The sequence below is a fragment of the Porites lutea genome, chromosome 11 (genome assembly GCF_958299795.1).
Source record: "Porites lutea chromosome 11, jaPorLute2.1, whole genome shotgun sequence".
Taxonomy (NCBI): domain Eukaryota; kingdom Metazoa; phylum Cnidaria; class Anthozoa; order Scleractinia; family Poritidae; genus Porites; species Porites lutea.
Genome location: NC_133211.1, coordinates 15,605,664 through 15,746,304, shown reverse-complemented (window position 1 = coordinate 15,746,304; position 140,641 = coordinate 15,605,664). Strand labels below are relative to the sequence as shown.

Here is a 140,641-nt window from a genome sequence, read left to right as displayed (position 1 = left end):
CGTTTTATCGAGGTGTCCGCAAGGCGAGAGTTGACTGTAAATTGTGTTTGTTCTGTAACAAAAAGGCAAATTAACAATCACAAAAAATATTGTACTATGTCTTTTCAGATTTTCTGCGTTCATGGGGGTATTCCGTTACCCAGTCAAGACGGCGGGCTTGTCTCCTCGATCGACAGTATTCCTAGCGACCTATTCGAACCAGAAGAACAAAGCGAGTTAGCCTGGGAACTAATGTGGGGAGATCCTTTGAGGTACATACTTCTTTTAGTGTTCTTTCGTACTAAAAACAATACCAAGATCTTTTATAGAGAAATACTTTATTTTCTCAATTCCAACATACAAATATATACTTTATGTCACAGTTGCACAGTTGGTTAGCCCCTTGCGTTTTAAATAATTCTACTGCACTCTTATCAAAATAATTTAGTTTCTAAATTATCTCACATTAAGATATAAATTTAGGCGTACTTTTTATACAAGACTTAGATAATACGGAGAATCATTCAATTTCGACGAAGCATGATCTATTTTTTTTTTTTCGTATTTTCATTGCGTTCGTAATTCGCGATAAATGAAATTTGACCACACACTGTCTGTCACCTCTTCAAATGTGCTTGAAATAAAATAAGCCTTCTTGAGGTGTCTTAATAGAAAAGCGACAGAATGAGAGATAAATCGCGCGCTTTGTTTTTCTAGTAATATAATTCAAAAACACGGTGTTCGATATTTAGAATCCGTGATTGGATTTTGGACGAAACTCTCTTTGGGTATTTGGTAAACTGGATTCTCGATAGAAAATTCCTAGCAAAGGTTTGCAAAATGTTGTGGTTGGATTTATCCGGTATCCAAACTATATCGACGGTACAGTTTTTTTTTTTGTTTCATTGTTTGTTTTTTTAATTCATCATGATTGACCCAGAGAAATAAATAGGGACTCTTTCTAGAAAATGGAATACCCGCAACGAAATGAAACTGTTCAGAAATTAAACCAACAGATGCTCATTTTTGTTCCTGTCGTGTGTCCTCTTCTTTTTTACTCTCCTTGTTAATGAGCGTTTGTTTAGGGGACTCGTCGTCGCTGGTCATAAGGTTAGAAAGAAATCTTTCATCATTCTCGCTGTCGCTACTAGGAGACAGTGGTCCATCCTCACTGCTTAGTGACCCGGCACGCTTACGGACATAACGTGATGGTGCCGTAAATCGATAGAGGAAGTCACGTGATTGGCTATCTCCGATCACTCGTTCTTTGCTGTTGTGAAAGCCATACATGAAGTAGATCGTCATACCTGTTTTAAAAAAGGAAGAACTAGAAATTTTAGTCGATAGTTGATTGTCTGAAGAATCGTGTAGGTTGTAGCTTTTGAGTATATTCACGTACAAGTAATTACAGTTAGTAAAATCTTAATGAAAGCCGACATTTACTATTGAAAATTGAAAGAAAAATCATCATGAGACTCTTTAAATGTACAGTCCTTAAGGGACACCACAAAATTCGACAAAACATGATCTAATTTTTTTTAAATTTTCATTGCGTTTATAATTCGCGATAAATGAAATTTTGCCCCACACAGTCTCTCTCCTCTAAAATAAGCCTTTTCGAGGTGGCTTATCAGATTAGCTACGGTATTTGAAATTAATCGCTGTGTTTTTTAGAATCTGTTTGTGTCTGGATTTTGGACCGAACACTCCTTGGTTGTGAGGTACAAGTTCTCAGTGTAGAGGGAACCGCAGTGAACTCACGCCGGTGCGCAAATGATACCCCCTAAATAACGGAGTTTCTTTCTTTGTCTATGAAAACCGGTAACCTTACGGGACACCACAAAGCCTTGAGTTAGTCCGGCAACCATCAGTCAGTGAGATAGTTGATCCCACAGTCAGCTTGTTAGTTACTTAGTTAGTTTTCCTGTTGTTTGGTAGAAGGTCACCTGTAAACTCGGAATCTGTTGGAGGAGAACGATAATGGAAAGTTAAGAAACGGAGGAGGGGTAACGGGTGGGGGAAACTTACCGAAAAACATCCAGGCCGCAAATCGAGCCCAGGTCCAGCCATTCAAGTTTGTCAGCAAGTAAATATTAAGCAGGATACTGGCAAGAGGAACAAACGGAATACAAGGTACTGCATGGTCAATCTTGAGTTTTTTAGTGGGCAGAAGAAGCAGCAAAACTAATGCCAGAATAAAGATCAGCGCCATAAGACAGGACACAAACAATACCACGGGGTTTTGGTGTAAAATGTAGTGTAGGCCACTTCCTGTTGACACTGTTAAAGAAAAACCAAAAAAGGCAAACACTAAGCACGCTGAAGCCACCCCTGCCATACGGTGGGTATCTTCGCTAGGTGTCTCGCCCAGCATGTGACGGAAGTCGTATTTACTGCGGTATTCTATGTACGGCGAAGAGAATGTGTTCTGTATTGTTTCGTGCAGCTTTCCATAACAAGAGACAGCGCTTTCGTCTTCAGACGTTTCTTCATTTTCTACGTTGGTTTGAAACTCCATGTCCAAAGGCTTGTGACGCTCAAGTATAACCGCCAAGGATACAGCTGTGTAGGCTAAAAGTGTACCGATTGACAGCATCTCCACTAGGTCTCTCAAGTCCACGAATAGTGCAATTGCTGCCGCGATCATGCCACATAGAAGCGTCGCTCTCACAGGAACATGAGTTCTAGTGTTAATTCTTGCCAGACTTTGAAATAACAGTCCATCGTTGGCCATGGCGTAAATCAAGCGTGCACCTGCATAATTAAAGGTTAACAAGGCGGCAGACATTCCAAAGAATCCTCCGATGGCAACGAAATATGTGCCAACTTCAAATCCTTTGTAGGCAAAAGCGTCAGGCAACGGGCTGAAATCACTGAGTTTTCTATACGGAATTATGAGTGTTAATATGGCGGCAGTTATGAGGTATATAAACACGCCGACATAAGTGCTAATGGTATTTGCGAATGGTACAACCCGCTTAGGGTTTAGCGTCTCTTCGCTTGACGAGTTAATGATATCAAATCCAAGAAAGGCAAAATAACTAAAGGAAGCCCCCGACATGATTCCGTCGAAACCATACGGTGCGAATTTTTCAAGTGTATCCCAATTATGCGTGTCCATGAAATAAAACCCAGAGAGTATAACAAACACTATCACTAGAAGGTTGATTAGGGTGGCAAGGCGCATAAATATGGCTGGCTTCCGCGGCCCTGTGGCGGTTAAAATGGTGAAAATAACAACAATAACACAAGCTATTAAATCTGGAAAGGAGCGAAATCCCTCCACTTTCCCCCAGGTGAAGTTTTCTTGCATCAAACGGTAAATTCGAGAACCGCTGAGGGAATTTGTAAACTTGCTAAAAACGTTTCCTAGAAGTGCGATAGCGAGGATATTTTCCAAAATGAGATTCCATCCTATCATAAAGGCCCATATCTCGCCGAGAGCGATGTAAGTGTAAACATACGAAGAGCCGGTCCTCGAAACAAGAGCGGAGAATTCAGCGTAGCACATAGAAGCCAAAATGGCCGGAATTGCTGCTATAGCAAGCGAGATAACGATAGCGGGGCCCGCCGTATCTCGAGCGATCTGCCCTGTAGCCACATACAAACCGGGACCAAGCATTGAACACATTCCAAGTAACATGACATCCAGGACGGTTAGACATCGGTCGAACAATGTATCTTCTCCAGCAAGATCGTGTCTCCTTGTGCGGACTAAAAGTTTACAAAAATTTACGCAGCTCATGTTTGGCTGCCTGTCCTGTGATATGGGCCTATAGAACTATCCTTGATGCCTTGGAAAAACTTGATATTGCTGTGTATAAGAAGAGAACCCGACTTGCGATCTTCGGTGCTGGGTTTTTCGTTTAGTAACTTTTCCTTCTTCGTTTTAGCTTGACAGTCAGTTAACAACAGTTTCCCACTCGCTCTCTGTACCTTTCCACTTTACACGCCAATATCGCTTAACATTGTTCTTCAGCTTTAGATGCCCGTCTCTTGGGCAACACAGAAAGTGCTAAAACGTTGTATAATTTTCCAGCAACCTCTTGAAAACAGAATGTGCTGTTGTTTTTCTTTTCTTTTTTTCAACCGGCCTAGTCAAGACAGTAACGCGGTCCCTCTCTGCTTCACTAAACTCGTTGTTAGTTCCCTAAACTATGCAAAACAACTTTCAAAGGAGCTTTGTTACGTGTTAGCTTCCTTTTGTTGTTAATGTCAGTTTGTTGGCACAGTTCAAATGTTATGTCATTTGTGTAAATTATTCTTTGAAACTTTTGTTACCGCCGTATTTCTTCCTTGTCACCCGCTTCAGCCCGAGCGTCAAAATTCTCCTACACGAAAAAAAAAATGTTAATTGACTTTTCAAATATAGATCAGACGAAAAATTACTTAGCTTTAAAAGCATCTTTTGTTTAAAATTCAAAGGTACCCACATGGGAATTACCATCTCATTAGCAAATTTTAGACCTACGCGGATGCAATGTAAAAAAATATCCCACCAAATGCATAATGTAACATACTAAGTTCACCAGTAAACTACTGAGTCCACACTGTCAACTACTGGGTCCATCAGCAATTGTGCGAGCCAGTGAAGTCTATTTTTTGATATTTCGCCGTTTCATTCCTAAAATGTAAGACTAGTGCTGCCTTTGAAGACTAATGGAATATAAAAACTGCTGTATCTTGTGCTATTTTAGACTTTTGATATTGTAATTTATGAAAATTAAGTTATCTGCGCTCTTCTTGTGTCAAGGGGCGTGTTTGTGTTGTAAAAAAATGCATCTTGTAATATTGATCTTTTCACCGGTTAATGATTGTCTGACGTCTCTCAACAGAGCGGAATGAATTTTACCAGTTTTTCTTTTTTTTTAGATATTTGCCGACAGCTTGGCCTTATCAAAAACTCCCAAAGACAAAAAAAAAATATAACTTGAAACTCATATTTTCAAGTATTCCCTCCCTTTATATTTCAATTGTAGAGGACTGCAAGGCAAACCCTTCCTTGATTGCTGAAAAGAAAAACGCGACAAAAAGAAATCAGGAACAAACAATTCAACTCTGCATCCTCTGTGTGAACTCTTCCTTGTGAACCAAGTGGCCGGTCAAATATTTCAGACGGTCGAAAATTCGTCCGAAGCCTTTTGAACGTAGCCTTAGTGAATAGCTGGTCTAATCTTTTTTGTGTCGTTCTTGGTGACGTCAAGGCTACCAATAATAATCTCATAAAACATATTTAAGCGTATTAAGTGATGAGTACGGAATCCGATGTGTACAGTACAGCAAATCATCCTCGACCGAAAGTGATCCAAACAACAGAGCGAAATGATATCCGACCGCAAATGATTCCGCGGAAATAAGAAATGGAACGCCGCTTAGATTCGCCTTCATAAGAGCCTTACGTAGGGCCTGTAGGTGTTGGATCATTTTTTTTTTTACTAACGTGCATTTATGTCTTGCAATTTACGGCACAAAAGAAACAGAGGAGTTATCTATTGTCTTATTTATTCTATCAATATATGCTTTTCTTTCGGCTGACTTTATACATCATCCATGCCCGAACTCCAATCCATTCCTTAACTTTCCACAGGACTATGCGGTCATCAACACGGATTATTGCGGTCTATTTTGGGGACCATTTACGATACTGCACAAAGATTACGTTAATTTTGTCCAAAGCTTTAATTTCAGGCCAGTAAAAAGAAGTGACGAAAAACTTCTCAAAAACATTGATGCAGAAAAAAAAAACACGTGTCTTCACTTCTCGAAGAATGAAGTTTAAATTACGTTTAAGTAATCTGCGATGTTGGCGGGTTCGTTGGAGAGTGGTGATAGGAATGAGTTCGCCCAGTTCACTGCGCTCTTGTGAAGCACAAGCTACCTTCCACGTTAATATTGCGTTAAATAAATAGCTTCGTGTTGTTTGTCCCAATAGCAGTGATGATGCAGACATTTCGCTGTTTTTGACGCAAACCGCAGCTTTAGGCCAATATAACGAAATCACGTGAACTGTTACTAGAAATAGCACGCAGCCACCAGTTAGAAAGATTGGACTCAGGAATGCGTTCACGTCAATATTGTACTTTAAAATAGTTTCGTTTTGATGCAGAAGTTCAAGTTGCTGAACCACGTACTTGTGGTTTTTCTGGGATCCTAAAAATAGAGAAAAATAACAAAGTTTTGATACTGATGCCAGGTTGTTTTGGTTTATATTGTGGTTCAATTTACTCTTTGGTGCAGATATTAAGGTATAAATATTTTTTGAAGCCCAGTTTCAGTCAAATATCCACAAATGACGTAAAATCTGTATTATGGTCGACGTAAAAACTCTGTAAACACAAAAAATGACACGCGGCCCTCAACAGCGCAAGATCAAGATCGTTTTCACATGGCGTCATGGCGGCCACATTGGTGTACCAAGTCAATTCTGTGGGGATGAACTCTTTTCTCTATTCGCCACTTGCACACCTCCCAAAATGCACCTTGTTTGCCCCCCAAAATTCAGCATAAGCATTGTTTTCAGTTTCTCTTGGAACGGCTGTAATACCCAGGAGAAATGAAAAACAAAGGTTATGCAAAATTTGTGGGGATGGGGGGGGGGGGGAACAAGGTGTATTATGGGAGATGTGCAAATGGCGAATTATAAACTTTCTTTTGTTTCAAGAAATTTCCATAGCTGCTGGTCATCGTGACTGAAACCGATCTCTAGAGCGTTTCCACATAACGTCGCATTCGCCATAAACATTAAAACGGCAGCCAAGTTGGTGTCCCAAACCAATGCTGCGAGAGTTGAACCTTTTTTTGTGTAAAACATTTTCCTTTGTTCTAATGAATTTGCATAGCTTTTGGCCTTCTAAGTGAAACCCTCTATATTTTGGTTCAATTTTATCTCTGGTGCAATTTTTTTCTCTCTTTGTATTGGGGCATGGTAATCAGATGGTATTATATGATTAAGAGTAGAACAAAAAACAAAAATGCTCTAAGTATAAAATTGAACCACAGCTTTTACACATTAACAAACGCTAACCAAAACTTTGCTTCTTAGGCCCGAAGATATTAACCCTAAAGTTGTGGAAGAACTTAAACAAAACCAAGGATTTGTTCATAACAGGAGACGAGGCACTGCTCATCTGTTCAGGTGCGTGAGGTGTCTTTAGCGTGAACACGCGGGAAAATTGACCTTATTTTGAGCGCGCCTTTTTCTTTTTAATTTGTTGGGGATCTCCTCGGTTGTTAGAGGCTAAAGACTGGCTTGATCACCCGCGTTATTATCCTTGAGGGAACTTGGGTGCCGTGACATCTGTCTTTTAGCCATTCCCATGGACAACTCTATTTTCGCAAGGATACCTGTATAAAACGGTTGCCGATGAAATGTAAGCGTCTATCTCTGACCCATCGGTGTCAGTATTCAAGGAGATTTCGTTGAGCTACTAAGTTCTTACTATGATTTTACCCATAAATTTAACAGTTTTTCTATAGCGGTTTTCCACCAAAGTAACTGATTGGAATCTTAAAATTTCTGCGGTGAGAATTAATCTTGTCTTATGGGTGTCAAGGTTCGTAGTTCGAAGTACGGTTGTGTGGATTTGATTTGGGTCTCTATAGACAGTTTGGTTGTACTGTTACTTTGTCGCTGTTGGGTGGCCTAGGTGACATTTGCTTCTACGATCTCTCTTTGCCTGCAGCGCGGACGCCTTGGGCGCGTTTTTGAAAAGGAACAGTCTTACTCACGTGATCAGGGCACACGAAGTACAGGAGGCTGGCTTTCAGGTAGGTGTTCGTTACGTCACTAGAAAAAAGGAGTAATAAGGAATAAGAAATCCCATCTAGCCGCGACCAAAACTGGAACAAATATTTGCAGTTGAGACATCGTGTGGGTACAGTAAAAACCCGGGTGTAAGAACCTGTGGATTAAGAACCTCCTGGCTACAATTTGCCACTTTAATACCCAAAAATACAAGAAACTGTTTAGCCAAGTAAGATCAAGCAGGTTCTTATATGTGGGGTATTATGATAAACAATTTAACTAAGGAGTGTGACTTTGAGATTGTAAATTTAAGTGTAACAAAAACACACTGTACCAAACTGCATACAGGACTGATTGGAGTCCAATTCTGTCTTAAATCATACGAGTGATTAACAAAATCGAACGACCGCATACCGGGAGTTCGTTTTGTTTAATCACGAAATCCTGTTACCAATTAATCATAACCTTTACAATTTCCGAGAAAACAAATGCATTTTTTTTAGTGAAAGAGCTTTTCATACCAACTATCCAAAATTAGGGGAAAATGCATGCAACAGTGGCAGAGACACTGTCTAATGTTACAAATGTGTCCATTTTGGAAAATCCCCAGTTTTGTTGGGTAAGTGGTTGTTGCCATGGTTGTGATAAATTCTGTGATTGGTGGTTTTAGCTGAGGGCACGGCTTAACGTGATTGGCTGATGTAACTGATCACAGGAGTCCGATTACAGCCAACTGCCCGATTACAACCCTACACAGTAATTAGTGGAAAATAAAGCAGATAAAGCACCAATCAAATTTGTGGAAATTCTAATAGTTATGATTATCTGTAAACTGTTTTGTTAGGGTATAATAATAAAGTTGTGAATAAATACTGTACAATGTTATCGTATGAAAAGTTCCCCAGCCTGTGTGCCGGTTGTTTAACGACTATTCTCTCTTGATTAACGAGTTTACCAAATTAGTAAAATCCAGGGGTGGATCTAGGGGGAGGGTGCAGGGGTGCAGGGGGTGCGCACCCCCCCCCCCCCGAAATGACCTGCGGTTTTCTTATACAACTGGTATTCTGAAAAAAAAACTATGTGGTTTGTTGGTGTTAAAGTAGAGCAAGAGACGAGTGTACCCCCTCCTAAAAAAAATCCTGGATCCGCCCCTGAAATCCAACTAGTGGTCTCTTATAAATGCTGCGTTCTGATCGGTTGAGCTACTACTAGGCTATATGTTATAGCCCACTAGTAGCGAAAAGCGCCCGCTTTGAAAACCAAAATAATGGCGGCTGAATCGCGTTTTGCTAGCTTAAGTTGTTTTGTCTCGACATTTTTGACCATCTAGTTGGATTTTACTAAAACAATTATTCCTCTCGCCCTCATGGCCTCTGAGTCAATAGTTCATTCAGCCTTCGGCCTCATGGGCTATTGACACAGAGCCCATTTGGGGTCGAGGAATAGTTGTTAAATAGCCTACTATCCCGTAAAGTTTGTCAGGGTAAACTCCTCCACTACAAGGCCTATCGTAGATTTGGGGCCATGTGTCAAAGGGCTTTTTAATTTAGTTCCATATTTTTTTTTAATTTGGTTCCTTAACTGCAGGTTCAACAGAATGGGAAACTGCTCAGCGTCTTCTCGTCGTCTCGGTATTGTGGTGGCTCTAACGAGGCTGCGTGCATCCTGGCGCATCAGAACAAATTGCGCACAATCAGACTGGATACCACGTGACCAATGAGAGACATTCAATCACGCATGTTCAGCGAGTTATGAACAATGTAACTCAGGTTGTTGTTGTTGTTGGTTTTTGATTGGATATCAAATCATCTACGTTGAAATCGTAAGTTTTGATGGGAGATTTTCGTTGTGGTTAGGTGATGTTTCTTGTGACTGAGTCTATATTGAACCGCACTGTCCCGGATTTCCCCCGAAAGAAAATTGGAAGAGATCAAATCGAAAATCACTCATAGCATGAAGTAATGATCATATCAAAGGAAGACCCATTCAAAACATTTTGCAAACACGGTTATCATTGCTTGCAAACGGACATCTCCCTCGATAATTTAAATTGTCAATTCTTCCGCGGAGCGGACAACTGCACACAGGCTTCGTTCTTGTTGTGTTTGGTAAGAAGATATAATTTATATAATTCGAAATGAGGTACGTTATTTATGAAAGAAGATTATTGTTAAATGTTATTACAGTTGATTTTTCCAACCCAGTGGTCATATCTGACCTCTGATATTTTGTATCAACTGGGCTATCAGTCGCTTTTCTTTTAGTGATCCTATTTTCCCAGTTTTTAGGCAGTTGTTGTAATTATTTTAGGTGGCCGTAGGTTCTAACCCGTTGTTCGTTTTTACCTTGATCGGTGCAAGAAACTGCGACTTTTCTCTCTTTTTTTATCCACTGGGCTGTGGTTTTTCATCGTTTCCTCCTATCTCTTTTTAGTCGTGAGTTTAGGACCGAATCCAGAGACTTTTTATCGGAGAGGTTCAAACCTTTTTGTGCTCGCTGTTGGAACTGTTTCACAACCTGTCGTTTTCTTCAACGTTACAAGTTATCGTCTAGTAAACGAAACTACGTAAATTCTTGAATGTGACGCTGGAGTGGTAGCGATGTGACCTGCAAAAAAAGTCATTCAATAGCCAAAAATATCTTTGGTCTGAAGGGAGCGCAGAAAAAAATAATAACTCGTCTCTCTGGAAAAAAGATCCACTTAAGTGCTCGAATAATGCTAGCATAATGTACAAAACCTAAATGTGACATTTAGGAACTAGATTGTAGGTTCTTGCACCGTGGATAACCTTTATAAGTTCAGTTTACGTTTACGAAATTCTTAAATTTTGCATCATTACATTTTATTTCATTGTAAGAAATGTACAGTTTTTGGGTGAATATGTTTTTTAGACTTTTCTATTGTTTTATAAACATAGGTATAGCGTATATGTTTTGTAACTTAGGGAAAGAATTCTGAGGATAGTCTCGAAGAAGGGGGAAGTTTCAAGGACTGTGTTTGTGCTATCGTTGCCTTTGTCGTTTCTGTTGCTATCTATTCTAAAGTAAAAAAATAAAAAATCCTTTTTTTTTTTCTTTATGCTGTTTCAAAGTTCTAAAATATCGCCAAACATTATTTCTTGGCCCATGTACTAGAGATTAATAAAGATATTTCCACGCAACGTTATAGGGTAACCCCTTAGAAAAATCCGAGACCATGGGTTAACCCCTTTGGAAAAATATCAATTTTTTGACTTTTTGAACTTCTTGTTTTTATAGCCTAGAACTGCGTTTTTTTGATCTAGAATATCGTAAAAGACATTTTCCTGGCCTATATTGCCTAAAAAAAAAAAAGTTGGAAAAATGGCAATTTTTGGACCAAAACCATCGGTTAACCCCTTTGGAAAAATGTCAATTTTTCGACTTTATGAACTTCTTGTTTTTATAGCCTAGAAAGGCGTTTTTTTGATCTAGAATATCGTAAAAGACATTTTGCTGGCCTATATTGCCTAAAAAAAAAAAAAGTTGGAAAAATGGCCGTTTTTGGACCAAAACCATGGGTTAACCCCTTTGGAAAAATGTCAATTTTTCGGCTTTTTGAACTTATTGTTTTTATTGCCCATAAAGGCGTTCTTTCGTTCTATAATATCTTAAAAAACATATTCCTGGCCTATATTGCCTGAAAAAAAAACCTTGGAAAAATGGCCATTTTTGGACCAAAACAATGGGTTAACCCCTTTGGAAAAATGTCAATTTTTCCACTTTTTGAACTTATTGTTTTTATTGCCCATAAAGGCGTTCTTTCGTTCTATAATATCCTAAAAAACATATTCCTGGCCTATATTGCCTAAAAAAAACGTTGGAAAAATGGCCATTTTTGGACCAAAACCATGGGTTAACCCCTTTGGAAAAATGTCAATTTTTCGACTTTTTGAACTTCTTGTTTTTATAGCCTAGAACTGCGTTTTTTCGATCTAGAATATCGTAAAAGACATTTTCCTGGCCTATATTGCCTATAAAAAAAAAGTTGGAAAAATGGCCATTTTTGGACCAAAACCATGGGTTAACCCCTTTGGAAAACTGTCAATGTTTGAACTTTTTAAACTTCTCTTTTTTATAGCCTATAAACGCGTTTTTTCGTTCAAGAATATCGTAAAAGACATTTTCCTGCCCTTTATTGCCTAAAAAAAAAAGTTGGAAAAATGGCCAATTTTGGACCAAAACCATGGGTTAAACCCTTTAGGAAAAGGTCAATTTTTCGACTTTAATTTCTTTTTTTTATATTCTAGAAAGGCGTTTTTTCGTTCTAGAATATCGTAAAAGACATTTTCCTGGCCTATATTGCCCCCCGCTAAAAAAGTTGGAAAAATGGCCATTTTTGGTCCAAAACCATGGGTAAACGCCTTTTGAAAAATCTCAATTTTTCGACTTTTTGATCTTTTTGTTTTTATATCCTAGAAAGGCGTTTTTTCGTTTTAGAATATCGTAAAACACGTTTTCCTGGCTTTTATTTAAAAAAAAACCATGGAAAAATGGCCATTTTTGGACCAAAACCACTGGTTAACCGCTTTGGAAAAATCTCAGTTTTTTCGACTTTTTTTTATTGTGTAGAAAAGGGTTTTTTTTTGTTCTAGAATATCGTAACACACATTTTTCTGGCCTATATTGCTTAAAAAGAAAAGATCGAAAAAAGTCCAGTTTTTGGACCAAAACCATGGGTTAACTCCTTTGGAAAAATCTTCATTTTGCGTCGTTTTGAAAATCTTGTTTTAATAGTTGAGAAAGGCTTTTTTCGTTCTAGAATATTGTAAAACACATTTTTCTCGCCAATATTACATAAAAAAAAGAGGGATGCCTATATTAAAAAGATGGAAAAATTGCCAATTTTTAACCAAAATCATGGAAAAATCCCAAATTTTCGACTTTTTTTACTTGCTGTTTGTATAGTGTGGAAAGGGTTTTTTTCTTTCTAGAATATTCTCAAACACATTTTCTTGGCCTATTTCGCCTATGATAAAATCTCAACGTTGAAAAATTGCCAATTTTTAACCAAAACCGTGGATTAACCCCTCTGGAAAAATCCCAAATTTTCCACTTTTTCAACTTGCTATTTTTATAGTGTGGAAAGGCTTTTTTTCTTTGTAGAATATCCCTAAACACATTTTTCCAGGCCTATTTTGCCTATAATATAAAGATAAAAACATTGCCAGTTTTTTAACCAAAACCATGGACTATTTTGGAAAAATCCCAAATTTTCGACTTTTTTAACTTGTTGTTTTGATAGTCTCGAAAGGCTTTTTTTCTTTCTAGAATACATTCAAACACATTTTGATTAGCTATTTTTCCTATATAAAAAATATGGAAAAATTGCCAATTTTTTACCAAAGCCATTGAACAACCCCTTTGGAAAAATCCGATTTTTTCGACTTGTTGTTTTTATAGTCTGTAAAGGGCTGTAAGGGTGTAAGGGCTGGAAGGGTTGTAACGGCTGTAAGGGTGTAATCATGGGTTAAACCCTTTGAAAAATAATAAAAAATGCGACTATCTGAAGTCTAAGGCTAGAAGGTCATTTTTGCCCAGAAACAGATACTTGAAAAAATTCCGTTTTTTGACGATAATCATGGGTTAACCCCTTTGGAAAATACGCAAAAGTGCGACTATCTGAAGTGCAAATTTTTAAAGGCCAGAAACGATTCTTTTCTGTCGAAATGATCCCCAAACAATATTTTTAAGATGATTTTTGCCCAAACGCCGAAAATGCAAAAAGTGCTGTTGTTTGACCAAAATCATGGGTTAACCCCTTTGGAAATATGCCAAAATGCGACTATCTAAAGTGCATATTTTCATAGGCTAGAAACGATTCTTTTCTATCTTAAAGATCCCAAACATTATTTCAAGATCATGTTTACCTAAAAACAGGAAATGAAAAAAGTTTTACTTTTTGACCTTGGAAAATATACAGAAATGCGACTTTCGGAAGTGCATATTTTTTTAGGCCAGAAACGACTCTTACCTTCCGAAAAGATTTCTAAATATTATTTAAAGATTTTTTTTGCCCAATAAGAGAACATGAAAAACATTCCATTTCTTGACCAAATCACGGGTTAACTTCTTTGGAAAATATGCAAAAATGCGACTTTCTGAAATGCATATTTCTATAGGCTAGAAAAGATTCTTTTCTACCGAAAAGATCCCCAAACATTATTTCAAGATCATTTTTGCCCGAAAACAAGAAATGAAAAGTTTTATTTTTTGACCAAAATTATGGGTTAACCCCTTTGGAAAATATTGAAAAATGCGACTATCTGAAGTACATATTTTATGGGCTAGAAACGATTCTTTTCTATCTAAAAGATCTTCAACCATTATTTTCAAGATCATTTTTGCCCAAAAACAGAAGATGAAAAAAATGCTGGTTTAATCGCTTTGGAAAATATGTAAATTTGCGACTATCTGAAGTGTATATTTTTTAAAGGGTAGAAACGGTTTTTTTTCTATCGAAACCTTTAGAGTATTATTTCTAGGCAGTTTTTCTCAAACACATAAAATGAAAAAGATTCAATTTTTTCTACCAAAATTTTGCGACTATCTGAAATGCATATTTTTATAGGCGAGAAAACGATTCTTTTCGGTCTAAAACGTCTTCAAATATTATTTCTTAGAATTTAAAATTCTTGCTTACTTAGCGAATACTGTTTTCCCCTATGGCTTTATAGCCCGTCTTTAGAAACCTTTCGCTGGTCGCCACTATGATGCGTTTATATTTTGTGCAAGCAATTTTCTTCAAATGCTCCGACGGACGTTTGCACTATCAGAAATATTTTCCGTCTAATATGTCCGAAACTCTTTAATCTCCTGTTCGTCAACATATCTTGGGTGCCTACAGAGGTTGCACAAATCCATCCAGACCAAGAACTTTTAAAGAGAAACTTGAGCAAAAGTTCAAGAATCTGTTCAATTTGAGGTGGTAGAATATTTGTATGTTGTGTAGGTGTTATCATGACCACACAAGATGTGCCATATTTTACTTAAAAAGGACTGCGCTGTTTGTCGAATGCTTGTTTAAGGAGCATGAGACGTCCTTATGTTAACTTACGGTTGTGTTCAGTTCAGTTTCAGCCGTTGAACGTCGGTTGATAGACGTAGGCCTTCCCCACTGACCTCTACTGAACTACTTTTTGCGCGACACGGTTACAGGTTTTGGAAACCATGCATAGTTCCCTTTATCTCGTCCTTGGTCTTCCTCGGTTCCTTGTATGTCCCCGGCGCGTCCTGAACGTAATGCTGATTGTCCAACGGTTGTCCGTTCTTCTCGCCAAATAACCAGCCCAGTTCCATTTGAGTTTGCTTATTATTTCCATGATATCTGTTACTTTGGTTTCTTCTCGGATCCAATGAGCTGTTTTACGATCTCGCCATGATTCTCACATGCGCTCTCTGCATAGTTCTGAGTTTCAAGATTTGTTGTTTCGTAAGATTCCAGGTCACATATCCGTAGGTGACTGTTAGTAAGATGCACTGATCGTAAACCTAGCGTTTGAGAACGATTGCAATGTCTTTGAAGATAGCACTCGCTCGAGTATGCGTATGTGTGAAGTAAACAACAAATATACACCAATGAAAATAGCCCGGGAAAACATCCGACATTTGGCGACGCTATCACTGGTTTCCCCGCCAAATGACGTCTGAGAAACGAGCACAGAAAGTCCATACTGATGACGCGTAACTACCCAGATCTGGGTAGTGCTTCTCATTGGCTGAATCAAATTTCCCACGTGGCACGACCAATCAGAAGCACTACCCAGATCTGGGTAGTGACGCGTCATCAGTATGAAATTTCTGCGCCCATTTTTCAGAGGTCATTTGACAGGGAAACCAGTGGTAGCGTCGCCAAATGTCGGTTGTTTTCTCTGACTATAATGAAGGAAAACATTTTTAATTTCAATTTTCGAACTAATGTACAAAGTTCCAACTGTTAAATAATGGTTAGTGTCTAAGCATATACGTTTATTTTTGGTCGGCTTGGCAAGGAGCATCCCTGTTATACGATGTAGCCAACTAGTGTACGTGTAATCTGCGAATAATTCAAGTTTTCTCAGTCTTTCCCAAAGCACTGCTATTACTCATGTAACCAACCAAGCTCACAGGCTAATAGCCAACGGTATATTATACAGTTCACATCCCTGGCTGGAGGTGTACATTCTAAAGTCAATCTTAATTTATGTCGCCAAAACTTATAACCTATTCTGGGTCAACTGACCTTAGAGTACATTGAAAGATATTGCTAAAAAACGAAGCAAGACTGAAATCTGGCAGAGTTGAGCTACCGCTTACAACTGAAATAAAAGCGGTCAGACGGAGGCCAGAAAAAACCTGCCCCATTGCAAAAAACCCCGAGGGAAAAAAATGCGGGCAGGAAATCTGGGTAGGAACCAAGGCTCAAGCTCCATAGTCCTTCCTACGGGACTTTTACTTAGTAAAAGAAACGGCCGCCTAAAACGAAGGTTAGTTTTAAAGCATCCTATTTTCATCGAAATGTTTCCTGTAAAAGTGACTTAATCTTGATCTCATCTGCTGATATGGTTTTGAAGAGGACATAAATTCCTGCAGCATTTAACCAATCCTTCTGTTCCACATTCAGTGCCTTGTTCTTACAATCCAATTTTATTTCACAGAACAACAATTCTGATAAGTTCCGCTTCTCTGTTAGATGCGACACTATATTGGGGCTCAAGGTTCTCTTTCCTTGTTTAGCTGTTAATTATGAGAAATAAAATTAAAATTGTCCATTAATTATCGGATGTTAAGAATGTAAATGCCGTATATGAGTATTCAGTATTAACCACATCTGTTGGTAGTTGGATAGGTTATGTGGTAAACGTTATGTTAAAATGAATTATCAACAACAATACAATACGATTATCTCGGGCTAATTTGGACCCAAGGATTGAAATACGTCCCTGCGTGGGCTGGAATAGGCTTTTTAAAGGGCTCTTTTTTGGCTGAAATTGAGTTCAAATGGCTCCATGAAAGGCTGAATCAGACTTTAGTCTGCAGGGCCGCTAAATTGAAACTTTGGTGTAATCTTTTCACCCCCTTCAACAGAATGTATCAAGCAACCCTCTCCAATTCTTGGTTTGCAACCACGTGACAAGGCGGCCAAGTTGAGGGTCCATAAAATAGAATTTTTCTTGAAGAATTTACATGAAAACAGAGTTAAGTTACCAGAGGAGAGAAATGCTTTTGTTCTTGACCTCCAATATGGCCGCCGTGACCTCACGTGCAAACCAGCAATGGCCTTTCTTCTCCTTGGTATTTCTCCTTCAACAGTGACTGGAAAAAAGCCTCTCCCGGGCCTTTTGATAGACATTTTACTGAGTAAGGTTTTTCCGTTATTTTTCTTGGCGAAAGACTTGTAAACTTACTTCGATTCAGTGTGGCCAATGTTTTATCCTTGATGTCCTTGTCCAGTTTACTAATCTTCCTCTTCCACTTTCTTACTCTTGTCGTTTTGCTTTGGCAGATCCTCATAAAACAAGGAAGCATTATAAATTAGCTTTTAAAACTCTGTAAACTGCCCCCTTAGTCTCAGATCTAAAATAGAAATTGGACACTAACCACTACAATTGATTTGATTAGCTGTATTGGCAATAAAAAGAAGAATTCTAAGGTAAGAATAACAGTTTTATGGGTTCTGGCTGATATCGCATAATTCTTCCACAAGTTCAGTGCAAGGGAAAATTGTTTAGGCTGTTTACGGACGCTCCTCTTCCGCATTTTTTCCTAAGAGGGGGCTGTAAAGTGATGGCAATCTTATTGCTGAGATCACCCAATTGCCTACGCACTGCGTTAGCGGCTATCTGATCTTTGAATGGAAGAACTATGCTGATCGTGGGCACCCTGATCGTGTTGCCATCGTCGGTTTTCTTTTCTGGCTTAGTTGCAATATTCTGAATAAACATATTAACGGTAGAATTTATGAGCTTATTTTTGTGAGCAAAAAATTGGAGCAAGTTCTTAAGCCTAAAGAAATTAAGCCGAGTTTTGTAAGTCAGCAATGCGTTGTTTGTAAATTTGCACGTGATCTGTGTGATGCAGATTATGTTGGCTACACAGCCCGACACCTTCATCAAAGCATTGCCGAACACAAGTATTCAGCTATCGGTAAACATTTATTAGAAGCGCACAGTGACTGCAAAAATCTTCTCAATGAGGGCCAATTTTGCGTTCTCAAGAAATGCCACGAGAAATTTGACTGCCTCGTTTACGAAATGCTATTCATCAAAGAACTGAGGCCTAGCCTCAACACTCAGAGTGACTCCATCAGTTCTAACCTCTTTGTTTGACTTGTAACATATTTTTATATGCTACTTTCCTTTTTATGAACTACTGTTTTTCTTGTATTTATAGAACATTGATATTGCGTCTCTTTTTACTTGATAATGACATCCGGTAACGTCGAAAAGTCGTATATTTTTTACCTTTTTTAGAATTTATTAAATGTTTTTAAGAAAAGTTTTTTCGCAATTTTTTTAAGCTAAATGTTTTAAAAAGTCGCTTCTTCAAAATGACTAGATATTAAAAAGGAAAACTAAAAGAAATTCATAACGTGATATACTCACCAGCCAAACTTGAAGCAAAAGCAGCAGTGTGTGGTCAGTCAGGGTCCAGGATTCTAACCTTTACCCAATAATTTTAAGCCAGAATTATGCACATCTTTGCTTTGACCCTGAAAGACTGAATAAAAGTCAAAGCCTACAAAGTCCAGTGTTGTGGACGATCTAAAACAAAAATACTAGAGATAAAAAGGAAAACGTTAGAAATCTAGGAAAGCGGAAAAAAAAGAATCAAGATTAATAAAGTATACTTGGCGATCCCAAAGCGTGCTACCCTCACCTGTAGAGATGGAAGAAAGTAAGAAGTTAGCATAAGTTTCCAATATTGGTATCCCTACGTTTCTCTGTTCCCTGATTTATTGTGTTATCGGTTTGAGTGTCAGCGGTTTACCCAAAATACGTTTCAACGCCTATACATTCCGTCGAATTTCCACAAAAATCAGTTCTCAAACAAACCAGGATTCCCGTTGTCCGCGTTGATAATTTGAGATTGTAATAGTGTGGACCGCCCTATCTTTAAAAAAGAAAGCGGAAGAAATAATCATGATCAATAGAGTTTGCTTGGCAATACCAAAGCGTGCTACCATCGCCTGTAGAGAAACTAAGAAGTTAGCATAAGTTTCCAATTTGAAAAGTACCCGAGTTAGATTGGTATCCCTACGTTTCTCCGTTCCCTGTTTTTTTGTGTAATATCGGTTGTGAGTGTCAGCGGTTTACGCAAGATACGTCTCAACGCCTATACACCCCGTCGATTTTACACAAAAAATCAGTTCCCAAACAAACCAGGATTCCCGTTGCCCGCGTTAATAATTTTAGATTGGTATCCCTACGTTTCTCTGTTCCCTGATTTTTTGTGTAATATCGGTTGTGAGTGTCAGCGGTTTACGCAAGATACGTCTCAACGCCTATACACCCCGCCGATTTTACACAAAAAATCAGTTCCCAAACAAACCAGGATTCCCGTTGCCCGCGTTAATAATTGTAGATTGGTATCCCTACGTTTCTCTGTTCCCTGATTTTTTGTGTAATATCGGTTGTGAGTGTCAGCGGTTTACGCAAGATACGTCTCAACGCCTATACACCCCGCCGATTTTACACAAAAAATCAGTTCCCAAACAAACCAGGATTCCCGTTGCCCGCGTTAAAAATTGTAGATTGGTATCCCTACGTTTCTCTGTTCCCTGATTTTTTGTGTAATATCGCTTGTGAGTGTCAGCGGTTTACGCAAGATACGTCTCAACGCCTATACACCCCGCCGATTTTACACAAAAAATCAGTTCCCAAACAAACCAGGATTCCCGTTGCCCGCGTTAATAATTGTAGATTGGTATCCCTACGTTTCTCTGTTCCCTGATTTTTTGTGTAATATCGGTTGTGAGTGTCAGCGGTTTACGCAAGATACGTCTCAACGCCTATACACCCCGCCGATTTTACACAAAAAATCAGTTCCCAAACAAACCAGGATTCCCGTTGCCCGCGTTAATAATTGTAGATTGGTATCCCTACGTTTCTCTGTTCCCTGATTTTTTGTGTAATATCGGTTGTGAGTGTCAGCGGTTTACGCAAGATACGTCTCAACGCCTATACACCCCGTCGATTTTACACAAAAAATCAGTTCCCAAACAAACCAGGATTCCCGTTGCCCGCGTTAATAATTGTAGATTGGTATCCCTACGTTTCTCTGTTCCCTGATTTTTTGTGTAACATCGGTTTTGAGTGTCAGCGGTTTACGCAAGATACGTCTCAACGCCTATACACCCCGTCGATTTTACACAAAAAATCAGTTCCCAGACAAACCAGGATTCCCCTTTGCCCACGTTAATAATTTTAGATTGGGGTAAAAAATTTTGATGTGCTCTGTAATGGAACAGAAAAGGAGAAGACATTAAAGGTGAAAATGGCGGAAATCTAGGAAGGGGAAGACTTGCAAACTCAAAGCACTCACTTGTCGATGCCGAGAACGAAATTCACTCCCGCTAAGAATGTACCTCCGAACATGCAACAGCTTATACATCAATTCCGCCGCAGTTAGGCAGCGACAGGAACTCTAAAAGAAAGGATAACAGAACGTTAAAATATAGATTGTAGTATTCTTTTTTATTATGGTTGGGTACATACATAAAGTAGCGATAACGCTGCTTGGGGTTTATAGGATTTTTCGTACCTCCAGAGATAATTGTATGTTTCATCATTTGCTACAGTGCTGTGGCAGATAATAGATTATGAGATATGACCCTTTAAGCCCTAAGAGTGGTCAGTATGAAATTTCTGTTTGTAACTGATATCAATGCTTTGTAAAACAGAGTGGTCATGAGAATTACGCACATGATCACCTATAAGATAAATTTGCTTGACATTTTATCAACTTCTGCTCACTACATCTACAGGAAATGAATAGGGGCAACAAATGAGAATTCAGATTTTGATCTTACGGTTTGAAGTGTTAAACGTTCTTCCCTCTACGCGGTCCGCCACACAATATTGCCCACGACTTGCTCTATGCAGGGTTGCCTCGTTTGGTCTCCAAATTTCCTTTATTTAGACTAACGCTCATTAGGGTTTTATGGGCTAAACCTACCAGAAGGTGGAAAGTTATTAGTTCCTTCTGTCCCCGTCAAACTTTCTCATATGGACATGTTGAAATCTGATGCATCGTTCAACTGGACATGTAGCATCATTCCCACCATTTTATTCCTACAAAAAAGACAAAGATGTAAAACATGAACATTCTTCTGGAGAAATAATGTTTACAAAAGATGAATTTATCTGAATCAGTAGCCAATGAGTACTCTGAAGGGAGACATTTGTAGTAGTTGTATATTTGTAGTTTGCATTTGCAGTAGCTGTATTTGTATTTCTGTCCTGTAAGAAGGTTGATTTGCTGGAGAAATTTTAAAACTCTTTTTTTCATCTATGGCCTCCCTTTGCTAAATGTAGTGAGTAGTTCCAGAAAATATCCATAATCCCCACAAAGGGCAACGGAAATTCCGGGGGGAGGGAGTCCAAAACGAGGCAATTTCCGAGGGAGTTAAGGGTTGCTTACAGAGTTTTTTTCCAGGGGAAAATATAAATATTAAAATATAAATATCAAATGTCAGCTTCTCTGTTGAGCAAGCTATCAACTGTTTCACTGTTACCGGTCTTCAAAACAAGTATTATTGTTTGTGTTGACCATCTGTTATCTACAGTGGGCTAAATGCTTTTCTTCATGGCTTACGTCATAGTTTTCCTTACAGTGTAATACAATTGTCATCAGCTTGTGAGTAAACTTCCGGCTATCTAGCTGTTGCTTTATTACACATTTAATCCATCATATTAAATTTGATCGTGTTCTAAGCTTTGTTGTAACATGTTCTAACTAAATTGAAGTAATCAAAGTTCACGTGGTGTTTAGTTTGAATGTAGCTGGTTCTTTTGCAGATGACATTACTCCTGTAGTCGGTAGTGTGAGGCATCACCTCCATGGTTAATTAATTAGCTAACAGTGTCCTGGTGGTTATCAGATGCCATACAGCAAGAAATTGCCAAAAATATTATCAACAACATTCGGTCCCTTCAAGGTAAGGTATGGATATTTTCTGGAAGTACACAATATAAGATGTCTTCAGTATTTTACAGACAGCTTCAGTGTGGTGCCTTAAGCGATGGCTTTTTACAAGGTTTCCACGGATATCTCTTGCTTTTCCTTTTATCTCAGCACAGAGATACAAAATTTTCTCTTCAACTATCACTGCCTCATGAAACATTAATTTTTCAACACCAGAAGAGAAATTTCGTATCTCCAAGTGGTCATGTAATGTTCAATTTATTATGTAAACACCATTGAAATGCCAAACCACTAACATTTTTTTTGGTGTGAAAGGCATGTTTTATATTGTAACCATAGCAACCATGATATTTTCACATATGAAGATAACAGTCACGTTATTTGGTTGACAAGACATCCAAAAAATTCAAATTCTATGACTGGTGCTTCTCATAATTTTTCTCAAGCTTGTTCATCCTCATTTGGTGATTGTCACCTAAAAATACCTATAATTGGCCTATTTCATTGGATTCTGTACAGTAAATAGTTTTACTGGAGTTTTTTGTAGTAGCAGTCGTAGCAGTTGCAAGCCAAGTCGCAAGCAGTCACCGCATTTAAACAACACGCAAAGTCTTGCAGATACTGATGATAATAGATATAGTAGGTGGTCAGCCTAAGGACAACCTTGGAAAATTAATGTGTATCTGGCAAGCTCTTTCTGCAGTCACCTTTCGAGCCTCGTAGTAAAAAAAGCAAGAGACAATCAGGGTTGTCATTAAGAGCCGGGGGCCGGGGATTTTCCCCAGCTACTAAGAGAGTGGCCCCCGGCTACTTTTATTGGAAAATAGAAGAAAAATAGAACCAAAAGAACTCCCTAGCCGTTTGATTCCCTGCCTACTTGTTGTATTTACCTGGCAACTTGAAATCTTAGTGACAACCCTGACAATGAAGGTATTGGACTTAATTATTTGCTTGCTTGCTTTTTGAAATTAGTTGATTTTTGTTATTTCTTTATATTATATAGGTGCAATTTCGTATAATCCATTCCTTATATGAAAATGACGCTCACAATATTGTTTAATGACCAGCTTTTGTACTCACTGGCAATTCACGTTGGAATGTGATGCACTTTTCCAAAACAAAATTAATGATAGTTATCTGAATCAAGAATATTCTGTACTAGGCAACAGCAGTACTTTTAAATATACTTGTCTTTTTGCTGATTTTTGTGGTCTTTTCAGTTACCACAGCCAGACCAAAAAACTGCAGCATCACTTGTTTAACAACCTTCAGTCTTTATAGTGAGGAAAATTCTAGCAGTTGAGATGTGCTTTTCCCAGTATTTCAGGTATTTGAACATTTGTTTGGGAGAAACACGGATGAAACTTCGGCATCCCGCACGTAAAATCAACAGAAGACATGATTCGAACTCTCTTTCAATTAAGAATTTGTAGCAGTGTCCAGTTTGGTGCCTGCCTTCTCCATTGTTCTTCGTATTAGCATTTAGCGGTTTTCATTAGCATATAAGAAACGAGCTATATGAATTCTCTCTATTTAAAGAAAATAAGTGGCCCAAAAAGGGATCCAAAAGAGGATCCAGTTATGTTTACACCAATGTAGGATGTGTTACCTACCTCTTCATGATTAATCCACACTTTTAGTTCAGGTTTGCATGCCGCTGGCCTCTGAGGATTCCATGCTGCATGTTCAATTTGCCATGCACAGACATTTTTCTGGAAAATTAGGTGTTTTTTTACTATAAGCTCATCACTTCTATTTGGTGTTAGGTTACAATTACTGACTAAAATAAAATATTTAATACTAACTTCGAAAAGAAACTAAAACTTCACTTTTTAAGCCTAAATTGAACTAGCGCAGGATTCTCATAGCTTATTGTTAGTTTATTTGTCACTACTTATGGACTGTTATAGGACTGTTATAGGACTGCATGCATGTAAACTTATTTGATTTCAGTTTTGTATCTTGTTTTAGTTTTGTAGTTTAGCCTACAGTCTTCATTTCTATATAAAATAATCTCTGTCATTCTGACCACAGGCCGTATAAGCCCCCGGCTTTGGCTTTACTGCGTTTGTACATATGAGCGATGGAATAATAAAGTTAAAGTTACAGTTATAAGTTAAGGCAACCCAAGTTTCTGCATCAGATTTATTCTGTTTAACTAGAGAATTACTGTAGATGACTGACTGAAGACTCGTGCCTTCGGCTCTCATATTAGCTCCTTTGGGGTTGAAAAAAACCTCCCAATTTTCCCTCAGAAGGGGTTGGAATGTCTCTTACTTTAACCTCACCTGCTCAAACGGCCCAGGTAGTTGTCACTCTGCAGCCACACTGGACACTGAACTCAGGTGAAGTACCTGAAAAACAAGTAAAAAATACAGACATTGAAAAACTGCCTTGTTTCTCAATCCCACAAGAAACATCAAAGTTTTTAAACCCTTTTACGGTTCACTAAGCACCTTTTCAATAGTGCGTTTCCCTTTAAAGGGATGGACTTGAATCCGTACAAAATCCGAAACCTTTCAGCGAACATCGACTTCGATCGACTCCGCCATGTTTGCTTTTGGTTCCCAGTTCGGCTAGTAAGCCGCCAAAAAACGTCGGTTACTCGAGCAAGATTTTCCCTACAAAAAGTCATCTTGTCTTTTGCAAAAGGACTTTATGAAGTCCTCCATGGACAACCGGACTGAAAACTGGACACGCAACGAAGGCTACTTGTGCTTGTTGCTTCTGCATTAAACGGTTTACTGTCGGTATTGACCGGGAGTGAAGAATCAGGGGTGAATGCATTGAAACAACACCGACAATATAAATATTAAAGGTTACCTGACATATTCTCTTCGTTCCGTGGAAACGTTTCGTCGGACATGACAAGTTACAGTTGCAAATGGAGCCATGCCACGTGCGTTTTCAGCTCGAAACGGAAGCGACAAGGAATCGTACGTTGTGTAAACTTCATGAGGTGTCCTTGGGGGTTGTGGCCCACAGGATTATAGGGAGCTTAAGCAACGACGACGCGGACGGCAACGAGAACGGCAAAAAAGCAATGGGTTTGATTAGCAAAATAACAACTTTGCACGTGCATCACGATTTTTTTGTACATTTCTTTGCCGTCGTTGCCCGACTACAACGTGAAAATGCCTGAACTCACGTTTTGTCGAGGACGGGAACACAAGACAACAACTTTCTTTTCTTTTCGCGAACTTTGATACAGTCCTTTAGAATTCAACTCCAAAAAAATTTGCCAACATTTGACGAAGTAAACGAGATGGAATAAGCGCGATAAAGTTTGAAGCGGTGCGAATTCACTTTTTAAGTGACGTTTTTGTAGGCGTCGCCGTCGTTGTTGCTTAAGCTCCCTAATACAAGACGACGGCGCCCGCCAGTTGATCGCGGTAATCAGTAACATGCATGATAATCCCTGTTACTATATCTCTTTCGATTCAAAAGTACTTAAAGAAGCTTAATTACTTTCTTTTAGGTGCCGGAGACGAATTCGAGTGTCAAAAGAGGCAATTTCATGGAACTTTTAATCTGTACAATCATGACAACTGACACGGCTAGTAATTATGCAAATAAGCAAAATGGCAGATTATAATCCACTGTTGGTTGCAATCCCAGAAGATACCCACAAGTCTGAGCCTATAAACCAAAAAAATAAGCTTAAAACTTTACTTTGATATGATTCTTGAACTACAATCGGCGACAAAATTGTTGAGACATTGTACTTAAATAGGGTGACTTCGGAGAACAAAAGAATCCGCACCCCTCTCCTGTCCCCTCCATTCAAAGTTGGGGTGTTTGTTGTTTTCTATAGCTAGCTAGAACAAGGGCACAACATTGCACGGAGGGGATGGGGGAGGAAAGCTATATTTCCTCCTTTTGAAGTTCATAAAACGTAAAAAAGCCCACTTTTGGGCGAAGTGTCTCAACTCATTTTGTCGCCGATTGTAGATTTAGGCCGCAACTTTTGAGATATTTTCCCTCAAACCTTCCCTACTTTCAGGGTTTAGATTAAGCCTGCAAAATAGTTATTCTTTGAACCACTGTAACTTGAACACGTTTTGATCAAAGATAGCCTGTGAACTATCGAAGGCTAATTAAAAAAACCGAATCGAACAGATCTTTTGTGCGGGCATTCGTTTGTTTGCAACGCGCTTTTCAAAATCCATCAATTTTAGTCTTTGAAACACTCCGAGGAGCTGAGACGGACTCAATTCGTTTTTGGCTTGTAGCAGAGCTAAGAATAAGAATTTGAAAACAAAAATAGCGATTTTAGTATATACCTACTAAAGCCTCTTCACCGACAAAAAATAAAGGGAAAGTATTTTTTGTCGCGAAATCGAGTGGACCGCTTTTAGAGAGACCGCCTCTTAACCCCTTTCGAAAAAAACCAGCATGGCCGCTAGCCCAAATCGAAATTTTCATTAATGGTCTTAGTGGTCTTTTCTTTTTTCTTTTGTTCTAAAACATCCCCAAAGATCATTTCTTGGTCAAATTAGACACTAAACAAACATTTCAGGGAAAATTTTAATTTTGACCCAGAAACTAGGATTTAAAAACGGTTGAACCGATTACACGTGCAGCCTGTTCACAGACCCTCTATGGTCTCTTTACACTGAAAAATAAGAAAAAACGTCTGTGGACGGGCTAGAAAGGGCTGAACACGAGAAACAGTAAACAACAGTAACAGAAAAAATGAGATTTAAACAAGACATTATTCCAACTCTACTCTTATTAACTTTATTTTCCATTTTAATCTACAAGTCTGTTTTTTCTTTTCTCTTTCTTTCACTACAAATGGTCTTTTTTTACTTGAACTGGCCTGCAAAACTATTTTCCCACGAAGTTGCTGAAGTACAAACTCATTTGAAACCAGTATATGAGACCACCTGTACTTGATTTCGTTGCGGGTTAGTAGTGTTAGTGGACGTCTTTGCCGTGGTTGTAGCCCACCGATATCGCCCGTTTTAATTTTGACGGCGATCCCTACGTTCGAATCTCTTGTACGAGGGCAGAATCCGACGGAACACGTTGGACTGGACTCTAAATTAGAATCTCTCGCCTGGACTTGACGCTTAAGCTGCCACGAAACAGTCAGAACTTGACTCTAACAGGCGTAAAGACCAGACTTATCCCCAAGGTCTGGTCACAGCAAAGGTAACAAGAGCCAAGAAAATAAGAAAAAGAGAAAGAGCCAATGATTTCTCACGAGGTTCACCCTGATATGCCTCAGTTAGTGGCAAGAACAGTTCTTCTTTGCACACATCTCTGTAACAAATGCCAGTCTGATCCACCGACCTGTCGTGGGGTCAACAAAGTAGTGTTAGTATTAGTATACTGTCAGTAGAGACTGTCTTAGGAAGTTATGTTGGATTTGCAGTGACGAAAGTCTGATACTCAAAATTTCATTTGGTGGCAAAAAACGTTTTGAGAATTTGGCTACGTTGCGTAGGTGTTGAGCAAAGTATTATCACAATACTTTGCTTAACACCTAAGAAACGCGACTAAAGTTGTCACTTTACTTGATAAGATCAGATGGGCTTCTAAGAAGATGAATTTGCCACCGTTAAGTTATTTGAGAGCTAAAGTTTCGAATGCTATAAACCCTTTTCGTCCGAGCGAATCCCCAGTGAAAGACGCTACATCAGAATGAAGCAAATTGACCAGGTGAAAATGATGCTTCGCTTTGACAAATGGGTGGTAGTCTTGGGTTTTAAATTCCTTTACTTTGAACAATTTACCTCATCGTCCCAGCTGATGACGTTCCATGCAACCGTTTTTGTCTCATCACGCAACGCTCCTGCTCCTCCTGGGGAGGAGCGTTGCGTGATGGGACAAAAACGGTTGCGTGGTAGACTACAACCAACGTAGCACTTGACCCGTCATCTGATACCCCGTTCGCCGTTCAAGTGAAACAAAATCCCCTTATTACGGACTTACGGACACAGTCTAGTCTTGAAAGGACATTTACTCTCGTTATAACGGGCAATGAGGGGCATTTAGACAGCAGTAGGTTTTTTCTTCAGTTTTATCATCGTACTATTACACGCACGCGGGCGGTCCCGAGGGTGTCCACAGGAAGTTGATTGAATATAAGAGGACCCCTGTCGACTTGTTGCGCATAAGAACCGCTCAACAGGCGCCGAATAGGGTTATTGCAGACACACACAGAACCAAAGGAACGTTGACGGGGACTCAATCCATGAAAAATGGAACAGAAACACGGAACATGACTGTCGTTTCAACGCATGCGCATAGACTGACCTTTTAACTCTCTGTGGTTTGACGGCGGGCACTTTAATGAAAACAACGGAGCTTGTCACCATAAAGTACTGGAAGTGAGGCGGGTAGTTCCTAGTGTTCTCCGTACCACTTGCGGGAGGACTGACGGATGAACTTACAGTGAGATGGCTAGATAATGAAGACGCCGTTGGTGACAGGAGAGATGAGTGAGCGGCGGTAGGGCTCGATCCAGAACTCACTTTCATGTTTGTTGCGTTATCATTGGATGATGTAGCTGGCAGGAGGGAAGGGGGTACAAAGTTAGGGTTGATGTCTGTGATGTTTGTTGCGCCACTGTTTGATGAAGATGCTGGTAAGAGGGATGGAGGTAAGAAGTTGGGGTTAATGTCTGTGATGTTTGTTGCGCCACTGGTTGACGAAGATGCTGGTAAGAGGGATGGAGGTACGAAGTTGGGGTTAATGTCTGTGATGTTTGTTGCGCCACTGGTTGACGAAGATGCTGGTAAGAGGGATGGAGGTACGAAGTTGGGGTTAATGTCTGTGATGTTTGTTGCGCCACTGGTTGACGAAGATGCTGGTAAGAGGGATGGAGGTACGAAGTTAGGGTTAATGTCTGTGATGTTTGTTGCGCCACTGGTTGATGAAGATGCTGGTAAGAGGGATGAAGGTACGAAGTTAGGGTTGATCTCTGTGATGTTTGTTGAGCCACTGGTTGATGAAGATGCTGGTAAGAGGGATGGAGGTACGAAGTTGGGGTTAATGTCTGTGATGTTTGTTGCGCCACTGGTTGACGAAGATGCTGGTAAGAGGGATGGAGGTACGAAGTTAGGGTTAATGTCTGTGATGTTTGTTGCGCCACTGGTTGATGAAGATGCTGGTAAGAGGGATGAAGGTACGAAGTTAGGGTTGATCTCTGTGATGTTTGTTGAGCCACTGGTTGATGAAGATGCTGATAAGAGGGATGGATGTACCAAGTTAGAGTTAAGTACTGAACTCAAAGCCAGAGGTGACATAGTTGCTTGTGACGTGTCAAGGACGGTGGATGAAGCTGCGGTTGCTGGAGTAGCTGAGGGACTGGGTACCAACTGAATTAAGTTTGTATCAGTATCACTGGGGGCTGAACAACTTACACCACTGACACACTTGAACTGCCACGTGCTAAACTGGAATCTAACAAGAAAAAATTAGGTGCAATAAGTGAAAGTAAGACGACAACGCGGGAAATTTAGCTGCCGATGAACATGCTCGACTGAGACAAAATATCAAAAGTATTTTCGAAAGTTCACGTCATTTGCACACTTCGCTGTTAAATTATAAATATAATCCGAGAAATGCAAATGAGCGAGTGCGGCGTGTCAATTACAAACCACTTCACGCAAATTTGTGGAACTAAAAGAGACTGCATGGTTCGGGATAAAAGTACTATTCCTACATTACAGTTTCGTTTAGCTACGAGCAACCTCTGTTTTTCGGAAACAATTCAGTGAGATCGAAAGGTAACGCGGGATGTGTACAAAAAAGTAACTCAGTTGAAAATTCTTTCCATCGAAGAGGAGCGATGGCGAGGCATCTCGAAGAGCTCTTGTGATCGCTTGAAAGGAATAGAAATCTCGAGTTCGCCTTTGAACTGTCAAGAAGAATGACACTACGCGTGGTGTGTTGAAAGGTGAAATACGTGTCTTCGTAAGAGAATTTCTTTATTTTCCCTTCTCTTTGTTAGTATTACAGACACTAAACGGGCGACGTATAATCACACTTATTCTTACTTGATTCTCGTTCCCACTATTTCCAACTGAGGTACGCCGCCGTATTTTCCAGCATCCGTCACCAGCATCTCAATTATTACTCCGCTAGGAATGCCGGGACAAGTTCCCTCTTCCGAGGAGGATTCGGAATTATTGCTTATTGGCTCTCTAAATAAAACAAAGCAAAACAAAACAAAATAAAAAGATTTCAATAAGTTTCATCATTATTTATAAACGTATCAAACCGCATTAACAAAATTTCCTTCAATAAAAGAGCCTTAATTGTAGTTTTACCAATTCAAGTCCAGTGAACTACATTTAAAAGCTTTCGGAAACTGACTTCAACAATACAGCATTTCGACAATACTGTTTGGCGCTTAGTTGCCTCACAGAGAATTTGCTTAGGACACAATCACAAAATGAAACAAAACTTGGCTCAAAGATACTTTCTGAAGCGCAAAATAAATTTGTGTAGATTCTCTGGAGTAACGACTGGACGACGGGGACATAATTTTGACTTCTTTTCAGCAAGTTTAGACAATTCGCCATTTCCGGGCTCCAAAAACTCTCACTTTCAAAAAGAGGCTAAGTGCAAAATCTATCTTGAGAAAATGAGTTCATTTCCATATCAACAGCTTCGCACTTAGTCTCGCCTTGAAACAGAGGCTTGGGGCAACTCGGAAATGGTCTGTTAACCCTTTAAGCCCCAATATCCACATACAAATTCTCCAAACTGATCTCAATACTTTTCCATAAAAAAATGTGTTGAGAGAATTTCATAAATGATCAAAGCATTCTCTCTTTGGTGATCATTTTAATGATTCTCATAACTGTATCTCTTGACAATGTGTGGATATTGTTAGGAGAAAATTGATGTTGGTCACTATCGAGACTTAAAGGGTTAACTGCGGTTGGTTCAAAGACTTAAAAAAGTTACGGATTCTTAAATACCTTACCTTATTACTGGCAGCCAATCAGCGAGGACGCTAAGGTTTGCATTACCACTGCGACCAACATGTGTGGCTTGGATCAGGCGATTCTGGTTAATTCGAACCATTTCTCTTAAATAGGAGCAGTTGCGCATGTCCTCAAACGATAGCCGCAATAGACAGCCAGAAAGCGCATCTTCGCCATAGAGGATAGGGGTAAGCTTGGATCCCGCGCATAGACCATCATGGCCTGGGGACCAAACTTGGAGTTTGCCAGCGATAACCTAGAAAGGCGAACAAAACGTTAGGGTGCTGCAACAAGTTAAACAAGACAAAAACAATTCATCAGTATCAGTAACTGATTATTTGATATGCAACATTGATCTTAGCCTGAGAAAGAACCCGATATTTCGCGACGCCACCACTGGTTTCCAAGACGTCAAAGAAACGACCGAAAAAATTCCATATTGATGACGCCTCACTATCCAGATCCCGGTAGTTCTTCTGATTGGATGAAGCAAATTTTCAACCAATCAGAAACATTACCTACATCTGGGTAGTGACGCGTCATCAGTATGTAATTTCTGAAGACTTTTCCAGACGTTTGGAAAACCAGTGGTGGCGTCGCGAAATGTCGGCTGTTTTTCAGGCTACATGGAGCTCTGATTTTACTTTTTTCGTTCCTATCCAATCAGAGGAGGGCCATTCTGTCCAACCGTTGTGACATTAACCTAGCAAAGTAGTTTTGCCCTATTCTTCCAAGAAACTCTCTCAAAAATGAGCAACAAAATTCAATTCTTTCATCCCAAAAGTTGAAAAAAAAGTCCAAATTCGAGGGAAAATAAAACAGACAGGGTATCGTGCTCAGTAAAGTACGGCAGAGGAAGCTTTATTTCAATGGTCAAACAAAATTAAAGGGTAGAACTATATTCCATCCTCCTCTTTTATTACTTATATGATCATTACTATCAGTGATTTCCATCATCATCATCACCATCTTCGACAGCAATATTGTCTTTATTATTCCTTGAACGTATAACACAGCGATAGCAACAAAACGTTCTACAACTCACTTGTCCCGAACTGTTTTCCAGGCGACTCAACACCGGTCGACCGAGCAGGTAGCCTGGATTCCCTGACCGCTGAAAAGGAGCCTCGCGGAAGTTGGAAGAATTAAGTAGCGGTGAATGGGTGAAATTTACAGAAAAGCTCTGGCTTAGGGTGTTGATAGCATCGGTAGAAGTGACAAGACCGGTATTTGTTTTAACTGCAGGAATTTGAACGTTTCCAAGCGTGACTCTTGCTTTCACCGCGTCAATCCTCCTGTCACGCCATTCAAACTCGTATTCAACTTTGACCACTACGTTTGTGCATAACCTCGTTGTTTTGTTAAAGACCGGTGCTGGTGGTAGAGTTTCTCCATCATCAAACGCACACCTCGTGGGATCTGCTCTTTCCTGCGCGCTGCTCTCAAATAACGACGAAGAATTATTAGTAAGCGAGTTTTCCGATTCCTTAGCTGCCGCGGAAACAAAAGCCGCGATATCCGTACAATAATATCGTACGTCTGTTGTGGCAAGCTCAGGAGGCCCTCCTGTTTCGTTGAGCCGTCCTTGTGCCAGAACAGAGGGTGGTTGTACGCACGTGGGGCGATTGAGTTGAATGGGCATCAAATAATTCAAAGCACTCCACGGCGACTGCGAGTTACAAAGAGACTCTTCCAACTCAAGAACACAGCGAGAGGAAACTTGTTCCAGAAATCTAACGGGTACGTCCTGGGAGCACAAACCATTGAATACAGTCTGCGGTAGACTCAACACGCCCACTGTGGCTCTAACATAGTTTACATCTTCAGCGTTAGCAGCTGTTTTCACACTTGTTCCCACTGTGTACAACCCACTCGAGATTGTGGTTCGGCGTTCTTCGCTCTCCACAAACGTAAAACTTTCCCTTTTCTTATTCCTCGCAAGCGAGTTAAACGATGCCGAGTCCTGAGCAAGAGAAGGACTGGTGAGATTGTAAAAATAGCCAGTAAATGGACTGTTGTTAATGGCAACACAGAGGAATGGTTGCCAGTCCCTTGCGTCAGGCCAGGAGGCTTGGCAACTAAATTCGAAAGGTCTCTCTGAAGTAGCACCACCAAAGAATCCTGGGATGCAATTGGCGTTCTCGTTTTCAAAGTCACTACAATCCTTAAGAGAGAATACACATTCAAGCAATCACTTAAATAACTAGCAAATGCTATTTGAAGTTATATATACAAAGCCTTTTGGCCATGATGTAAAAAGCAATAAATATGGAACATTTCGAAATAATAAACAATTACTTAATTGGACAATGGTCAGATACGGTGCCATAGCAACCAATAAAAGGACAGGTGAAATGAAGAAAGTACGGTGGCAGGTTTTTGCAGCACAAAATTGTCAGTTATTGATCGTGCAACCGTTTTTTTGGCCTGAGATCACAGTCTCAGGCAAATTAAGTAAGAAAATCGATTTTTTGTCTGCTAATTATCACATTCATGGACCTGCATCCTACAAGAAGTGTCCTAGGACACTTTCCACAGGACTTATACACATAACTGGCTCGGTTACCCCAGATAGCGTTCGCGCGCTGGTTTTATAGTTGTCAGACAATGAATTATGCATTCTTAAAGTTTCTAGATGTAAACAGGGTAAATGTGTTTGTCATTTCCTTGTTTGTAAAATGGTTATTAAGGTGCTTTAACCAAATTTAAAGTAAAAAGTAGAAGGATAATTTCTGCATTTTTAGCAAAAATGAGCAAAATTCGCAAAAACTAGCACAATACCTGCCTTAATTTCAAAAATATACGAGCACTGCTAGTGGCATATTATGTTACGTTTGCGAGTAGAATCTATCAAAGCCTAGCCAACAGCCCATTTTATAGAAACAGGTGGAAACGAGGCTGAAGTTGACGTTGTTTTGGTACAGCCTGTCCTGCTTTAATATGTATATCATGTTGTTTTTAGACTAACTCCCTTAGAAAAAGAAAGGGGGTTTGTATTAAAACAAGCTCAACCTCAGCCTCGCGTTCACTCAAAGGCTAGAACGCTAACCCCACAACTGTAAAATGGCCTATTACGGCTTTGTATTCAATGGGTAATTTTTCTCGTCCCGATTTTCCGTCCACACACACACTGAATCTTTAACAATTATTCATCGAGCCCGAATGGGCTCTGAATCAATAGCCCATGAGGCCGATGGGCTATTGACTCAGAGGCCATCAGGGCGAGAGGAATAATTGTTTTAGTAAAATCCAACTAGTTGGTCAAAAATATTGAGAGAAAACAACTTTAGCTAGCACAACACAATTCAGCCGCCACTGTTTTGGTTTTAAAAGCTGGCGCTTTTTACTACTAGTGGGCTATAACATATAGCCTAATAGTAGCCCAACCAATCAGAATGCAACATTGATAATAGACCACCAGTTGGATTTTACTAAACGGTATTAGAACTGCCACCTCCATTAAGCGGCCGCGGTCACCCTTTAGCAGTAGTCCTGTTTGTCTTTCCCTGTTATTTCTTAATGTAGGTATTTGTTATTCTAGAGGACAGTGTGAAGCACTTATACCTGATCACAACAACAGCCTGTATCACAGGAGTTCTCCTTTAAGTCGCAGGGACACGACAAATCTATATCAGACACAAGTGTAGCCTTCCTTTGACCACCTAGGCACAAAAACACGATTATTTTCAAAATTATTCAGAGTACACCAAGGCAATAATGAGTTTACTCTGGTGCTTATTCTAAATTATTGTTCTGTCTAAATGATGTAATGTTTCCTTTTATGCTACGTTTGGCTATTTAGTTCTCTTTCTCCGTTTAGAGAATTAACAAAAAATAATGCACAACGCACTTTAGGGAAAACATTTTCAGATGTAAGCTGTCTAAAACACAAAACTGCAAACCGTCTGTTCATCTATTAACAAGTTCCAGATTCACGTTAAAATAGTTGAGCCGAGTTTGCCAATAAAGCTAAAAACAGTTTTCTTTCTTTGTTCGCGACGCTCCTATTCTTACTTGTGATACTGTTCCAGTCCACTGGTTGTAACTTTCGAACTTCAACCCAGATGAAAGCTACCGCTGTCTCGTTGACGTACCGAAGACTCAAACTTGTATCCCGACCACAACAAGTGACTCGCACCACGTCCTCTGTGCGCCAAGCAGGGCTTCCACTCAACGTCAGATTTATGTTCTTAAACAACTCATTAGTCTAAAGGAAGTTCGTCACGATAAGCATAAGTTAGAAAACAACAATTGCAACATCCTAAATTTATCACGAGAGAGATTCTCCAAGCCACAGTTGCTAACAAAAATGGTTATACAGTAGAATCCCGGTAACTCCAACTCTGAAGGGCAACGAAAAGCAGTTCGAGTTAGCGGGGTAAATTTCAGTGAAATTTTGATCAAGGGAAAGGAAATTTAGTTCGAGTTAGCGGGGAATTCGAGTTATCCGAGTACGAGTTATCGAGGTTCTACTGTAAATGAATAAAACCACAGGCATCCTAAGCTCGCATTACGAGGGTGGAGTGAAATTTCTGTTGACGCGAGCGTGTTGGTTTCGCGTTACAAGCGATCGTTGAGACATTGTATGAGAACAAGAGCCATAATGGCTCTTGATGAGAAATAAAATACTGAGGTCTGCGAACAATAAATATCGTTGTATTTTACCTTTTAATCAATAAACTACACAATGTGTCAACGATCGCTTGCGACGCGAAACCAGTTCGCTCGCGTCAACAGAAATTACATTCCACCCTCGTAACGTGAGCTTGGGATGCCTGTGATAAAACACCATCCACGTGGCAAGGTCAAAGTGTTATCCAGTGGATTTGAAATATATTCATTCACTGTATAACACTCTCTACTCGGAACCACTGGGTCCTGTTATTGTTTTGGAAGATCTTTAAACTACAGATATTTACTAGCGTTCTCTTCCGTTGATTAGAAAAAAAATTTGGCCAATTTTTTTTCTAGGCGGTGAGCAGGGTGCTGAAGGAAATATCACCCATACTGTAGTCATTAAAAGTGGCGATGCCCACGTGTTCTGTCACTTCTACGAAATAAAGCCTACAAGTAACCGCACTCAGCCTCCGTGCCCCCTCCCCTCCCGCTAAGGTGCATCCGAATAAGCAAAACGACAATGGGAAACTCTCACCATTTTTCTTTTTTCAGGGGGAGGGTGGAGCTGCATGTAGGCTATGCTGACAGGTCCACCACCACCTTACAAAATTAGTTGGTTCTAGCAAACACGAGCAAAGCCGCAATACCGTAAATGTAATGGACAAATAACAATTTGGCTCATGCATCACATAATTTTGCTCACTGCACAACGAAGACGTAAAAATACCGCCTTATGAGATGTCTTGTGGAGGACGTATGTAAACACACAAAAAAGAATTTTCTTTCTCTTTCGTAACTACTTTGTTAGTATAGTTTAAAAGACGAAAACTAATTGCGCTTCGTCCTGTTAAAATTCGAAGTTAACAAAGTATAATAGTAAACAAAGATTTAATTTTTCAAATCTCTACAGTAAATCTGACCTGGAACTCAGTTGTAACAGGGTCGAGTTTTATCTCCACAGTGCTGTTTGCAAATGTCAATTTATCTGTTGGCGTATTGGAACACAGCCCTGAAGTATTGCTTAAGTCGGCCCCAGGCGACACCTTGTCTAGAGAACACGTGATGTCCACGGTGTTGTCAGCTGGTTGGTCTAGTGCCAGGACTGCGCTGAAACTGCCGTTAGGTGCCCGGATAAAGCCAGCTCGTGGCATAATCCGTAGAGGAGACACGTCCAGAGCGAACGTTACAGGAGGCCCTGTGGCAAAAAAGAAAAAATACATCTTTGACTAAGGCTGGCGTCGCACATTTTGAAAACAAAGCTGAGATAAACAATCTGTAAAAATCTGACTTAGATGTGGTCTACAATTTTATTGGCTGCAACTTCGTTCCCAGGGTTCTCTCCTTGTCTTCCTCTCTCTCGCTCCAAGGGGTCCGTGGGACCAGGGGAACGAGGTAGTAAAGGCTATAACCTGCGAGCAAACTCTCCACTGACTATAATGGAGTTGGAACATTATAAGGCCACAAAGTAGTAGCATTACCCAGCAAAAGTTGCCTTAAGTACCCTTCTGGGTGTCACCTCGGTGACTAATGATATGATTTACGGTCATCTCGCCCCCATCTCGCCACCGACGAAATCGCCACAAGAAGTGGACTCGCTTTCAACCAACTCGCCACCACGACTAATACCCCTATAACTGACCCACTTACCCAGGACTTAAGCTGCTATAACGGGAAATCCATATAATCGGTTTCCATTTAATATTTTTATATCTCCGTTAAGCACATCCGCCCCGATGTTTTATACTTTCACGTCATATCTTAACCGTTGAATCTACCATGTCAGTATTAAATTATGTCAGTAAGAACATGGGAAGTTCGGCGCATGTTTCAATTAGGACCAACTTAACTTAAGAAAGAACTAAACATGTTATTAAATGGAAACCGGTCCGTACTGTCTTACAGTAAATCCTCTATTAAGCCCCCCCTCCCCCCCCCCCAATTTATTCTTCACTAATAATTGATAGCCTGTATTAATCAACCACGACTATAAAACTTCGTGCGGACTGATCCAGGATGGTTTATTCACCAACTGGAAGATCGCATTTGATTCTGATCCTCGGCTGTATGACCTAAAACTTCTTGTACTTGAGCTTTTCCACTTCGTATTCTAGTTCTTTATGGAGAACTGATACCATAATTGTCATTTCTAAACTAAAAAAGCCCCCCCTCTCAAAAAGGCCCCCGTCTCTATTAAGCCCCCCCTCAAATGGGCTTGAAATAAATAAGCTCCCCGGGGGGCTTAATAGAGGATTTACGGTATAATCCTGGGTATTTAGAGTTATTAGTCTTGGTGGCAAGTTGGTTGGCAGCGAATCGACCTCTTGCTAGCGACTTGGTTGGTGGCGAGATGGTCTGGTGGCAACGTGACAGGATTCAGTTTGAGTTACTTGCATTACCTGCTGAAGTGCTAAACTGATACTGATGTACTGTCCTGTTACTAGAAAGGATGCTTCTTCTCCGCCTCCTCTTCGAACTACCTCCAATAACTGATGCAGATGCATTTACACTTGAGACAGGCAAACTGGCTGATACAGATGTCTGATTCACACTGCTTAATAGTACTGTCTGATTCACACTGCTTGATAGCTGATGAGTTGAGGGTGTTGGATCTGGAGGCTTCTGAGTAAGGTTAGTCGACTGTGCGCTACAGACCACTTGCACAGGAGCACCAAGTGCAACAATCTCATACGAAACCTACAACAGTTGAAGGAAAAAGCCAGTTGTTTGGTTACTTGAATCAGACAGGAAAGAAAGGAAAATTTAATTTTTGAGATACAAAACCAAAGATCTTATTTCCTCAAGTATTAACATCTCCCTTTTGAGCATCTTTTAGTGCTCTCACTTTCATGGTAAATTAATGATATGTTTCAAAATTACACCGTTAAGGTAGAACCTTGATAAAATGAAACCCTAGAAAATAAAACGAATTCCCGGTACACAATGATTTTCTTTGCTCCAGCTACGGTAAAATGTAAGGAAGAGCACCTTGAAATAACATACCAAGGAACACATTTCCCCGGTCTCCAGGTGCCTCATTGCATCAGGATTCCATGCCTTTATTAGTAAACAAATATCATGTAAAATTTGTTAACATTTTTTAGGTTGCCAGAACAGGAACAGTCTGTCATAGACATCCTTAGCAAACCCATTTTCGATTTTGAGTTAGCAGCATTTTTAAGTTTACCACTGCCATGGGAATTTTGTGCACCAAGAATGTGACGGTGTCATGTCTACTAGTGACTGGGCATTTGTTTGATGCAGTTGTTGTCACGTCATTTGGAAAAAAAGATGCACCTTCATAATTGAGTGTCAATGTATTCAGCACAAAAGTACTAATTGGGCGCACTATTTTTTTTGTCTCCTTCCGGAGACAGGACCACCATTTTACGTGGCTATCAGAGCCAAACGAAGGTCTAGCCATTTGCTGCACAAAAGCAGCAACATAATGTCTCAATTATTTTAAGACCCTGGGTAGTGGTGCAGCCCTGGGAATCGAACCCATGACCTCCTGCTTTGCAGTCCAGCACTTTACCGACTGAGCACTGAATCCTGCTGCGGTTAAAAGAGGGGAAGTATTTATCCACATATCAGGGAATTGCTACAAAATGCAGCAATCATTGCGAGCCACCATAAAACATGTGGTACCTGGGCTCTAATGACGTCAGGATTCACAATAGTTTCTGTAAATCTTAACTGCAACACTGCTGGACCACCTAGATATACAGAATCATAAAAAAAGTATCAAAATCACATGTGTACAAGATAACTTTTTTAAGTGTGACATTAAGTCTTAGTGAGTAAAGCAAAACAGAAACTGTACCTTTTTCTTTAAGAGAGAAGCTTAGGTCTGTGAAGTCGATCTGCCCTATTAATATTGGTGTACTAGGACTATGACTACTGGTAGTTATAAAATGTTAATTTGGCTAGTTCTCCTCTTTGTTCGTTTTTTTTTCTGACATTCAGCACTCAACTGGGAATGTGGGAAACTAAGAACGATCCATCTTAGGCCAAGCATGTGAATTACACAGTAACCTAGTGTTTACAAAGGACTGAGAGACAAGTAATGGCAGAGTCACAGCTTAAATGGCCCAATCAGGAGCCCATGGGTTACTGTACAAAAGCATACAGTATTGGACTGACGATGATCTATTCCCTTGAGTGAGACATTGACCTTCTTTCCTTGCTTAAAATCTGTCCAGATACATGTATCATCCAGGGTGTTAGCCCAGTATCTGTCAGTTATTGGTCAATGGTCTGCAGCAACCACAACTCCATGACCATCAACATATCAGATAACATGCTGCATATATTATACACACCATCCTGAACTAAATGAGAACTAATCTGCAATTATGATACTTTTACATTGTTCACATAATTATGCAGAGGGTCTAAGTAAAGATTTTGTCATTATAAAATTTTATTAAATGATACGATGGACTAACCAGGCTCTGGTTCAACTACAGAACATTTCACTTTGACCACAAACTGTTGTATCATTTCACTGTGCAACAAATAAAAATAATTTAAGTTAATGTTAATTGAATGACACATGTGGCAGGTAAATTCCAATAGAAGATTATAGCGGAATTTCCCTTGCCTTCACCATATAATTAGGGCTAGAAAACACAACAAAGAAAATATCGGAACAAACTAGGTTGAGTACTGGTTTACAGTACAGTCAAGCCAGGTCATGCAATTCCCCCCCCCCCCCCCCTTCCTCAATATTCCATTAATGAATTATTTGAAAAATGAATCCATTAGTTGTTGTCGAAACCAGTTTCAAATTCAAATTTGCACTTCTGCATGCATTATGAGCAGTGAATGTTTTTACCATAACTTCTCTGTGGTCAGTGAGATTGAATAGTCTTTGAATGGACAAAATTACTTTGAAGACATTTACATCAATTAGTCATGAAAACTGAGTTGGTAGAAATTTCATGACTACCTCGCATGTGAATTCATGACTTATTATGCATGTAGGAATGCAGAGATGAATCTAAGATCTTCAACTACCAATGGATTCAACTTTTGAATAATAAATTCATTCATGGAATCTTGGGGGTACACTGTATACTAATGACCTGGCTTGACTAAAACCTGAGAAGTTATTTTCCTTAAATCAAAATATTATTAAACATTTCTTTAGAAAAGAAAATAATAACAAATTGTGATAAACCTTCATAAAATACCATGTTAAGTTTTTGGTTTAAAATGGAGCCTGTGTGGCTGAGTGATCAGCAAAGCGGACTCGCAATCCAGTGGTCCCAGATTCGAGTCCAACTCTGGTCACTTGTGGGGTTTGTTCTCTGCCGTCTTGAGTTCAAATCCTCAGCCATGCTTGTATATAGCAAACTGGTTTCCTCCTGCCAGTTGGGGTTTTTAATCCTGTTGTGTTTATATATTTGAATTACTTGTTTCTAAGTATTTGAGTGGAGCGCCTGTAAGCTATAGCTTGATATTAAAGCTAAGTGCCATTTCACAATAAGAAAACCTTTAACCTTAACTTTTATCAAAAATAAATCAAGTAGCTTATATTTATAAACAACAGTACCTGAACTGCACTTCAACAGTTGACTTGAGTAAATACTTGTGAACTAAGATGACATCAGGACAAATGTGAACTGTTGGTGCTTTAATGACACGCAAGGACCTGAGAAAGAATTAGTACTAAACACTTAGAGAAAAGTCATACTTTAAAAATAATAAACATTGTAAGCAGAGTTCATAAACCTATAAAAGCTCATCATGTACAGATAGTAAAAGTAATTTAAATGTCATAAAAGCCCTCTTAAAAGTACATGTACTTCACATCTTGAGATACATGTACATATAACAGGGTGAAGTGAGCTGCTAAATAAAATGCATTATTACCAATAATCAAATCCATTGATAGCAAATAAGTAAGATGCAACAGAAATGAGAGGTGGATAGTCAAGTCTTGACTCTAACATGTACTTCCACTTAAAATAATCCTGACTGACATTGCAGGATAAGGTTACTGCGTAAGACAGGCATTTATTTTGGGGGAACTCATGGACTGCTAAAAAACACGTGTAATTTCACCTGTCATTAAGACTGTGAACTTTAATGCTTTAAAGTAAAACAGTCTTAGTGTATCCATGAGCAAAAGTTATTACGGTTCTTGACACGACCACTCTTCAAATATCATGTTACAGTGAACATGCTAAGTGTGTTTCAAAAATTCCATTTTACCTCATGATTTTGTCTCCAGTCACAACAAAAAAACGTGATGAAAAGTTTTGATGAGCATTATTTTGATCGATCTACTACAGAGTTTTATAACCAGACCCTCTCCCTTGCGGCTGATTAATCATGACTAACTACAGTGTATAGGTCTATGTTGTGAGTGAGTGACACAATTGCATATCGAAGTGCTTATGTTACACATCAAATTTGATTTCAGGTTATATCTTGATTTTAACCTAGTTTGATTCTCAAGTTTCATTTTCTTCTAGCCAGAGTGAACAAAGGAAATTGAGAGTCAAAAAAATTTTGACCTGAAATCAAATTTGACCTGTAACACCTACAAAAATTCAACTAATGCAGCCATGGTGAGGCTCATTACATCATGTACATGAATATCAAAGTCACATCATAATTACGCTCTCTGATAGATTTTAACATGGCTGCAGGTAAAGGTGATCTCAACCCTGCATGTATTAACCCTTCAAGCTCTAAGAGTGATCAGCATCAAATTTCTCTGTTGTAAAATCAACCCTTTTTAAATGGAATGGTGAAAGGAGTTAAGGACATGATCACAACAAACATAATGAGTTAATACTTCAACAACTTCTCTCCACTTCTTCAGTAGAAACATACAGGGGCACCAAATGAGAATTCTGACTTTGATATTGACAGGGGTTAAAGGGTTAAGGACATATTTTAGGAAACTATATTTAGTGAGTTAATCACCCATTGTTTCCTTTAGATCCTGGTAATGTAAACTGGGGATTGCTTCCTTCACTCTGGGCTGAACACTGGATTGTAACAGGTCTACCTGGGGATATGATCCTGTATGTATAAAAAGTACAAAATAAATTATGTCAAGTTACTTTTTCAAAAAAGCAAAGAGCATCCCAGGGAAGGAAGTCACTTTAGCCATGAAGCTAAAGTCGCGCTAGAATCCAAACTCAATCTTCGTTTCAAGGTGGAAATCGAGCGAGCTCATCGTACTGGTAAAGTTAATCGGCGCTCTGACGACAACGCTTCATCTACGCGTCCTCGTACAGTTATTTGTCGCCTGGTAAGCTGGAAGCAAAAGGATCCAATATTAAAGGCCGCGAGGATTGTAAGGCCAGACGGAATGTTTGTTAATGAAGATCTTGCGGCTGAAACTCTTCAAAGGCGTAAAGATCAACTGCCGAAACTAAAACAAGCAAAGCAAGCCGGAAAAATTGCCTACTTTGTGTTGGATAAATTGATAATCAAAGACAGACCCTCGATCTAGTTTAACTCAGATAAGTTGACTCCTTATTTAATTCTTTGCTAATATGAGCGAATTTCCTTTTAATGATCTCGACGATGTGTCTTTTAATCTTGCCCTTTATGAGTTAGCTCACGGCCCAGTGCGTTTTAATAATGATCGATTAGAATGCCTATACTTTAACCCGATAAGTAATTGCAATACTGTAATATCCAGTGACATTGATCCAGATAGTAATTTTCTGAATCTTACCTCTAAATGTAGTTACTATAACGAACAAGAACTAAATGACCTAATTGGTAATAAGAAGGATGCTATCAACTTTTCGCTTTTGCATTTAAACGCTCGTAGCTTACTTAAAAATTTTGACAAATTTACCCAACTCTTAGATTCTTCGCAACATGAGTTTTCAGCTATAGGTATCTCAGAAACTTGGCTAAATGATATTAACGAAGATTATGTAAACATTACTGGCTATTGTTTCATCTCATCGAATAGAGTGGGCAGGATTGGTGGAGGCGCAGGCATTTATTTACGCGACACTTTCAACTTTAACATTATGTCTGATTTGTGCTCGTCAAACTCCGCCTTATTTGACTCTGTTTTTGTTGAAATTGAAAATCCGCATGGAAAAAACTTTATTATCGGTACAGTTTATCGTCCTCCTTCTGCTAATTTGCATGAATTCCTGGAATCTTTTCACCAATTGCTTCATCGGGTAACCAGGGACAATAAAATGTGTTACGTAATGGGTGATTTCAATTTAGACCTTCTTAACACTGATTTGCATTCAGCTACGAATGAGTTTGTTAATGCGTTATTTTCTCATTTTCTTTACCTGCTAATTTCGAGACCAACTCGACTTACTTCGTACAGCGCCACCCTGATTGATAATATTTTTACTAACAATATTTCTGCCTTGTGTGACAATGGACTCATTATTAATGATCTGTCCGACCATTTACCAATCTTCACACTCTGTTACACTGATGCTCATTCTTCAACAATTAAGCCTAAGGAAAGTGTTGCCATTCGCAACTTCTCTAGTCAGAATATTAATGCATTTAACAACCTTTTGTGTGAATTCGATTGGAATTCTCTAATTAATGCTGATGCTAACGCCGCTTACAATGGGTTCCTACAAAAATATACTGAATTTTATAACAAGAGTTTTCCGATAAAGTTTTGTCAAGGGAAAAACCTAAAAACTCTGCATAATCCGTGGCTTACAACTGGAATCTTGAAATCAATTAAAACAAAGTCTAGGCTGTATAAATTGTTGTTAAGGAAACCAAGTCATGAGCGTGAATCCAGCTATAAGTCATTTAGAAATAAGCTAACTTGTCTTGTTCGTATCGCCAGGAAAAATTATTATGACAACAAATTGGATAAGGCTAGATCAAACTTAAAGCAAACATGGAAAATTCTTAATGAAGTGATCAACAGGCGTGTCGCTAAATCGCTGTATCCTGCAAGCTTCACCAAAAATGAAATGGAAATTAGCAATCCTACTGACATTGCCAATGAATTCTGTGATTACTTCACCAATATAGGGCCAAATTTGGCGAGCAAAATTCCTTCCACAAATTCGTCACCCAAGAATTTCTTAAGCAGCGCTCTTTCCGAATCCATTTCATTGCAACCACTAACAGTCGGTGAATTAAACAATATTGTTAAATCGTTCAACGCCAACAAAGCTCCTGGACATGATAATATATCCATGAAGATAGTTCATCAGTCTTTCCAAAATATTGCGCAGCCTCTTGTAACCATTATAAACACTTTGTTGTCTACTGGTGTGTTTCCTGAATCTCTCAAAATAGCCAAAGTGATTCCAGTTTTTAAGGCAGATGACCCAACACTTTTTAGTAATTACAGGCCAATATCAATTCTTCCAACCTTTTCTAAACTCTTTGAAAAAGTCATGTACAACCGACTGATTAATTTCTTAAATTTGCATAATATTTTATACTCGAAACAATTTGGATTCCGTAATAATCATTCGACTGCATTAGCGTTAATTGACTTGATCAACAACATATCTTCAGCTATCGACAGAAATGAAACAACTTTAGGCATCTTCTTAGATCTTTCTAAGGCGTTTGATACAATTAATCATGAAATATTGTGTCATAAACTGCAACACTATGGTATTCGGGATACTGCTTTGGCGTGGATCAAAAGCTATCTTGACTATCGGACTCAATTTGTCCAGTTTGGGTCCCATCGATCTTCTCCGCGGAAAATTTTATGTGGCGTCCCGCAGGGCTCAATTCTTGGACCTCTTTTGTTTATTATTTACATTAATGATCTTCCTAATGTCTCTAGTCTCACTCAATCTTTACTGTTTGCTGATGACACAAGTATCTTTTGTTCCCATAAAGATGCCAATCACCTCGTTTCTATTGTTAACAATGAACTTGCAAAAATAATTATTTGGCTTAAAGTGAATAAGTTATCCCTAAATCTGACTAAAACAAATTTTATGATTTTTCATTCAAGGCAAAAGAAAGTCAATGTTAATGTCCCTCTTACTCTGGAAAATACCGTGATCAAGCAAATCACGGAGACAAAATTTTTAGGTGTTCTCATTGACCAGCATCTCTCTTGGAAACCACATATTGATTTTGTCTCAAAAAAAATTTCGAAAAGTGTGGGAATTATTGCGAAAGCCCGCTTTTACCTATCATCCCAAACTTTGATGACCTTGTATTACTCCCTTGTATATCCTTTCTTAATATACTGTAATGTCGCCTGGTCCTCCACCTACTGTTCCAACCTAAACTGTATTTACCTTTTGCAAAAGCGTCTAGTGCGACTCATAACAAAAGCTCACTCTCTAGCAAATACCGCCCCTTTATTTAGCCAGCTTAAAGTCCTTGACATATTTAGTATTAATTCATTTTCTGTCGCTACCTTTATGTATTCTTATCACCATAATCTTTTGCCTAATAGCTTTCATGACTTGTTCTTAAGTAGTAATCAAGTCCATCAATACGAAACTCGACTAGCCTCTCAATATAGACCTCATTTTTGTAGAACAAATATAAAGCAATTCAGTATCCTTTACCGAGGACCTAAAATCTGGAATTCGTTGCCTGTTTCACTAATTAGCTCTCCTTCTATATCTGTTTTTAAAAGAAATTTAAAGAATTATCTCACTGATAGCCGATCTGTCGTTTAATTTTCTGATCTTGCTCACTCTGCACTCAGCCATGAACTTAGTTCACTAGGTAGTTGAAGGAAACCTATTAATATAAGCTTCAAGCTTCGTTAGGCTTCCTTGTCACATTAGTTTTATAATTTAATTAACACCTTTTGTTCATGTTGTGTAAGGTTTTGTGAGTGACTATAAATAAATAAATAAAATAAAAAAATAAAGAAGAGGAGGATGAAGGGGGTTAATTAATGCAAAGCAGCCTGTACATACAGTAATGTACCAAGCAATAAGTGAGCTACCATCTTAACTTTAGAAATTTGTCCTGAACATGATTAGTAGCTATTACAGCCAACTCTTTCTAAAGGCACACCTCTGTAAGATGGACAAATTGCTTAACCAAACACCTAGAGTGGGTCCCTACCTCTTTTTACTCCTTTTCGTTGATACTTTTTAAATACACCCCTTCCTAAAACAGACACCTGGAGATGGTCCCAGCCTAAATCTTTACTTTGTTTAGACCTTTTAGTTGAATCTTTATAAGGTAGACACCTTGCTAAAATGGACATCTAGAGTTGGTCCATGTCTTTCTATACTCTTTTTATTGACAATTTGTGAGAAGGACATCTCGCTCAGATGGACACAAATTGCCAGTTTCATAGGTGTCTGTCTTAGATAGTGTGCGGTATTTTTAAATCAGTTTTTTGACATTGGAAGATAAATGGTACAATCCTGAATTACATTTTATTTCAAACAAAATTATTTATGGCCAACTGTCAACCAAAGCTTGGCAAGTAAGACTAATGAACTTACAAATTACACAGGGAAAACTACTTTTTTATATCAATATTACCACATCATGGTGGCAAGAACCAAACTTTTAAAAAACAGCTCGTACATGTAAGAGCATCTGTCTCATACAAGGTATGAGTGTATGTGTCCATGTCACTGTATTTAGCACAAACTTCCCAATATACCAGTATTGTTGAAATAAAATCATATATGTATATGGTTTTCTGTCCACATTAAGGAGTGGACAAAAATTTCATACCTAAATGAAACATCCACTTGTGTTGTACCAACTGGAGCTGAGACATTCGTAAACTCTACAGCTGTTATGCCAGGACCTGTTTCCAAAGAGCTGCAAACAACTGTGGCCTGGTTGTTAAGTAGGAAATACATGGGGCAATGAATTAACCTTGTTTACACTTGATAAATTTTTATCACTACATAGGCAAAGTCCTGGAGGGTGCTATCTGCCTTTGGCCTAGGCGGATAACACTCTCCTCAATCTACTAAATTCTTGGTTTCATACTCAGCCTCATCCAATAATAACATTGTTAAGTATCCAGGCAAAAAGGTACCTTCCTCTTCCCCAACGAGTGAAAGAATTTTACTCAACATTATAAGCTAACCTGTACTGATGTCACTGCCTCTGTTAAGTCTACTTGTATTTCTCCAAACTCATTGTTTTGGGGCACATTAAGTACACCATCCTGGAATCCAGCTAAGTTGATATTCACCACCGCTGAATTAAAACAAAATTTTATCAAGAATCAAGGTAGTCACGTCAGGACTATTATTAACAGAGATACCAACCTGTGGAGATCTAAAATCTGTAGACTCTTTATTTTGCACTAACACCCCCCTCCCCTCTCCCACCCAAATGTCAACAGCTTCACCACCCCCCACCACACAACCTGCCCACAAATTGACCCAGCCACCATGGCTTAGGACATTATAATATGAAGTCTTACATGAAGTAGGTGCTCTCAAAATTTGCTTTCATAATTATAATGATGAAATAATCTTTGTCAGTGTCTTAATATGTGCAAATGTCCCAGAAACCGTACAAAGAATTAAAAAAAATTGGAATTTTGAGAAAAAAATAGGCTAAATTTCAAATTAAAGCACAGAAAAGCTCGAAAGACCATTTTATGCAGGAGATTTGGGGACCCATATGGGAGAGCAGGAGATCAGTGCTGTATCCGGGAGACTCCAGGATAACCTGGGAGAGTTGGCGTATATGCATTAAGAGGTGGGGGCAGAGGATTTCCACTGGCTACTATGCTCCTTGGCTACTTTCATCGGAAAATAGAAGAAAAATAGAACCAAAAGAAATCCCTAGCTGTTTTATCCCCTGCCTATTTGTTGTAGTTACCTAGCAACTTGAAATCTTAGTAACATCCCTGGTCAGTATAATCAATTAAAAAATAGGTAGAAACAGCTACAATAAAAACATCATTTCAAAGTTACAGTCAAGTTGCACTAATTTATGTAATTTTCTCGCGATAATGTTTTTCCATCGTCGCAAGACAAGTTAAAGTGTACAAGATAACCAAGTTGTCGGCTTAGCTTTCAGCTACATTGTAGACCGCCCTTGACAACAACATCTCACAAGGTCCTACGTACAATGTACCTTTAGTAAAGCTTCACTCCAGTGGTATCAAGCAAAGAGAGGAAGTGAAAAAAAAGTAGCCAGTACACGTTTATCGTTTTCTTACTACTATTGTAATTGATCATAGGGATGAAGAATGAAAAACTACGTGAAATAAACTTTAGTGTAAAAAGCTACAAGTAGTACCATTAGCTACTCTTACCTCCATTGGTTCTGCAAACCAAATACCTCCACATCAAAACAAATGCAAGTATAAACCCACTTTTTTTCATTGTTATCACTATTAAAGAAAGAACCTTTCTTTTCACAAGGCAAAACAAATAAAACTCTTTAAACTTTTTTTCCGTTTCACTCCTAAAACCGCCATCTTGAAAACTCCTGGTATGTCTCCATACATGAAGTACCTACCAAACTCCTATAGTTAACCGCTGACTGCTGACTGCTTGGTGTGCTCCGCCCTGGTGTGCTGGTCAACAACACGCGCGGGACGCGTGTCGTCGCGTGAGCGAGTGTAACGGAATCTTAACGATTTTTTATAGCAAAATGGTAAAGGAGTAATTTCTGCTCACATCCATGGCTTCCCCAGAGGAAAGAGCCCCTCGATTCCCTGATAATAATTCGACGGAAACAGGTATCAATAATTTAACTTACTGTATTAACACAAACCGCACCTTCTTTCAGTCAAAACATACAAGTACTCGATATATTTAAAAGATCAAGAAGTGAATATACAGTAAACTAACAAAGTAACAACAACAATACGCTTTGAAAGTGCAGCCTTAGAAAAGCAAACAAGCCTGTAAATCCAAAAATAAACCACTGGAATATCAAAAATGTTAAGAAAAAATCAGCGGTCCTGAAAAGGAACGCGACTAAAGCTTCTAATGATTGGTATCCTCTCTTTATAATTAGGTGTCCCCAGTTAGGTATGGATTTCCGTACGCTAGATCTTTGGACACATGAATAAAGTTTTTCATTTCATTCATTTATTTCATTTTATTTCTTGTTGGTGCCAGAGTCTTCGGCTATTAAATCCGGCCGATGTAACAAAACCTTAGTGCATTCAAGAGAGAATGAGCTATCTCATGGTGCATTCCTTTTCAATTCCTGTAAACTATTAAAAAGCAAGATATGTTTCCTGATGTTTCACTTAAGAGAGTTTGCTGCTACAGATATATGTTTCATTTATTTTTATTTGCCTATGTATTGGCTTCTTCTTCTGTTGAATTGTTTTCTCACTTAAGTTTTTTTCTTTTTTGTGCCATAGAGGACATGAATCAAATTGAGTTAGACCCAAGGACGATGACTAAGGAGAGCTTAACACAGTTTAAACAAGTTAGTAAAAATTACATGTGAAAATTGGACTTAAATGGTCTAGTCAATCTTTGTAACGGTAATTACCGCTAATTTTAACAAAAGACGATTCAATTTACAGGATAGGAGAAAACTTTTTACACACAAGCTTTCGATTACCTCGCGGAGTTGCGAATTTTTGCCAGCGTTCCAAAAAATCAGCTTGGATATTCTGTGATAAAAATTTCATGCCCTGGGAAAATGACAGTAGCGACACTGGCCTAGAAACCCCCGCCCCCTATTTACCCCATTGAAAAATCTTACTTACGCCCTTGAAAGACGTTACCTTAGCTTTATTTTAATATCTCCAGCTTGAACTCTTATTTGAAAATTGTCAAAGCCTTTTAAGTGAGATGAGGGACGTGACCGTTCAAGTGGCTGGTAATTTAGGCGCTGAGGCAGCAGCAGTGGCAAAAGCTGCTGAACCTAAGCAGCAATTAGAGCAACAACTGGAATCACTGGGTGAGTTTACTTCACCAGGAGTGATCCTGACTTTACTTGATTACAAGATTATTCAGATAGTAGTAATGATAATTATAATAACACTTTGAAAACGACAAAAAATTTAATAATCTGCTGAATCGAACAAATACATTCCAGCCTTGATATACAAACAACGTGATACTGATTTAAATGTATATTCTTTGAATATGAACTATGAATATTCCAGGGAATACATATTGCCAAAAAATCAACTCTATTCTTGCAGTTTGTGAGTTTCGTTTTGTTAAACGGGATTTATATTAATTTGTAGAGACTCAGTTGAAACAGGAGAAGGAAAGAGGAGCAAGGAAAATACAGGCTGTGCGCTTGACTTGCCAGAATCTTGTACTTCACATGGCGAAAACGGTGAAGGAATACTTCAAAAAAACAATGGAGGACACGCGTCGGGAGCATAAAAAGGAATTGGAGCTAGCGCGTAGAGAGGGAATCCAGGAAGGAATGCGACGCCAAAGACATCTTTTACAAAGGAATATGGTAAAATAATCTTGTTACTCGAAAACTGAACATTGTAAATATCTCAGAGAAGAGGGATGAGACCAGAAGTCAATGGTTGAATAGCATTGCAGTATCCTTCATCCTTTCAACTGATTTAGGTTGTGTGCGCGCGCGCAATTTCAATATGCACGCTTGCTTTATTTACTTATTTAATAGACGTGTAACTGACGTGTGTGTTAGCTCGTTATGTAATGTATTACTTTTACTTTGCGTTGTTTTCCAAACTAATATGCCTTAAGTCAGTAACTGTGTTCAGATTAAGGATGGCTCCCGCTAAAATTTTCTGCATTTGGGTACAGTTTATGGAGCCGAAACCAATTGTGGAATTGCATATATCCCAGGCATCCTGCCGATGAACAGTTACGACAAGCAGATATTTCCCGTAACAACAATTTGCCGTCTGTCCTCTTCGAATTATAATCCACTCCCCTCGAGGCTTACATACCAGGTAGCAGAGGTTTCTTTCCAACACGGTTTTGTAAACAAACTATTTGTAATAAAATACTACACGAATGTCAGCGACGCGAATGACTTCATACTTCCTAAAAACCACGATGAAAAGAAACCTCTGTTTACAAGATAAGTCTTTAAGATCTGAAATTTAAAATCTGTGCGTTTAATTATGCGTTCCAAAGTTTAATACCTCGAGTGAATCAAGAGATGATGAGATGAACGATGAACTGGGGACTAGTTTGGTGTTGCGTGTAACCTCGCGCAATTTTGCGTGTAATGTAACGTCATTCCTTTGATCTGGGTCTCGTATCTATCAAGCTGAAACTAGGACTTGTTTCTTTCTCTTATAGGTGTGCACCAGTTGTAACGTGAATACGTCACGTCTGTTTATGTGCAGTGGATGTTGGTCAGCCTGCTACTGTGGAGAAGAATGCCAGAGAAATCACTGGCCTACACACATGGAAACTTGCCGCGGGTTCATTCCTAGAACTACCGAAGCCCAGAGAGTGTAAAACGTGTACTGTGTGAAAGTGACTCTATAAACGTATGGAAAATGAAATTCAAATAAAAGGATATTGTGGAAATTGTGCCTTTAATTGTTATTTCCGACGGAGTAAAAGTACCAGAGTGTTGCCGGGAAGATCATCGCCGCTGGGAGTTCCTTCTTTAACTGTCTATCACCTCAGCTGCTTCTGTACGCTCTTTATTTTGCAGCAATTCAGTTGTTAAATGCTTAAAAAGCATGACTTTTAGCCCTAGACAACAATTAATACATTTGTCCAGTGAATTAAGCGCTATGAAAGAGGTCAGCATGATCAGAAACTCATGGGTTCTGTTGAAACCGAATGCAGGAAGAAAATAGGTCCCAGAGTGCTTGTTTACGCCCGCCATACCCGTTGTTCTAAAAAGTTTTTTGTTGATTTGTGCGTGAAATCTTTGAGAATTGAACCGTCAAACATTGTTATTATAAAGCAAAAACTATGAACATTACTGAAACCTATGGGCTCAGTTTCCGACCGTGGTACCCTGGGTACTAGAGGTTTTTTCTCGAGTCCGACGAGGAGCTTGGTCGGCCGCAGCGGCCAACAAGCCGAAGACACGAGCGGCGAAGCCGCGAGAAAAACTTTCGGAAACCGGGCATGAAAAGCCTCTGGCACCCAGGGTACGGCCATGGGTGACTCGATGGAGACTGATGAGTGAGTCTATGAAACCTAGAACCCGTTTGAATTTGGTAGGACGATTTCAATTACCCTGATAATCTTGTAAAAACTCTAAGAAAATAGAACCGCCACGTCATCATTTTATACTGGCCTCCGTGGCTCTCCACGACATTTGTAAATAAATAATAAAACTCCTACTACCCCAGTTCAGTTTCATGTTAAACTATATTTCTCATGTATACATTAAGAACAAATAAGATATCAAACTATATGGGATGTGGGATCTTCATGTCCCTTTCTTTGCAGCAACATGACGAAGGGACAATTTAGGCTTTTTAAAATGATCACGCATGTTTAGACGTGCTTGATTGGACTGGGGCGAATTTCAAGATCAACAGTGTGTAACATTATCGCGCTGCTCTTGAAAACTTTAAAATATAAAAGCGACCTTTATTACATTCTTTCCGATGCAGCAAAGGTGACAGATAGCTAAAAACTTGTAATTGAAAAATAAACATTAACTAGGAGAAGAAACGCAGCGCTAGCAAAAGTGCCATTCGTCCACTGTATGTTTCGCAGAACTCGTTCTCTCTAAAGTGCGCGCGAGCTACGCTTTAAATGGAAGTTGGGCCATTGTTGACGTCATAATTGCGAGAAATACCCATTATTTTTCTTTCGAAGATAACTATTTTAAGGTAAGTGCGTCTGACAATTAACTTTCTTTCAGTTTCAACTCGTCATCGTTGATAGATGAAACCGGAGACACCCAGTATTGCGGTTTGGTTTCTGATGCAGTGCTGAAAGCCATTAATCTCTCTTATTAGCCAAGTAAATATATAATTATCTATTTGTTTTTTTGTTTCCATTTTTCATTTTTACATGACAAAAGTTTATCCATGTTACTGAGGTGTATGCATGACTCTTATGATAAACTAAAGGAAACCCTCTTATCGTTAATGTTTATCGAAATCGATTCTAATTACAAATTGGTACAATTGCTATTAAAAAGAGAAGAGTATAAAAGCCATTAAAAAATAAAAATAGTTCATCAAACACAAGGAACTAAAATTATTTCTAAATTATCTTAAGAAATTCATAATTATCAACAAAAAATTTCGTTTTTGCAAGATAATGGAGATGGCACCTACAAGTGTTAATAGTTCAAGAAGTAAAGGGCCCAGTAATCTGCAGTTCAAACAGGATAATAGGCCTGCTATTGAAGAGGTGAGGAGTACTGTACTTCCCGGTGTACTTTGATAGAATACTTTCCCGGGAAGGTGGGTGGGGGTTACTCAACAAAATTTCATACGGGAGGCTACGCCTCTTATCCTATAATTCCGTATACCATTTGTAATAGAAAAGATACCCCTTTCTTGCACCTTTTATTCACAAATGGTACCCCTTTCACATACCCAGTTTAGAACAATGCATCCCTTTTAACTGCTCTGCCCACTCACTACGCCCCGTCTTTTTTAAAAAAATGATTAAATCACTCATCCAGAAAGTTTTCTTTTCTTTTTCTCAGCCAATCAGTCATTATGCTCTTGTTAGCCCCTTTAGGTCCTTTGACAGATCGCAATGACAGATTTCTAAGCCCTTTGATATACTTCAACCAGTGAAATCCCTACTCTTTAAAAACCTGAAGCCTGGAAAAGGCACCCCTTTTGGGTGGAGCCTCCCCTGTATTGGCCATGAGGAGTATACTCCGGGGTTACTTTTTACACAGAAGTAGTGTAGGACATGATCTGAAGGAGTTACTCTCTTTGATAACCTGTATATAGGTGTGAGTGGATATTGTTAACAGTCTGTCAGTCATTTGGAAACAATATTAATTTATACTTAATTGAGGACTTTTATCCCTTTTTGTTTATTTGTTTTGTCTAAGTTTGATTTCCCATAAAAAACTCTCATGTTACGTTTGGGCCAGCGGTGCTTTATTGTACCCGTAATCACTCAATATAAGATTGTTTCGCACTTCAAACAGAAATATTCCCCAGACGAAATCGATGCGGCTTATGCACTTCTTGCGCTAAGCAGTTCAGCTCCAGCGTCTCCACCATGTTATAAGACAGTGACTGTTAAGCCTGGAGCAGATGCGTCAAGTACTGCAACGGATGATAAGCAGCTACCTTGTGTATCACAAACTCCTTACCAGTCCACTCCGCAGATACATTCTTGTCAAGTATCACCGCTTGCTGAACTGAACAGCTTTGTTGCCGTGGCTCTTCCATATGAAGATGAAAAATGCCCTCTCAAAAATGAAATGCACTCGACTTCTCTGCCAGTAAGTTTGCTTTTCGTCTTTACAAAACCAGCGTATACTGTGTTAGAGCTTCAAGAAGTGTCTCAAAGCTAAAGGGAAAAATACGGACTTTCAAGCCGTTTTTCTTATATTCTGACTCCTAACCTTAACGTAAAGGCACAACTTGAGAAATATGTTTTCGTATATTTTGATCAGGAAGGGCTTTAAATAGCTTCTTTTTTATGAAAACAAGAAATAAAGCACTCATGTAGAATACAAACAGCCCAGTGATAACACGAACGATAATGGATAATTTTCAAAAATGCCTCATTCTTTATCTCGAGAACTCCATCTCTGTTTAGCTAGTTGTTGAGTCACATCATAGTGATCGTCATCTCGTACCAGAATGACGCAGGCAATCACATGTAAGCTTCTTTCGATTGTCAAATGATTTTAGTCTTTCGACTTTCTGTGGATTCTTAGGTTAGGCAAAACTAACCTGCATCAGGGGCTAGAAAAGCTAAATGAGAAAAGAATAAACGGTTACAATATTTAAAATAATACAAAAATAAAATGTGATTTGTGGAGAGAAAATAGAAGTCAAACTCTTTTCTCACTCAGGGCAAAATGTTGGGTTGCGGGGGGGGGGGGGGGAGGGAGGTGAAGGGGGGAGGGGGTGAGTGAGCAACTCGCCACCAGCTCCTCCCCTAACCCAACGCTACCCCACGTTGACACCTGCTGCTCTTTGAGGGCAAAATGTTGCCTCAGGGTAGGGTTGGGTGGACAATCCCCATATCCTTGCAGGTTTTACAGCCTATTTTCTCTACTGTTCTATTTCAGGGCGATTTTACTGTCTGGAGGTGTGGAAACCACGGCGTTTGGGCCTGTCAGCAGTGCTTCCATGCAGTCAATCCATAAAGCTTTAAAAATATTTAATAAAAAGTATTTTATGTTCCAAGAATTCACATCAACTGTCCACAAAAGAATTATCTAGGATTCAATTCAGCCCGAAAGAGAGAGGCGTATTTTTAAACAATTAAAATTGTTCAGTTATAAACACGAGAATAAAATTGTCTGTTTCTTAGAGCGGTCATTGTTCAGTTTTTTCTACTGAGGTTGCAAACCAGTACAATTGTTCCCGGTCAACTTAAAGTTTTATTGCTTGGGAGCAACCCGCGCGGGGCTCAGTTGCCGATGGGTCAGATCAGAATTTCAAACTTGATAAAACACTACTTGCAAAGCGGGAAGTTTAATGTCGGCAGTATATCATCCCTTTATCCGTGTGATTATAAGAACTCGTAAACATGAAGAAAAATCAGACTCCACTTTAATGGCAAAAACTGTTGTAAGTTGCCCTCAGGATTACAGCATAAATGGTGTTTACCATCTTTTTGCTGAGCAGCTAACATAACAAGACTTACTAATATTACTTTGCATATGAAATAAAGAATATATATGAATGGCATATATTGGAACCGCGGAATGAAAAAATAAATGTAAAGACGATGATCGCAGTTAAGAGGCATCTTATGTAGCTGCGAAACAAGAAAGCCTGAATAATCCAATAATGCTCAATTGGTTAGATCGCTGTATCAGCATTAGGAGGAGGTCAGGGTTCGAATCCCGGCACCCCGATTTTTTTTCAGCTTTTCTAGTTTCGCAACTGCATTTTAACTTCTTTGCATTTACGGCTTAGAATGCTAATTATAATGGACGATCTTGATATAATTCCTAAAGTAATAAGATAATAATCGTCTTTGAAAGCTCCTTGCTCTAGGTTCTAAGGAAAAAAAAAAGAATGGAAAAAGTTATTTTGTCATCGTTAGTTGTAACGCATCACTCAAAGAGTCGCCAACTTTATAACCTACATGAATCCTCAGATCAGTTGCTTCTATGTTCATTGGTTTTAAAGCATGAAGGGAAATTATCTGATTTACGAAGAGAACCAAATCGAATAGCAATCTGAAGATGACATATTTAAGAAAGGACATTAAAAAAGGTTCAAGCTATTTAGGCAAAATCAGCACTTCCCAAACTATAACTGACTGTAGATGGGGAATAAAACGAATCGCGCATTCGGATAAACTTGAAAAACCGTATACGACCCGCTTTTTTCAAGTTTATCTCATAATGTACGAAGGAGGAACTAAGATTTTTTTCAACAAAAGGCATTTCTTCCTCTTATTTGATTTGCAGTTTAACGCTTATAGTTTCTCTAAACAAAGACTTAGACTTAGTTATAGTACATCCACATAGAGGTTCTTCGTTTACCATTCCTGGTCGAGTTGGAATTTGATAATGTTGATTTTTGAGGAGAGGGGAAAACCGGAGTACCCGGAGAAAACACCTCTCGGAGCAAAGGAGAGAACCAATAACAAACTCGACCCACGTATGCCTTCGACGCTGGGATTTGAACCCGGGCCACATTGGTGGGAGGCAAGCGCTCTCACGACTGCAATACCCTTGTTCTCCAAGACCGAGTAACACTCCCACAATTTATGTAGTTTAGACTATGGCACTATTAATACTCACTAGGAAAACATTATCAGTTTCAGGCTACTCAACGTTGCTTCCAAAATCCCCCAGCATGTTTCCAGGCGGATAATATCGTGCCACGATGTATGTGTTGAAGAAAACGCCATCTTTCTTTGTCGCAATGGCTACACCCACTTTTTTAGTTGCCTTCCAAACTTCCTGCGGATGGAGGAAAAATAAGAGAACAAGCTAGGCGTGATATAATACTTCTGATTTCTTCTGTTTATCGCTGCTCAACCTATCATCACTGACAGTGAACACTTTGGGAAACTTCAATGCAATCGTTTTACTCAAAGCTTGATATGATTTAAGCTGCAAGGTGTTCTTTTTCTTTTCGGGGGAGAGCGTAAACCCGGAGCGTAAGTCAGTGGACAGGCAAAGGAAAGAGAAAAAAGAAACCAAAATAGGCTTGGCTACATAATTCCGATCCCGAAATGTGGCCTAAAATTCTTTCGGAATTTCCCCTAAAAAAGATCTAAAATTCTCCAAAAACTCCCCTAAAAATTCCCAAAAATTCTAAAAAAAAGTTTTTTTTTAATAGCGAGGGCCCTTTTTGGTGAATAACCGCTGATAAGTTGTATAGTGTAGTTGACTATGACGCAAAACCGCTGATTTGTTGTGCTCAGTAGATAATGCTCTAGACACCGCTGAAGCATGTGAGCGTACTGAGCCCTCTCTTGGTTGGTAGGAATACCAAAAAAAACACCTTTTGTCAACGTTTTTGCCTGTGAAATGCTGCCAAAATGTCGGTTGAATGTTCAATTTGCTCTAAAATTTGTCAATTTTTTTTCTAAAATTCCCGAGACTTTCTAAAATTCTTTTTGATGTCTAAAATTCCCCCCAAATTCGGGCGTTATGTAGCTAACTCCCCCTAAACTAAAACGAATTATTTTGAGCAATCTGCTGTTTATGTTCGTACTATTGTAACCGCCATCTTGGATGTTATGACGGAGGAAGATTAGAGAGACTAAAAATAGTAACCCTTAGTTCTCCTCACGGCTCTTTTGGAGTTTCAACATGGCGCTTTCGCGAGAAAAAACATGAGCGCCCGAAGAAAACGCATGCACTGCAGGCTATCAAGGGAATATATGGAAGACATGTCTAACCTGTGTATAGTGACCAATGGCTTTACCATTATTTGCGAATTCTTCAAATGTTTGCGGTGGATGGTCAACTGGGTAGTCTTTCTCTTCTGAAGCCCTATAATTAAGAAGAGAAACGGTAAGCAGCGATCCACGGACAAACTAGGTTTGTTCAAACATCTGGATTTAAGCATAAGTTATCATTTACCATGCTTCTACTGCATCTACGCAAGTGGCGACTTTCGAAGTACTCGCAGACCAGTAGAGATTTTCGCCTTCACCAGTACCTGTCGCGTGCATCATTTTTCCTAGTTTGACGAGATCATTGGCCCATTTCTGCGCATCATTAGCGAGTTTCGTGTCCCAAGATAAGGGTAGGGCATTGTGTTTGGCTCGCAGCTGATTATGCGCTTTTAAACAAGCTTCCATGTCCACGTTGCCGGCGGCTTAAAGTAAAGATTCAAACAGATTGTCAAATTATCAAACGTTCAAAAAATTTTTAAAAATACATTAGCCTTTTGGAAGAACCTGGCTTTCTACTGTCACATTCCTGTTATTTCTATCTTTGTGATAAATAAGGTAGACAACTACCTCGACCCTATGGTTTTTCCCTGTAACCCCCCGAGATCCACTTACAAATTCTCCAAATCGATCTCCAGACATTTCCTTAAAGAATTAGTTGAGAGAATTTTATAGTAGATCAAAGCATTTTCTCTTCAGTGATCATTTTATTAACTCTCATAACCATTTTTCTTGGCAACATGTGGATATTGCTGGGAGAAAATTGATGTTGGTTAAAAAATGGGAGGGAAAAGCCCTGGGCCCTAGGGGCGAGGTTGGGTAGACAAAATGCACAGAAAATGAGCAAAGTGTCATTACAGGTAATGAATTCATAATAACCGTCATGAATATAGAGACGTGTTTAGTGATGACTTAGTGTACTATGATAAAGTTGATGTTTGCTGTAGTTGGTGTAGTTGATGTAGTATGTGTTCATTAGTCCTTTCATTTTAGGGAAAACGGCCGAGGGTTACCTTTTGTTAGATAACTGTGGTACGAACTTTGAGCTGCATACCTTTGTTAGATATGCTGAGATATTTTACGATCACCGTAAATCAGGTTAGTCAGTGGAACCAACCAAACGAGTAAGAAAGAACTAAGGAATAGATTAAACCATAGTTAGTCAATAGAGGAGACTGGTTAGGAAAACCGGCAAACATCAAAGTTGAAAACAATGGTTTTGTAGATTATGTTGGAAGCTACCTGATCGTGCACAATCCTTTAATTTGTTTTTTGTTCACAAATTATGACTGAATAAATTAATGCAAGGTTTCTATTGGTCAATAACTTCAAAATGTTAGGAATGCGATTGAACGTTGTGCACGGTCAGGTTAACAAAAACCTATAACAAAGGGTTTCCCAACCATTTCGCTTTAATTAACTATAATTGAACACTCACTTCTTTTTTCGTCTCTCAGGAAAAAGCGCGGACGTCCAACACGGTTAAAAGAAGGGGCACCGGAACAGATGGTCAAAAAGGCAACAAGAAACAAACCAACTGGAAGGCTTCGCATTGTGTTTTCTCAATACCTGTGAGACGTTGAAACAGAAAAATGATTTTAATGGAAAATACTGTAAAATGAAGTGAAACATACTAATTCTTTGTGGTTTGCTCCACGGCTGGTTAGTTTATCAGTTGACTAAAAGAAGTCAATTTAGTCTTCATCAAGCGATGAACAATGGACAACAGAGAACCACATCGAAGCGTTGCACTAAAATCACTGCCAACGTAGCTGTCTATTAAGAGAAACTATAAATTAACCTATAATTTAACCAAACGTTTTTCCGCTTTTGTTTTTGTTATTCAGTAATTAAAATTCTCTATTCTAAAGATGAAGCCTAATGTACAACCGAAATGCCCCTAGCTTTCTGCTCTTGCTTTCTGTAGGTGTTATCTCGGGACGTTGAAGCAGGAGAGGGAGAAAGCAGAGAAATTGTCATGTTAAATTCTTAAAGAGTCACGGCGGATAAGAAAGGGACTAGGGAGAGAGGAACTTATCCTGCCTGCTCGACGCATGCACCACACCTTTTTCTTGGTACGTAGTTGTACCCCACTGGGCTGCGTTTGGGGTGCGGCTTGGCACTTTTCTTTTCTTCTGATTAATCGAAGGTTTGAAACAAGCCAAGCTATTCTCCTCAAACGTTGCGGTGTGTGTTTTTTTGGCAATGCGTTATTAACAGCAAACTAAACACGTTTTGAGTTTTGTCGTTAGAGAAAATGAATTTAGCCTGCGAAAACAGCCGTTTCACCTCGCTCCTCGCCGCTGGAGACGTACTGAATTTCATCTACTAAAAGCGGCTTAATTAAAGAGGTTTCGTTGGTGTGAATGGGGTTTATATGAGTCTTTCATTTTGACTGTAATTTGTGCAATTACAACAACAACAATCAAACATAAAATATTATTCACTCGCATAGGGGTCTATTTTCATCGGGATCGCTAAATCTATCAACTGCAAAGCGGTATCACAATTGCAACAGGTGCCTGTTGCCAATAGCACTATCGTTAGCCAAGAGCCATTATGGCTCTTGCGTTAGCATTAACAAACCACAAAGTCACTCAGGCGAGATTGCTTAGGGCGAGTTTAATTAATACTTCCAAATACAGAAGCATTTAAGCCTCTGATAAATAGTTTACATTTTCCCCGTTTAATTAGCTGTGGAATTCTTGGATTGTGTAATGGCAACGAAGGAGACCTGCTTCGCTTGACCAAAGAGAACAAATAATTATTCAATAAATTTTTTTGTCAAGTGTCGGCAACTACTAATTAAAACAAGTAATAATAGTTATCAAACAACAACGCGAAAATGTAAAGCCACTAATAGTATGTTGGATAAAAGAATGCACATAAATTAGAATTTAATTTCCCTTGCTGTACCGCACGCAATGGTATTAAGCGATTTTTGAAACATCCCGTTTCCCTTACAAAAATCGGCGTCATAATTGGTCGAGTCACTTTGTCCCCTACGACAGCTCCAACGTTTGTCCAATAACATCGACTTGAAAAAGGAAAAAGAACCAAGCTTTCCCCTCCCATCTCCCCATAAACACTTCTGAAGTTTCCTGAACAACAAACATGCCAACTTTGGCTTCGGCGGCGGGGGTGGGGTTGGGAAGAGGGTTTAGATATGGGGTAGGGACCCAGTTTTTGTTCCCCCAGCAACGCATTCAGTTTTAGGCATAATTTATGCAAAATAATTTTGCGCGGGCAAAACGATTAGGATAAAAAAACCCTGTCTTTTAATAACCGCTTGTTATGTTTATTACACTGAGGTGATTCATAAGTTCTTTTTTCCCTCAAAGCAATTAGCCCGTCTTTCGATTAAAAAAATTAACCCCAAAAATAATTTAGAGGTCAGTACAAAGTGACCCGTATTTCATCATCATCATGATGAAGTTTCAATGAAGCGCATCAGGTTTAAAGCTACAATGGTTTAGCAAATGTATGAAAAAAAAGACATTCAAAAAAAAAAAGAAATGAAAAGCGTTAGATTTAGAACAAAACGCTGACAAGGATTGTTATGGTTGTCTATCAGCTTCGATTCTTCATACTTCGCTTTTCATTTTTCCTCGTGTTTAGGCGGAAATCCAGAGTCTGCACGCCGACTAAACGAAAAATTTGTTTAACATAATTATAGTAACTAAATGAAAGGCGTCGTTATTTTAATATAGGATTTAAGTATACCTTAGCTGATAAAAAAAATCACGGGGTGTGATTTACAACCGTTAACTAGCTACAGATTTGTTCCTGTTAATTTTGGCGGAACCTACTTTGCGCGCACAGTCCGTAGATTAACTAAATAAAGCTAAAAGCTAAACATTTTGGTGAAAGATAAAAAAAATCACACATGAAATCACTGTTAGAACATTTTTGAACGAAGGTTATAGCACACACTTAATTTAGTTCGATTTTTAGTCATTTTGAGAGGAAGGTTTCTAAACATCTTCTCTTTATTAAATTTGGCGGGCACTACCAATAATTGAGGTAGGTCTATAAGGACTGGATTTCCACTGTCGCGTAGTTTTTCCATGCGAACGCACGTAAAATTTACGCGCGTAAATGAAAAAGAGGCAATTAGTATGTAAGGCCACGCGTAAACGTGAAAATTGAGCGAGGTTCAACCCTTACGTTTAGCGTGACCTTCCATACATTGTCTCTATTTTATTTACGCGCGTAAAATTTACATGCGTACTCAAGTAAAAATTTCGCGATGGTGGAAATCCACCTTAATGCTCCTACTCTATAAGAAGAAAAAGACACAAGGGAAGAAAAGAAGGTTCAACGAAAAATTTTTTCCTTGACAAAAGTGGTTGGAAAAAGAAAAATACGGTTCATTCCACTCACCCTAGACGATTCTTCAAAACTTCGGTTGAGAAGAGTTTGCTCGGAAAGGCACAGTATTGCTCACTCTGAAGACTGTATTGATATGAATCAAACGGAACTTGGATGATCGCTTATAAATGTTATACAAGTCATTTGCGTCATGATCTATTTATTTTAAGAACAATTAAAGGATTAAAAAGAATGTTGTCACGTCAGAAAAAAATAATCTTGGTTGGAGGCCGGCCATCCGAAAGAAGAAGGAGGAGGGGTTGCAAAACAAGATATATCACGTTCAAGCTAGAACTCCTGACCCCCCACCCCCCAACCTCCTGACTTACTCTATTATTAATTCACTCTCCCAAATGTCTGCTGACCATAACTTTTAACTTTCTTACTTTTGACAATAGGATCTTCATTTCATGGCGTATACGTATTATGAGTGTGTGACTTCTAAAAAGACCATCTTTGCATGAAGGAGACACAAAATTCTGCAACCTCCCTTATTTTTTCTTCATAAAACTTTCTAAGCCTTATCCTGCTATTTTAACCATCCCTTCCTCCCCTCAGTTTAAAATCTGATCGACAAGGATCAGTGACCTCTTTAGGGGCGGTGAAGGTGAATAGGACTTAAACGTGACTTAAGACCACCACGATTTTTAAAGATCACAATAGTTTTCGTCTTTGCTTCCAAGTCTAATTGATGAATTGTTTCCTAAGGCAATAAGCACTTAAAGTGGAGTACATATAAATAAGGAAATGTGAGCATGAATGGTAGTTCACCCTTTCATGTCAGAGGCTTTAGCATATGGAAAAAAATTTGAACTGAAAAAAAAAGAAAAAACTCTCGCAGCTGTACTAGTCAACCTTATTTTAAAAGCTTTTGGAATACAATAAATACAAAATGTGTTACATAGTGCTTAGCTTTTGGCGGGAGCTGCGTTGAAGCGCGAAAGTATAATTATGAGGACAATAAAGAGGTTAAAGAGATACATCAATATAAGCTAAAGTTGTTGTGACAATCACTGGCCTTGCAATGATAAAATAAACAAATAAATAACTCAAGACCGCTCATGTGCTAAGGCGCGCAAAATGTAAATGGGTCAGCCGAATTCAAATAAGCACATTTTTGTTCTAAGAAATGTTCGAAAAGGTACCGGCTATAGATAAAGCCCCCACCGTTGACAAGAAGATCGAAGGGTAAATTGCTTCAAAACTGTCTATATTTGTTACAAAAAATTGACACTGATGACGATAAACGAAAGGACCAAAGGTGTCGAGCTCTAATTAAGGGATTTGTAAACATACTCTTGTACAACATAAGGGTTAAAACTGCTTTGTTTTCATTTCAACGGTTTGGCTTAGAAGCGTTAAATATAAGTACAAGTTAATGTAGAGGCGATAAAACTCGACAGTTGTCAAATTAATTATTACATAATCAGCACTTACACGCAATGCTGAACACGCGAAGGATGCGAATACGATTTGACCACAAGCGCGAGACCGAGACGTGAACGACTTCAGAATTTTAAGCCCCTTTTATCCTCAGAACTCTCGCTCATTGCACGTGCCGACCAGAAAATGGAGAGACATTAGGATTATGATTGCTGTGAAAGAGCAATTAAGCAGTGTGGCAGCCCTGAGTTATAGTACCACCCTTAATTGCCTCTAGCTGGATTTTTTTCCCGTTGTCCCGAGTTCAGATTTCTATCTCACCTGTCAAATATCCGACTGGTTTGCCTTCAGCTGTATCACCCATAAATGTAAGAATCAACCATAAATGTAACACTAATCATAAATGCAATAAATATCAACCATAAATGTAATAAATTACTAACCATAAATGTAATAAAATTTTAACCATAAATGTAATAAATTACACAAATTACTAACCATAAAAGTAATAAAATTTTAACCATAAATGTAATAAATTTTGATCATAAATGTAATAAATGTTATAAATTTTGACCATAAATGTAATAAATATAATGTTATTATCAAATGAAGCTTATGATTGCCAAAAGGTTGTCATTTGTTGTTCAGTAGTAGATGTCAGAAGGTTAATTTTTGTTATAAAAGCAAAAGATTGGATACTGAATACCACATACTCCTTCAAGGTAGCTTTCTGTTCATATTACCAATCCGCTTTTCATGTATTACTATTACTTACTTTAGGTATTACTATAATTACTTAATTTCGCGATTTTGGCCAGAGAGTGTTTTGCAAGGATGTCATTTTCAACGCTGTCAGTGAAAATTAAATTTTGCGATCCTAGTGTTCTCAACTTCAAACAATCTAAAATTTTCAAAAAATTTCTAGATAATCCGGAACAAGCAAACGGTACATTTAAAATATTAACTAGAAAACTGAGAAACTATTTTAGTTATAGAAAAGTGTCGTTTTAGTAAGAGGAAGTAAGAAATGGGGAGGCGGGGGAATTATATTTAGCAGTTAACTGGAAATGACTTGACGTGGGAAATGGAATTGCTTCTACATCAGTAAGTAGCGTAGATTTTGTCGCATAGCGTTCAACGGTATAAAACTGGATCGGATGAAAAAAGAAAAATGCCTGTAGCAATCAAACATAGCAAATGGACGCGCTCAAGTATTTTTTCTAGTGTTCGTGCGGAGAAGAGACGGAAAGAGAAAGTACACTATTTAAATTTTGTTCCCAAATATTTTTGGTAATAATTGGTAACAATTTTCGGTCTCTGCTCACGAAAGCGGAACCCAAAGGTGATCTCAAGGCTTACAGGGGTAGAGGCAGACAGCCGCAAAAAGTTTTTGTTGATCACAATACACACAATGGCTCTTGAAATTTTAAGAATCTCTCAAACATCTCTCGTTCTCATGCCGATAAACCAACTCGCTTTGACGCGAGTTTCTATACTTATTACATTTATGGCTAACATTTATTATTATTCATTCAAAATATTTCCCCGATTCTGATTGGCTAAAAGCACACGTTTAATTCACCATAACCAGTTACTGAGGACCAAATTTGGAAGAATTTTGTGTTTAGCGAGGAAATGACGTCAAAAATGCAGCGTTCTTACAGGTTAATGCACCGTTAACCGAGAAGACTTGGGGACAAGGTTGAGTTGTTTTGGTTGTGAAATTGAAAAATGGCGGACATTTCACTAGTTTCAAGAGTAAGAACTAGGCGAAAGAATAACTAAAAACGTGGCAAGAACAGCAAGACGACAACTCGAAGGGCGACATCTGCTATTTGGAGCTTTCCCGAGCTTTTCGTGCATTGAATTAAATGTTTAATTTAAGATTCAAGTATTTGCATATGGCAGCCAGAGTAATGAAACGGATCATTTCTGCCAGTCACTACCACTGTATTTCACATACTACTACTAGCCTGCATTTTGTTTACAGCAGATGGGGCGAGGTTTTGGACACTGGGGCGTCTACTAACTTCATTAACAGCGCACAACAGAATTTCTACAGAGTAGTCAAGAAAAATTTTTGCATTCGAATTCATAATAACTGTGTTTGAAAAAGACTACAGCTTTTCGAACCAAGCATAATTTTATCGATAATTTATTTTGGCGGGAAATCAAGTATGCGCGCCTTTGATGATTCATCATTTTTAGAAATTTCTTATCAGTAACAGGTGTAAACGAAGAAATCATTTCCTGAGGCGGTTAACTGACTTTCTTAACTAAATGACAAATTTCTAATATTGAAATTTTCTGTCATGTAAGAGAGAAATAACAAAAACAATAAAACAGAAACAAAAGACACGAGAACCACCTGCAGACGTTCACAATAAATAAACTTATCGCGTGTTAGGCCGATGATTACTAAAATCATGGCGCCTGAAAAGGCCGTTCTCTTTCGTGAGAGAACTGACCTGTACAAAGTTCTTCTTTCACGGATCAATGAATGGCTCTAACTTTATGTCAAACATTTTAAGATGTATTTTTACTTTTGGGGACTGCATTTCGAGCCTATTACCGGAGGACTGGACGCCGAAAAAAGTTCTATCATAATCAACAAACTTGTTAACAGATTTAGAGTTAATAACACTGCAGTATAGTTAACACAGCCATAATTATCTTTGATTTTACACATACTCGTCACTTTCGCAATGTCCCCACTAGAAGTTTTGTGACCCAATTACAACTTAACCTCGGTATCTGTAGTGTCTCTAGTGGCGCGAAATCGCGAGACTCGTGTATACACATTTCCTAGCGGTTTTTGCCGGTGAAAATTAAGGATTTCAAGAAGAAAGAAAACTAATGCAGGAAATTAATAATTTTTCCTTCATTTAAAAACATTCCAAGGCTTTAAGAAAACTTTATACGTATTGGGTGTTAGTAATATCAACACGTCAGTTCCAAATGCGCACGTTATCTGCGTTTAATATTTTACATTAATTTATCTTCGGCCCGTATTTATAGTATAGGACCTGTAGCGAGGGGGACACGAATCAACGGTTCACCATACTTTCATGAGCTTTTTCTAACGTCTCTAGTATGTATAGCGGGACAAGAAAGAAAATGAAAAGGATGTTTAACAGGTTTTTCAAATTACTTTTGTTCAATACACTCTGATACATGACAGACAAATTATTCAGACTTGGATCATGTTGAAGCGGTTGTTCGCTTAAAGAAACTCCATTTCCAACTCGCATATTTCGCTTTCTTTCTTACTCATTTGTTGGGACACTTTGCTGTCTTTTTACCCTCCCAATGTTGGTGAGCAAGATTTGGTGGTTAACTGCGATAACCAACATTGGGAGGACGAGGAGACGGGCGGAAGTGTCCCAACTATTTCTGTCTGAAACTGTAGCTTTTACTATCGTAGTGTTTGAGCTGATTTGTAAGGAAAGGGATAATTACTATTGCCTTCTCTCACAAATGGACCGAATTTCGCATATAGTACGTAAAAATAATGACAGACTGTGTGTGTCTTGCTGTCAAAAAATTGGTGCCGTTATAATAATACTCTGAAATTAATATTGACTCAGTCAATATTGGTTTCAGAGTAAAGCTGTTTTGACGAGATAGCTTAAGGCTTAAGCTATTTCGTCAAAACAGCTTTCAGTAACCAATTAAAGATGTTACCCATGAGGGCCGTCAAAACTGAGTTAGCCAGTAAGTTTCAAATGAATAACACTAGCTATGTAAAATCTTTATTCCCTGTTTGTGAGACCCCTTTTTACGCGATATTCCGTGACTTGTAGTACCGCATCCATGGCCCTCTTTTGCACCGGCTGAATGACACGTTTTACAGGTTTTACTTCAATCGACAGAACTTATCACAACGTGGTTGTTTTCATAAAGCATAGCAACTGCATTTAAATACCCCGTGACAAGGGAAAAATCACTCCCCATGCGTTATTCAAAAACGGAAAATAACCGGCATTCAGAATTACGTAACGGGTATTTTTCCGTTAACTTTACGTGAGTTTCCTTGAGTGGGCGCGATTTCATTTCAGCATTCCACGAATATGCCTCACTTTCATTTGCATTATTATCAGTTTCCTTACTGTTGGATAGGATATGCAACAATGTCGTTTACTCCGGCTTAACTTAATCAATTTAATTATTTATGCTGACTTACACGGTCACGTCAGTAGCATTGTTTTCCTGAACGGAATTACGGACTATTTAGCTTTTATTTTACTCAGCAACGCCGCCAACATCATTGAGTGTTTACAAGTCTTGCCGGTAAATCGATCAACAATTCATAAGGCAGGTGATAACTATTGTAAGAGGGGAGACAAAAATAGTCAATATTTCGCTGATCAGAGAAGGAAACAAAAATCCGAACTCAGTTGAAATCATGAAATGAACGGAATATTTACAGTCTACAATGACGAGAAGATTTCTCAGGTAAAGTAACAGAACTGACAGTACTCTTAGAATTGTTCTTTTCTAGAATCTCGTCCCTATAAAATAATACAAGGGTTTACAATGACTGTAAATTATTGCTGTCTTAAATCGCTGACTAACTTAGTCAAGTGCCGGAGGATGAAGTCTTTGATCTCACTCAATCCTTGTGGAAGCGTTCAGTGTTAATCAATGATTTGTTGTGATCCTGAATTAATTTAAACACTCCTCTGGTCTAGCAAATGAATCATCGATAAAAGGCGAAAACGTCGTCAACTGACTTAAGTCTCAATATGATTCATATTTCATATATTTCACATATATGATTACCTGATACGACATTTACCCCCAAGGTTTACCGAAGTTTTTGGAGCTCTTAGCTTTAATACTTTTTTCGATAAAAATTAGATCGCCCGGTAAACGGTGTCCGTGGTTAGTGGTTCATTATTTTTATTTTATCGTTCATGTCTAAAATACATACACATAAATAAACCCGCATAGTCAACAGATTTGGAAGTCGAAAATGCTATTGAAATTTGCATCTTTTACGGCGAGCGACGAATCTCTCTTTGTGAACAGAGGTTACTCTAAAAGGAAATACGAATTTTTGATAAAGAAATTTTAATAATTCCTTTTCGTCTGGTTTCAGTGATGAAATCAGTAGCCGGATTACGTTTTTACATAAAGCAACTATATCGTCTCCTGTCAAGAGCGAGGTTTGACAAGTAGGAAAAAGCTGTATAGATTTGCTGATATGCTGGTTGGGTTGCAGCTGGCATTTTTTTGTACAATATTGCATTCGAAAAAGGGCGTGACGTGAAAAACTTATATTGCTTTAATAGTTATATCGCCGGATGCGTTAAGAGAGAATTTTCCAAGAACCCCTGGTTGCCCTTTGTTTGAATTTTTAAAGCTGATTTTTACACCGTTATAACTGTACGGTCTCACTTGCACACATTTCATCCCCGATAATATACTTGAAAAAGCAAGGGTGTAAAGTGCAACTGCCGCGGAAGCTTCGAGTTTGTTTAGTTTACTTGTGATGGCAAAATATTTCGTTACTATGATGTAAGCACCTGCCACATTTTTGGTAAACGGAAGAAAAGAAGCTGGCTATCAAAAGTGTTGTAAAATGCCATTTACCAGGTACTATATTAAGTTTTACAGTCAACGTGGTGAGTGTAATTTCAGCGACACAATTCCAACTGACTACGAAAATAGTTCGGTTCGCACTACTTGTTTTGAGCATCCCTATTTTTCATTTACTGAATACATAAACTTATACCCCTCACGACATTACTAATTGGTCTATTCTCCGCGTCTGAATAAGCAGAATATCCTCTTAAGTTAATGGAAGCTAAGACAGCCTCAAGGGTTCTTTCTTATAAAAACCATTACATAACTAATTTCCTTTCATTCAAGTTGTCTAGATAATTTGAAATGAAAGCTCTGGCTGGAGGATACCCTGGGTGCCAGAGACTTTTCATGAGTGGTGTTATAGTGATTTTGTATATGTATGTTTTACTGAACGTTATGTATTGTAGATGGTTAGTTGAAATTATTCGTGAATTGTGTACTTCAAGTCACTTTAACAGCAACTGATAATTTCCTTCTAATTTGGCGAATCAGCTTATGTTCAACAGATTAAGAAACTTAATTCACGAAATGGAACGTTTACCTTCTAACTGCCTTGTATATGCAAAACACCAAAAATTAACAATACTTTTTAACAAGAAGTTACCCACTTAGTTATGGTATATCTTCACGTGCCATTCCATGTGATCACAGTTGGAGACGTTCGATATGATTGGTTTCAAAGTAGTTCGATAAAAAGAGATCAAAGTTTAACTGGAACAGCCAAATAACAAATTGTTGTGCTCTGTACCAGAGGTTTCTTCTCCGAGACTTCGGCCACGCGGCTGACCCCCAAATATCTCGCCGCGCTCGAGAAAAAAAAACCCTTAAATTCTCAGGATTTTGCCAGGTTTGAAAATCTACTTTATCATATATTGAACTTGCATGAGTGATTTACGCAAAGGGACGGAGATGAATTCGAGCGCCTTTATCTCTCTCCCCCCCCCCTTTTCCCAGCGTTTCGTTCAAATGCCTGCTATGTTAGGATTTCACTACAATCAAACTAAACGAGAGGAAATTGCAAAAGCTAAGAAAAATACTTTAATTAAAGGTTATTATACTTTCAGTCTAAGATACTTTAAGTCTAATATATAAAGAATACTTCATGGAAAGTGCGGGCGTACGGTATTTCGCACGCGTTGTTGACGTATCAGGATTTCTGATACAAAAACGAGTGCGTATATACCGTACAAAGCACTTTCCATGTGGTATTGTGTTTATTATATACATACTGAGACATTCGTCATTGTGGCAGCCTTTTTATTTCTTTTTTTTGTTTCTTGTAAAGTAATGCAGTTGTAATGCGCAGCTGATCATTCTCATGTTAAGCTGCGCACAATAAGTGCAATATAGAGGATATTACATGGCTGCACGGAGATACGAAATTTCTCTTCGAGTGTGTATTTTCGCGCGAAAGCTCACCTGGTATTTCATTGGCGTTTATATCATAAAATCATTATTTCATATTATTATTATAAGTCTTTCTAAGTAATAAAATTTGCCGCTACAAACCGGGAGATGACAAAAAAAAAAACCTACAAAAAACTTATTGGTTAATAATATTAATGAGGGTTAGGACATGAGGTAATCCAAGAATTTACAAGAATGTTAACGTTTTGTTCTGAATGCACAATTGAAAATGAATGCAGTGCCGTAGCTAGTATGAGGCCAACCGAGGCACTCGCCTCGGTAAAATTTTGACGAATTTCGCCGATCATTTTTATTTTACATAAGCGATCATCGGATATTTTTAACGTATCATGATATTACAAAGAATTCAGCAATTCAGTCAATATACTATGAAAAAATTACCATATCATCGATCTCAAGGGGCTACGTACGTTAACCCAAATTTTTTTTGAACAAATACTGATCAAAACCATTGGCGAGGTTAACGGTCACCCAGATTATGTAGCTTGTTTCTGATTATTGCTTTTTAAATTCCACTTAAATTAACTCGAAAAAAAGTTACCGAAAGGCCCAGAAAACGCTGCAAATCGCATTTCCGAGAGACTAAAGTTCAAAATTTCTCGGTGGGGGGGGGGGGGGGGGGGCATGCCCCCGAAACCCCCTAGCAACTCCCGCCTGCCTCGGTTGGCCGTTTGGTCTGGCTACGGCACTGATGAATGACTAAGTAAAAGGCCGATTTGAATATAAGCTCCTATAAAAAGCACAACTTGCTTACGTCTCGTTCGGTTTTTGCCCTTCCGCTGTTGTTTAGCCGGCTCTCTACAATTCGCTTCATCGACAGAGAAATTCTTCGTTTTCAACGTCACGCGAGGATAAACACGGCCCAAAAAAATAAATTGGAAACCGTCCACTGTAAGAAGCCAAGAAAATGAAACATTATAAAAGACTAATATATAAACAATTTGTCCAAATCTCAGGTCTTTGTTGGCCACAGTTTCCGAGTTATTTGTCGAAACATTTCACGCACCTTTATAGAGCTTTCAGTATCGGTGACAGAATATGGAGACACCATATTGGTGGACAGTTTGGCCGCCGGAAATCAACGAAAACATATGGAGTTCATTTTTTCTGTAAAAGCTCTTTCTTTTCACTCGAGAGCTAGTATACGTGCGCCTAAACACATCTTGTAATACTTGAAATGGTTAAACTGCTGAAAATCAAGAGGAGAGACTTTTTTCAATGAGACAACTTTCCTATTTTGGTGTCACGCACTGAGAAAACTTGGAAGTTCTGTATTTTCGAAATGAAACATGCTTCGGGGCTGGAAACTTGTACATAGAGGATATTACACATATTGTTCTTGCCACGAGAACATAAAATTCATATCTTCGAGCCAACGTGTAATGTTCTTTTTATTATATGGAGAAACCAATTCAACAAAAGCAAAAGGCGGGAATCGTAACATCATTGAACGATACGACACTCACAAAGGTGACATACGGAAAATACGCCACTCGGGTCCCGGATGAAGTGGCGTATGGAATCTACGAGTGGTTTAGTTCCCAGTAAAACACTCTCCTCCATATAACAAAAAGATTTATTTTCCATTTATCTTCAACCTGGTGTAAATAAGAATTCGTAAAACCTCGATTTTTTGATGACGTCACTGTGAAAACCATCAATACACGAAACTATTCCACTCCTCGGTCGCAGATGTTTTTCACTTGCTTACGAGAAAAACGTTTCTCGTTGAATGTCTGCTAAGCATTGGCGCTGCAAGCTGCAAGCGCTAAAATGCGGGAATTTTGGCGCGAAACTCAAACACCTCTGTGACTTCTGATTGGACATTTTTTTTTTCACGTGTGAAAAACATCGTTCGCTTCTCTGACTGGCTAGAACTCATTTTCGTATAAAAATTAACGACATAGCTTTTTGGTGAGTATTTCTCAGTATGTATATAATAAATGACCGATACGCTGTTCATTAAGTAAACTTTTTGACATTTTATGTCAAAAAGTTCTGAGTGTTTGAAAACTGAAATTGGTTTTAACTGTCGGCGCCACTTACAGGGGCGTAACCAGCTTTTAGACTATTCAATAGTCGAAAAGCTGGCTTTGTAGGCCTGGCTGACTTTCATTTTCCACATACCCTGAAAATTGCACGCATGACTTGTCTGACCACACCAACACTGTGACCTCTTAATTAATCACCCCAACTACGCATAATTCATTACAAGCGGTAGAGTAATCTAACCAAAAATTTGTAGGCCCGGGCCTACAGGTCTATAGGCTGGCTACGCCCCTGACTTGTCAAAATAATTGTACTCTGGCACGAAGCATTTTCAGCGGAAAGACGTTATTAGTGATTGTCTTCAACAGGACGACAGAAAGAAGACGACGGCACAACGCTTGTGTGTGACAAAAGTGACAGGGCTATCACTCGCGTGTTATGTCGTGATGCTCATTGGTATTTGCAAACACATCTGTTTAAAGGAAAGTGAAGTTTGAGGTAAAGTTATTTGAAACAAAATTATTGTCACCCTTGTCAAACAAGGTTTGCCGTCTTCTTTCCTCTTCCGTCCTGTTGCGTACGTTCACTATTAACTTGAGGAAAATGCAAGGAAAACTATGTTAACTATTTTTTACCGCCTTGCCCATGTTTTCACAAAATAGAAAACGAAATTACAGTGAGCGAAAGAAAAACATCATTTTGACGTTCAACCGCGGTGGATATTGGGATACGTGAACTGCTTCGTTTCTAGCCGTTCTGAAAAGTGAAGGAATACAGAGATCTTACAAAAGCGAGTACTCTAATCACTGCCTAGTTTTAGATGCATAAAAAAGCGCGTAATTGCGAAAGTTTCGACCCTATCGGAGCAGCCCTAATTTACATAATGCATTGTTTCTGGTACTGCGCCTCTAAGATTATTATTTTTTTATTTTGATTTTATTTGAAGACATGGAAAACAATCCGACGTCTTTGGTACCGAGGACGCAGCGCTGGATTTCACAACCGAGCATCAACAAGGAATTTCTACGATCATTCACGGGTGCCTTGAAAGTTTCTGAGATGGTTAGTTGAGATCGACCAGACCAAAGTCTTGACCCACTCATCTACCAATCGTGTAGTGGCTTGATTTTACGGATGGAATTCCTTACACTATCCGAAATCTCTCGTTGGCGAAAAATAGTCGACGCTGCTCTTTAAAATACCTTATTTCATTGGACCCCTACATGTCGCAGTTCTTTTGTTCAACGACGGTGGAGCTGGGTGGGCTGGGAGGGGACTATACACCCCCGATATTTTTCAGAAAAAAAGTAAAGACTTACAACCTCGTCCCCAGCTCGGCCTCCACACTTCAAGTCACTAGTCGCTGTCCCTGTTATTTAGTGTTGTCTCTTTGTTACCGGAGGGTTGGTTTATCTTCTTTAGAGGAAGTTTGTTTTACATGGTATATGATTTTTAAGAGTTGGCCGTCTCTCTATTGGCAGGTAAGCCTTGGGACCGGCTTTGGCTCATTACTACACTACGTGAAATTGGTTGACGAGACATCGTCAATAGACATTCTGTATTTTGTTATTACGGGTGTATCCACCTTCTTCACACTGATTCTAATCGTTACATTAGTCCTCAACCTTCAGCAGAAAATTACAACATCCACCAAAAATGGCAATTTGTTTGTAAGTATGGTAACAATCCGCCACTTTAGAAACGAGAAAGGAACTGGGAACTGACTGGAGCCCAAAAGTATCCCGCAAGTGTTTCTGGGATTGTTACTGGCATAGGCGGTGGAGTAGGAGGCGGAGGGGGGGGTGGGGGGAGAGTCTCCCCACGTTTTGGCGCCGAAAATACACTTTTACCGATGTATTTGACAATACCTGTGACATCAGCGACTTCAGAGCGCACATTTTCTGCCCTCAGGCGACACAAGAACTACCTAAGAAGCACAATGAAGTAGGACCGCCTGAACAACTGCCAACTGATGCATTGTCACAAATCGATTACGGACACACCAGATACTGTGAAGATTGCTTGTACTAAAGAACAACGCAAAGGGCATTTTGGAAAATTTGAGTAAGGGACCTGCACCACGTGTCAAAACGCTTCGCCGCCTCTGACTGGTAGATTGCAGTGCAGGCGTATGTTGGGCGGGCAAAAGGTGCTTGTTTATGTTTGTACTGTTGTAACCGCCATCTTTGATGTTATGACGGAGGAAGATTAGGGAGAGTGAAAATAGTAACCCTTAGGGTAGCTGCTAGGTAGATGCTCCCCGCCCCCTACCCGGCTCCTTTGACTCGTCCCATTTTCTCCTCTCTTTTCGAGTTTCAACATGGTGCTTTCGCAAACAAAACATTCGCGCGCCCGAAGAAAACGCGTGCACTGCAGGCTACTGACTGAGTACGCACTGGTCAGCTATTGGCCATTTTTCCACCGTCCCAAGTAACAATCCCAGATGTCTTGGCGAAAGTTAACTCGACCCAGTTTCCTTGTCGTTTTTAAAGTGGCGAATAACACAGAACGAATTCAAATAAGAATTCAAATAATTAACACTAATAAAGGCCTTCACCACCACATGACGAAGGGGTAACTGTTGTTATGTGAGTTCGGCCTTTTGACAGCTCTCCACTTGAATTTCGAAAGGCGAAGGGTCACGCGGAGTGACTCGCTAGCACGCGCGACCATCGACTTCTAGCAGTTTGCTCTCAGGAATCGGTATGCCAAGCAAATGCCCTCTACGGTGTTCGAGAGAGGGTATCAAAAAAAGAAGTAAATATGTTTATTGCGAATGCGCATATATAAGCGTTCTTGATCACGCGTAAGCCAAAACGGATAGCTCTTGCGCCGACGCAAAAATCATATGGATGGCAAGGATAAAGATAACTTGAAAAGGTTGGGCCAAATGTTATGGTCAGTGATCAAAATTGCTTGTTAGATTCTACGCAGCTCTACAGGAGAATCTGTTTGTGGGTGGGTAAACGCACTATAAAAACTACTTCAGCAGAAACAGCGATCTCCTGGAGACATAGCCCCTTAAATGAGTAGATACCTTCAAGTAAATATAATGGTATTCAAAGGCTAAAATTACGAGCTGTATTCTCGGGAAACTGGTAGCTTATTAGTATGGTGTGAACGCACAACTCCCTGATTTAGTTTACGCACAATTCTTTACTTTACATCACTTTTTGCTCTTCCCCTCTCCCGTTTATGTATTCCATGAACCCACTTGATTAAGTAGATACAGGGAAATATTAGCTAGGGGGAATACCAACCTCGTTCCTTGGCATCTGTCTGTTGCCTCTTACGTAGTCCTTGTACAGCGTTTTCCCAGTCCCTCTCGGTCAATTCACTTCGGTGACGTATCCGAGACGGGCGGGAAACGGCCTCACATTTTCGCTTGGACCACGTGAACCGAAACGCTTTGGCCGCGCGGATTATGAGGCCTAGGGACTAAGCAGTGTTGCCTCGAGAAAACGGCAACAGAAGCAGGAGAGAGGGGTTGGGGGAAATACAAGTTTAGTGAATTACAATTTTTGTTTTTCTAATTCCACTCTCAGATGCTCATTTATCCACTGATAGCCGCTATTCTATTATTAACGTCATCGAGTCTTCTTGTGCACGAAGCTGTTAAGTTTGGTGATTCCTATCATTCACAACCAACAAATGACGCAAAGTGTGACACATGTGGCAAGATAAACGTCGCCGCGGTAAGATCAGAATTTGTTACGGTGATTAACAAATGATAAACTGCTCAGCTTTCCATGTTGAGTTAGGATGCACGAGAGAGGTTAACTTAGTGTCAAAAAAGCGTAATATTATAGATACAAGCTTCTTAAGTGCTCAGTAAACCTCCGACCACGTGACCCGAATGCACAGGTCGCGCACATTAATGAGGCATAGGGACTAGCTAACGAGTTACTTACTTTTTCACGTTTCTATAATGGCTAACAAAACAACTGTTCTTTTTCTTTCAGGTGTTTGGTTTTCTGTCATGGATTTTATTCACTTTAGACTTGTTTCTTCAAATGAGACAACACGGACTTTTTTGTAGAAAAGGAAAACAACGTAGGATAGCTGTAAGGTCTATACAGGTTTCACCGGGACAAGAACAGGACACCCAGCCTCGGAACGATGGAGAACATCCGTCCGTATGATATTTGGAGCTGTCATTTGGATTGTTTTGATAAATATTGAACAAGCACTTAATTCAGTAGGGAATTTTTTTCCCTGATTTTCAAAGATTATGTGCAAGCACCTACAGAAAATAATTGGAAACACTTGAGGATTTCTAGATGAAATGTTCGCTGAATTGTCTGTTTTGGGGATGAGTCATGAGTAATCTTGCGAGAAATCGATCAGTTAAGGGGCTTAAACTGAATAGTTTTTCATTCCGTGAAAGCCCAACAGCTCGCATTATTGGCTGACCGGTCCTTCGAATAGTGTTTGGATCCCGAAAATTGCAATTAAATGAAACACAAAAACATACAGTTGGGAAACAGTCGAACTCCACTTTACGGACACGCGCTTAATATGGACATCCATTACTGCGGACAACGGACACTTGTTTCTTACTCAATCAAAACAGATTCTCATAGAAAGTCAACCTCGCTAATGCGGACATTTCATTATCAACTGTGTTCTGTAATAAACCTTTCCTTTTTTAAGGTAAAAAACCTTCAGTTGACAGCATGCGATATTCCCAGCGCTACACAGGCGCGGATCGACACCGGTTTCCACGGTTTTACGGAAATCGGTCAGATTTTTCATAACAAATATCTTTTTTATAATAAAAAACTTTCCAAGTTGAAATTTTGCTCCATATCTGATACAGCATGGAAATTAACCTTGATGAAAGAATCCGCCGATTTGCAAGACTTTATCCAGGGATAATGAACTGGCCAATATCCCGTATGAATGACTCAGAAACCAAGAACAGGGGACTTTTGGGAGTTAAAATTCAAAAATTTCCCGGTGGGGTATACTTACAGACCCCCCTAGGAAGCTTGTACCTTCTCGTTTTTGGAAATCAGTCAGTATTTATTCTAGATCCGCGCCTGCTACAGTACACCGGAAAAGGATTATTTGTAGACGTCAATTTCGGACTACAGTAATAGCCCGCGAATAAGAACCTGGGTTTTAAGAACCTGTTAGGCTAAAATTTTCATTTTAAGCCCCCTCCACATAAGAACCTATTTAGGCTAAAATTTTAAGTTAGGTTTTTATCAGTGGGGTTGCTGTAAAAGTGTATAGGTAGAAACTGCTGAATTAAGATCATCATCTATTTTGTTTTTCATTTCTCCTCATTGCTTGAGCTTGTTATGAATTTGGTATCAACATGAGTTTCTTTGTTATGTTTTGTTAAGGACATATGCTGTACCTGCACTGAACTGCCTATAGGCATTGCTCTATGGTACAAATAAATGATTTATACTGTATTATGAGATGATATTTATAATATATAAAGTATATTCAGATGAAATTCATATGAAAATATAAGAACCTATTTTAAGAACCTCGGTAGCCTAAATTTGCTTTAAGTGCCATTTATATAAGAACCTATTTAGGCTAAATTGAAAAATTCAGGTTCTTATACGCGGGCTATTACTGTATTTTAGCGTCAAACAAATTATGGAGAAAACAGTTTTGATAAGTTATCGAGAGTTAAATATAAACACAAGCCATTTTTGATTGTTTTCGTCGATTTAGTTCGCGGAATGACGGATTTGCATGTGAAGGCTAGAGATGTTCAACTTGACTATGCCTATATCCTCTTTTATTTCCTTCATAGTATTTGTTTTAATAAAAGGTGTTTTTTGACTTTAATAAAATGACCCTATACGGACACTTTCGATGGCTCCTTCACTGTCCGTTTTAACGGGCTTTGACTGTAAAGAAAAAAACCGTTATATTTGTCATTATATGATAAGTGTTGTACTGTCAAAAACATAGTGTATTGTGACCTCTTGTTCGACGGACAGACACACCCAGCATCCCTTCAGTTCTTACTTTTATACAATCCCAGTGAGGCTACTGATATTGTTTAACTCTGACAGAAGGCTGTCAATGATGAGTACTACGAGCTGCTCTCAAAAGTGTTTGTCTTATAGGGAAGTAACTACGCAAAGAGTGAAATTAGGTTCCAATAAAGTTCTGGTTAACAATAATTTGTGTTTTTTAAATGCTTCAACATTTTAGTCATACGCAACTCTCCTAAATTGTCCTTTTGCACTCCTATGAATCACACTCGCCAACTCAGTGAAATTAATTCAGAAAAATAACACCGTTTTGTATTTCGCCTCTCAGATATGACCGTAAAAGCTCCAATACAGGACTGAATAACTCTACGTTGACTCTATGCCGGAGTATAAATGCAGCCTACACAAGTTAAAAAATTACTCTTAAGAGTGTATAATTCATTGAAAGAATTGTGGTCATTTCGCCCGAAGTTCAAACAGTGTTTCGCCCGGATCTACAACACGGCTTATCAGGGGTGATTTTTGTTTAAGCTTCGATACTATTGCTGCGATTGCTAAAAAAGGTCCAGCGATCTGAACGGTCTTAACGATCTCGATAATCACATTCGAAATACTGAAAGACTGAACTTAAATCTGAAGTCTACATGTACCTCAACCTCGTTCCCAGGGAACCTGGGAACGGGGTTGCATGTACCTCAGTGATCGCAACGTCGATCTTTAATACACTCTTTTTTTTTATAAGAATATATTTTATAAGAATATCGAGGCTGAAATTTGCGAAATTTTACGAATATTTTAAGAATAAAGCCGAGGCTGAGATTTTGAAAAGGATAGATATAATTTTGTGTGTTGAAACATCTGTAAATACAATACAATTTTATGTTTTTAACTTAACCGTATAAAATTATTCCTTTCTCTGAACGGCGAAACTAGCCAACAAAACGAAAAAACCTGCACCAGCTATAGCAAAATGTTCAACGCTAATGACAGTTCGATGAACGGTTCATGTAATACATATGTACAGTATTCACTTACAGTATACACTTGTTATTGATACCCCAATAAATTCTAAAACGGAAATGTCATAAGCTATAATTTAAGAATAATACAAGAATATTTTCAGCCTAAAATTGGCAGAAAAATAAGAATATTTAGCCTGGGCCGGAAAAACAATATTCTTATAAGAAAAAAAGAGTGTATATTTTTTAAGTTTTCACTGAAAAAAAAGGTTGATGATCCACATGTACGCGGTCAATGTCTTTTCACGCTTATTCCTTTTTTAAGGCTTTAAGAACGACGAACTAACATCGGGCGAATCGACGTAACCACGGGCGAAACAACTTCGGGCCACTCGACTTTCGGGCGAAACGACCTGTTACCATATTGAAGATACCGCTGTACTTGCCGGTCCCCTATTAAAACTTGACTCACACCCATGTAATTCTAACCTGGTTAAAGCCAACTAGGCTCCGTCAGTTTTACAGCCGCAAGTACAAACGTTTTCTAACATCAACTGTTCAAAAGATGGTCATCCTAGCCATATTTCCATGAATTATCTATCCCTCAGACCAAGATTTGCTTGGAAAAATGCCCCATCTCCTTGAGTAGCAGACTGAAATAACAGAAAGAGCAACGTCTTCGTTTTTGAATATAATTGAACTCTAAAAATGTCTTGGATCAAATGAAACTGCATCTACAGTTATAAAAAAGGGTGCACATTTACTGTAGACACTTTCATTTTCCTTAAGCAAAGTTGTGAGCTGAATCTCTGTGATAACATTTAGGAGGAAAATCACAGAAAAACAACATCCTTTTTTTAATAAGAATGTTGTTTCTCCGGCCCAGGCTGAATATTCTTATTTCTCTGCCGATTTTAGGCGGAAAATATTCTGGTATTATTCTTAAATTATAGCTTATGACATTTCAGTTTTAGAATACATGGGGCTATCAATTATAACAAGTGCCGGTTTTTTCGTTTTGTTGGCAAGTTTTGCCGTTCAAAGAATGGAATAAGTTGAAAACATACATGTATAATTGTATTGTGTTTAAGTTTTTGAACACAAAAAATTATATCCTTTTCAAAATCTCAGCCTGGGGTTTATTCTTAAAATATTCCTAAGATTTCGCAAATTTCAGCCTTGATATTCTTATAAAATCTATTCTTATAGAAAAAAAAAGAGTACATTATTATGCCTAGATAACAAACCAAAACCCTACCATTTACTTTATGATACTCAGAAAGTCCTCAATCACTTCAGGATTATAAAATGATTATAACTTAACTCCCCACTGAAAGGTGCCACACATCCCCTGATGCGAATACACCCAAGTAAATCTCGAAAGCTATCAAATGTATTATAATCTGCATGTGTGGAAATACAATTTGCTTTTTAAGAGGAGTTCTAAACTAACCTTGTTAATGGCTTTATGTCTGTCCCTACTTACAATCTCTTCCAAAATCTCACCAGTGCCTTTGACAAGCCTGTTGAAAAATATTTAAATGATTATTTGTGCACACATGTACTAATATGAAAAATAATATGAACTCTATCAAAAGCATCAGTAATGCATTGACTGTGAGTATAGTACCCTCTCAAGAACTGTTGTTGGGCTTTTTTCCACAAGGAGTGATTGAGACACTTGCACATTGGTCAATGATTTAAAAAGCCCTTTTTCAAAACATATTTCTAACATTTTTACCTGTGTCGGCCGGTCTCTGGGTCATACACTCTCCTAATCTGGGCTTGCTGTTTCTCATATTCTTCCTTTGTCATGGGAACCATAGATCTTTAATCCACAAATTAAATTTGTTAGTTCAACGTAATAATCAACCACATAAAAGCTTGACACTTCCAGGGTGCTTCCGAAAAGTCAGAACTTGCCAGTGGGGCTGGCCATTTTGAAAACACAGGCCACACTGAAGCCACAGGGCCAAGAAAAATATTATTATTTCCAAGGCTATGCCCCCTTCTTATCCTAGGGTCTTAAAGATCTGAATCTAGTAATGTTGTGTTCACTAGTATTACATGGTTGCGCTGCTAAGGCCCGGGGGGGGGGGGGTACTCCCTATAACAGCCTATATGGGAAGGCTCCACCCAAAAGGGCCTCAGGTATATGAACGGGTAGGAATTTCACTAGTTGTAGTATATAAAAAGGCAGGGAAATTTGTCTTTTCCATCTGTAAGAAGACCTAAAAGGTCTAATAGCTGTAAAAAGGTCCAGAAAATTTCCTGGTTTTGTGATTTATTCATTTCAAAAGACAGTGCATTTACAGCAGTTAAAGGGGATGCAACTACAGTAGTTATATAATGTGAAAGGGGTAGTAAGGCAATTGCTTTTAAACTAACTGGGTCAGTAGGTATTACTGCCTTTGCCCTGCACAGATGACCTTTGTGTGGCTTGGATGACCATGTGGAAATTGATGATGGTCACCGTAATAAGCACGTTTCTGCTAGAACCGTTGACACTAAAGTTATTTTTAGATGCAACAAACCCGGTTTCTAGTAATGAATCACTCCCTATGTAGGAGTAATTTTGTTTACTGAAAGTTACAAGGTTTTTTCTATAGCTACCTCTTTTTGGGTGCAGTGTCACTTCCAGAATCAGGTGAAGTGAGTTTTTTCTTCAATTTATCGGCATCTGGAATAAGAACCAAAACATTAAATGGCTATTTGCATCTCTTGTGTTAGATTATCCACATGCAATGAAGATTCACTAAAATGTCTGAGTCGCCCATCTCTTTTGACCTCTGAAAGAATAAATCTTCTTTCAGGAATGCTTGCCATGAATGGAATTAGATCCATTTGCCACTTGTATGTTTACATTCAGTAATCTACAGAAAGGTGAATCCAGAAATTTCAGAAGAGCCAGGCATAGTTGATCAATAAAAATCGATATTGGAAATCAATCAATATATCAATCAATAAACATCGAAGTCACAGAAAAGTTATTTAACAATTATTATTGATTAAAAAATTGATAACAATCAACAGTAATCAGTAGTAATCGATAACAAGCAATAATCTTGAGGAGTATATGGTTCTGATATTTTCAACATGACCATGCTATTTGGCAAACAACATCGAGAAGACTGGCTTAAGCTTAACACATTATTTTTATTTTTGAATCAGCAGCTACTCCAGGTATAGTCTTCATTGCATTCCATTTTTTGGTTTGTTTGGTTTTAATAAATTTTTACATGTCCATCAAATCAAGCACCATCTCAGAGGCATCTTGTATTTGTTTCTTTGCAGTCATGCTCAGATTGGAAATTAGCCTATGTGTAGCCACACCCTCCCCATGACAAAGGAAAAATGGAGAGAGGAGGATCCCTCTTTCTGTTTTTCCTTCGTTGGGGGAGTGTGCGGCTACACATAGGTTAATTGGAAATCTAATTGAAAGTGGTACATGTGAATACACGGGCATTTAAGTTCTCCAGATTCCTGCCATCTTATGTTGAATTTAAGTCCTTTCCAATAATATTCAATAGTAATCAATATTAATATTGATAAATCTATCATTATCGATTTCTATCGGAAATCAACATTAATCAAAGTCACAATGTTTTCTTCTTTATCGTTTTCTATCAAATGATATCGGAAATCGATATCAATCTTGATTACTGATGATTGTTATCAATTTATTAATTAAAAACGCCTAAGAAAGAGGTGGGATGAGACTTGCTTGCTCTATAGATACTATTTATGTATTAGTAAAATAACTGTGACAGCATCTGTGCGCAAAAATTTAAAAGGCTCCACAAGCTAAGGCCGATTTTCCTGAGATTTTTCTAAAATGTTAACACACAGTTTCATACAAAAGCATGGTGTGATCTGGTCAATCCGTCATGGAGAACTTAAACTACCGTAACTCCCTTAATAAGCTCCCCAATCGGATTTTTTTTTGGGTGGGGAGCAAAATGGAAGAGCGGCCAAATTAAGTGGGAGGTTATATTTTACTAGTCCATAGTCATACATATTTTGCTTATAAGCAAATATTTTCAGACCTTGAGGTGGAGAGTTCTTCGAGATCTCTTTTTCCTTATTCTCAGCAGGCGTCTCTTTTAACTCTTTCTCCTTGCGTCGTTTACTTTTCTTTTCCTTCTTCTCCCGTTTTCTTCTCCGCTTTTCTTTCTTTCTTTTCAGTTTCTTTTTATGAGAATGTTTTCTCTTCTTTTTACTTGTCCCAACATCTCTGCTAGGAGAATGCTCGCTACCGCTGTCACTAGACGAAGAGCTACTGTTAGACCTATGCTTTTTATCTTCTATTTTTTTCTTTTTCCTCCTCTTTTTCGCAGTTTGTTGCGATTCTGAGTTTCTTCTCTCGGTTTTTCGCGACTTCGCTTCGTGTCCTCCGTCGCTTGAGCTCGACTCACTCGCATTATCCTCATGTCTTCTTTTTCTCTTTTTCTTTCCATCCATGTTTCAGAAGTTCCTCTTCAATATTTCTGTAGTCAATTTCATTCTACTTAACCGCACATCGTTCAAAATGACTGACAATAACGGTATGCACCAGGATAACACACAACCGAACTCACAGTGTATATTCCAAGGACGCCATATTGAATTTATTGAAAAAGACTGGGACTAGTACATATTTGAAAAAATTCATGTGAAAGGTCTCGAAGGGATCGTGGAGCGAAAAAAACCTCTGTTACATGGGTGTCTTCGAGGAATTATTTTTGCGTTTTTCGTGACTAAAGTATACTTCTGTTTTGGCAGACAGTATACCAGTAACATAGAGCCTTTAGAAAGTACCTTGTGCCGCTATGCTCTTTTTGAGCCACAGGCAGTCCAAGCGAACCATGTGTGGATACCCAATGCAATATTTTCTAATACTATTAACCAGTCAATTTGATCCAATACAGTTACATATTTCATGCTTGTTAAACTCGATACAGACGATTGTGTCGAGGTTATAAAGTGGTTTTGTTGGGCGGAAACAGGTTGGATCGGGAGGAACTACTTTGAATCTCTGTCCATAGGATTGAGTGTAGTCGTTCTGGATTATACGTGTTTTAGTGGGATTGGTTCGTATTCTATACGTGTGGCTTGCAATTGAATTGTCTGATTATATTGCTTTACGAGTTTCTTATTATAGTGGATTTATTTAAGCAAGCAAACAAGCCTGATTTTTTTCACGCTTTTTTACGCAACTGCATAAGTTTGTCTCTTTAACTACGATGATATTTGCATTTATTTCTTCGTTCAAAAGTTCAAATTTATGAAATTCATGTATTCAACATTTCATCCTCATCTTTCCTGAGTATATTACGAACGTCAGGGTTCGAATCTCGGCAAGCTTGGATTTTTTTAAGGATATCGTTTTGCAAATGCATAAGTTGGTCTTTAACTGCGATGATCATCTTTGCATCTATTTAACTAGCCTGTGAACAGGCTCTCTGTTTGGGGAAAAAGATCCCCGCTCGACCAAAGGCCTGTTCACAGGCTCCTATTTAACTTACAGGGGCGTAGCGTCCATATACGCACGTACGCCCTTGCGTACAGCTGAGATCTGAGAAAAAAAATTTTCTCATTAAATTTGCTGGCTAACAATTTCATATTTTCACATTATACTGGCGTTTTTTATTAGAATTCCCATTATCCAAGCATTAATCATTCAGTGCTGGCCACTAATAATGGCAAAATGCATTTGAGTGGTAAGCAAAAATAGGTAAAACGCCTCATGTACCAACCCTCCCTCAAGGTCAGCCAGCCTCACCAGTTTCCCCAGCCCCGCAGGTATTCTTGAAGGAGAGGTTACTATGCCATGACGTGTGGCTTCAGAACAAAACGTATTTGCCGTCAACGGAGTTTAGGAATATACTTGTGAGGTCAAACAGTGAAGCCCCAGTGATTGATTTTCCGAAGAAACTGTTAGAGAATCCTATGAATAATTCTGCGACTTGAGGAGCGTGATCACTGGCTTCTGTAGTGTTTTCGTGTGTTTCGTGACACAGAGTACACACATATGGCTCGAAAATCGATACCCGATTACTTCAACGTAATTAACAAGATAACTGAACAAAGTGCAGAAGAAGCTGAAGGTACGTAGGCATAAATTCTGAGGATGAGTTTAAAACCGAAGTCACAAGATGGAACAACAACAACAACAACAATGTATTTATTTAAAGGAAATATAAAGTTTACAATACTTCATGTCCTGCAAATAGCTACAATGCCAATCTAGGCAAGACAAGACTTTAACTAAAGGCGTTATTAAATTACATAAGAAAAAAGAAAAGAAGAAATACAAAAACATACAGAAAGAAACACCTTACATATAAATTCAAGTACAAGGGATTTTGTTATTTGAAAAAGACTAAAATTACAACTGGAGGTATATACAACATATCAGGTTAACTTCACAAAATATTCTATTAAAAAATTAACATTCTAATAATTATCTCCATTACCTAGAACATTAAGGAGTAGTGATTTAATTTTTTTACGAAAATTAGAAACGTTGAGAGTCTTAACAGAAAGTGGAATAGAATTCCAAATAGACACACCGATTCTAGTAAAAGATTTTTTCATTTTTTCAGTTCTAGAGAATTTGACAGAGAAGCATTCTTTTGCAGATAATCGCGTATTATAATGATGTTCTGTATTGATTTTCACAAACTTATCGAGAAGACTTTTAGGAGCTGTCTTAGCATGAACGTCATACATTAAATAGCTTAACTGTTGAAAGAACAAAGACTGCAAAGGAAGGCAGTTTGATTCAATAAAAAAAGGGATTGCATGATCTCTGGGTTTAGAAAAATAAATCAAACGCAGAGCACGTTTTTGCAGAACAAGTATCTTATTGAGGTAGGTCTTTGGACAGATGCCCCATGCACAGATACCATAATTTAAGTAAGGAGAAATAAGTGCATGATATAAATTCAAAAGAAGACGCCGTGGAATGTAATGCCTCATTTTAGCAATTATTCCAACCGATCTACTAATTTTGTGACAGATAAAGTCAATATGATGCTTCCATGATAGTTCAGAATCAATCATTATACCCAAATATTTAACAAAGTCCTTCATCTCTAGAGTTACTCTAGTATTTAAAGTTGGATTAAAAATCTTAATTTGAGGAATGAAAGGCATTCTTTTTTGGTGCGGACGAAAAATGACATAATTAGACTTTTTGACTTTAAGCGTTAGTTTGTTAGCATTAAGCCATTCACTTACTTTCTCAAGTTCATTATTGACAGTTAGTTCAAGAGTACGTAAGTTGTCATTTGCATAAGTTAGACTTGTATCGTCTGCGAAAAGATAAAAAGTAAATTCCTTGGAAGATTTATGGATGTCATTAATATATAACAAAAATAACAAGGGTCCAAGTACAGAGCCTTGAGGCACTCCACATACGATCGTTTCAGTTTCAGATATGCATTTGTCTATTTCAATAGACTGTCAGCGATCTGAAAGATATGATCTAAACCAAGAATTTATAACTCCTCTTATTCCATAGTGTTCAAGTTTTGTCAAAAGAATCTCATGGTTAACAGTATCAAATGCTTTCTTAAGATCTATAAAAATTCCACATGAGTACTTTCTATTGTCCATATTAGAATGTATGGTGTTCACAATATCAAGAATCGCGTGCTGGGTACTATGTTTATTGCGAAAGCCATATTGTAAATCATAAAGAATATCATTCTTGTCTATAAACTTTATCAGTCTACGATATAACATTTTCTCAAATAAACGATTATAAATTGATAACAAAGAAATTGGCCGATAGTTTTCAGGTAACGTCTCGTCTTCACCCTTATACACTGGAATTACTTTTGCATATTTAAGTTTTGCAGGGTAAACCCCAGTTAGTACAGAGTGGTTAAAAATTTTGGTTAATGGTATGGATATGACTGATTTAGCACGTTTTAACAGTTTAACAGGGGTAGAATAAAGCCCCAGGGCTTTATTGTATGGCAACAAGCTAATTTCTGTTTCAATTTCTTGCGGTATAATTGGATCAAAATAAAAACTGTTCTGCAAAGGTGGATCAAGATAATCAGAAAAAGTAGTGTTAACTTCAGGAATATCGGTTGCAAGTTGATACCCTATTGACGAGAAGTATTTGTTGAGTGTGTTACCAATCGTTTTAGGATCATCTGATAAAACGCTATGCTCGTTAGAACGAATGAAGTTAATTCTTTTTGATTTTTTCCTTTTCTTCGCATCTCCTAATATTTCGTTAATACCTTTCCAAGTCGATCGTGTAAAACCTTTGATAGTGACGTTGTTTACTCAATCGAATAAGGGTTGTTAACTTATTTCTATATATTTTATATTTCGGCCGAAAGATAGTCAAGAAATTGATCTGCATTATTGTGTTGTCGGTAAACAATGCCACAGATATTTTTCTTGTGATTTGGTAGCAAAATTTCAATCCACAAGGCTTGATAAGGGGAAATTAGTAGAGCGTTCTAAGACTCGATATTTATAGTTTTCATTAATAAAAAGACCAACACCACCGGCAGACAACGGGGTTTTAACAAATTCAAAGTAATAGCCAGGTAGTTGTGGTATAAAATCAATAGATTCGCCTTCGCATAGTCGCGTTTCTGTAACACCTAATACCGTGAAATTATGTTTTACCTGACTGAGTACGTGACACTGAAAATGTTTAATATTTTTTCTTAAGCTTCTTATATTAGTGTGAAGAATAGAGGAATCGGATACGACATCCCTATTTGTGGTATTTTCAAACTTCACGGAGAAGCTATGAGGCGAATAGTAGCTCGAACGAATTTTACTCGTTGTCATTAAGTTAGCATCAGGATCAATCGTTTTGTCTACGGAATCGTTCTAAAAAAGACCAAGATCATACAAGCTATTAAATGAATAGATCGATTTCCTGGAGGCTAGATTAGTGTCCAGTAAAGCGTTATACTGCGGGTGGGCATTTTTCAGATCTTTACAGTTTTCATATGGCAATTCCATCAACAGCAATTTGTTTTCTTTAGCGAGATTTTTCATCTCTTTGTGCGAAGCCATTTCCAATAACTGTATCACATCATTAAGATTATGAACGAATAACAATTAACACACTTATCTCCTTAATCCTGAGTTGGATTACTGACCAAGCTTTGCTTCAGATTGTCAAGATCGGCCATGCGTTTTAATTTGAAGACCTGAGAACTACTAGATTTACGAGCCAGAATCTCAGAGTTCTTCACCCAGACGTACTGGAATTGATGTGTAGATTTCAATTTGTTTGCCTCGCTAAGAAGTTGCTGTAATCTCGGGATCAGGTGTTCATGAATTCGGATATTTTCCGTGTGAAAATCAGCAGATAAATCCAGATCATCAGGGTTTAAGTTGGAAGTTTCATTGCGATGAGCCATGACTTCTTCTTTGGCCAGTGTCTTATAAACTTGCACACAATAGGTCTTGGGTAATGGCGCACAAATGGAGTGGCATGGATCCGAATGTGACGCCGCAGACTTTGGTTGAGACTCTTGACCACGCAAACTCCCAATTTTATCCCGGTGTATATGTTGCTCTCGTAACATTCTTAACTTATCCTGTGTCTACATGCACTGCCGAACGTAGCTTCAGTAGCATAAGGAGACTAAAATCTCCTCTGTGAAGTACAATGACGGACGAAAGATCAAGCTCCCTAGCAATCCTTCATATACATAAACATAGGAACGTGGATATTGACAGGTTGGTAACGGAGTTTGCCCGTCTTAATGGTCGACGCCTCGCCCTTTGCTTGTGACCTGTCTTTATTGTTTTTGTATTTTTTTTCTTTTCGGAACACTGTAGCTTATAGAAAACACTAGGGAAATGGTTAAAATAAACAACTTTCTACTGCATTTTTACCGCATTATTTATTGAAAATGTACCGCAATAAAACCAGGAGATGGCATTTCCGAGACCCTAAATTTTCAAAATTTTCTAGGGGAGCATGCCCCCAGACCCCCCTAGTTGAAAGCGCCGACGGCGCTTAGGAAAAATTTATTCTCGTGCATACATCTGCAAAATCCCACGCTACGCCCCTGACTTACACAATGCTGGTTAGCTTTGTGTGAACTGGGGTTTATGAAGTTTGCTCTAGAGTTTTTAAAAGACTGAAAGAAAGACAGATATCCACGGTTATGATGTAATATATTACTTTGTTACTTAATACACTGTCTTTGTGAAACCTGTATAATATTTACACTGATAAATACAAAAGTTTAATAACAGCATATACAAAAACTTTTCTAATTCTGCTTGTATCACGAACAGCAGCGATTTAACACTGGTTAAAAAGCCAGTGAAAACCACGTGCTGTGAGTGCTTTTAACAGCTTTAAAAACGTCCCCGGAGTATTTTCATTATTTGCACAATTTCATTGGATCCTTGACACGATTTTACTTGGATTTACCATCGCCGCGCTTTGTGATTGATCAACACCACGTATGACATTTTCGCACGCGTTTCCCGTACCTTAACAGGTAAATTAATTACATCCTTCAACAGAATTATAGACCGGTTTATTGGGGCATCCTCAGTTCCAGCAACAGACTATAACTGGAGTCATTTTACTATTGTAGTACGTAACTAACAACAATGTAACAGTGTAACTAACAACAATATAAATGACCGACGTTGAGGAAGCTGAATCGCCAATGTTAATGCCAGGAGGCACAGTTTAGGTCCTCTAATACTGCTACTAGTTCTAGTACTGTATCAAGCGATCGTTACAGCCACTTCAAGGAAGGCAGAGCCAAACTTCGTGGGGGATTGAATCCAATGGACTTCACAACAGTGGAATAACTGATTTGGTACGCTGTTTTATTCTCCACTGATTTACTAATGGTTCCTTTTGTTTCACATCATTGGTCCCATGCCACTCTCCAAAAGAACATCGTCCTAGTTAGAAAAATAACTCAGTGTAACTGGTTTGAACCAAGAAAGATTGTGGGTCTGAGGAATGTGATTATCCAGTTTTCGAAATGAATAATATTTTATAAACCAAAGAAGGACAGTAACAAAAACTAGGGAAAAGATACAGTGTGCACGAATAGACCTATCGATGGAGAAGAAGGGTTCAAACAATGGAAATGTGCTCGTAGGAAAATACAACAGCGGTGACCGAAAAAATGTGGACTAACGAAAAACACGCACGGGATTTCGAACTAGGAAGAGAGCATGCAGAGATTCCACCTCTACCCAAAGAAGAAAAACGTGGAAGAACTCAACCGTATGTAAAATTTTGTACCCATGCATGCATAGCATATCAGACCTCCATTAACCTGAACGATCATACTTGAAAGATTGGCAATCTATCTAAAAAGCACATACTTTCATTAGTCTTCGTTCCTAACCTGTCAAACTGGTTTACTACTGAGCAACACGTATGCGCGTTTACTGCTTTCTACTTGAACTAACTTCACTTGACCGAAAAAAAAGAGGTAAACGAAAAAAAGAGGTCAAGTCAAACCAAAATAGTAGTACTCAGTGGCAGATCCAGACCAAACTGAGCCCAAAGGGCCGAACAAATTTTTTTTTGAGACGGCCCCTCCCCCCTTATCTAAGGGTCTGGATGACCAGCCCCCCCTTCCCCCCCTTATCTCAAGGTCTGGATGACCAGCCCCCCCTTCCCCCCCTTATCTCAAGGTCTGGATGACCAGCCCCCCTTCCCCCCCTTATCTCAAGGTCTGGATGACCAGCCCCCCCTTCCCCCCCTTATCTCAAGGTCTGGATGACCAGCCCCCCTTCCCCCCCTTATCTCAAGGTCTGGATGACCAGCCCCCCCCTTCCCCCCCTTATCTCAAGGTCTGGATGACCAGCCCCCCCTTCCCCCCCTTATCTCAAGGTCTGGATGACCAGCCCCCCCTTCCCCCCCTTATCTCAAGGTCTGGATGACCAGCCCCCCCTTCCCCCCCTTATCTCAAGGTCTGGATGACCAGCCCCCCCTTCCCCCCCTTATCTCAAGGTCTGGATGACCAGCCCCCCCTTCCCCCCCTTATCTCAAGGTCTGGATGACCAGCCCCCTCTTCCCCCCCTTATCTCAAGGTCTGGTTCCGCCACTGGTACTAATATAGGTTTCATGGTGTAATAGATGCATCCTACCATCAGGTTGTGAAACACACTGTTCATAGCCTCCTCGTAGTGTTGTTCTTCCCTCAAGTAAGCGTCACCTGTCATCCCCTGTTTTCGCTCTGCTTTGTTCAGGGTCTGAAGCACTACATCGGAAATTAATTTTCCCGCCGAGGCCGCCTGGATTGTCTTCTTATATCTTTCTAACTTTCCAACAGATAAACGTTGTTCATTGACCTGTGCAAGGCGGAAGATAGAGTATTTCAAGTATACCGTATTTATTCGATTAACCGCCCTGGGCGCTTATTAAATTTTTGGACCTTGAGAGTGGGCGCTTATTCGAGGTGGGTGCTTATTCGAGGCTGGGCGCTTATTAAATTTTCACCATTCTCAGCAAGTGTAGTAGTATATTTTTCAACAAAACAGTAAATGCTAATAACAAAAAGCGAAGATTTAAACAAAGCAAGGTTTCTGTACAATACTCTGAAGAAACCTCCCTCTTCGGGAGGGTCTCCTATTATCTCTTGTTGGAGTTTTTGTGGGAGGGAGTGGGGTGGGGTGGGCGCTTATTAACTTTCTCTGCCTTTAGGATGGGTGCTTATTCGAGGTGGGAGCTAATTCGAGGTTGGGCGCTTATTCGAATAAATACGGTAAATCCGTATCCTTTCCTCGTAGATTTTGGATGAAAGTTGCAAGTGAAAATCGAACTTATACCTTTAATAAACGTGTTTGTTATAGACCTTCTCTCTATGTGCTCACTGTAGCGAAACGAGGAAAAGGTCATTTAGCCCAAACTAAACAGAATATTACTAGGGTTCGTCTAAAGGTTGTGCCTTAAAAACATTGGTTGACCTTTTGATAAACTACAGCGACATCTTTTACTCACAGGTAATGGAATACAATCCTCTTGGGAATAATGTGCATCCCAGAGACATACAGCCACACAGCTAGTGCCCTGAAATCGAATAAAGTTTTCCTTCATAAATCTTCATTCGTTATTTGTTGGGTAAGTTTCAAGGCCTTTCTAGAAGATTGTGGATGTATTTCGGCTCTAGTTCACCTCTCCTTTCTAAAGTGGCCAATTTCGTATCGTCAAGGGAAAGGTAATAACCCTTGTTCCTAATGCCTTGTTCTCCCGAGCACAACTCACTTTGCTGCTCAGAGCGAAGATTCCTGATGAAAGCAGTTGTTTCTTATTCAATAGACAATCTTACCAGCAGAGTGTGCATGCAGCGCTGGGGCAGGTGGCAGGGGGCAGGGGGAAACAAATTTTTTTCATTGTTATGGGTAAAGCCCGGGGTGGGGGCACTCCCTTATTTGGCCTATATGGGTATGTGCCGCTGAACAGGGTATGGTTTTCAGGCTCTTGAGTCTTAAACAGGGTGTCTTTTTGGACCGGAAGCCTTGAACAGGGGGTGTGAATTTTGGCGGTGTGCGGTCTATGTTTGTGATAAGGACTTTGTTTTACACAATCTAATTCTATTCTATCAGTAATCTAAAAAACAGTCTTTGACAGGGTATGAAAAAAGTCTCTTGTCTTAAACAGGGTATCAAAATGAACGGATTTTGTCTTAAACAGGGTATCAAAATGAGCGGATGTTGTCTTAAACAGGGTCTGTCTAAAGGAACCTTAATTCCAATGATCAACTCCAAATCTCCATTTAAGGAGTTGTTTCTTATTTGATTCACAAACTTACCAGGAGAGTGTGTATGCGTTGATTGACTGCTTCTTTCAAACTTACATCCACTGTGTGACTGGATAAAAACTCCAAGAAAGTCTGAAAAGTTAAAGAGCTGCATGTCAATAGTAAGTCAGAGTTGGGTTGAAAGGTATTACAAAATTTAAGGCTGCAGGACCTTTCGGGAATACTAGGTGGCTCGTAGGGCAAAAAAACACTTCCCACAACCAGAATCCAAAAACACTTCCAAGAATCCAAAACACGTCCCAAAAACCAAAAACACATCCAAGAATCCAAAATACTTCCCAGAATCCAAAACACTTGGATTCTGGGACGTGTTTTGGATTCTGGGAAGTGCTTTTGGATTCGGGGACGTGTTTTGGATTCTGGGACGTGTTTTGGATCCTGGAAGTGTTTTGTCCCTATGAGCCACGGTAGAATACAGCTTGTGATAATGGACACATAGCATGGTGATAGGGCAGCACTACAAACGAACATTCTGCAATGACTGACAATCCAACGAACCATTCCGAGGACTATAAGCTACTATAAGCCAAATCCAGCACAAAGCGTCTAGCCTGAGAAACAGGCCCTCCTTAGGGGTTAGGGGAGAGGAGGTTTTAGAGTCGGGGGGGGGGGGGTGGGGGAAGAGAGAAGAAGGTTTCTCTCCCTTTGCTTTTTCGCTTCTCTCTTCTCATCCCCAAGGAACGCCTAATACTCAGGGTACAAAGCGCCCAAGGCAAATCAGACACACCGGTCCAGTGAAGATTTCGTTCACAAATTAATTGATAACCTTTAAGTAACTTACAGGACTTGGAGATCCTTCAAAGATTGGTAGGTAATGTACTCCTGCATTCACGTACTCCCTTGTTTAACGAATGAGAAAAGAAATACAATAGACTAATTTTCAGTTCATACACAACGACAGGCTTGAGGAAAGTCGGTAGGAAATCTAATCAGTAACTTGAAAACTGAGACTGTCAGACAAGATGCAATAATCATTATCAAAAGCGCGGAACAAAGAAAGTGATTTTGAAATCCCGATAGGTTTTCCTCTCGAAAACTGACCATAATCTTATTACAACGCTATAACTGCTAATAGAACAGTTTCACTAGTTAAATTTTTGGTACAAAGGGTGAAACTTGGGTGTTGCATACAAATTCCAAGCACTGAAAAAAATAAATCGCTCACATCAAGCAGCTACATACGTGATGGTTGATTTGTGGAAACCCTTGATTTACCACAGCACTTAGAGTTACGTACACGACCTTCATAAATCAACCGCTTTCTTCTGAGCTTAAGGCAACCAAACCAACCTAAAATATCCATCAATCCGATTTAAAAGGGCTCATCTCGATGGTATACATCATGTTCATAAATAAAGTTTATTTGAAATGAATCTCGCTGGGAAAGTCTTCGGGTTGACCATAACCAAGAAAGCTTTAAAAAAAAAAACGCGTCTACACCTGCCCAATTTGACTTAAAAGGGCAGTTAAGAATTAATTTAAGCTTCATATTTGGAAGCACAAGAGTTTTGAAACGTATAAGGTCTGGACGACTGCCTGGAAAGACACTTAAAGAATAATTCACATATACTTTGTGTCTTACTTTGAAAAGAGTTGAAGCACAGTCCATCCAAAGGGTAGTACAGACATAACTCTGCCTCTACTAGCCGTGACTGAACCTGGTGCGGTTCTGTCAGCACGTGGTGTGTATTGAGCGTCAAGTGAGCACAGCCTGATTACAAGGGTGGTCAGGTCTGATATGTGAGGGTGGAACACCTACCATGGAGAAAATAAACAATCAAATTACTAAGTTTACTATGTGAACGTAAAGGACGGTGTGTACGTGGCGTAAAATGGTCTGTAAAAACAATGATGCAATTTTCTGCTTTGTTACAAAAATGTAGCTGGACTGACCCGTTTGCGCGCGCTCTCATAGGATACTTTGAGGTCACATGACATCTAACAATTAAACTGTTTACCGCCAAGTCTCTGAGCGGGTAACATATTAGGGAGCTTAAGCAACAGCGTTTTTGAGCGACGGACGTCAACCGGAAGTGGACTTTTTTCATCATTGGGGAGCGGTTTGGTTGACACTCTCGGGTAAATCGTCTTTAAAAGAGAAAAGAAACTCAGCAATACAAGTTTGTTAGCGTCAAGGCATATAAAAAGGGAGAAGGCCTCACTTCCGGTTAACGTGCGTCGCTAAAAAACGTCTTTGCTTAAGGTCCCCATCGCAAAATCTGCGACGTCAGAGGGTAATGGTGCACTGTTAGCCGCGAATGTTAAACTCTCGCTGAGATTTACTTCCACAAATCTATACACGAAGAAGTGTTTCCGCGTGGGTTATATAAACTCACTTAGTGACTCACCCCTCTAAAATCTTTCCCTCGAATCTCAGGTGAGTAAAACGGGCAACAAAAACGTGCATCTTGTTTTGGAACATGGCTGCAACACGAGTTGAAAAGCTATGTTGCGAGTTTTACCAACCACGTTCAAACCTGTCTTGCAACAAGTAAGGTTGTTGCAAGTTGCGTGAATACTGACTTCTGATTGGACGAGATTACGCGGGAGTCACGCCATAGACGGAAGTTGTGTCACTTGCTGCAAAACAAGTTCGTCTTGAGCTGGTAAAACGCGCGACATGTACAGATTTTGTTGCAAAAAAGTAGAACTACTCGCTACTTTCTGCACCATCTATTCGCAACCTGCAACAACTCGATTTGTTGGAAGACAGGTTTGAACTGCAAACAAAAGAAACTGTTTACCTTGAGAGAATCCATTAGCTGATGATACATGTAGTACAAGCAACACGTAGCAAAAGTGGGCAGTAGTGTAAAATGAATTAGTTGAGACCTCTAGATTCGAGGACAAGAACGACCATGAGTACGAGATTTGACTAACAGTTTTTTACGTATTCTCGAAAAATAGACACTCCGGAAGGCTTCACTGTGCTTTTGAATAACCAGAAAAATTAGCACTGTTATCTTTATTGCAGGAAGTTAAGCCCTCTCCCGATCGCAAAATGATAAAACTACCAACAGTTGATAACTTGTTTCCGACACTACGACATTCCCGCTAAAATTCGTAGTAGAATGACGACACCTATCAAGTTTTCCCGCCAAAATGACGTTGGTTCAGGCGTGCACTACTTAGTATTGAGAAAATCTCATACTCGTAGTCGTTCTCGTCTTAGAATCTAAAGGTCTCTATTAACTCAAGGAGTGAACAGCTTGTAGTTCACTAAATCTTCCGTCTGATAACTACAGACAGGAAAATACAGCAGCTTTTTTTTATTACTTACAGTCGGTGAGTCTATCCACTTGGGGGATTTCTGGTAACTGTCGAAGTCACGTGTTTTTATGAGTGCCTTCTCTTCTCCACCGTGTCCCTCTTCTGTTACTTCCGTTCGTTGCACATCTTGTCCAGGAGACACGAAAACCAGTACATTTACAAATGATGTGTTTCCAGGAAGGCCAAATGCTTGCTCTACCGTTAACGCCAGACCCTTTAGTGAAGACGTTGGAAAGAAAGAAAAAGCAATATTTGCCTTAATAGTCCCATCATTTGGTCCCATAATTATGTAAACAGCGCGGTCCGTTTAAAGCATATTGTTTGTTTACTCGACCATTACAGGCCATCATTGCACCTTATTCTGGAAGGAATCGGAATATTTTTGGGTAAATAAAAGTCTTTTTCACAGTGAGCTTTTTGGGTGAGGGTTACCGACTCATTTATACAAGACCTACTAACAAAATCTACCTGTAAAGAAATTATTTCCTCAAATTCTAAACCCACTTAGAAACAAAACAAAGCAGATATTCCCCGAAAACTACGAATTTATCATGTGTCGTTTATCTTCTAAATAGCGAAAAGTCTGTGCACATAAAAACACATAACTAAGAGAACACAGTAAGCCAACCATAACGGAGGGCGGCCCCAGTTATAATAACACCAAACGGCAGCACAGGGAACCCAAGGTGGCAAAATTCACTGCACTAAAAACCGCCACGATCTTGTGTCTTTGTTTGTTAACTCATACCATAAGACAAGATTTCGATATATTTAGATTCACAATCGGCTTCGAGGCTTGGGGGAGTTTCAAGGACAAGTAATACATTACTTTCGTTTTATTCCTTAAGCCTGGGAGCCAAGGAAGAATTTTACTTCATCGAGCCTATTGTTACGTTTGATTATTTTCTAATGCCATTTCTACATGAACAGGAACTCCACCTTTTAAGGCTTGCCTACATATACATATTAACCGTAGATAAGAGACAAACAATAAACTTGCTTGTTTCTGGTCATATTGCACAACTTTCACCAGATCCATTGGTTTGGCTGGTTGTCTCATTAACAAGTGCTTGCTTGTTCTCCGCTGATACCAAGCGGTAACAGCTTGATCATTTGTAAAGTCAAATCCTGGAGAAACAAACCATATTATCAAAGACAAAATTATATAAAGCATGTACTTGTAATCTTTACTGCTTCGATTGAAATGCGACAAAAGATACACGTTTTTAGTTTTTAACTGTCGAAATTGACAATTAGTCCAGTAACTTTAAACACGAACTTGTAAGAAGCAACAACGCCTGTGTTTTGTTTACGACGGGGCAGCAATGACAAGCTGATTGTTTCTCATGCACTTCCCAAAATGATATATTTATGGTATCTTTTGGGTGTACATGTATTTATAAAGATAGGAAATAAACATGCCCTCCCAAAGAAGGGCGCCTTCGACCGACCATATTCAAAACCAAAAACAAATAAAATTAACTCTGAAACCAGAGCCATTTCTGTGGCCTTAAGTCCTGATGGAGGGGACTTGCACCAACGCTTTTTTCCACGATATAATGAACTGAAAAATTTTACTACGTTCAGCACGCAAATACATCATACTAAACGTTTGTACCTTCTTCTTGTTCAGCTTCTCCTTCTTTGATGTCTCGCAGAGCCTCTCTTACTGTAGGTGGATAAACATGGTGGTTCTTGAATCTTCTGAATATGCGCCATTCAGAATCATTCGGTTTACACTGTTCACTAAAATAATATCCACTAGAGTAACCTGGGGATTCAACGTATTCCTTGAAAACAAAATAATAAAAAGATAATGATTAATTAAAATGTATTGTGCAAGAATTACCAATTCTAGAGGTCCGTTAAATTTTAAACAACGACATACTTATCGACAACATCAGCTGTGAGTAAAGGTGACGTTACACGGGACGATTCGAAACGATGATTTTTAGCGCAACACAGCGTTGCAATGTTGGAACAACGTTGTAACTATTCAAAACAATGTCGCAACAATGTTGCAACGCTGCATTGCACTAAAAATCGTCGTTGCGAATCGTCGCGTGTAACATCACCTTATGACCCCGTTTACACGGGTCCAGATAAATTTTTGGCGCAACGGACAACAACTTGCACGGATCCACCTTTCGTTTACAGGGGACCCGCAGAAAAGTGCACGTTTTTGAACGGCAAGCACTACTGCAATCTGTAACAAAAATTTGCACGGTTCCGTGTAAACGTGTGGCACAGGAAAAAAATTCGGCCGTTCTAAAATAGGCCCGGACCCGCGTATACGTAGTCTAAAAAACGCCACTAAAACTACACTGATTATCGCGCTAGCCATATGATTCCAAAATAAGCAAGAACAAAGGAGAGAAAATAAATGTTTTGATCACATTCAAAACGAAGTTATTTAAAGGCCCAGCTATTTAACGATGGAAAAGATCGAGAAGACATTGCAGACGAAAAATCATTAATGACAACACTAGTGACAAATGGAAAAACAACTGAAAAAGACAGGTTTCAAGTTATGCTTAACTGAAGGCACGGCACAAACCTCCGAGTGTGGCAAAAGCCTGATGAGAATCGAGCAGACTGGTACTTTGGTTATACCATCAAAAGCTTGTTCCGTTAATTTAGCGACAGTGGATGGAAGAAGATGCTTCATTGGTAGCTGATGTCCTCCAGCATTTAAACGCCACTGAGGAAAGAAACAGGAAAACTTGTACAGGAACGGCACCGTGGATTTTCCGTCTTTAACTACCAAGAGTTATAATAGCCCGTCCGGTTACTGTTCGTCACTCAAAACGCCTTTTCTTAAGGTCGCTAAGGGTGGATTTCCACTGTCGCGTAATTTTCACGTGTGTACGTACGTAAATAACATGGAGGTGATGTTGCCTAGTTCCTAGGCCTCATTATTATGCGCCGCCGATGCGTTTCGGGTCACGTGGTCCGAGAAAGTTTTTGAGGCCTAGACAAACTCGGAGAAGTGAGACATTTTGTCTCACTTGGGGCGGAGCTTTTGGAAGCGGGCGAGCTGTCAATAACTTTTCCACGCTGATGAAAGATGTCCAGCAGCCGTGGAGAGTACAGAGAAACGAACATTTTTATTCTATGCACGTTTTCATTGTTGAAAGTCGTTTGGCCTTTTTTTTCCTTTTATCTCATTAAACTAATCTGAACTTTATTTCATCTCAAAAACTATTTGTAGGCTAAGCAAAACAGCGTCGCAAAAAAATTATTTGATCAAGAATCGGAAGGTAAGCTATATTTATTCTTGGATATGACAAGCTACCTTTCGTTTCTCTATTTTCGCTTGCTCCTATAAATTTCTCGTTTTCACTTCGAAATTCTTTATGTAATTTAATTTTTGGATTTGGAAGCTTATCAAACTAATCGGACAGGCTGTTGAATTTGGTCTCTAAATTTGGTATAATGTCAACAAACTACTGTTTCAAATCTTTTTATCAATAAAGACTATCATTTTAATGGTTCATTTGAAGATGGACTAAAAGAGAAATTACTTGCACGTTATATAGTAGTATTCTTTCCGATTCAAAGTAATATTTTTGTTCTTTTATAACACGAACTAGTTTAGTTATTTTTGTAATAGTGCCGATCTTTAGCGAAGGATACTCACGCGCAAAGTTATTTATAGATTATTTCAGTTGACTGTGTGAACTTTTCAAAAATGCTCACGCATGCGCACTCCGAGATTGTCTAGGCGTCTCCCGGCCGTTCGTCTCGGATACGTCACCGAAATGCATTGACCGAGAGGGCCTGAAAACAGGGACTAGGCAAGCCTTGACCACCGAGAGGGCCTGAAAACACGCCGTACAGGGACTGGGCAAGAGGTGATGTATGACAGGCTGCGAGTAAACGTAAAAGTTGACGCGTGACCTTCCATACAATATTGCCTCTATTTTGTTTACGCGCGTAAAATTTACGTAAGTACGCACGTTAAAATTAAGCAACAGTGGAAAATCAACCTTTACAGCAAAACTAGTCGGGAATCGAAATCGTTAGGATGGCTCAATTACTTCTATAGGGAACAAGGAATATTCCTCGTTCTTTAAGCCAAGTACGTGATACTATTCACAGCTAAACTGAATTAACTTGTATCGAAATGACCGGTAACCAACATGGCGAACATAGCAATCATGACAACTGTATGGAAACAAGCCTTTGCTGGTGAAGTACACGTAAGCCTCATGATGAAAGCAAAGTACATCTTAATCAAGCACGTACCTCGTCATTCTCATTTTCTTTGAAGAGCCTGATAACGCTGTTACCGACAACAAGAAGTTCTCCAGTATTAACATCTAAGGTGTAGATTCTCAGTAACAGCACAGCCTCCCCAGTGATGCCTTCTGCAGGTACATTTACACTGTACCTAAATTGAAACTTAGGACATCGTGCCCAGGACTCCAATAGGGGAAAGGCCTCAATATCAGGAACGTCCAGTGTGGAAGGTTTCTTCCAAAAAGGTCCTAAGATTCGACCAGTAACCTGATGTTAAGGTTCACGGAAACAAAACCCATCAGCGGAGAGAGAGACTGTTTGAGGTATCACAGGGTTTATTCCTAACTTCACATCAGTTAACTAGTAAATTTTGAATTAATTTCACGCTGGTTCAAGAGGTCTGAATTTCAATACATTTGAACTATGTAGTAGTCTGCCTGCACTACAGTCCATTTTCCTAGCAAGCATACTAGATATTCCATCTTGTTAGGGAGAATATATCAGGTTACTGTAGACCCTTCCAGGGTTTTTTCAACTTTTGACTAGGACTAGTTTGCGAAAATCCGTCAACACGGCTGGAAAGAACGCGTTAAATTCAGTAAAGTTTCTAAGTTTAAAGTGATTTGTTGTAAATTAATGAAGATGTAGCTCTGCAATGTCGGGAAATTTTACAGTCGTCTGTATGGTGGGGTTCGTACCCCTCACCATACAAATGTCTGCAAAATTTTGCGACTTTGCAGAGCTGCATGTATATCTCGCTCTCTTTACACGTATCTCCTTTAAACTTGGTAAGTTACTTTTTTTTAAGGCCGTCTTTCCAGCCGTGTCGATGGATGATGGATGTTTGCTTATTGCTCTTTATAAAAAGTTGAAAAAAAAAGTGGAAGGGCCTACTGAACAGTAGTGGGAAAAAAAAGAGTTTTCCTACGCACCTTGACAACAGTGGCAGCATCAGGTATAAACCTGACTTCATCTATGTACACATCAAATGGCTCACGATTGGTTGTTGCTTCTATGGCAAGTGAGTTCTCAGTTCTCTCTACCCACAACTCTTCAGGATCTGTCTGCATTGGGGTGCTAAGAGCAGCAGTCCTTCTACTGACGGGCCTTGACACTGCTGAATGATGAGAGTCTGGTACAGAGGGTGATGGACTTGGTATAACTCCTTCATGTTCTGATAACGAGGGAAGCTGTGTAGGACTGAAATGAAATTAAAAAAATAATAATAAGAGTCCTAATCTAGCCTACTTTAAATATCATTATGACAGGATTAAGTACAGACTGTAACTCTTCCTTTGGTTATACAACAATATATATTTTTAGAGTGTTCTGAAGGGTTTTTCAGCTTTGTTATCTTTACTAGACACGAATAGTCATTCAGGTTTTTGACTTTTCTCATTTGTGCACGTTTCCACCCAGAAAATTGTTCAAAGTTCCTCCATCAGTCACGCCCTACAAGACTGACAGGTGCTCAAGGACTGGGTCTGATACTGTCACTTAAAGAACTGAGATAAAAAAGCAGCAAATATTTCATTGATCCAAAGACTGCTGTGACAATATTTATCTTTCTTTAAGGTATCTGCACCGGCAAATTTTTAACATTTTATTTTGCCCTCAAAATCTTTCCACAGTAAGTTCAGATGATGTACTTTGCATATCTGGTTTTCTCTTTTGAATATATCTTCGCATTTAAGAGAAAAATCTACTCAAAAGTTGACCGACTTAATGGAAGTTAAAGAAAAATTCTCATTTCCGTTACAAAACAAAGCAATTAAAATATGCTTATGTCCATACTCACGGTCTCAAGGACCCAACATCTAAAAGAGCACCTCCATTACTCAGATATGACAGTCCCTGTTGAATATCCACAGTAAACAGCTCACATGGTTTATCCAACAACACTCTTCTGATACCTGAATAGCCCTCAGTATGTAGTATATCACCTCTTAAGAGTTGTAGTAATACAAGACAAGCGTGCTCCATCACAGAGGGCTGCCAGTTAGACATGAAGCACTGATCCCACACCAGCATGACAGCATGGACTCCTAGAGTTCCTACAAATCCCTGGAAGGAAATGAGAAGGCTTAATGGAGAAAGAACAAAATTATACCCATAAGGTACATTGTAATTAAACCAAGTCATTCTTTTTCCAACTTTACACAACAGATTCACATTATTTTTCCTTTTGAGATGGTCTTGAGCCCTTGCCTGCAAAAATTCCCACCATTATAGTGTACATGTATATTACAATACCAGAATAACTTACAAGCATTTTGTAATCAAGTACAACAGGCACCTACAGTGTAATATGTGGCAGCCTAGAGCAAAGAAGTGATACATACTCCACAAACAACACCTAAGAGACCTTACACAAGTAAGAATTTATTTATGAGGTAATCAACAAAAAGTTGTCCTTTTCCAGGAAACATTAGCTTCATGGTCACATTTAAATTAGCCTGAGAAAACAACCAACATTTGGTGACATGACCAACAGTTTCCTGCCAAATGACGCCCAAGGAACAAGAGCAGAAATTCCATACTTATAACGTGCCTCGACCCTGAACTGCGTAGTGCTTTTGATTGGTTGAAGCAAATTTTTGCTAGTGGCATGACCAATCACAAGCACTAACCAGATCTGGGTAGTGAAAGTTCATTAGTATGGAATGTCAGTGCTTGTTCCTCAGAAATAATTTCATGAGGAAACTGTTGGTCGTGTTGCAGAATGTCGGCTGTTTTGTCAGGTTAAAATTTAAACACAATGAGTATGCCAAGCTTGAATGATTGTATTCAGGTGCAGCTATGGCTTGCATTATACAAAATGTTACCAACCTCCCCTATCCACTTTCTTATAAACATGACTGGATGAAACAGAAGCTCCTTTGCGTCGGAAGGAAGTGATTTAAAAGAACTTCCTGAAGCTTGCCTCTCTGCCAACATTGCTTGTTCCTTCTCAGTGTGAATAAAATTTACCAGGAATTCTTGAGGATTGGGCGAAATATTCTTTCTGGACTCACTTATAAGGTGATTAAATAGCTGTTCATCTTCATGATGCAGTCTCTGCATGACATAGTCAGCCATGCTGAAAATTTGCAACCTAGTAGGGAAACAGTTTTTGAGCAGCAGTTGAAGGGAAATTGCTTGCTTGTAGGACATATCAGTTCTATCCACTGGAAACCACAAATTGAATTCCAGATGTTCATTTTGGAAAGCAAAAACCAGTGGATAGACCAACAAGGCATACTGTGGTTCATAACTTCTGTTATAAATGTACAGTACATTCAGTGCTTCTTCAGCTTGTTTAATGTGTGTCTCTGAAACCACTTCACTTTGAAGACCAGGCCTGTACTTGTATGCTTCTGTAACAGCATGCCTGATTACACCAGCTATTGGAGAATGCATGACATTTGACACACCAAGTTCCTTTAAACCCCAGGAGAGGGTCACTTTAAACTGTGTGGTGATTTCTTCCATCAGTGCTTCCAGGTCCTCACTGGACTGTGTTCCACTTACTGGTAAACCTTTCCTCTGTAGCTGCATGGACCAGATTAAAGGTCTCAGAGAGTTAGGCAGCTGCCGTCCATGCAGCTGCTCACATACTTGGCTCAGTTGGGAAGGGTGATTCTTCAGGAGGGCAGACACTGATTTACCAAGAGTCTTACTCTGATGACTGTTACAAAGAAGACCAGCACGTCTCCTACTGGTTGAAAGCTGCAATCAGAAGAACATCTCATGGATTGTAAAAATTATGAAATTGTACATGACTAATACACTGTAGCAAATGGGATAAGGTGCTTTTAAATAGCAGAAAACCATAGTGTACAGTGTGGGTATATAGTCTCTTCTCTAGTGTTGAAATGGTGCTTTTTCTCTCTTGAGAAATGGAAATGCCACAAGGCATTCTGTACAATGTACCTCATTAAATTAAAACAGGCAAAATATTTTTTGTTTCCCAGTCTTGCATTTTCTAAACTGTAACACTCCTATTTCTTTATATTTTGCTATAAAACAAAGAAATTATTTTCCTTGGTCACCATTCTGTCCACTACAAGAAAATAAAAATATCAACTCAAAGTTTTGGTATACTCTTTGTTGAGCTTTTCCACCCTTTTTGGTTTATGGCATGGTGATCAGTTAGTAACCCTGCTCCACTGAGCCAATCAAAATGCAGGAAACCATAGATAAGCCTTCATAACCATACCCCGGTAATTAAGGAAAATCAATGTTTGCTGGTGCAAATTAAGGCAAAAAAGCAGGTAGTTAATGTTTCCTTTGTAAAGGAGTTCCAGTTTTCAATAATGATATTGCATGTTCACAAAAATCTGCAATTCTTACATGTGCTTGCCCTTGGGAGTGTCTCTTTTCAGCCCTAGCTAGTTCCCTCTCCATGCCACGGTACACTGCCTGCTGTGCAAATCCCACAAACTCTAACATGTCCCTAGATGCCTCATCCTCTCTCCATTGCAAACCAAGCCTGCTTAAACTTTCTTCAATGGCTGTTTTAAGCCACTTTTGAGCTTCTTCTTTTCTGTTTTCAGATGGTGATGAGGTAGAGGGATATACACTGCCCTGCAGGGAGTAAATAATGAATATCATGGCAAAATATGGCTTTTATTTTCCCTTTACATGTATTTACAAACATGTATTGCATGCTCCCACATGCATTTGACAGGGACAAAGTTGTACCTACAGTATAAGAGAAAAACATATAATAATTCACCTGTTTGTAGTAAGAAAGATATTTCTCAACAAATTGTTGTCCCAGTAGATCCAATAAGGGCTGGATTGCTTCACTCGGAGAATTCTTGCAGTAGCTTTTCACTTTGGTTGCGAGACTGTTATTTATAGCTTCTCTAATCTGCAAGTCCATTCAAAAATGGTGATCTAAGAGTGTTGTACAAGTAGGTTGTAAATTTCAGGTCAAAATGTACATGTGTTTTGTCTGTTGTAAATAATGATCACAAAGGAAAAATAATAGAAATCAAACTTATTTCAAGCTTTCAGTTATTTTGACCTGACAAAATTCAATGTAAACTGCAATGTAATACATATCCTTCATATAACCCCTAATTTTCAACACACCACGAGACAAAAGTCAAAAACATAAAATTTGCTGGGGTCAGCCATACAATTAAACTTGGATATGGTTCTTTGAAATTCAACTCCAGAAGAGTTCAGTTGCATTTGGCATGGTGAGCAATTTGGAATAATCATGATGGAGATCGATCAAACACAGATTCACTTTCAAGAGATGTTTTCACTGCTGCCACCACCATGATATCTTAAACTCCCTATAAACAATACAAACTGTGTACACACTAGCAGCGTGCAAAGAAAGTCGTGTCCGATAGCCGGGGGCTAGTGGATTTTGCTGTCGGGCTAGTGATTTTTGTTCTTAACTTGCCCGACGGGCAAGTGCTGCTTTGAGGGGAAATTCAAATTACAGAAGAATTGTAATCAATCCTGCTAATCAAAAATGGTTTTCGGGTTAGTTGAAATGACTTGTGGGCTAGTACATGCTAGCTACAGCTTGCCCGAATGGCAGGCTGTAAAACTGACTTTCTTTGCACCCTGACTAGATACCTTATTTTGTCGATAGAGATAACTTAAGTATGCAGTCTTCATGTGTAAACTAGGGAGCTTAAGCAACAACAACGGCAACGGCTGTGAAAACGTCACTCCAAAAGTGAAGTTGCGTTGCTTTAAACTTTATCGTGCCTATTCAATCTTGTTCAATTCATCAAATGTTGACAATTTTTAGTGGAGTTGAATTATAAAAGACTGTATTGAAGTTCAGGAGAAGAAAAAGAAAGTCGTGGTCTTGAGTTCACATCCTCTACAAACAGGAAAATAGGCATTTTCACGTCGTAGTCGTGCAGTGACGGCAAAGAAATGTACAAAAAAGCGTGATGCACATGCAAAGTTGTTGTTTTGCTAATCTAAACCATTATTGCTTTTTTGCCGTTCTTGTTGACCTTGCCATTGTCATTGCTTAAACTCCCTACTGTCAAACAGACTACTCAACTACTCAATGTCTCTTATACTGCTTAAGTAATCACATCATCAGTTTAAAAGGTCACTAGATAATGTTTCTGCATAATTTCTGCGACTGACAAGATTTTCTAATCAGTCCCAAATGAACATGATTCAGTCAAGTAGGCCGGAGAAAAAATGAAAAAAAAAAAAAACAATGAAAAGTTGACCAAAAAATTGTCTTACACCAACCCATATTTCCTTCAAAATAATTTTATGATTCCAGAGTTTTGTGGAATCTTTTTTCCACTGAAATGAAGCCTACATGTAGTAAATACATGTACTAACGTAATAGTCTGCAAAACACAAAAAATGATGAGGCGACAGTGTCACTTCTAATTACCCCCCAAAATATTTCAAAATTTTTCCTTCCCTGCATGCCTGAAATTTGGTTTAGCATTAGGAACAAGAACCCAGCATACTATTTAAGTTGAAAACCACAGTTTGGGTTAGTCCGTTTTGCCCAGGTAAGGACCAAAAACTGGCTGGAAAACAGTGTCTTTGGCAAAATTTCCAGGATTGAATGGGTTGAGGGGAAAGGAGAGCTTAAAGTCACTTCCCAGGAGTCATCAAAGCAGGCTGAAAATGATCATTGACAGGAGTATAATCTTGAATAAGATGATTATGTCTGTTGGTGACAGTTCCTGCCACCAACAGTCTTATTCAGGACTGCACCTACATTTACAGTTGTACAGTGTGTACCTGGAGGATCAGTCTTCAACTACAAACTCTACATGTCTTATATAAGACAATCATGACATAAACGATAAACAAAACTCTCTTTCATGACAAACTTTACATGACTTCTTGATTGTTAATGTACCTTGTGCCATGGTGAGCCTGGTAAAAGTGTTTCATGAAGGTAGGAATCCATCCACTCCAACTTGTATGCACTTTGTTCATTTTTACTCATTGTCAGCAGTTAAATTTATTTACAGAAATAACACTTCAATAATAACCATGCAAACTGGACTAACAAAGAATTTTTGAAAGTTTATAAAGAAGAGGCCAAACCTTTAATAAATTATTAAAATTTAACAACTATTTGAAATATTTTAAACACAATTCACTTTTTACAAAAAAGATACTTACTGTTATATCTTGCAAGGCTTAGTTAAAATTTGAAATTAAAGCATACTTACTGTTTACTAGAAAAACATTATTGTACATGTACTGTGCGGGGTGAGTATTTATGTACTAAAACGTTATGTTCATTGCAAGAGGAAAGAGCTCTGCATTTACTGAAAAAGAACAGATTTATTTTATGCTTAAAGTATAAATAGAGAACAATGCATTCATAAAACTAGAATGGTAAGGTACAACAATATTATTTATATAATACTATTCTCTGATTAACTGATAAACTTTTAAATCAAGTTTAGCAAGTCAGCCCAAAATATCCCAATGAGGTAGAAATCTTTCTACACAATGTTTAATCAGGTTTTAACAAATGAATGTTAATAACTCGCTGATTATCATAATTTAATAACCTATTTTGATGCAAATGAATGGTTCTGTTTTAAAAAATGGTTTAAAAGTATTTACAACATTTAAGTATCTCAGTATTGACTTTCAACTCCTTGCAGCATAGTTTGAAAAAATAAAATAAATTATTGTTAGAAATGATTATTATAATTATTATAATAATAATAAATTTTGGATTTCGGAGCTAAGCAGCAGCAAAGTCTGGTCCACTTAAGCCAAAGCAATGTTTGAATCGTCTATCTTTGTATGAATTCTCATGCCAAACACTCTGTGGAAATATGAAAGAATGAGTATAATTGTTTATAATAATGATACGATAATGGGATTTTGCACAGACCATTGATTACATGTGACTTACTGTATAAGAATAATTATTGAAGTTTTTTTTTTTGTAATAGCACAGATTGCTTTGTCAGTTTTGAGGAGCCTTTTTGTGTTTACCATGTCACATGTGTCAACAAAATATTATTATACACCATGTATAGAGGCTTAACATGTGACTACATGTACAGCTGTAGATGCAGTGTAAATAATCACGTAAATAGATGTAAAAAAGTTTTGGTTACCTTGGATGAGGTTCGACATTTGACAAGGCACAGCTCAAATTGATCTTTGACTGACTTTGATATTATATTGGGTACTGAAGAGCCAAGCTTTAAAATGTGTTCCAGTAACTTTTTCTGTAGAAAAATAGAGATGAAAGGTCAAGTAATATATCATTTCCTTGCGAAAAATAAATTGCATGTAAAACTATTATGCTTGTCTTTGGGTCCGTTCCTTTGAGATGTTCCCCATCAGTATCAGTGTTCTGAGATAACTTGGGTCATGGTAGATCAAATGAACCGATGAATCCTTGTCGAGAGTGGATTCATCAATTCATTTGATCTACCATGATCCAAGTGATCACAGATCACTGATCCTGATCTGAATCATCCCAAAGGAATGCACCCTTTATTTGCATGTATGTATTCAGTGAATCATTTTTTTTGAACTTACGTTATCAGGGCTCAAACAGCAAGATACACAGTGTTCATAGATACTACAGCAGTTGTTACTCTGGCAGTCTGTGCACTCATAGTGACGAGTACTCTCCCCCCCACTGTGACAGCATCCACTGGCAGACAGATCCTTCCGATTACAAACAAATCCTAAAATGTTGTCGAAATAATAGCAATAAATGAACAACTTCTTAAAACCAAAACCACTGTCCATTTTATGGTGTAAAGTGTACCATGCATACTGGATGTCTGCCTCATCTATTGCCAACATGTACATGTACATAAAGAAAGCATAAGTAACTGCTCCAAAACCATTGTAAAACATACAGTTATATACTGAATTTCATATTGGTCATTAAACTGTTTATTTTGCTTACAAGTACATTTTATGGTGGAACAAACTTAACCAGGAATACCAACACTAACTGGGTGAATCCAGTTGAGTTTCCTGCACTTTCAATAAACAATTTGTTGGGTATATAGTTGTCAAAGGAAACATGTTTTAATAATTATTGCTTGTAACAGATGAATATTTCAGGCTAGCAACATTATGCTGAAACTACATGTAATAAACAGCAATCTCTTAATACTCTGTCTTGTGGAATGAATAATCATAATAAAACAAAAGGATCTTTTTATTCCTGTATGTACTGTGTTTAGTTTTAAATAGGTCTTATTCACAATACCCGCCATCTTTGCATGTGCTTTAGGATTGATGGTATAAAAGTGATATCACATGGTATTTCAGGGGGCAAACAAGTAATATAATTTGCCAGTACAAGTAATCGTGGTCTGTTTATTGTGAATAAGATATATTGGGATTGTAACATGTTCTGTTGTATGGTACCCAATATGTGTATTTTTACAACTTTCTGTACCTCTTTCATCAACAATCAGCAAGGCACCTTGAATGGAGTTTCTACAGGCTCTGAATTCTGTCAAGTTCTCAATATCAATCCACTGAAACTCAACTATGGGATGCACTTCCAAGATGTCTGATTCTTGATAAGACTATTAACAAGCCAAATTAATAAAACATCCATTTATTAAAAAAGGTGGTAGGGGTTATAAGTTTTATTATTCATTCGAATGTCTGTTTCTGATTGGCTCAAATATCCATTATCTCCAATTCTTCATAACCTGCAAGTGTGACTGAGACTATTGTCGCAGAAGCGACGGTCAAACCTAGATAACCAGGTTAGTGGAAACTCAGTTTAACTAAGAAAACTGACCTGTAACAATTTTTATCTTTGGCAAATTACCACACAGCTTTAACACTTAACCTGGGCTTCTGATCTTTAACAGAAGAAACACAATAAAGGGCGGGAGTCGGGAGACAAAGGGACAAAATGGTGCCGGAGGTGGGAGAACAGGGTATGGTAAGCAGAAGGTTGTGACCACCCTGTCCCCCCCACCTAGATATGCAGGCCTATCTTATACAGTTGAACCTCCCCCAATGGCTACCTCTCTACGACAGCCACTACTTTCTATCCCGGTGGACAAAAAATCCATACATTGACTCTTATTTGAAACCACTCTACAATGGCCATGTCTTAACGTCCACTTTCTTCTGTCCCCAAAGTAGCCGTTGTAGAGAGGTTCGACAGAAATAATATCTAAGAGTTTTCACTTACTACGTATCATTGAACCTTTTTAATGGCCATAAGCTTGTGTGATTTTATATTAATGTACATCTTATCGAGGCCACCATTTTTTAAAGGTGCTGAACCTGAATCAAAATTTGAAAAACCACGTTCTTGCAAAACTTAACACGATCAGTGCAATAACCTGAGATCAGGCTCTATTTTCGTTTTGCTTTGTAAATACATGTAACATTCCGGCGGGCATGGCGAAACGAAAAGAATTTCAGCGGTAGCCGTTAGAGAGAATGTTTGAGAACCGCTCAAATTGGGCCTGATCTCAGGTTATCAGTGCAATTTTGGCAACAACTTTTAAAAAATATAAAACAAAATTACCATCATTGCTTCGTTGGTCTGGATGGCGCTGAAATTAACATCAATACACTTCTTATCGAGACGCTTACCTTTTTAAGGGTAAAGGCCACTAAGAAAAGGATTCCAATGGCTATGAAAAAAGCCACAAGCCAACGACGAACAAAAACAACACTCATTGATGTCAAACCAACATGGCTTCCTTTCTTCTTTGACAGGGAACTGGAAATGAATTCGCCTCCTTCTCTTGTATTTCATGTAAATTACACTTTTCTGTCCCATTTACCGAACTCCAACGGGGAGGCCTGTAGCTCTCCGCAGAAGGGGGCCGTAGGACCACAACACAACTACAGTTCCTTCAGTTTCTGTCAACATTACATTTGAACCTCTCACGACTGGGTAGGTAGGCTATTTTTCAAATTAATCCTGGCTCGTAGTTTTAACAGTCCAAAACACATAATTATATTTAGCGTGCTGTGAACTTGCACAATTTACAGGAAGCCCATATTCAACGCTTGGGCTACCTGTGGTATTTTAATGTGCCGTTTGCAAGCCGCTGAGGATTTGAAACCCTGAGCGACACCCTGACCCTGTTTAGCAACCTCGTCCGCAGGGCGCTTTTCTCCCTGGCTTTTCTCCCAGGCTTTGTATACTTGGAGTACAAAAAATATTCTTCTAGCAAATCAAATCAATCGTGCAGGCAATACCCTGTTCACAGACTCATGATCACACCAAATTATATACCCTGTTTAGGAGAGACTCACACGAAATTGTATGCCATATTTAAGACAGAGAGGTCACTGAAAAGCCACACCCTGTTCATCAGCAAATCAACGTATAGGCCATATAAGGGAGTACCCCCGGGCATACAGGATGTAGAATACAAAGAAGTAGAAGCGTTAGAGTGCGTCTAGACTGATTGCAGTCTCTGTCTTACTCGAAAATCTGTGAGCGAGTGCGTTATCGCACTCGATCGCAGACTTGTGTTTAGAGCAAATGAGAGACTGCTCGCAGTCTGAGTACAAAAGCATAGACTTGAAATGAGCTGAAAAAAGGGATAAATCTTTAATGGAAACAGCTTTTTGTTTACCGTCTCAAACTTGGCACCGATTCATTAGACAAAATATTGAAAAACAGGACAAAGAGAGCAGAATTTGTATACGACTTCGTCATTTCAACTTCGCATGTAATTTAGTCCGAGTATTAAGCTTTCTAAAAGACTTAATTTCAAACTTAGCATCTCTTTAGAACGCCTGGGATAATTTGATAGAAAAAAATCAGTAGGACTTCAACAGGAAATTAATTTTTAAAAAATCAATAATTTTAAAAATATGGTGGAATATAATTATTGTTGATGGCAAAGTTTTATTTGAAGACATTCTGAAGAAGTAGAGCAAGAGCACTTTAGTTTCATTGATTAACAGCGCTTTTACCATGGAAAGAATGGAGACAATCTTAAAGATAAAGACTAACACAGTCAAATCCGAAATTTCAGCAATTTTACTATAAAACACTGAAAATTATACAAAAGGCACGTGTTAATTATTCATTATACATGTTAGGGTATAAGACGTTAAACTAAATTAAGACATAAATTTGTTAGCGAACGGTAGGAAATATACACTTCGCAGTAGGGTGTAATAATATTCAGAGCCGCTTGAAATTAAAAATTTATTCGTAATTTGACTTGGTTACAATAACATCTTTAAAATAAATCCGAGTCAAAACACGATGCATTGGCGATGTCTGTTAACAACTTTTTTGAGGTCAAGTCGATTAGAACAACGAATCGTACAAATGGTAAGTTGGACTGAGTAGTTACAATCATTGTCATCTGTTTCGATTGGAGGATTAATAATCAGATTCGTATTCTCTGGATCCTTATGGCTATCGTCAAACTATGGCGATTTTTGCGACAATCAGTACTTAAACTATTTGGTATTCTCGAATGTGTTGTTTATATGACTTTTATCCTTATCATGTTTTATTGATCTAACGGGTTTCATCTTCGTTTGAAGCCGCTTTTTCTTTTAAAGAAAAACCCTCTTCACCTTGCCAATTTTCGTTTTTTTTTTCCTGTTTATGTATTTTGGTAAGCCAGTCCAGTTTCACTTCAATCCAAAGTATAATTTGCGTAATTTTGAGATGATTGAACTCGTACATGATAGTTTAGCTTAATAAATTTTTTTAACGCTTTTTTTTTTCAGGCCTGCTGAGCGAGTTCATAGCGGAGAGCATTTAGAGTTTAGGGCTTTAAATTTGCCCCATTCAGATTCGACTAGTAATCCGCGTTTGCATTTTCTTAGACCTTTTTCAAACGAGTTTTGAATGTGATCATTATGGAGTTACAGAGCCATGCTATTAAAGCTTCAGTACTTTCGAATCGGAAAGTGTAAACATTGCATAAATCAAAAATCATCAAGAATTACAGCTGTCAGTGTCATTGCATAATAATTTCACTGCAACAACACTGGAACTCAAACAAACAACGAAGGCACATAGGAGTTAGACATAGGTTTTGTAATCTTTTAACTGAAGTCATTTTTTTTTTTTTGCATCGCAAGAGATTCCTGCTATGTCAGTAATATTATCAGGAAACATCGGGTTAAAAGCTTCACGAACGCTTCAATCGTGTACCACATTTTGCACTCAGTCTATATCTCAAAATGCAGAAAGCCTTTCACTGTAGCTTTTGTAGCTCGCTTAGAACTAAAAAATTATGAAAAGTAGCTAGGAATGAAGAGTACACAGGCAAGGCACTAGATCCAGTAAAGTTACAAACTTTTAGTTGACAAGAAAATGAACTGGGCGGTGTGGAAAGTGAATGTATTCATAAGCATGTAGGACCTCTATTATCGGAATATTTGTTGCTAATGACTCGGCGCAGTCTCGACGACTCCCACAGAACCAATCCAAGCAGGGATATGAGATGGTTTATACAAATTTTCTGCAAAAAATGATCATTTTCGGTCAGTTATAGAGCGTTTTGTTACGGGGCAATTAGATCAAAGTGTAATGGTTTGTCACGTAAGGCCAGTTTTAATTTTGTTCAGGTTGGATTTTTTACGGTAACAGAAAAACATACAATGATTATAAACAGTTAATAGAGCAGCCCCAAGCATTTAAGAGGCTTTTGAGAAAAGGCTCCTAGGTTAGAATTTAACTTGAGGTTCATAGTGGTTTTAATTGCTTAATAATGTGGAGTTTTCACTTCTTTTCAGTCTAGATTCAAATGATTCAACGGAGTTTGTTTCTGACATGAAACCAACGACATCCTTGCACGTAATGATTTTAAGTTTGTATTTTATGGTCCTGTCTAACAACACAGCAGCAAACAGTGACTGTCCGGACGATGGTGGAATGACAGACAGCGTGACTGGGTGTCCTACTGGTGATGTGAAAGCAGCATTGCTGCTATTCCCGCCTTATATGACGCTTGAAAATGACACCACTGCAGGTGGGTATATTTTACGATGGGCTGGCACGAGACGATATTTCCTTCAGTATTATAAAGATCTATCTATCTACTAAACTTTTTACAGTTGTACATGAACAAAAGAAATAACAAGGGAAAAACCGGTTTTATAGGGAAGCCGTGTGCGCAGTAAAAGAGAAAAATTTATTAATATTCATAATAGTCAATATCAATACATCCAATGACGGTGAGTGCAAGCTGTTCCACGCACGACATTAATGCAAAGAAAAAAAACGTTTTTCCCCATTTTTTTAAAAAATCAGCCCTGCGCTGACTGAGGAATGGCAAACCCATAGTCCCCTGCTCTAACTGTGAAAGTCCGAGTGGCACAAAGACGAACAAACTAAAACGTGCAGGAGCCTGATCGACTTTACAATAATATACCTCATAATTGCTCCACTAATTGAGCGCTGATGGTTAAGTTTTGGCCCGTTGAACTTCTAAAACAACTCATTAGCACTGCGATTATGATTAGAGCAAGTCTAACGCGTGCAGCACGATTAATTTTTTGCAACTTTTGAGGTTTTGAAAAAAAGCCGGCTCTTTCAGCACGGCTACAGTAATGTAGAGTGAATTGTAGAAGGTTAATACTTCGGGAGGAAATGACCTAATACGTTCAATGGCGCAATCTTCTTTGAAAGTGTATCAATGTGATATTCCGCAAGAAAGATTTTCATCCGGTGTGAGCCCCTAAGTCGTTTGAACCAAAGAAGTGATAATCTTTGTATAGACTAAACCAATAAGACGTTCAGTCTTAGGGCCTGTGCATGTTTACATGGAGGTGGCCACCTCCATGTTAACAGCTGCAGACCAGGTAGGTGAAGTAACCCGTTCAGGTGGGATAAAAATAACCCGCCTTTAAATGCAATCTTACAACCCCGCCATCTCGGGGTGCACTTTCTTTTCCTTGAAACGTTTACATGGCAAAATTTTACCCCGGCTGAGAGGGTTATCCGGCCTGGCAGACCGGGTAACAGTGAACCCCACCTATGAGGGTTATGTCACCCGACCTGGGGTCCCCTACTTCCATGCACTAAAAGGCCCTTAGTCATGTTCAATGCCGGTTTGTTCGCTGCAAGGTCACAAAAGAATAAAGTTAACTGAATTTTCCCTAAATAAAAGTTAATACACTGAGATTATACTGTCCTTATCGGCAGGTGGCATCGTGTTTGACTACATTAGTGAGAGTTTTGAACGTTGTTGCCCAAACGATTTTGATGCGCTCCAAGTCGTAAATGACATGCACGAAGACGCTGAATCAGATACCTTCAGTGAAAATCTCGCATCAGCAGATATCATTTTCCCTGTCACAGAGGAGCGAGAGACACAGTTAACGTTCTCTGAGATTAGGTACACTTTTCACGAGATCGTTAAAACGCATGGTTACGTGCTGATTGGTCGCATAGATCACTTCAATAAGAAAGCGAAGAGTTTGGTATTACGATCGCTTTATGATTCGTGGCCCATATTTACATTGACCTTTCTTCTTGCTGGAATAGCTGGGATTTTTATTTGGGCATTGGTAAGTTGTAAATAGTTTGACGTGGACTATTAAATATCTGAGTAATTTTTGATTACATATTCATCATTTATTTCGTTCGTTGAGTTTTTCATTACCACAGTTCACATAATCTTCATTCCATGCTTCCCTTCAGTGTTGATTTTTGATACACTTTATTAAAAAATACGATCATTATATATATCAGCAAAAGGCATTTATAAAACCAACAACACAAAAAAGTGTGAAATACAGTTGCGGTAAGAGATTTAAAAAGGTGCTTCCACGGTTCGCCCAGTGCCGAATTACAGTGTGATATGTAATTTGTTTTAATTTTCATAACAAGTAACATTTTCTAAAAAAGAAAAAAATTGTTTGATCTAATTTTCCCGCCAATTTTAAGTTAACCGCCCCTGCAATAGCCTTGGTAATATAAAGTTGCTGAAGAACCACTTGAAAAAATTCTGTTGGATAACAGTACACTAGCTTTCGGAATGGCCATTAAAAAGAATGACATGTTTTATGATTTGCATTGAAGGAATATCATGTGAACAACGAAGAATTCCCATTGTCGTTTACAAGAGGTTCTTATGAAGGTTTTTGGTGGGCATTTATCAGCATGACAACAGTTGGGTATGGAAAATTAAATTAACATAGCAATAAGGCCTATTTCTGATAACGATGAGTAAGTTGTTATAATAGTCAAACCATTGTTGACTTTACGCTTACATGGATCAGCAAGATCACATTCTTTAATATTGAAAATTGTACTGGTGGTAAACAGAAGAGGCCAAGTATTAGGTGACCGATGCCCGACTCGCGCCGTACTTTTGTCAGGTGTGTCTTTTCTTTTGTTCCTGTGGTTCGTAAAGTAAGAGATACAACCGTGTGATAGTCGAACCGAGAACGAAAAAGAAAACGATTGGGGAGGAAAGAAAAAAGCAAGAAGGAAAAAAAAGGAAGAAAGAAGCAAGAAAGAATATAGGAGGCGTCATCGCCAGCCGGTATAATTAGCCAGCGCAGCGAACACGCAATCTGGAGATGGGGGTTCCGTGCATGGTGGTGCTGAGTTGAACTCCTCGGCCACTCTTATAAAAAGCAAACTACTTTGCCAATTGACAGTCAGTGTTTGATTTGATTATTTCTCAATAATTATTTGAGTGCCGTGCATGTAAACTAGCCATAGCACCTAAGTGTATTCCCACGATCAAAAAAAGCAACACTACATTTACATATTGTAAGATGTGACGTGGACATGATGAAATTGGAAGTACTGAGTTAACTTCAGTTTTATTTTGCGTAGATATGGTGACAAAACTCCGAGATCGTTTATTGGTCGTCTGTTTGGTGTGTTATGGATCCTCCTTGGTCTCATTGTCATTACCATGTTTACTGCCACAGTAACTTCCGCTCTAACTCTCAGCTCCACGCCACAATTTAGCAATTCATTGGAAGGACAGGATGTGAGTGTTCAATTAGATTACGAGATTGTAAGCGTTGTCCCTTCTCACGGCACGGAAAAGATCGCAAAAGAAAAAACAAGGGAAATTGCAAAAATTAAAACTTAAAAACTTATCATTTACAATTTTTGAAGCTGAAAATCAATTTGTAAACTTTCTTATTTTCTGAAAATTAAAGAGAATTTTACTGGGAATGTATTAGAAAAGGAGTAAAAACGAACTTTTCAAGGACAAAATCTTCTCGAAGAAATTCTTGCAAGGACACGACGCTTTAAAAAAATAACAAATTTCCTAGAAATTAAAATGTTTTTACCTATACCGACTATTTGTTCCTTCTTTGTAGTGGAAGTAGTGCAAATCCCTTAAGAACAGAAAACTGGCCTTTGATCTCGGGGACGCCTTTCATTAGGGTTAGAACCTTTCGGCTATCTTTTCTCTGACTAAACTTTCTTTTCGATCAATTCTGAATGAAAGAAAGTCTTCTAAAAGAAAACTTCAGTTATTTCAAGCTATAATTAACAGTTTTCATAGCGACCATTTAAAATTAACAAGTGGTTGTTTATGAGAATAAAACCACTGGATGTTTCTTCCAATATTAGGTCCGGACTCATTTATCTTATAACCCTTCAAGTCCCGATAGTGACCAACATCAATTTTCTCCTAACAATATCCAGCAATTGTCAAGAGATGCAGTTAAGAGAATTAACAAATGATCACCAAAGAGAAAATACCTTGATACCCTCTCAACTGGCCCCGGTTGTTCAAACGTCGGATAGCGCTATCCACTGGATAAATCACTATCCAGCGGATATTGTAATTGATTTCCGTAATACTTATCCACTGGATAGTGATTTATCCGGTGGATAGCGCTATTCAACGTTTGAACAACCGGGGCCAGATTTTTAAAGGAAATGTATGGAGATCAGTTTTGAGAATTTGTATGTTGATATTGGGACTCAAAGGGATAATATGGAAGATAACTCAGTTTTACACGCAATTTCTAAGTTACGATATGTATAGATCCATGCCGTCGCTAAAAGTTCTTACAAAGAACAAAGAGGTTAAAAACAATAGAAAATAATAAAACCGTCATCCTCCAGAAGTGTGCGCGGTCTCTTACAGGAGGTTGTCGTTTACGAGAGGTTTGGAACTGTGAGGATTTGAATGGAAAATGTATGGTGTTTTGGATAAGTGATGCTTATGGGAGGTGATTGTTTATGAGAGGTGGTCGTATATGGGGACAAACCCAAAGCAAGGGGCGCACATTCACCAACCCACCGCCTGGCCAGCATCTCACGCATGCGCGGAGGTTGACAACTGTAAATTTTTTTCAAATAAATCCAGCACTTGTTTCACTTTATCAGCTGTCCTACACGGCGTTTATTTCGCCAAACATTGCTTAAGTTCTCCGTACAGCCGGTCCTAACTCTGAACTATCTGTCTTGGAATCTGTAAATTTAGTTTAATTTATGGGAAAAAATGATCGTTTTTTGCCTTTGTTCTGACTCTTTTTTGCAGGTAGGTGTGCTGTCACAAGATATTAAAGCTCAGGATGAAGCAAATTATACTGGCGCAATTCCTTATCGTAAGTTCTGTCTTAAGTTACTAGTCAGCCCAGAAAGAAATGTGTTTTGTTTTGATCCAAGCCAAGTTGGCCTAATGTGATACGTCATCCACAAACCTATTAGTCTTCCATAGTCATAGGACTGGGAGGGATGGGGGTGGGGGAGTTTTGATAAAAGATTTATACAGGAAGGCTCCGCCCCAAAGTCCAACCCGGGCCCTTACCCTTTTATATACCATTATTGACAGAAAACGTACCCCTTTCGTATACTTTCTATTGAAAAATGTATCCCTTTTACAACCCCATATTAGAACTTTGCACCCCTTTCAACCGCTGTAAATGAATTGTCTTAATTTTAAATATGAATAAATGGGCTCCTGATAAATCACAAAGTTTTGTCGACTCTTTCGCAGCCCTGAAATGCATCTGTTAGCCCGTTTTGGCATTTTTACAAACCGAAATGACAGATTTCCCTACCCTTTCATATACTCCAACTAATGAAATCTCTACCCTTTTACATACCTGAGTGAAAAAGGTACCCCTTTAGGTGGAGCCTCCCCGTATAGGCTTTTATAGGGAGGTCCCCCCGGGATCTTAGCTTTCTATAAACCTTCGGACGTCGACGTTAGACCAACCCTCACCCTTCGCCTTATTGTTGTTTTTCACTTTCTTAGTGTACGACGATCCTGAAGATTTGTATAATGCGTTGGTAGATGAAGACGTGGATGGCATCTTCATGGAAAGACTTCAAGCTTATTACTATTACAGCGGAAAAACTGAGGACGAAAACTTGCGTATATTTGACGTGATTCATGCGGAAATAACTTACAAGATGGCGCTTAAAAGAAGTACAACGTGTAAATTTTTAGAAAAAAACTTTTGCTTTACGCGGCGAATAGAACATCCTTTGATAGACACGCTTGTCAAACAGTACACTGTGCCTTTGAAGGTAATTTATTTTGTATTTTTGAGCGTTTTTGTTTTGTCTCAGCTTGTAAAAACAGTGTCAAAAGTTAAGGTAGAGGTAGTCAGATACAATTATACTGGTTTAAAACAAAATAGTCTCCCCAAATTTGATAAACTTGTTCAATTACTAAACACCTAGAACACTGATCCATAAGCCGAACACCTGGTCGATAGCTCGCACCTACTGTACAGAAAGCTGTCAGATGAATTTGCATTACATCACCTTTCCTCTATCTCTATTTCCATCTCTTGCGGAGACAGTGCATCGCTACCCTGCGAGCAGAGGCACCTCGACTTACGGCCTCTGCTCCCAGGGGGGGAGGGTAGTGCCTCACTTCTTGCGGCTAAGTTCCATTTCATCCTTCTCTGAATGAGCGGCTTACCCTAACTTTCGTCAAAATTTTACCTAGCTCCCAAGGAAATGTCGTATCTACTCTGCTACTCCTTTAAATACTTTCTAAAATATTAGTTTGTTTATTTTTCTTAATCATTATAGGTTTTTAGGCCATCCGTGGATACAGAAGGTCTGATATCGGGAAGTTCCTCCGACACTGGAATTTTACTTCTCACCATCTTGGGCATCCTGGTTGGTCTCGTTTTGCTTGGCGTTTTGGTCGATATTTTTGTTCTAAAATCGGAAAAGCGACTCTGCTCTTTTCGTAAGTTCGCCAATTAAATAAATAACTAACTAAATAAGAATTTTCGGCAGAGCATATTCCCATAGTGGCTCTTTGTCTACCATTTTTTTACCTGGTCGAACTGGAATTTGGAAGTGTTGGTTTTTGAGGAGAGGGGAAAACCGGAGTACCCGGAGAAAACACCTCTGGGAGCTGGGGAGAGAATTGCCTGCGTGCAGACGTCTCCTATTTCCCTTGTGGCACGTCTGCACGCAGGCAAGGGAGAGAACCAACAACAAACATAAAGCTCAACCCAACTAAGTAGTAAGTAAATAGCTTGATTAAGTCAGTCGTTCTAGTGTTTACCCTCCTCGGTGTCCACGCCGGAATTTGAACCCAAGCCACATTGGTGGGAGGCGAGTGCTCTCACCCACTGCAACACCGAAGTAGTTTTCTTCTGTGCGTATTCTGGAGCTTAGTTTTCTTTTTCATTTAATTCGACGAAAAAGCTAAAATAAAAAACGAAGCAAGTTTTTTTTACAAACTTGCTAAACAAAAAAGTTGTCTTGCTACAACAAGACTGAGATTTTACACATGTAGTTTTATATAGGCCCTGTTTAATGATGGGCGGGCAGGCACATTTTAAACAAATACTCTCTATGTAAGTTGTTTATAATGGCAGGGCTGAAAGAATCTTCAGTAAGACGGAGTTAATTCAGGAAGGAGAAGTTAAGAAGAAGATATTTATTATGATAATAGAGAAGACAATAATAAAGAAGGCATTTGTTTAAGGCTGTACAAAAAACCCGTTAAGATGCAAATCTCTCCATGGGTCAACTACACTTCACTCCCCAGGTTACCAAGAAAATGTAACTGGGAGGGTATCTATACTAGATTACTAGATAAAATGGCTTGTTGTTTGTTTACAACCTATGCCTACAGCCGAAAAACTAATTGAGCTTGTTTCCTTCGTCTAGAAAAGAAAAACAATGTGTCTGCTGTAGGTTATCCTCATCCAAGCATCACGTTGAGACGTGAACTAGAATCTCTGAGTCAGGACCTGGAAAATCTTTCTTCCCAAGTACTAGCTATAAAGGAACACCTAGCAGGAACAGACAGCCAACAGCCCAAATTCCAAACGAACAGTTTTAAACTAACTGAGGTTGATTCGAGTGCATCTTAGATCCTGACGTAAACTTTCAAGATCCCGGCCGCGGAATTATGGTCATCGAAACATTTAATTGCCTCTGAAAATTGAAAGCCCTCGAAAAAGTGAAAGATACTCTACAGTTATGATTGAGGCACCAAACTCATTTCCTAAAGTCTATTGTAGTTTGTGCACAATTCAAGGGCTGAGACACATTAATCTTAAGCTTTACAGTTCGTGCTCTCAAATCCAAACGTCCGTCAAGTCTATGTCTTTATTGAATTCGTCACTGTGACTCAACACAGTGACAGGGGATGAAACAGGCCACTTACGTCCCAATTGATGTTAACCCCTCCATTGCCCATCCAGCAAATAAAAGGCCTGTACCACACCACCTGGGTCTACGCCCCCCTATAATCTTTAGGAATAGCAGTGTAGGTTGTTTTACGTTCCATAAGAATCAGAACAGTAAACAGGTGTGAGACCTGTGAGGCCTACGGTTTTTCGCCGTTATCCGAGAAGTCTAGAATTTTTAACCATTTGTAGATGTCACGACAAAGGCAGCACATTCACCTCAGCTGTTTTAAGATCGTGAGTGTTGATCAGGCTGGGGTTTGAACTCGCGACCTCCCGCTCGGCAGACCGGTGCTTATCCAATTGAGCTAACCGGGCGGCAATATGATTAATGAATCAATAAACTCGGAACAAAGTTGTTAAAAGATTGGTGACAAATAAACTTAGTTTGAACGTCGAGTTTGCTTCATACACAAGTAAAAAGAAGAACACTTCGACAATCTCAGAGACTAAGAGAAGAGGCTTATGAGGTAAATGACTGTCTGTCATACAAGAGCGTCAACTTTTGAAGTGGACTATAGGCGAGCAAGTCCTTACAAGTGAACGTAAGGCCACTGAACAGTTTGTTCACTTCTGACAGGTGTTGTGCATAAAAGATTTTCTTTTAGTAATTTGGATGATAATACTTGTTTCACCACGCACATTTTTTGACTGCATGCATGCAAACACAATGCTCGGTGTGTGGGGGGGAGATACTCAACAAATGTTTATAGGGAAAGGCTCCGCCCCGAGGTCCAAACCCTTACCCTTTAATATGCCATTTTTCACGGAAAAGGTACCCCTTTCGTATGGCTTCTGTTGACAAATAGTACCACTTTCAAATACCTTGTTTAGAACTTCGCATCCCTTTTTACTGCTGTAAATGTTCCGTCTTCAATCACAAAAATAGAACGTTTTCTCGATTCTTTAACGCCATAAAATTCATCTGTTAGCCCTTTTGGGCCCTTCCCACAGACTCAAATAACAGATTTCCCTTCCCTTTTATATACTTCAACTCATGAAATCTCTACCCTTTCATAAACCTGAAGCCTGAAAAAGATACCTTTTTCGGGCGGAGCCTCTCCTTATAGGCCATCATAGGGAGTATCCCCAGCGGACACAACTAGCCTCAATACCTGGCATTATTTTGGAATAGTGACTCTTTGAATTTCCACGGTAACTAGGAAAACGTGATTAGTAAGTACAAAGAATATAAAAGAAAAAAAGACTGTCATTAAAACACCTTTATGCTGAATAAGGTCTATGGTACATCCCCAACAAAAGTAAGAGATTTGGCTCGTTTTGGCCTCATAATATTTATTATCTGCTATACCTTTATTCATAAATTCTAGAAATTACAATGACTACGGCTTTTGAAGAATAAACAAGATATCCTTGAATAATCAGTGTACGCTGTTAAAACTCCCCACGATTATTCGCCAAACTCTCTCAGCTGCCAACACAGACCACCCAGACCAGTGTAGTTTTCCCGCTTGTTCTGCGACCCAGTTTTTAATGTACAGTGATTATTTCTTTTTATATAAATAAACAAAAGAAGTGACCATGACTTTTCTACTTATTAAAAGCGTGGGTGCACTCAGTAGACAGAAGGCATTTAAGGACGATTCGGATATTTAAGTTATTGGCAATTTGCAAGACCAAATAAATGTCAATTAAATCGCTTAGCTTTGGTCCATCTAAAAAAAAAAAAAAAGAAATAACACAATCCCGAAACTCAAATATTTTCGAGAATGTTTTTCACGTTATTCGCAAAAAAACACTGGCTAAAAGCCCTGAATAAAAAAGGTGTTCGCTTTCCCCCCCTTAAAGGCCTTTTTACTATATCGTGAACTTTATGGTGCACTGTACTCATTCGGACAAAAATAAGTGGCTAACCGTGGAATGTAATTCTGGCTAATGTTGTTTTTGCATTCTTTTTTTGGCTCGCCCACCTTTAAAACAACCGCAACAACTTTATTTCACATGAAAAAATTTACAAGTAATAAATTGAAGTAAACTGAAAAGGGAAGAGGAAATATTTCACGCAACCCGCAGTTAGCTTAGGCTAATCGAGGCGGGAGGTGGACAGGGAAGAAAAAAGATAAGAAAAACTAGCCATAATTATAATAGATTTACAAAGAGAACAAAATTTTATACCCTGCACGACCTAACTATTAGCTAAGAATTGTTAAGAAGTAAGCCTTACTGATGTGCGTAGTGAATTGTTCACTATAGTTTTAGTGTTGAACTTTACAAGAACTTGCGGTAGCCACCAGTTCTTGCTCGGTGTCCCTTTCTCTCGTTGTCTGTTTGACGTAGCAGAGTATCGTTCCCTTTATTGCTTTCCTGTACTTAGGATGCCTCCACGCATAAATATAAGCATCCAGGGCGACCTTGATGAACAAGATCACGTCACTTACACGGAGTGCTATACTGATATTGCGGATCTCTGTAAACGAGATAATCTTGGTGTAAAAGTAGATGTAGAATGTCACAATGTGTGGTATGGAGCACAAGAGCAACAAAGCGGAGAGTAGAAGGGCCACGACAGTGAGCTGCTTCTGGTGTTTTGTCTCGCTCTTGCTACCCTGAGCAGTGGGATGGACATGTTGAGCCATACTTGGGCGTCGCAAAGCTTTGGACTGTTGTACAAATTTACGGAACGACTTGAAAAGAAGTATGTGCGCGATAGTGAGGAGAAATCCTATAACCGTGGGATGAAGGTGTAGATTTATCCTAAGGTAGATGTCTGTTGGGATTTTCGTGAATTGCAAGGAACTAAAGACGGCAAAGTAGATGAAGAATCCAAAGACGAAGACGAGGACCCGTTTCTTGGTGAATAACTGCTTGTACTTGTGAGGATAGGTGATTGCGATGTATTGTGTTGTTGTCAGGGCTAAAACTAAAAGGAACGACGAGCTTATCAAGACCAGGGACAGAAAAGATGCTATGTGGAAAAGGTACGAGTAATATTTACCAGGATCCAATGTCTGTTCGCAATAACAGGCAAAGTAGAAGATGGCAAAACATGGTTCGACGATTGTACCAGTTAGTAGATCCACTATGGCCAAGCTTACGGTGAAGAACGTTACTGGAGTGCGAAAGCACTTAAATGGATCTTTGTAGATTGCAACTAGAAGAAGACCATTGCTTACTACCGTAACAGGAGACAGAATGGAAAACAGATAGGCTGATGCGTATAGAGTTATGAAGTACGGGCCAATGTCTTCTTGTGATAAAGACGAGTTTACGACTAGGCCCACCGCTTGTCTAACTGATTCATTCAACAAATTAATATTAGACATTACTGATTTAAAGACGGAGTCCCAGAAAATTGCCAGACGTTTCTCAAATTGATGTACGTGTTTAACGTCACACTCTTTGATAGCTACTGCGGCGGTGTTGTCCAGTTTATGACTTCCAGAATCATTGGATTACTGGTTTGATGCGGGGTGATTCCTGCAAGGCAAAATCAAAGTAAGACGACGAAATCAGTTGTACAATTAAATGCTCGTGTATTTATTTCTGATGCCGATATCTGTGCTCCGAAAGGGCTCTGAGTTCACTCAGTTTAACATATATGTCCCTTAATGCGGTCATATTTGATCGGGTAGATTTGATAATTCTTCTTTTTTTAATTCAGAGTAAACTGAGTGAAAAAGCCAGACATACCCGCTCGATTTAAATGATGTTAATACGTACCTATCCTTTGCATTATAAAATAATGATTATAACTAAATATTATTTTACAAAAATTGTCGAGACGTACCAAACCTTTTAGAGAGATGCAGTGTATTCTGAGTAACTTCTCGGTTCTCTTAGTGTGCTATACTTCAACACCCTTCTTTTCACATCAGAGAACGCGGTAATGTGCTTTACGATACGTGACAAAAGAAATAAAAAAAATGGTAAAGGTGTAGTCTAAATGACGAGTCGAGATTTCTACGCACGTGATAATTCTCTTGATGAAAATGAATCGCTTATGGCCATGCCTACAGCAATTTGCAAGTACTAAATAAATTCTTTCAGCTTACTACAGGCTCTCGCTATCACTCAATCAAAAACAATCAACTCGATCGTCGACACATTTGAGCAAGATAAACTCTAAACTTATTGCAAATTGGTAGCTGTACAATATTACACCAAGGTACCATGGGTACGTAATAAACAGACGCCTTGTCTTTTCCTGAGTACGTTACATTGACAAGGCGAAACCTTGATTTTTCGCCGTACCCCTTGAGAAACCCATGCACTTTTAGAAACTTACTTCAAAAAATTAGAAAATTACTTCAAAATATACCAGTCCCTCAAAAATGAAAGCAAGATTTGAACGTAAAATCTGTTTAAAAAGAAACGAGAACAAAAAAAAATAGATATAGATTCGTGGTTTTCAAGAAAATCTCAAACGTTTATGGATCAGACTTCATTTATATACGAATAGATACGCCTGGGGGTGGCATATGAGACTCAATGATATTTTCTTATCAGCTTCGATTGAAATAAATCTGACTCACCCCTGGCTTGGTAATGTTCTAAGTTCCGTCTTAAGGAATAGCTTTATTAATAATGGAAATCGATTGTCACTGCTTTTTCTTTGTCACGAAATTCAATCTGAATTCGAATCCGAGTACATGGACTCCATTTCAAAGGGTTTGGCACTTAAAAAACGTTGGCCTTATCATCTGACAATTAACACCAAACCGAGTTTGAAATCAAGACTTGCAGCCCAATTTTTATCATCCTTTTGCAGTTAGTCAAGCGCTTCGGAACTAACGTTATTGGACGTAATCTGAAATCTCAGCAAATTACGTCGTCAAGACCACACCCTTGAAACTATACGGAGACAATCTGACTTTCATTTCCAAAATGAAATCGCACACTTTAGGAAGCTCGATGTTCATAATTAACCGTTCTCAGCGAAAGAATCGTGTATTGAAAACGTTAAATTTAGATTAGTATCGATACAGAGATTTAATCTAAGGTCAGTGAAAGGAACGTGCCTGAGACACAGGGTCCAGAGGAGATGTGTTTGTCGTTAGAACATCAAAACCCGTCGAAAACCTCTTAAAAAATAGGTTATTTTAATCGCGTTACGGTTTCGTTACACATTCTGTAGACCGCAAACCAAGAGACTGAGGGCTCGCAAGATCGGCTTACAGTATAAAATACGGAAAGGGAGGAAACAAATTTGGGGCCGGTTTTCGAATCCCTGTAACTCAAATGGAATTGAATGAAATCGCCTGATTTTACTAACCTGATCTAGAATTCTTATGTATTTGCCAAATACTGTAGGAAAACGGCATAAGAAAGCGTTCAAATTCATTTTCGGCGACCGAAATTTACGGCTTCTAGAGAGCGCTTTCGTTCGGTGTGCACCGCAACACACGGTGACGGAAATGACGTAGTAAAGTAAATGTGTTCAAGATCGGAGCAATAAAAGGGAAGCCTACACGACTTTTGCCTCATGTTTTTTTCCTCTGCTGGGTAGATTATGCTCTGGAAGGTTCTACAGCAAATGTGATTTAAGAGGGGATTTTAGCCGCATGTTTCACACTGAGAGGTCATGACACATATCGATTTACTGTGGTTATTGTTTCTGGTCGGCAGGATTTGCCCTCTGATGCAAGCGCATTTTCTTTGACCCCTTTTGAAGCGTAAAGCTTTTTATTACGGCTGAACAAGGGTTCCAGTTTTCTCCAAAGTGCCTTCTGGATCTGAATAACTAAGCGATTTTCTTTAGTCCGTGAATATAATGTTTTTCTTCAATGCTGTATCACGCTGGGCCCAGCTTGTTAGTTTTGTTTGGAGAATGTTAAATTATTACGGTTAGTGATTTACGGGTCGTGTGTACTCTTGCAATAAAAAGTCACATTGAGTAGAGCGGCCGTACAAGGCAACTGTAATATCATCACGACTGTGTCATTCTTCCGTGGTCCAACTATATTACCTCTTGCGTCTTTGGCTGTGCGTTTTGCGACTACTGGGAAGCCTTCGCACAAGCAAAACCTGCTTAAGACATCGACGACTGTTGAAACGTACAACAAATGTCCAGTCTTGAAAGATCTTCACTTCAATTAAAACTCTGTTGTTTTCGCATAGATCTCTGAGATCTTTAAAACTCTCTCCGCAGCTGATGTTTTGATTCTCGAATTAGCAGCGGTCTGTTGCTTTTGCGTTTCCGTTCTCATTCCGACTTCCGTCACCGAGTGCTGCGGTTCACATAGAACGAAGTCACGTGGTACAAGTTTCCTCCCTTGTCCTTTCTTTTACTCGGCACTTCGTGCCTCGGTCGCCCTCCGGGCGACGGCCTTCGGTCACCCTTCGGGCGACGTGCCGTGTGCCAGCGAGGATATAGCTTGCGGTTATTGATTATCAAAAGTCGATCTGGGTCAGATAAGAAGCGAAGAAATCGTTTACAGTAGATTTATAAAGATCCCATTGGGCTAATTAATCGTGCTAAGCGACAGGTATAGACATTTTTCAAGGTAAGTAATTTATTTATTCACACGAAACTCCTCTGGACCCTGTGCCTGAGATCGATGATTGGCGAGCACGGTAGTCATTCGTTCATTCATTCATTCATTTTTTCATTCACTCAATACTTACTCGCTCGTTCGCTTGCTCACTGACTCACACACACACTCATTCGTTCATTCATTCATATAATCGATCACTCAGTTAGTCTCGAGTCAGGTAGTCAATTAGTCACCAGAGTTTTTCATCACACACTTTGAAGACGTAAGAATCTTTTTAAAATCGAGATCAGTTTTGTTAACTCTTATTGCAATTCGCGATATTTCCTTTCCTGCTACGACGACGTGTTTGTATAGTAAGAGTTCTTAATTTAATTCTTAATTGTTCAATAACTGGAGATGTGATCCGTTCATGGTGAAAGAAGCGAGTATATTTCAATTTCAAACTTGTTTGCTATATCAAAATCGTAGTTGTAGAAGCCAAAGCGTTTACCAGATGACGGAAAACCATTAATAGGAAGAGATGTAAAGAATTGTATTGCCGGATTAAAATGGATAAAGCTTACTCTGCTTCCTTAGGGATCAGTTTAAAACTGATGAAAAATATTTGTGCATCACATATTCTAGTGAACAAAGTTTGTCTGCAATAAAAACGCCTTTATAAACACCAGCAAAAGTTACCATGCAAGTCAATTTTTCTTTTTAAACAGCGAGCAAGCTTTTTGTTGATAGTCCTTCTACAATTCACTGTTGTTTCGCCCGAACTGAGAACTGAGGTGAAATCTTCATGTAGGTATTCATTTTTTAATCAACAACGAAAACCAAGCATCTCTTCTAACAGGTCATGAGCGTTTTTCCAATCAAAACGTTTTCGTCGCGCAACGAAAAGACTCACGCCCTTTTCAAACGCGGTGTGTTGCTAGCCTGACCGCAGTTGTACTAACTGACTTGACTGTAGCACGGTTCTAGTACCACTTGATTCAGACGTTATTATAATGCAGCCGAATACAATAGCTGTTACCAAAAACAAAGCATAAAAAGAAAGGAAAATCAAAATCTATTCTAGGCAAGGCCAAGAGAAGCATACACGGAGTTGAGGTGCAAAACTAAGAGCAGCATTAAAAATGATATAAAAGTTGGACTCACTGTATTTCAAATTTCCGGTGAAATCCCTCTGGGACGATGGCATGGTTAAATTTTTCAAAAAAACACTGGAAAATTGATTTAGAAGCCGAAAACGTCTTCAATGATACACTGACATACTGCTTACATTAAGAGTTTCAACAACTTTCAAAAAACAACTTTTTATCAGTTTATATTCTCATCATAATAGCATTTCATTGTCTTTATATTGTCAACTCGATCCTTCTTGGCTTTCAGGGTTTGATCAAAACCCCGAGATCACGCCCGGCCGGTGTCAAACGTCCGTATTGCCATAGCCTGCGAGAATGCTCACTGTCCTCACTTGTGTAAGTTGGGGGAAAATTTTAGCGATGCATGGTGACTCCGCCGCCAAAATTTTTCTCCGAACTCACACAATTTAGCCTGTTGGCATGCTAGAATTGTCACAGTTCGGCGTAATTCAGAAAAGTTGAAAAGACGCAAACTGACTAGGTACTCTGACACAGAGGATAAATTAATTTTTAATGTATTATATATACACCAGCGAAATACCAGGTGAGCTTAGGCGCGAAAACATGACATCTTCACACGTGAAAAAGTCACCGTTAGTATGGCTACATAATCAGCTACATGATAAATCGCACCTTTTGTTGCAAAAACAAAAGAAATATATATTGATGTGAATCAGTTTGGTATTTAATTGGTGTTTATATATTAAAAAGAACACGACATGGCCGCTTGGAGATACGAAATTTCTCCTCTCGCGTTGAAAAACATAATATTTTACCCGTTCGCTGCGCTTATTCGTGAAATATTCCTCAACACTCGAAAAGAAATTTCGTATCTCCGCGCGGTCATGTAATATCCTCTGTATTATACTTTTATTGCACAAATTAACGTATTTACATACTATCAAATGCTTATTACTTATAGCTACATATAATACTACCAAAAAACTCAGTGGCCTGAATTTCATTCAGGCTAAAACTCAGTATCAAACTGCTAAAACCGGGTGATTAAAAGTTAAAGATAAGTTTATATAGACCTGTAGGCCATTCCCCCCTTTTCCCGTTTAGTGTCAAATGCGTTTCCTGATTATGGGTCGGTCGGTCGGATGAAAAAAGAAACTTTAAAAAATCGCAAGAAGTTTGGGAATTGGAGGCTACCCCAGCTCTCCCGGCCCCAGTCAAGCGTCATCGCAGCCAGGAAACAACAAAACATAAAATCATAAAATGTGATGGTGGATGTCATAGTAAAAGTAAAACATAACAAAAAGGATAAAATTCCGAACTTTCTATGTTAAAAAATGCTGTTACAATGGTCATTTTCAGATTAAAAGAATTAATTCCTCGCTAAGCAAAGCCGAAGGCCTCGTGAAGAGAATTTATAGTCAGGTCGCGCGTGGTCTTAATAACCTATAAAACTCGGATGCATGTATGTATTCTTCAATCTATAGGTGCGGTTACACAAACCGTAGTGAAAGGCATTTCCCAAGTTAACGAAGCCGGTTTTAAAGTGGGTTTAGTTTACCGCGGTACTAACATGTGGTTTCACTCAGAATAAATTCCCTTCGGCTTCATTCGCGCTATTACGATAATAATCGCTGTCCATCATGGCAGGAGTTCATGGTTATGTTGAAAATGTACGTATAATTTAGCTAAAATTTCAACTGGTATGTAAGTCCTGATAATTTAGCGAAAGTACATAGCATTTTTCACTCTTGACCTTAAATTCCACAGTTCAGCTGCATCCCACTGTTCGATCACATGCCAGGAATAGAACACTATATTTTTGTGAAATATCGCTCCTAAATCTAGCCCAACAAACCATTTCAAAATGCTATTTTAAAATTTCCCAGTTACTTACATCTTAACGTGAAATCTGCCATGTCAGCATCAATCTTTCTCTCAACAGAAAGAAAGAAACCCGTTAAAAAGCAATTTTTTGCGGTGTCATGTTGGTGTCAAATGAAGAAACCTGATTGGCTCTCTTGCCTTCGTTATCGAAAAACCCTAGACATTTAGCACGTTTTAAAAATATCATGGGCGGTTTCTTTCTTCTGTTTGACGTAACCATGGATGTTTCCCAGGATAAATGTATATTGGGAAAGCTTTGGGAAAGTCCAGTCACGCTCACGACACATATCCGCCCTGACGTCATCCGCTGTGACGTCATGGACTGGTCACGGGGCATTTTGTGTGAAAATGTTTGGCAAAATTGATCCTTTCTTAGAGTTTTATCTGCGGTTGCTTTTCTCTTGGAGAATTGATGTCATGATTGCTTGTTCAGCTTGTTTTTTTCTATTATAGCAAGAGGACAAAACGGAAATAATAAAACATAAACCAGGAAAATATGCAAAAAATAAATAAATACAAATAAAGGTGAATTTAGTGGTGGCATTTTACAAGTAGTTCTTTGAAAATAGAGTCCTTAGCATCTCGTGAGTATAATCTTGTGATTCCAAAATCTCTATAGATTTTCTAGGTCGCCTTCGATTTTCATTGCGCTGTCACTTGACGGGAGATAAACGATTGCTGATCTATCGACCATGAATAATAATGCATCGTAAGATTAAAACGTGACTACGTCGTGTTCAGTCTGACAGCAAAATTTCATGGGATCGTTTCTTTTGTGAAAAATACAGACAACATACCGAGATAGAATGTATATATATAAGCGAAACGAAAACGAACAATAATATGTTAAAATCAAGGGGGAAAAGCTTTACACACCCTGCGCTTTTCAAAAGGGAAAAAACGGCTGTTCCTTTTTTGCATTAAGTTAACTTTTCCTTAGAAAAATTATCAGAGAAATTAAAAAGAAGACATAACTTACCGAATTTCTTTTTCGCTGATCGCAACTTCTAATAACAGTGGCTACAAGAAGCAAAAACTTCGTTAGATTAAGTTATATATAATCAAGTTTTTCGTTTGAGGACACCGCCAAGTCTAGCTGTTAATCTTTGTGTAAAATCTCGTTTATTAAAATCATCTCATATCCTTGAAGATAAAGGAAAAATCCTGTTAATGTCAGCTGAGGGTAGCTGCGAAAAAAGAAGCTAATCAAGACCTGAATGGCCTCTTCTCCCGCAAAGATTGTGATAATTGGCACCTGTCTTTCAATGTTTAAGAGTGGTGTTTTGTTGGGCTTTACAGTAAATTTAAAGTAAAATACTTTGCCTACAAGAACAAATTTGATTTCTTACCTGAAATGGGATTAACACGAGTGAAAAACACGATAGTCTGATTAGCCCCCCTCTTGTCTATTTTAGATTTGTGGATCAGCGAGGCGTTTAGATCCATCCCTGATTGATCTCTAGTTTTTAAGTTTCAATTGTAGTTTTACCGGCTGTGGTTATCAAACGAAAGAATACTAAAGAAAGATATTAAATCAGCTGCATATATAATTGATTTGTTAGAAATTTATTCAGGGATCGGTCAAAAATATTTTTTCTTTTCATTTAGCCGATTATTCTTGTTAACAATAAATGACCATTGAGTGCTAAGTGGAATTGTGCCATCAGCTTTCTCTTATCTGAAGTCAAACATACTAGGTGAAGAGTGTTTACTTATCGAGAAAATCACATTAAAACCACAGAATGATAAAAGGTCTTCTTTTTACAACGGAAATACTGATTTTGAACGTGACAACGGTCAAAACCTAAAGTTGACTCTTTAATAAAAATTAAGCCTACCAGTTGTTCCTTTTTTGGAGGGGTGGCGATTTTCACGAGTGCTCGAGTATTTCGGTCGCCTTTGTACTACCCCTGAGGCCAAAGGAAGAATTACTTCTAGTCTAAGGTGGGCCTTTATCACTGACGTCGTGTACGTAAATCTACTTGCATGATAGTTTTAATTTCCGTACGAATTTATATTAAATCTAGAAATAAAAGTCAAAACTGTGACAACCGAAGATCAGCCCTCGTTTTGGCTTGTTGGGTGCAAAAAGGTTTTCTTGGATCTCTGATTTATGCTTTCTGAGATTCACTTACTTATATTAAAATCAACAATAGAAAAGAAAACTTTAAGCGTTGGTAAACTTCTTGAAATGCTGGACATCGGTCAGATTTCTTTTCTAAATCGTACCCTTGAAGTCCCAATATCCATTCAAATTCTCTGGACTGATCTCCATAATTTTCCTTAAAGAACCAGTTGAGAGAGTTTGGGTAATTCTAGTAACCTTTTCTGTTGATTGTGAAGTCATATTGGAGGAACAAAATTGATGTTGGTCACTCAAGGGACTTAAAAATTCTCGAGTTTGTCAAATTCGACAACAAAGAAACGAATCCGGCGTTATTTTAAAGGACTTTTGTAACCTTTTATAGACAAAGACGAAGCCTAACTTAGTGTATTACGTCATGGATTACGACATAGATAATCTTACCGCAACCTGTAGAGGTATGAAATGGAGGGAAAAAGGAACAGAACAAAACCAAACAAAAACATTTTTTTCTTCAAAAACCTGTCCATGATATAATTAGTGGCGACCAGCTGGGTACAACTGAATAAAGCAGAATACAAATGATTTTAAGAATTTATACGTTTTATCGATCTGCTGTCCAAAACGTTTATTAAGAAAAAGGAAAAGTTTTCCAATCATTACCGCAAAACTTCAGAAAGAAAAATCGATTTAGGAGAAAAGTGAAGTGAGTGTGATGAAGAAATTTGTAAACTCACAAAATGCTCTAATTTCCATATCTTGCATGCCTCGCTTTATGTATTCCAGGTTACAAGAAAATGAATAGCCAGCTAACAAGACAATATTATTTTTGTAAGTGTTGTTATAAATTTTATGTCGGCCATAACGCCATGGCCTCCCTTCCCCGCACAAACGTATTAACCTCGCTTGTTTATGTGGCAAAGATCAGGCCTTCGTGTGCCTTCTTCATAAACAGATGAGAATTCAAAGAATTTGTTATGAGTTTTGAAGCGTTGCCATAGAAGATTAAGAAACTATATGTCATAACAACACCGCACTGAATAGTACCCCATGCTGTTCACCTCACGAAGAAAAAATAAATTCGACGAACCCAGCCGATAATCTTTACTTATCCAGAGAAGGTTGATCGCGGGAGCACCACTGAGGTATTAAAAAGGAAGGTAAGAAAATTAATTTCAAATATTGCGTAATCTTCATCTGTGTTATTGGGAAATTTTTTACAACTAAGGTGAAAGGCCCTGATGAGGTCATAGTTTGCTCCATCACTAAAAAACATTGTTCTTGTGCATGAGACGAAGCGAAGCTGTTTTCCTTCTATGCAATAAATAGAGTGTGCATCTCGTCATAGTGCATGAGTACCTAACATCTGTGCTGTTTTTCAGGTATTGAAAAACAGTTTTACTTTAAGATTTAAGCTTTTAGTATAAAGTATGTTATACCACAGCAGCTGGAGGGAATTGAGTTAAACAGAGGAAATAAATATGCCTAATTGTCAAAAGCATTTTTGAAATGAATTGTTTCATTGAATAGCCTGTAAAACTGTCAATCCAAAACCCTGCCCTTTAGTAAGGCACGTGAAAAATTTTTCAAAATATTGCATGGTAATTATTTCTTTCATTTATCAGTGTGTTTATTTTGGTTTTAAATCATGAGAGGAAAGTGATGTTGACTGCATGTCAAGTTTTTTTTTCTATCAAAGTAGAAAAAGTTTTGATCTGAAGTAATCTTATCTGCATCAACGGTGGTTACACTGAAAAAATACATTAAATCTTTTTGTGTAAGAACAAGAGGCATTATAAAAATACTACGTCATAAATAACGCTCCTTCTTTCCCTTATAACGATCATTTGCGTGCCCTTAGCGTTAAAATAATTAATAAATCATAATCTATTAAAGTATCCACGGAGGATTACACCGAAATTATGACTATAGGCGAGTAAATAACTAAGGTTAACTTTAAACACTGAACTTGCTTCTTTCCACCGTGATGGGGCGCTCGTCGAGCTTCTAAAGAATAATAATTTGAGTGCCCTGTACCATGGATAGAATAAACCAAAGGGTACAGTTAATTGCTGTGTCACGTGGGTAGAAGAACATAGCCAAGCATACCGTTTATTATGCGGTAACTTTCCCTCTGCTGGTGTTGGTAGAAGAATTTAAATCCTGGTATGGTTAATTCTGCTTTAACTGAGTAATGTCACTTTCAGTGTTTTTGATATTAGGTAAAATAGAGTTAGAAGGTTAGTTTAACCTTATTAAGTTAAGATATTGTGTACTCAAGAAGTAAAATCTTCAAGAAAAACAATAATCTGTAAATACTCGAGTAAACACCGAAAGGGGGCACTTAATTCGGCTTCAAAAGGATATCTTTTTTCAAGTAAACACAATCTAAAAGGGTTAACTAGAAAGCAAGGAAGAAACAATCTATGTACATGAGCGGTCGTTCCCAAAATCATGTTTTCTTTAAAGTCCCCCATTTTCTGGTACTGAAATTACTCTGTTCTACCTCTACAGAGTATATTCAGTTATTTTTTTTTTCTTAGGGAAGGGATACACGGGGGCGCTTACTCTATTTTTCAGTCTCAACGTCGTGGAGGGAAGGCGGTAATTCGAAGGGTGGGTGGTTTCAAGGGTGCATCTAATTATAAATAGAATTTACGTTGACAGTAAGACTGATGTACTAGGAGTAAAAGATAGTTCCATCAGTATTCTTTACTTTAAGAGTGTAGAGAAGCTTAATATTCTAAGGTGGAGAAGCAGAAAAAAATAACAAGTTGATAACGAATTTGGTTTCGTCCAGCGAAATAATGTGTTTACGAGAATGACAAACGGAAACTATTGCCTGAGTTGTACTCTGTTGTGGGATGGAAACTTGTTTCGAAGGATTGTCAACGCACTCTGCCCTAATTAATCCAAACCGTTATTTGTGAACGCCCTTCTTCGCAGAAAAAATATATATGTTCAGCCTGTTTTGTAAATATTGCATTGGCGGCGGTCATGCGCGGTAGAATAGTGAATAATTTTTATTTCTTTGACAGTTAGAGCGGTAGATGCCAATTGAAATCGCACCTTTCCAATCAGTATTGTAGTACTGTATGAAATTTGTACATTCTATAAGAGGTACGGCTTTGCTATTTTTGTCTCTTTAGGTGGTGTCGCTTATTATTGAGAGCTAAATAAATGGTTTTTGAGATGGGCGATCTCCTGTAGTTAATAATTATTGGCAGGTAAATTAAAACTGCGCGCTCAGAGTGATTATCCAACATTAATGGCTTGCTTTGTTGAATTATTTTTTGCACTGACATTATACGCGGTTTTTTCTAACATATAGGATGTGTCTTATAACAAAGATGTTTAAATGATTTGTTTTCAATTCACACACCTAGCGTATCATTAATTCAAAGGTTTGCACGAAATTTTGAAATTTTTATAATTCATCACTGCGCGTCCAGTCGTTGACTTTGATGATTTCATAGAGCGTTTAATAGTAACCTGTAATCATCTGTCAGTATGATCAGTCATGCTATCTGCCTATCTCCCACAGCTAAGAAACAAGTATGTAGTTAATAAACCTCAACGATGATTCCATGTACACTAAGCCTTATTTGGGGAACATTCTTGAGCTACCCCAAGCTCGTCATGGTTCGAGCCTTTAAAGCGCTTAGCGGCATTTCTTGGAACTCCCAAGAAGTTATAAATATAAAAGACCAACGTTACGTTAGCTGTTTGAGGCAGTTAATTGCGTCAGAATTATAGTAAGACTTATTTCTTTTCACAGAACTTTCATCAGAGGACAGGTGGATATTCATGGCTTTGTTTTCATTAACAATAGCTATGTCAAGAACCAATAGAAAACAGTCGTTAAGTAAAATTCAGCGCACCCGCCTGTCATTACATTGTCTAAAACGGCTCGGGAACAAAGCTAGCTAATTTAATTCCTTGTCTTCCCTTCTTCGGATTAATTTCTCACTTTTTGTTTCAACATTAAGTAGCACGTCCAAAATTGGTTTAACACCCAATTATTGGCTATTTTTTGTAGGGTAGTGACTTTCTTCCCAACGTATCGGTGAATTTTACTGTGATATCAGCTCTCAAGAACCTTGTAGGGTGCATCACGCTCGATAATTCCAACGCGGAAGGTTTTTCATAACAAAGTGAAAGCAAGGAAGGTATGCCTATAATCTGAGTAAGTTAACTAGGAACGCCTGAGACGAAGTTTTTAATGTGACATATGTCGAAGTGCTGCAGCGATGTGAACCAGGTAAATGTCAAACTTTTCTTTCGGAGTTATGAGCTACTTTGCTTAGGCAATTTCCTCACAAAAAACTGAATTGGAGCACCCCTTTCATTGGAACTGAGAACAGTCTTCAAAGTATGCACTGAAAGATACATCTACTTTTCCACTGTCGACCTGCTATGACTGAATATGAAAATATCAAAACTTATCAGCTTAAACCGGCTTGCTGCAAATAAACAAATTTGAAGTGTGATATCTATGCATCATCTAGGCAGTAATATAATGTCAGTCTTTATAAAAAAAAAGAACCCCGGTAACTCGAACTCTGAAGGGAAACGAAAAAACAGTTCGAGTAAGCGGGGAATTCAAGTTATCGGGGTAAATTTCAGTGAAATTTTGATCAAGGAAAGGGAAATTTAGTTCGAGTTAGTGGGGAATTCGGGTTATCCGAGTTTGAGTTATCGAAGGAGTTTCTACTGTATGTTATTGAATATATTGACACTTATAGGATGTCAGTTTAAGAACTGACGTACGTAATTGCTTCAAGAAAAAAAATAATTACAGCATTGGCGTAATCAACTGGTCTGTGAAAGTTTACATAAGTTTGGGTGTTAAGCGGCGTGTGCATATTCAACCACAGTCGTCTGTTATTCAAGGTGACAGAAACGGTGTCAGAGAGCATGATCCCATTTGGACATGTACTAAGGTTTGTGATCTACCTTTTTAACTAAAATGCGAGCCGGATGTGAAGAAAGAATACTCATCTTTTACCTGCCATTGCATTTATTAAAATCCTAAGTGTTTACTGGCAGGTGGTGGACTGAATTATGATAATACTCTCATCATTACAGTCTCTCATACAAACGATAGCTTCGTTTCTAAATGCGCACGCTTGGGAGGTTGAGAAGCTGTGACAGCGAATTAAACATAATAATGTCATGAGACTTCATTTTGTTTCAAAACAAAATGTTTTGGGTGGTACTTGTTAAACTTCTCTTAAATTTCAGAAGAAAGAATTCTCCATCTGCCTATCTCCCATAACAGACCTTCTTTGTCCCCCACCAACCGAAAAAATTTTACTTAGCATCGGTTTCAATTTCTCTTGGGACAGTTGTTACACCTAGAGAAAATGAAAAAAGAAAGGTTACGCAAAATTTTTCGTAGAAGGGGGCGGGGCGGCAAACGGGCCGGGTGTATTGTGTGAGATGAGCAAATAGCGAATAGGGTAAACAGCTCATCTTCGAGTTGGTTTTAAGACTCTTTATCAACTCAAAACAAAGCTCTTGATAACAAGAGCGCGTAGGATCGCCATGAGTCTATTACGCCGTTAAATATGACAAAAACGCAGAATGTAACAACTACTTGGACGCAAAGTGTAAAATTAACGCAAAATGTAACAATTTTTAACCCAAAATGAAACATTTTTAACACGAAATGTTACAGGAATTTTAATTGACGCAACTAGGTTTGGAGATAATCGTAATTAGCTGTTAGTATTAGTAGCTATATGCAATCCCTGGAGTTTTCATATTCACATAACTTTAAAACATACCATTAAAAATAATCTTTTATCTTTGTCCTTTCAGCTAAACGACCCTTGCTCTGAAGATGAAGTTGCGCACGATTTCTTCAATGATCCTCATACTCATAGGAATGCTATTCTGGAAACCCTTTTTTACGACAGACGCTGCTTCTGACCAAGCTTGTCCAACTACCTTGCCGGTCCGGATATCGGCCTTGAACTTTCCTCCCCTTGTCGAGCCATCTCCAGATAGAGCAAAGGCACTAAAAGGTGTACTGGGAGAATTTATAATCCATATTATCAGGAAGTGTTTTTTGAGAGATTGTAAATTAAACGCAAGCTCGGTCCAAACAACCGTGTTTAACACAACTTGGAGTTTTTTGAGGTCAATACAAGACGGTGAAGCCACAATTGCATTTCCTATAACACGACCAATAAAGATGTGGCTGTCTGATGACGACTACATTGGGCCAAAGATGTCATTTCAAGAATTCTTCGCCTCCCCTGGGTACTCGCTTGTAATGGACGTGGAGTACATCAACAAAAAAGCCAACGATATCATCGTTCAGTCCCTAATGGA

General features: G+C 38.7%; 13 protein-coding genes and 2 long non-coding RNA genes across 18 annotated transcripts in view; 6 read left to right on the top strand and 9 right to left on the bottom strand.

Annotated features, from left to right (window-relative positions):
• LOC140953057 (uncharacterized) overlaps positions 1 to 10,800 on the top strand; it is a 26,112-nt gene extending 15,312 nt beyond the window's left edge. The window contains exons 14-17 of the mRNA XM_073402542.1: positions 109 to 251; positions 7,022 to 7,114; positions 7,662 to 7,746; positions 9,311 to 10,800. Of these exons, the coding sequence (XP_073258643.1) occupies positions 109 to 251; positions 7,022 to 7,114; positions 7,662 to 7,746; positions 9,311 to 9,436 (447 nt within the window). The 3' untranslated portion in view covers positions 9,437 to 10,800. The remainder of the gene's footprint in view (positions 1 to 108; positions 252 to 7,021; positions 7,115 to 7,661; positions 7,747 to 9,310) is intronic.
• Positions 312 to 4,700, bottom strand: LOC140953061 (cationic amino acid transporter 3-like). Its single transcript, XM_073402547.1, has 2 exons — positions 2,008 to 4,700; positions 312 to 1,286 (listed from the first exon to the last, which is right to left on the bottom strand). The coding sequence occupies exons 1-2, from the start codon at positions 3,722 to 3,724 to the stop codon at positions 1,000 to 1,002; spliced, it is 2,004 nt and encodes a 667-aa protein (XP_073258648.1). The 5' UTR covers positions 3,725 to 4,700; the 3' UTR covers positions 312 to 999.
• Positions 10,801 to 15,672: 4,872 nt separating the features above from the next.
• LOC140953103 (uncharacterized) lies at positions 15,673 to 18,895 on the bottom strand. Its single transcript, XR_012167439.1, has 3 exons — positions 18,325 to 18,895; positions 17,128 to 17,228; positions 15,673 to 16,456 (listed from the first exon to the last, which is right to left on the bottom strand). It is a non-coding gene; the product is annotated as an uncharacterized lncRNA (long non-coding RNA).
• A 2,001-nt stretch (positions 18,896 to 20,896) lies between these two features.
• Positions 20,897 to 24,784, bottom strand: LOC140953104 (uncharacterized). The gene is made up of 4 exons (XR_012167440.1): positions 24,689 to 24,784; positions 24,154 to 24,219; positions 23,479 to 23,577; positions 20,897 to 21,012 (listed from the first exon to the last, which is right to left on the bottom strand). It is a non-coding gene; the product is annotated as an uncharacterized lncRNA (long non-coding RNA).
• Positions 24,785 to 26,411: 1,627 nt separating this feature from the next.
• Positions 26,412 to 48,803, bottom strand: LOC140953095 (uncharacterized). The gene is made up of 16 exons (XM_073402593.1): positions 48,632 to 48,803; positions 47,447 to 47,559; positions 47,083 to 47,189; positions 42,364 to 42,462; positions 40,982 to 41,080; positions 39,873 to 39,931; positions 39,073 to 39,140; positions 37,824 to 38,121; positions 36,348 to 36,622; positions 34,825 to 35,017; positions 34,375 to 34,472; positions 31,856 to 32,974; positions 30,810 to 31,066; positions 29,875 to 30,021; positions 28,130 to 29,278; positions 26,412 to 27,163 (listed from the first exon to the last, which is right to left on the bottom strand). The coding sequence occupies exons 1-16, from the start codon at positions 48,699 to 48,701 to the stop codon at positions 26,995 to 26,997; spliced, it is 4,320 nt and encodes a 1,439-aa protein (XP_073258694.1). The 5' UTR covers positions 48,702 to 48,803; the 3' UTR covers positions 26,412 to 26,994.
• Positions 48,804 to 50,096: 1,293 nt separating this feature from the next.
• LOC140953091 (uncharacterized) lies at positions 50,097 to 51,814 on the top strand. The gene is made up of 3 exons (XM_073402588.1): positions 50,097 to 50,244; positions 50,537 to 50,760; positions 51,585 to 51,814. Exons 1-3 carry the CDS (start codon positions 50,136 to 50,138, stop codon positions 51,744 to 51,746), a joined length of 495 nt encoding a protein of 164 aa, XP_073258689.1. The 5' UTR covers positions 50,097 to 50,135; the 3' UTR covers positions 51,747 to 51,814.
• A 1,711-nt stretch (positions 51,815 to 53,525) lies between these two features.
• LOC140953257 (uncharacterized) lies at positions 53,526 to 55,630 on the top strand. Its single transcript, XM_073402756.1, has 3 exons — positions 53,526 to 53,618; positions 54,379 to 54,678; positions 55,477 to 55,630. Exons 1-3 carry the CDS (start codon positions 53,526 to 53,528, stop codon positions 55,552 to 55,554), a joined length of 471 nt encoding a protein of 156 aa, XP_073258857.1. The 3' UTR covers positions 55,555 to 55,630.
• A 52-nt stretch (positions 55,631 to 55,682) lies between these two features.
• LOC140953087 (Golgi-associated plant pathogenesis-related protein 1-like) lies at positions 55,683 to 59,871 on the bottom strand. The gene is made up of 5 exons (XM_073402584.1): positions 59,713 to 59,871; positions 58,462 to 58,699; positions 58,278 to 58,371; positions 57,169 to 57,330; positions 55,683 to 56,416 (listed from the first exon to the last, which is right to left on the bottom strand). Exons 1-4 carry the CDS (start codon positions 59,825 to 59,827, stop codon positions 57,193 to 57,195), a joined length of 585 nt encoding a protein of 194 aa, XP_073258685.1. The 5' UTR covers positions 59,828 to 59,871; the 3' UTR covers positions 55,683 to 56,416; positions 57,169 to 57,192.
• Positions 59,872 to 68,152: 8,281 nt separating this feature from the next.
• On the top strand, positions 68,153 to 77,330 carry LOC140953086 (uncharacterized). Of its 2 annotated transcripts, XM_073402582.1 has the most exons (5): positions 68,153 to 68,483; positions 73,981 to 74,096; positions 74,516 to 74,704; positions 76,580 to 76,729; positions 76,997 to 77,330. In XM_073402582.1, the coding sequence occupies exons 2-5, from the start codon at positions 73,983 to 73,985 to the stop codon at positions 77,174 to 77,176; spliced, it is 633 nt and encodes a 210-aa protein (XP_073258683.1). In that variant the 5' UTR covers positions 68,153 to 68,483; positions 73,981 to 73,982; the 3' UTR covers positions 77,177 to 77,330. The 2 variants fall into 2 exon arrangements, with proteins under 2 accessions (XP_073258683.1, XP_073258684.1); XM_073402583.1 differs by lacking the exon at positions 74,516 to 74,704.
• A 3,105-nt stretch (positions 77,331 to 80,435) lies between these two features.
• LOC140953085 (uncharacterized) lies at positions 80,436 to 84,539 on the bottom strand. The gene is made up of 5 exons (XM_073402581.1): positions 84,003 to 84,539; positions 82,570 to 82,636; positions 81,698 to 81,784; positions 81,410 to 81,479; positions 80,436 to 80,609 (listed from the first exon to the last, which is right to left on the bottom strand). Exons 1-5 carry the CDS (start codon positions 84,415 to 84,417, stop codon positions 80,550 to 80,552), a joined length of 699 nt encoding a protein of 232 aa, XP_073258682.1. The 5' UTR covers positions 84,418 to 84,539; the 3' UTR covers positions 80,436 to 80,549.
• Positions 84,540 to 90,454: 5,915 nt separating this feature from the next.
• Positions 90,455 to 108,322, bottom strand: LOC140953053 (uncharacterized). 3 transcript variants are annotated; one of them, XM_073402537.1, is made up of 17 exons: positions 108,097 to 108,322; positions 105,961 to 106,098; positions 105,576 to 105,809; positions 104,073 to 104,951; positions 103,042 to 103,307; positions 102,176 to 102,443; positions 101,250 to 101,510; positions 99,559 to 99,702; positions 98,620 to 98,791; positions 98,002 to 98,129; positions 97,012 to 97,215; positions 95,314 to 95,486; positions 94,513 to 94,570; positions 93,723 to 93,803; positions 92,912 to 92,980; positions 92,059 to 92,262; positions 90,455 to 90,855 (listed from the first exon to the last, which is right to left on the bottom strand). In XM_073402537.1, the coding sequence occupies exons 1-17, from the start codon at positions 108,184 to 108,186 to the stop codon at positions 90,814 to 90,816; spliced, it is 3,411 nt and encodes a 1,136-aa protein (XP_073258638.1). In that variant the 5' UTR covers positions 108,187 to 108,322; the 3' UTR covers positions 90,455 to 90,813. The 3 variants fall into 3 exon arrangements, with proteins under 3 accessions (XP_073258638.1, XP_073258639.1, XP_073258640.1); XM_073402538.1 differs by lacking the exon at positions 93,723 to 93,803; XM_073402539.1 differs by lacking the exon at positions 101,250 to 101,510.
• A 158-nt stretch (positions 108,323 to 108,480) lies between these two features.
• Positions 108,481 to 111,925, bottom strand: LOC140953088 (SREBP regulating gene protein-like). The gene is made up of 5 exons (XM_073402585.1): positions 111,801 to 111,925; positions 110,635 to 110,767; positions 109,755 to 109,906; positions 109,325 to 109,438; positions 108,481 to 109,026 (listed from the first exon to the last, which is right to left on the bottom strand). Exons 1-5 carry the CDS (start codon positions 111,885 to 111,887, stop codon positions 108,943 to 108,945), a joined length of 570 nt encoding a protein of 189 aa, XP_073258686.1. The 5' UTR covers positions 111,888 to 111,925; the 3' UTR covers positions 108,481 to 108,942.
• Positions 111,926 to 114,952: 3,027 nt separating this feature from the next.
• Positions 114,953 to 122,495, top strand: LOC140953102 (uncharacterized). Its single transcript, XM_073402599.1, has 8 exons — positions 114,953 to 115,165; positions 116,341 to 116,705; positions 117,220 to 117,314; positions 117,985 to 118,144; positions 119,660 to 119,726; positions 120,380 to 120,654; positions 121,168 to 121,330; positions 122,266 to 122,495. The coding sequence occupies exons 1-8, from the start codon at positions 114,967 to 114,969 to the stop codon at positions 122,469 to 122,471; spliced, it is 1,530 nt and encodes a 509-aa protein (XP_073258700.1). The 5' UTR covers positions 114,953 to 114,966; the 3' UTR covers positions 122,472 to 122,495.
• Positions 122,496 to 124,553: 2,058 nt separating this feature from the next.
• On the bottom strand, positions 124,554 to 126,222 carry LOC140953078 (uncharacterized). Its single transcript, XM_073402575.1, has one exon. It carries the CDS (start codon positions 126,071 to 126,073, stop codon positions 125,006 to 125,008), a length of 1,068 nt encoding a protein of 355 aa, XP_073258676.1. The 5' UTR covers positions 126,074 to 126,222; the 3' UTR covers positions 124,554 to 125,005.
• A 13,935-nt stretch (positions 126,223 to 140,157) lies between these two features.
• The window catches only part of LOC140953101 (uncharacterized), a 6,718-nt gene continuing 6,234 nt past the window's right edge, over positions 140,158 to 140,641 (top strand). The window contains exon 1 of the mRNA XM_073402598.1: positions 140,158 to 140,641. This exon is cut by the window's right edge and continues 70 nt beyond it. Within this exon, the coding sequence (XP_073258699.1) occupies positions 140,172 to 140,641 (470 nt within the window). The 5' untranslated portion in view covers positions 140,158 to 140,171.

What these genes read in the sequence shown, in the direction of transcription:
- LOC140953091 (XM_073402588.1), top strand. Translation starts at nt 50,136, where the DNA reads ATGAGGGACGTGACCGTTCAAGTGGCTGGTAATTTAGGCGCTGAGGCA. An exon ending in GCAACAACTGGAATCACTGG is followed by an intron (nt 50,245 to 50,536) that starts GTGAGTTTACTT and finishes ATTAATTTGTAG; the next exon opens with AGACTCAGTTGAAACAGGAG. An exon ending in ATCTTTTACAAAGGAATATG is followed by an intron (nt 50,761 to 51,584) that starts GTAAAATAATCT and finishes TTTCTCTTATAG; the next exon opens with GTGTGCACCAGTTGTAACGT.
- LOC140953078 (XM_073402575.1), bottom strand. Translation starts at nt 126,073, where the DNA reads ATGTCTAATATTAATTTGTTGAATGAATCAGTTAGACAAGCGGTGGGC.
- LOC140953061 (XM_073402547.1), bottom strand. Translation starts at nt 3,724, where the DNA reads ATGAGCTGCGTAAATTTTTGTAAACTTTTAGTCCGCACAAGGAGACAC. An exon ending in TGCGGCCTGGATGTTTTTCG is followed by an intron (nt 1,287 to 2,007) that starts GTAAGTTTCCCC and finishes TTTTTAAAACAG; the next exon opens with GTATGACGATCTACTTCATG.
- LOC140953088 (XM_073402585.1), bottom strand. Translation starts at nt 111,887, where the DNA reads ATGAGTGTTGTTTTTGTTCGTCGTTGGCTTGTGGCTTTTTTCATAGCC. An exon ending in TGGCCTTTACCCTTAAAAAG is followed by an intron (nt 110,768 to 111,800) that starts GTAAGCGTCTCG and finishes GCTTGTTAATAG; the next exon opens with TCTTATCAAGAATCAGACAT. An exon ending in GCTGTTTGAGCCCTGATAAC is followed by an intron (nt 109,439 to 109,754) that starts GTAAGTTCAAAA and finishes ATTTTTCTACAG; the next exon opens with AAAAAGTTACTGGAACACAT.
- LOC140953053 (XM_073402537.1), bottom strand. Translation starts at nt 108,186, where the DNA reads ATGAGTAAAAATGAACAAAGTGCATACAAGTTGGAGTGGATGGATTCC. An exon ending in GTGCTTCAACTCTTTTCAAA is followed by an intron (nt 94,571 to 95,313) that starts GTAAGACACAAA and finishes TCGTTAAACAAG; the next exon opens with GGAGTACGTGAATGCAGGAG. An exon ending in TTGAAGGATCTCCAAGTCCT is followed by an intron (nt 93,804 to 94,512) that starts GTAAGTTACTTA and finishes TTAACTTTTCAG; the next exon opens with ACTTTCTTGGAGTTTTTATC.
- LOC140953095 (XM_073402593.1), bottom strand. Translation starts at nt 48,701, where the DNA reads ATGAAAAAAAGTGGGTTTATACTTGCATTTGTTTTGATGTGGAGGTAT. An exon ending in GGATCTAAAGGAAACAATGG is followed by an intron (nt 41,081 to 42,363) that starts GTGATTAACTCA and finishes ATTCTTTCTCAG; the next exon opens with GTCCTTGCGTGTCATTAAAG. An exon ending in TCAGTTTAGCACTTCAGCAG is followed by an intron (nt 36,623 to 37,823) that starts GTAATGCAAGTA and finishes TTTTTGCCACAG; the next exon opens with GGCCTCCTGTAACGTTCGCT.
- LOC140953086 (XM_073402582.1), top strand. Translation starts at nt 73,983, where the DNA reads ATGGAAAACAATCCGACGTCTTTGGTACCGAGGACGCAGCGCTGGATT. An exon ending in CCTTGAAAGTTTCTGAGATG is followed by an intron (nt 74,097 to 74,515) that starts GTTAGTTGAGAT and finishes CTCTATTGGCAG; the next exon opens with GTAAGCCTTGGGACCGGCTT. An exon ending in CCAAAAATGGCAATTTGTTT is followed by an intron (nt 74,705 to 76,579) that starts GTAAGTATGGTA and finishes TTCCACTCTCAG; the next exon opens with ATGCTCATTTATCCACTGAT.
- LOC140953085 (XM_073402581.1), bottom strand. Translation starts at nt 84,417, where the DNA reads ATGGATGGAAAGAAAAAGAGAAAAAGAAGACATGAGGATAATGCGAGT. An exon ending in GACACTGCACCCAAAAAGAG is followed by an intron (nt 81,785 to 82,569) that starts GTAGCTATAGAA and finishes TGTGGATTAAAG; the next exon opens with ATCTATGGTTCCCATGACAA. An exon ending in CCAGAGACCGGCCGACACAG is followed by an intron (nt 81,480 to 81,697) that starts GTAAAAATGTTA and finishes ATTTTTCAACAG; the next exon opens with GCTTGTCAAAGGCACTGGTG.
- LOC140953102 (XM_073402599.1), top strand. Translation starts at nt 114,967, where the DNA reads ATGAAACCAACGACATCCTTGCACGTAATGATTTTAAGTTTGTATTTT. An exon ending in AGTACACTGTGCCTTTGAAG is followed by an intron (nt 120,655 to 121,167) that starts GTAATTTATTTT and finishes TAATCATTATAG; the next exon opens with GTTTTTAGGCCATCCGTGGA. An exon ending in AAAGCGACTCTGCTCTTTTC is followed by an intron (nt 121,331 to 122,265) that starts GTAAGTTCGCCA and finishes TCCTTCGTCTAG; the next exon opens with AAAAGAAAAACAATGTGTCT.
- LOC140953257 (XM_073402756.1), top strand. Translation starts at nt 53,526, where the DNA reads ATGGAGATGGCACCTACAAGTGTTAATAGTTCAAGAAGTAAAGGGCCC. An exon ending in ATAGGCCTGCTATTGAAGAG is followed by an intron (nt 53,619 to 54,378) that starts GTGAGGAGTACT and finishes CACTTCAAACAG; the next exon opens with AAATATTCCCCAGACGAAAT. An exon ending in TGCACTCGACTTCTCTGCCA is followed by an intron (nt 54,679 to 55,476) that starts GTAAGTTTGCTT and finishes GTTCTATTTCAG; the next exon opens with GGCGATTTTACTGTCTGGAG.
- LOC140953087 (XM_073402584.1), bottom strand. Translation starts at nt 59,827, where the DNA reads ATGCGAAGCCTTCCAGTTGGTTTGTTTCTTGTTGCCTTTTTGACCATC. An exon ending in CCTGAGAGACGAAAAAAGAA is followed by an intron (nt 58,700 to 59,712) that starts GTGAGTGTTCAA and finishes CTTTACTTTAAG; the next exon opens with CCGCCGGCAACGTGGACATG. An exon ending in CCATTGGTCACTATACACAG is followed by an intron (nt 57,331 to 58,277) that starts GTTAGACATGTC and finishes CTCCATCCGCAG; the next exon opens with GAAGTTTGGAAGGCAACTAA.